We start from the raw sequence: 144179 nt of genomic DNA, 5'->3' as shown, positions 1-144179 counted from the left end.
ACCGTACAAATAAGGCGCTATAATACAATTAGTTATTTGTTCGGAATTCAATCAAATAAAATTAAAAAAAACCGTTCCCATTGGCGATGGTGCTAACCAAATTTCATTAGTGAAGGTACTCGAGAGAACAACAAAATTGACAGGTTGCATTTCAATCGCCGTAAATGACGCGGCATTAATCAACGAACGAAGAAAGGTAAAGCAAACTTACGATAAATCTACTGTAGCTAAACATTGTTTGAAACTAGAACCACTTCACCACCTTCACCTTAATTATAATGAGATGGAAATAGAAGCGGAACGATTTTATAGTCCCACGGTTAACCCTTGCCCGCGCCCTTTTCAGTTGACTGACCAACTGACCAACAGGTATTAGGCCAGATTAGATTATGGACAAATATTTTAAGTAGCCTCTAAAACTAACAAAAAATATTTTAAGCTCGCGTATCTGTTAGCCGCCGCCGTCGAATTTCGGGGTGTAATTAGGGCTCGCTTGCGTAATTACGATGCGGGCGCCCTCGAGTTTTTCGACAAAAATTGACGTCTCTCACAAAAATGTATTCATGGAATTTTAAACGCATGTATAGATTATTTTTAGGTATGCGCGCCTAACTGGTTATCGAAGAGGATGGAGAAGGGCGTTAAGCCCGTGAGAGCCGGTCAGTAACGGCTTTGCGAGGGAAAAATGCCAGAAACAAAAGAAGTAGCTGTTGTACTCGATATTTTATCGACGAGGGCCCGTTATTATATTCGTAGATGATTGGAGATCGTAAGCTTCCTGTTATTAATGCAACGTGCCGAAGGGCCATTATTCAATTTGACCCCTAGGAAGAAGTTTTTCGTTACTGCGTTAGATAATTAATTATGCGTCCAGAGGCATCGCAATGGCAAGTAAAAAAAACCTTTGTACAGGTCCGTGATAGGAAAATAAACCAAAAAATCATTGGATTCAGACTGAAAAATGGCTATAAGAATATGATATGGAAGTATCAGAGCCCTATTTAAATAGGTGAAGGTGACGATGGTTTGGCAAAGACGAAACGTCGGAATAAAAAATTGTCAACGCCACCTTAAAGAACATTAAATATTGGTGTGGAGAAGTGTCATTGGTTTTGTTCTAAATCAGATATTAATCAGATTTTTCCAAAATATTACAAAAACCATAAAATGTTCCTTGCTTAAAATCAACTCAGGTATAAGTTTTGCTTGCCTATGGCTCAATCGTTATCAAAATAGGCCTGCGATTAAATTTCCCCGTTTAATCGATAACTTTGAAACCAGTGCAGGCATAGTATATTTGACTTACCCCATCAGACCATTATTCTGCGTAGGTTTGTGGCGAACTTGCCTTCGGCTCGCTCGGCACTGGTTCAAAGGTGCAAGTTTTGCGTGCCTTCGGCTCGATAGACCTTAAAATAGGTCTGTGATTAAATTTCCGCGTAAAAGTGATAATTTTAAGACCAATGTCGAATGTATACCGTATGGGAGGTACCTAATACAATTCCGATTCTTCGCTGTATCTGATTCTTTCTAATCTCGTGTCTGCTACGGGACGGTGCGTAAACAATAAAAGCCAAGGACCCCTTTTCCTCTCTTTAGTATGCGGGTTTGTTTATGTGATAATCTACTTGAACTTGTATACGTACTGCTTTCATTATTTCCTGCACATTTTCGTGTGAAATTAATGGTATACGATGCCAGAATCCATTTTGATGTTCTTTATGCACATGCAATTTATCATTTTACGAGTTGTTTTTATACCTACTGATCGTAGATATATGTTCGATGTGTTTTGTACTAATTTAATTTGTCTTGTTGTTACGTGCACGGTATGTTCAGGCAAAGTAGAGATGAGTAGAGGTGGTTAATGGCCAAAATCAATCCAAAGAACGTATAGTAAACCAGATAGGCTTCATCTTAAAATAAGTTAAAGTAAGAAGAGAAAAAAACTTACTGAGGGAGAACAAGACAGACTAAGAGATTCTTGTTCTGGTCTTGGTATAGCTAAGAGAATGAGGGAATTTGAGAAGGTAGCACATAAACAATAGCGGTATTCACTTGAAGTACACATGTTTATGTACCTATCTACTCAGTATTGAAGTTTAAATTCAAAATCAATTTAGGAAGTGATTATAACGTAGATATAATTGCAAATGACTATGAAAGATACATGAATTACAATTTGGTCGTTTCGAAAGCCATTGTGCACAAACGTTAGCTCACGGCGTAGAAGAAAACTTACTCTAGCCGCAGCACTTCCGAGCTCATATCTGCAACCAAATACAAACAAACAACAAAAATCGAGGGGTATTTACAGCATGGCCACAAGATGTGTGAGACAAAAATTTACGTTTGACCCAACGGGTTACTCGAATACTAAAAATCGTAATTAGACGATGACGTGCATATGAAGACGACGCTAATACAAACCTGAAGATGAAGACGATTGAGGAACCGCACACGTGAGGACAAAGACGCGAAGATCACGACTCACGAGGAAGACGCTAAGAAGAAGATTCGAAAAAAAATGCGTAGACAAAGACACCAATGTGAAAAGCCCCCAAGAGAAAGAGGAAGACGAAGTAAAAAACGGATATGAATACGGACAAATAAATCTAACTGAGTAATTATCTATGAAACTGCTTTAAAAAGAATAAAAAGTCGACAAGGACAAAGCCGTTTAGGTGAAGACAAGTATACCAAGAACACGCGAAGATGAACCGGCGAACACGGAGACTCGAATACAAAGACAAAAAGACGTAGGTTCCTTAGCGAAGAGGAAGACGAAGACAAATGTAACTAACAGATCTTTTGGAAAATAAAAGAAATTAACGCAGGCGAAAATACGAAGACTAAATCGTCAATACGCACATTTGAAGACGGAGAAGAAGTGTTGCGGAAAAAAAGGTGCGAGGACGGTGATGAAGACGCAAAGAAGTAGATTCAAAGGGGAAGGGGAAATGACCCACGGACGAAGAGGAATATGACGTTGAAACCGGAGCAAATTGCGTTTAAAAAAATGACAAAGTTTACAAAAAACGAAAAAGCAGGGGGGGGGGGACACTGAGTTGAAGACTGCAAGAGTCGAATGTAAAGTCGAAAACGGAAGCAAACAGTGAAAAATATGACTATCATTGCAACTCCCCTTTAGGAAAGTGCGCTAAAAAAAACCTAAAATTTAGGCGAGGACGAAAAGGCGACGCCCAAGACGCGAAGACAAAGATGCCAAGTCAAAAACGTGATGTGAAGACGAAAGCGTTAAAACAAAGGCGCGGGGTCAAAGGGTCAAAAGATTCGAAAAAGAATTGGCGGAGCCAAAGCCACAAACACGAAGACGTGAAGAGGAAACGGCAATAAAGAAGACGTGAGATATGGAGAACGAATACAAAAACAGATACAGAGAAGTATGTGCTAAAAAATTAAATGATAATGGAAGGATGTAGACGCTGTAATAGTTTCATTTTTTTTATTTAAATTATTATTGGTTGAGTATCACTGTAATTTTTGTTCGAGAACCACTGGATCTCCAAATCGTACTGTATTTCGTGGTCTCGAATTTCTGTTAGTGCGTCCTTGGGTCGAATTGAAAATGCGCACAGTAACTTACTTTCGTTCGCTTGATTGTTTTGCGAGTACGTTGGTGTGGGTCGAGTTAAACTTTTTTTCTCATTTTGGAGGCTTTAAATTGAACTTATTGATTGGATGTATGTTAATAATTCCCGAGCAAGCCCTTGGTGACGATACGACAGATGGGCGAGGTAGCTGGTCCGCGATGCTGTCTCTGGTTGCTACCAGTCACCGTTTCATAAGCAACAAGCATCCTCATTCCTAGCATTAAACTATGCGTCACTTAGCTCAATCGCTTAGGCCGTTCCCCTATTCGCCACCTGGGGACGCGCCTGATGGGGTGCCACCTTTCGAAAACGAAGGGGTTGTAAGATTGGGATCGAACAATTAGAAATGGTTCCATCTACTTAAAAAAAATGAGTCTACAGCCGAAAGGGAAAGGGAATTTAGATAACCCTGAAAAGGAAAAAGTTAATTAAGGACCCGCGCCAGAGGGTTTCTCAGTGATTTCGTCAGCAACTTGTATGAAGGTAAACATTTCCATCAAATTAATTTTCTACAGCCCTAGCTTCACCTTTTCCGCCTCTGACGTAAGTGAAATCTCACAAAAGAGAAAAGAGTTAAGCTGTAACTATAACATTAATGACGATTTCGACGTCCAACGCTTTTCTTACATGAACTGCTATAGAGTACGAGAACTTCAAAGTCACATCGTCCATTGTACATCTAACAGATTTCACATCCTAGTTGAAGAGAACTTGAAATTCGGAGACGAGTACCAAACTGGGAAGGCGGTTGTAATGTTCCTAGGGGTCTATCAAGCCGACACTGAATACGTTGACTTACCCTATACTTACCGTTGGCAACTCTGGGGAAAAACTACAAGCAGAGCCACCTATATCTTTCAAGTTGAAACGATGGACGTTTCGCGGCACTTTTGAATTTGGATGGCAGTCGGCTCGATATGGGTAGCACGAATGAATTCCTACGTTGTGTAATCCGTTCTTGTATGTGTTGGAACGCGTGACATAATCGAGAAGGGAATTAAATAAAAGACGGAACCTTTGTGCGTAAGAAAAGACAAGAACAAATAAATAGTATATTACGCACACAACAAGACCATGCCAGGGAAACCTTATACGGGACTAAAACCCTGGCATAGGCTACACAAATACATGAAATAAATCACCTACAGCAATAAAATGCAAGAGAAAATACACATAAGTAAAACATCTCAAATTCTATGATAAAAAACAGATAATCAAATCTAATGCAAACAAGTTCATAAAAACAAAATGCACAAGACATCATAAATGCAGTGGGAAACATGATACATCAATTCGGTACAAAAACACATCAAAATACCTGTACGATCAATTGAGATAACACACACAACTCGTAAAATAATAAGTTGCATGTACATAGCATACATGTAAATGGCTCCAGCCTTCCGTTAACATAGTTTAACTTAACACGAAAAGTACATGTGAGAGTGCCAATGGCAAATAGCAAGTATGCATGTGAAAATCGATTATCGCTCAAGCAGAACATATTTTAAATAGTGGAAATGTTAATGAGAGGGCCCCTTCTCGTATTGCTAAGATGCTAAGAACTGCAATCCGCACGAGACGAGTAAGCAACAGATACAGCGAAAGATCGAACTGCATGAGGTACCTACTCCAGGGAGACAGGTTGAACCACTCGCACACACACAAACATCGATACATTAAATAAGAGAGCTCCCCTTCGTTTAGCTAGCGCACAAGAACTGAAGCGCGCCACGAATCAGAAAGTAACAGATACAGCGAACAATCAAACTGTATTAGGTACTTACTTGCCTTACGGAATAGTTACGGATCAATCGAGCAGAGCAACATCGCACTGATGATCAACTCCTCGTGAATACAAAAATAAATACTTAATAAAACAAGATATCGTAGTTTATGATAAATCATCAAAATGTAAATAATATCAAATTGTGGCAAGAAATTCAATGATTAAATAGCTAGTACAAGAAAGAATAAAATGGTTACTACCTGTAGATACACCTTCAAAACACCACCACCAAAATAATTAAGTACAAAAAAAACGGGAAAGCGTGATGCCTTCCGTCGACCTTGTCGCCATCTTCCTCATTCTCCCCGAGCTTCGTTACCAAAATCCCCTAGTATTCAGCATCTTATATACAGAGCATATCATATTTTTGTTTCGGATGTTAAGGTGTGTTGCCTAACCATAAGGGTGGATTATCACACGGCAATCCTTGCCTTTTGTTGAGAGTACGCCCGGAGATTTGTTTTTGTTATTGGTGGTGGGGGTTTAAAAAGGATTTCTGTTTTGTTTGAGTGTATATTATGACGATGCGACTTACATACGCATCATTTCTTTAGGAGGTAACTTGGGACTAGTCACTCTTGGCTACAACACCATGCCATCATCGAGATCTATACAACACTTATTTTAAATTTATTTAATTATTTATTTATTTACTTATTTATTGGTACGAAGCGAGGAAACATCTTGAGTTAACGGGAACTGTAAATTGCATAATGAAGTAGTTTGGCTGTGCTTTTTTTTTTGTATTTCGGATTGAACACCGGAACAGAGGTCCCTTCCTACGTCGGCAATCACTGCATTAAAGGTAATTTTTTTTTGTTTTATTTGTTACTTGTGCCTCTATTACCGATGCGAGTTTTGTTCGAAAGCATTTTACCCATTGGGAATTTTTGTGATGATCATTATTGAATCAGGGGATTTTTTTTTTAATTTTTAGCGCATTGTTTAAGAATTTAAATAAATGTGCTATTGTTTGCGTTTTGTCCGTCCGTCCGTCCGGACCCACTTCTACCGCATGGGGGGGGGGTTAAAAATTAATTTTCTCTCTCATTGTATTCTAATTAAAGGTCTCAACGAAAGGAACAGTTTTCTACTAAGTACCGCCCTTCTTTCTGTCTTCTTATCAAAGTACAGGGTGAAGGGAAGAGAGGGGGGGAGAGGAGTGGAACGCGTTTTATCCTTCATGGTACTCTAATGAAAGGTCTCAACGAAAGGAATTAGTTTCTACCAACCATAGCCCTCCTACTCAACCTCTTACCGTTATCGGGTATACTCCCTTATACCTCAAGATTGTCGGAAGAGGGTACTCACAAAGGGCGATTGAGACGTTTGCAAGTAATATATCCATTGGTAATGTCAAAACAAAAGCTATTTCGGTTCAATAAATTCGCTTTATCTGCACAAGAGTTGTGCATAATTTATAATTTATACTTGTTTTAATTTGGTTTTGGTTTGGAAGGATAAGAATATCAAAAAATGTCCAGTTATCGCAACATTTCGGAGGCATGCTTCGAATGTTTCACAGTAGATATGAAGAGGCTGCTGTTCCACTGATGAAATACAAGCACGTTTCTAAGGAAAAGCAATTACGAAATGTTGTTTCAACACGTTCCTCTAATCACCGGACGTGACGATTAGCCCTCGACTCCATCGCTTGGCCGCCTTTCAACTCACAGATGCTGGGGACCGTTGAACAGTCATGTTCTGGATTGTACTCCTCTTCAATCTTCTCGGGGCGACAAATGCCGTCCGTCTGGAGGTAAATGTAAACGAATTTGCAACAACATTCCAAATATTCGTTTCAGGCATGCGACGAAGAGTGCTTGACACAAAAAAGAGTCGCCTTTGTGTCACCCACCATATCCGAGTGCGTCTGCGCCACGGGGGTGGATTGGACTCTAGTTTATCGATATCTGTACGACCGCGATTTCTTCACCGATGCATGCTTCATGTGCTTCGTACGATGTGTACAGCTTAAGACCTACACGGCTTTTCCCGACGGTACCCTAAACGTCGACAGCGTGTTAATGACGTTTCCTGATGCCGATCGAGATGCTCTCTGGGAATGCTCCTTGTCTGTAGAGCACATTTTGGACAAGTGTAAAAGAGCGTATCAAATGTCAATTTGCGCGCTTGATGTTATATTTGGACACCATTAATTTGTTATTAACTTGAGTTTATAAATAAATATATAACTGGAAAAATAAGGGTTTCTTTGAACTACTTGGTAATCTACTCAGTGCAGGTACACTCCAAACTTGGACCTTGAAGAACTATCTGAAGCAGTCAGGCAGGCACGTTCTACTTATCGACGGTATGCCTCAAGTCTCGACAGATGTGTTAGATCTTTGCGCAGTCACGATGTGGCTAATTCATCTTCTGGTCGTCACAAATGCTAATGGCCATGAGGTAAATTTTGAATATTTTCGAAAATGTTTTGAGTTCTCGTTTTAGATATGCGACGAAGTGTGCAAGGCACAAAAAAGGATCGAGCTACTCTCACCCGTTGTAACAGAGTGCGTCTGTTCAACGGGGGTGGACTGGGCCCTGGTCAATCGATGGTTCAACGACCTCGAGTTCTTTAACGACTCGTGCTTCATGTGCTTCGTAAGGTGTGTGCAAATAAAAACGAATCTGATTAAACCCGACGGAACCTTAAATATCGACAAGATAGTGACGTTAAACCCTGATGTCGATCGCAATGCTCTCCTTGATTGCTCGACTTCCGCCGAGCGAATTTTAGATGTTTGTAAGAAGTCGTATCAATTGGGAATTTGCACGTTGGAGGTTGTTTTTTCGCATTATTAGTTTGTTAATGATTGTAGTAAAATAAACATCTTTAACCGTTCTTATTAATTGGACGCGTTTCGTCAGCAAAGCTGTCATTATCGGTGGATCAAATGGAAAAGTATCGGTTAAACCAACACACCCTATATATACAGTAACGAAATTACACGCATAGCGCTTTATGTTGTTACCATAGCGGTGATTTTCTATTGGTTTAAAACGCACGGGGGACTCGGCAGTTTTGGTGGTTCCACTTTCAATTTCATATAAGTAGCTGAACGCACGATATTTGAAGGAGGCGCTTTAGGTATGTGAATGTGTATATACGCGAATTAGATAGTTAGAGTTACGAACAGATACGTAACGTCTTTGAAATTGTGTACTTCCTCATGTAGGTTGCCAATTAATGCATATAAAACATCGGTAAGTAAAATCGTATAATGTGAAAATGATTCCTTTTGATATATAAATTCAAGACGATAAGCGAAGTGTCGACACCGTCGCAAAGGCAACGAATAAGCTACTGGAAGTATAACAAAGCAGACTAAAGGTATACACCCCCTCCGAAATCAGGGGGATCGCGAGAAGGATCGCAGAAATATTATTCACTACAGCATAGATAGACAGCATGCCAGATCAGAAGGCGATTGTACTCCAAAGACTATGGATGGGAACCTTAAACTATTTATTGATAAGGGTAAGGGAAACAAGAGTACAAAGCTAAGATACCACTAAGGAGGCGGTTAAAGGAGCCCTGGGGGAAACAACAGAGGATCAAATAGAGGCGACAGAGATACGAGTAGCCTAGAACGTCACACTTCCGTTGCCGAAAAGCAGTGAAAGGAGGATGGACGCTATAAACACCATATTGATAGGGATCACTAAATCGCAAGTACGTAAAATCAAAGCAGATGTGTGCTAGGAACTGAAAAAGGAAGAGAATTGTGGAGAAAGAGACACAAGAAACAAATGCCTCAACTACAGAAGGGAGGGACACTTTAAAGATAACTGTCCAAACGAAAAGAGATGCTTAGGGGCCTATTCTCTAACGCTTAACGATGTCGTTACAAAGCGGTTGTCGTTCGGCAACGACTTTTATGATATAATAGTCAGTGATACTGTCGTTCAAATCGTTACCATTACGATATCGTTTGTTAACGACAATATACAGAATAGACCTCTACAAACAAAATATCTGGGGTAGGTAATAGGCAGAATTGGAGCACGTCAGGTATGCAGCGGAGAGGACTATAAACGCGGTGCTTGTACGAATCATGCGAAATGAAGGGGGGAGGCGTCAAAGAGAAGGGTGCTGAGCTCGGCAACAAACTCGGGGTTACTGAAGTGTGGGCGGGGGCGCTCGAGTTGGGGTGTGTCAAGAAAATGATCGATAAACAGCAATTAAAATCGCTGGTAGGTATCGAACCGTGCTATTGGAGGATACGTTGGTTGTGGCCGGCATCTCAACGGCTGACGTTATAGTTAAGGGCAAAGTGGGGGTTGGTAAGTTTTTTCTCACGTATATCTACTGCGCTATTCCTCCCTCTATCTTGGTTTGTGTTTTGATTTGATTGCAGGCTATTGGCAGAGAGTGCCCTTCTAAATTCAGACGTCCATTTGTTGACTGGCCGTAGAATACGCCGACCCCTCTCTACTTTGCCGTGAACCAAGAAATATTTAACGCTTCTTTCATTCATTTCATGCTACAGTTTTTTTCCATTCCCAAGTTCTTTTGCGTCCTCCCGCTTTTGTCTTCGCACTATCCTTTTCTCGCACACTTCAGGACTTATTCATTTTGCAACACTCCTCCATGTCTAGTGTTTATGCTGTATTTTTATTTGCACATTTTTTAAGAATTAAAAAAATGTGCTATTGTTTGCGTTTTGTACGTCCGTCCATCCGGACCCACTTCTACCATTTTGAACCACTTCTAGGGGAATGGTCCTAGATTCCTGAATTTTTTTGCAGTACGTAGCCTATACCTTGAAGGTGTGCCACACGGCCATCAAATTTCGCTTTCTAAAAGGGGGGCCCCCCACGAATTACTTCCTGAGATGCTGTGTTTGAAAGTAAAACGTGCATAACTTTTAAATACGACAACCAATTGGCCTCAGATTTTGCATACGCATATGCTTTTAGTGGTTTCAAGTTAAACTTTAAAAAATGGGGGGGGGGGGGGGGGGGGGCACATGTTCTTACCCTTCATGGTTTTCTAATGAAGGTCTCATCGAAATAAATTGGTTTGTACAAACTATAAACATTCCCGTGCTACTATTTTTCGAAATCAGTGAGCGACGGGGCCCGAATGGGGGGGGGGGGTTTAAATTAATTTTATCTCTCATTGTATTCTAATTAAATGTCTACCTACTACTGCCATTATTTCTGCCTCTTACCAAAGTACGGATGGAGGGGGGGGGGAGTGGAACTAGTTTTATGCTTCATGGTACTCTAATGAATGGTCTCAACGAAATGAATTAATTTCTACCAACCATAGCCCTCCTCCTCGACCTCTCATCGTGATCGGGTAAATTCCCTTGTACCTTAAGCACGGATTGTTGGAAGAAGGTACTCACAAACGGCCCTCCAGGCCTTCTCCATACACCTAACACTCACTTTCCCTAACGTAACACTATTCTCTCTTGCTTCTTTGACTCACGGCGTCGTTCCTTTTATATATTCATTTAGTTTTAATTTGAATTCCTTCTACGATCTATTTTACGTTCCTGCTTTTAGGCCTCATTTTGTAAGCTTGCTGCCTTTTAAAAATATTTATTCACGTCTTCTCCACTCCCCTTCCGTATTGATGATCTTCATTTCTCAACTTTTCCCAATCCTCCTTTTTTGCCCCCATGTTGCGATATCTTCCTCATGCCTTGTTCCTTAACATCATCCATACTTATTTCTTCTCATATTATTCGCCCTTTCCTCGCACACCCTTCAGGACTCATAGTTCAAGACTCATTCATGTATTTTTCTTTATCCTTCCCTTCATTCGATTCCCTCTTGGTAAACCTTCATGCTGGTTTCCTTTTTCGCGTCTTTCTTCAAACAGGTTACATCTTCTTAACGCTCTCTGTACGCCTCTTTCATAGTCTTTCACGCTCTCTACTCCTTTAGGCTTCTTTCACTAGGTACTTTATTTTGTCATACTCCTTCTTTCAAGTTTCTTCCATTAGTACTCTTCATGTATCTTTTCTTACGCTCCTTGCGGCCACATGTTTGGCCGTCATGCAACTTCCACACATCCTCTATAGAAAGGACCTTCCCTTCAGGTTTTATACCTTGACGCTTCTTTTATCATTCATTTCTCCTTGACATCTACCATATTCAGGACTTCTTCACGTACTCTTCACGACACCATCATTCGTAATTAGCAAGTAATAAATTCATGCTTTATTAGTGCGCCCTTTCCTCTCACTTGGTGCACAACAGTTTGGAAATCCTCTATTAACTCATCCTTATACCTTTACATCGCCTCCTTTAATCACGCATTCCTTCTTTCCGGTAACCGATCACTGTGTTTCGTAAACAGAATGATCCCGTAGCTAACGCTGGTGATACAATAACTAAGTCGGAACGGCTTCCTTACAATGATACGGAGAAAGTAAATCTTGAAGCTGCGGACTAGAACCTCCCGAACGTAAAGGTCCTCCAGTGCAATAAAGAGTTCTTTCCTTCGTGCGTTGTTTGTGCCCCTTTAATGCCTTCATCCTTTTTTCTCTTCATGTTTTGCCAATTTCCTCGCGTCTCTTTTTTTAATATCTCTTCCCGTTCTATCATACCCTTTTCACATCTCCATATTTATCGCTTCCCTCAAGCTCTCATTACTTTTCCATCATCAATCTTTCCCTTTAACATTTCTTTGTGTCACTTTCACATCGCCGTCTGATGTCCATGAACCTAGCAGAGCAAGGTCAGCAGATCACAATCAGACATATAAATGCTCCTTTTTATTTTAATTATTAAATGTTTTGCCAGGTTTATATGAACTCAGCAGAACACTACCCCAAAAAACCAAAAAATGAAAAGTGAACTAACTATAATAATTAGGTACCAATTAGGTGCTAATTAAGTGCCCTATCCCCGAATTAAATTCTCCTTTTTTTAAAATTATATCATGTTCTGCCAGGTTCATATGAACTCCGCTGAACACTACCTTTAAAACCCAAGAAAATGAAAAGTGAACTAACTATAATTAGGTGCTAATTAGGTGCTAATTAAGTGCCCTATTACCGAATGCTCCTTTTTTAAAAAAAATTATGACATATTCTGCCAGGTTCATATGAACTCAGCAGAGCCCTGCCTTAAAAACCAAGAAAACGAAAAGTGAACTAACTAATAATTAGGTGCTGATTAGGAGCTAATTAAGTGGCCTGTTTTCAAATTACAATCAACACTAGACGCGACACCACTGTCTTTTTTTCTACTCGGCAAACCTGGTAAATTCATACCCATACAAAACATAAGCATTTCCAATGCTAAAAAGGAGCATTTAATTCGGGAGTAGGGCACTTAATTAGCACCTAATTATAATTAGTAATTCACTTTTCATTTTTTTGGATTTTTGAGGTAGTGATCTGATGAGTTCATATGCACCTGGCAGAACATGTAATAATTTAAAAAAAAAGGAGCATTTAATTCGGGAATAGGGCACTTAATTAGCACCTAATTAGCACCAAATTATAATTAGTAATTCACTTTTAATTTTTTTGGGTTTTTGAGGTAGTGATCTGATGAGTTCATATGCACCTGGCAAAACATGTAATAATTTAAAAAAAGGAGCATTTAATTCGGGAATAGGGCACTTAATTAGCACCTAATTAGCACCTAATTATGCAATATGTTTGATTGTGTTCTGCTGACCTTGCTCTGCTAGGTTCATGGACATCGCCTGCCCTTCACACTCCATTAGCAAATCCCTTGCACATACACTTCTCATTCAGACCCTTTTTTTGTGGCTGATTTATATGACCAATCTTTCCTCTACTTTGTGCTTCTTCACAGCAATGCCCATTCCTTCGCGAGTCACTCTTATCTTATTTCTTCACGCCTCTTTCATGTTTCCTTTTGCCACACTTTCCCCTTCAAGTTTCTTCCATTGCCTCCTTCTTTCAAGTAAAAAATTTACTTTCAGACGGGCAGTACTCATTTCATAACTGGTGGTTATCTTGAAATTGGATAATAATAATTGCCCCTTAAAACTGAGGAGGGAAGCATGGGTTTTGTATAAGTAATATTTATTATCAGATTGTGATTACATTATTACAACTTCAACTATACACCGACCAAGCGCTAGGGATCTTTCGCAATCGTTCACGATGCCCTCAGTGTTCGTCCCGCACTTTTTCAGCTCGCTCGGGTTCGTTCTAGGAAAATGCCTCAGAATATGATACGGGTTGAACGAGCCATCTTCGGGGTTCAAAACGAACGACTTGAACTGTACGCATCTTACGAAGCACATGAAGCACGGATCGTCGAAGAACTCCCTGTGGTACAACCACCTATAGGTCAAGGCTACATCGACACCAGTCGCGCAGATGCATTCGGAGTAGTGGGGGAGCATGTATTTGATCCTCCTCTGAATTTTGCACTCGGTGTCACACACCTGCAAATGTTTAATGGAAATAGACATAACAGGCACTGTTCTTAACTTTGCTGTAGATGTACTGACAAACAAAACGCCAAGAAGCAACACGGAGCGCATCTTTCTGTATACAGTCGCCTTGTAACTCATCGAACGTGACATACGTTAGAAAAGATCGTGCGTGCTTATCAGTTTATTTTCCCAGGAGTGCATTAATTGCTTTGGACGTCATACATGCACATCCACTATAAATATTTTCAGAGTGTGAGACGTTAAAAAAGTATTAAAACGTGAGAAAATTGTCAAAGATTACAACGCGATTGCTACAGTCGCGGTAGCTACAACGCAAAATTATTCCGTTCTGACAAATTATTTACAGGAGGAAGCATTATCTCGTACTGCAGAGTATCTCAAGTGCAGTCGTAGGACTAAGCAAGAGGAATCGATCCTGATATCAGTGTCACGTTCACACATATCTTGCAGTCGCAGGAAACAAAGAGGGACTATTGCTTTCATGACAACTTCTTGTGTCGGTGTGGGTCTTAAACCCTTTAAGCGTAACGCTAGGTTCCAGGATTATAAGAAACGGGCTTTGTTTTGAGCCTTTATAGTTTTCATAAGGTGTTGAACAATTTGATGAAATCTAAGAAGATGATTGAAGGGTTTAAGGACCTTATAAATCCCAGACTCCTCCGATGAATACCATAATATAGCATTTTGTGAACCATGAAGGTTGCGTTGGCCTTAGAAGTTAGGAATTGTGAAGTTCTGCTTCAAGTCCTAAAACCTCTTGACGACCTTTATGGGCTTGGATGAGCCTTTAAGGACTCGAGATCTTTTAGAAAGTTGTGGTGAAACACGGAAGTGTCTCAACGAGTTATGGCAGAATTAGATGTTCTTCAGGGTATTTCAAAATTTTTGGATTTGTGAAAGGTTTGTTAAGAATTCAAAGGGGTTTTAAAGAGCCTATCTGGATCTTCCAGGGTTTCGATGAGTTTTAAAAAACCTTCAACAGATCCTGGAGAGCCTGTTTAACCTGTTTTAAGGGTTTTGACCGGCAGCCACTTCTAGAGTTTCCGGAGTATTTAGAGATCCTAAATTCATAGAAGTATTGATGTGGAGTCTTGCATACTTCTTCTGTGTTACGTTAGAACGCAGGGCCGGAGAGTCTGAGTAGAATAAAATTCTACCCTTCAAGAAACAAAGCTTCAACATCCCTTTTTTTAGCGCATTTCCACAAAAATATAAAAAAAATGCGCCATTGTGGCCACTTTGTCCGTCCGTCCGTCCATCCGTCCGCTCGTTTTGAGACGTTGAGACGCTACTAGTTGTTAATCATAAGAGCTATTGTTCTACTTTTTTCGCTATTTGGTTAATTATGGTGTCGAGGTTTGCACCAAGGAAGGAATTTTTTCTGTACCGCTCACAAAAAAAGTTATTGTAAAAAAACAAAAAACCGTTTTTTACATGTTCCATAATTTTACACTTTTGCCGTTTATTAACGATCCTAGAGATCGTTTATAATTTTGTATTGCTGTCTGTCGTCTGTCTGTTGGTCTGTCCGTCTGTTCCTTTGTCTGTCTGTCCCTCTATCTGTCCGTGTGAACGAGAACTTTGTTTAGAAATGTCCGATCGCTTTGACATCTTCGTTAGTTATCAACTGAATTGCATGAAATTCAATATGGGCATACCTTTGGCCATATAATACGCAATGGCAAAAGTTGAGTCGAATCGATTCAAAGTTCACAGTGCCCTTTTCGTATCTCAACCATTTATAAACCGAATTGCAAACTGTTTTATTTATAAAAGTATTTAAACGAAATTTGATACATAGGTACTTGGAATAAAGGAAAATCTAACGCCAGTTTCAAAATTTGGTTTTGTGCATGTGCAATACCAACTTTTTTTAGTTATGGAAGCATTTAAACGAAATTTGATACATAGTCACTTGAAATAAACTTTCTTATTTAGAAAAGCATTGAAAATTGAAATTCTTCCTATAAACTGAACTTGGCACGTCATGTGCAATCCATATCTTTCATGTTTGTGGCCGGATTTTTACGATTTTAACAGAAATTGCATCTTACAAATGGGAAATGAATGCAAGTAGAAATGCGCTTTATGTAAATCGTTTACGATTATCGTGTATTGGGGTGGTATGTGTAACTGTGCAAGAACCCCCCGGTGCTACGTTTTCCCACAAACAGTTGAACCCTAAGGACTCACAATTGATGGGCTCTGATAATTCAAGTGTAGGTGCTGAAAGCACTAACAATTTTAGGGAAGAATTCAAAACCAAGAGATCTGGGGTTGTGGAATACCCACCACCAAAACAGGAATTTCTTATACTGAGGAGGAATGTGTAACTTGGGGGGGGGGGGAGTTCCATACCACCTAGAAGTCACACAAATCTTTCGTGTACTGGAGTAGTATTTTTGGCTAGGGCCACATCGGCCGGTATTACGTTCGGGATGAGGTGCTGAAAGCACTAATAATTTTGGGGTAGAATGCAGAACAGGAGCCCTAGGGGTGTGGAAAACCCCCCAGCAAAAAAGGATTCAACGTTCCTTTCCATCATAAAAGATACCTGTACTGGCACTCATAATGTTGGGGTTGAATGCAGAACCGAAAGGTCTGGTGGTATGGAATAACTCCCCAGAAATCAAGGATTGAACGGTTTTCTTCCTCCAACCTTGTAATGAGGCGGAATGTGTACCTAACTGAGAGGATCCCCTTCTCCCACAAAACTTTCAACCCTAAGGACTCAAAATACATGCCCTCTATCATAAGACCTCCGTGTACATTACTAGAGTAGTACTTTTAGCTGGGGCCACACCACCCGGTGCTACGTTTGGGTTTAGGTGCTAAAAGCACTACTAATTTTGGAGTAGAATGCAGAACCGAGACGTCTTGGGAGTATGGAATACCTCCCAGCAAAACAAGCATTCAACGGTCCTCTTTTCCTTCATCATAAAAGATTCTTGAGCCGGGATTTAGCCCTAAAAACTCAAAATCCATGGTCTTTATCACAAAATTTTCGTGTATTAGAGTAGTACCTTTGGCTAAGACCACACCCCCCGGTGCTACCTTCTCCCACAAAAGTTTCTAAAATTCTGGTATAGGTGCTAAAAGCGCTAACAGTTTTGGGCAAGAATCCAAAACCGGTGGTCTGGGGGATATGTTCTTTTCCACCATAAAAGTTCGTTGTACTGCCGTGGTATGTGTAACTGGAGGTATTCCATACCCCCCAGATCACCCGGTACGTGCAACGTTTTCGCACAAAACTAGGGACTAACAACCGATTCTAGTGCAAGTGCAAATAGCACCTGTAATATTGGGGTCGAATGCAGAACCGAGAGGTCTTGAGGATATTGAATACCCCCCAGCAAAACAAGGATTCAACGGTCCTTTCTCTCCATCATAAAAGCTTTTTGTACTCGTGTGGATGGGTAACGGGGGGGGGGGGGGGTATTCCATACCAAACTAGACTCCCCAATTCATGGTCTCTACATACAATAAACTTTCGTGTACCGGAGTAATATTTTTGGCGAGACAGGGGGGAGTTCCATACCCTCCACACCCACCGGAGCTGCATTCTCTAACAAAACCCTCAGCCTTAAGGAACCACAGTCGATGATTCCAAAAATTCTGGTGTATGTGCCAAACGCATTAATAATTTAGGGGAAGAATGCAGAGCAGGGGAATCTGAGGGTATCAAATACCCCCTACCAAAAGAATTTTCTATCACAAAAGTTTCTCGTACGGGTATGGCATGTGTAACTGGGGGTATTTTATACTCCTCAGACCACCCCGTCGTTTTCCCACACAACGTTCACCCCTAAGGACTCAAAATCTATTCTCTCAGTCATAACATTTCCGTGTAATGGAGTACTACTTTTTGCTGGGCTAACACAGTTCTGAGGACCCACAGTCGATGGTCTTTACAAAACAAGTTCTAAAAGAAGTAACAGTTTTGGGGAAGAATGCAAACCGGCGAAACTGGGGAGTATGGAATACGCCCTAGAAAAACAAGGAATCAACGTTCCTTTTCTTCCAACATAAAAGTGTCTTGTACGTATGTGCTATGTTCTCCCAATAAACGTTCAACCCTGAGGATTCACAATCGATGATCTCTAAAAATTATAGTGTAAGTGTTAAGGCTATTAAACACTTTGGGGAAGAATGCTGAACCTCGAAGCTGGGGGGAGGGGGGTATGGAATACCACCGAGTTTACATACTACCCCAGTACACGAAAATATTTTATGACGGAAGAAAAGTAAGGTTGAATCTTTGTTTTCCTTCGGGGTATTCCATGCCTGCCCCCCCCCCCTCTCATAAAAGTTTCTTGTACTTTGGTAGTACATGTAACTCAACCGATACTACGTTCTCCCACTAAACGTTCAACCTTGTGGATTCACAATGGACTCTTATAGTGTAAGTGCAAAGGCTACTAAACGCTTTGGGGAAGAATGTACAACTTCGAGGGCAGTGTGGGGGGGGGGGGGGGGAGGGAATTTACAGACTACCCCAGTACACGAAAATATTCAATGATTGAAGAAAATGACGGTAGAATCTTTGTTTTCCTTCGGGGTATTCCATACCAAAATGTTTAGCACTGTATATTTTAAAGGAACGACAAAAGAAAGGAAAGGAGGAAAATAAGGATTCAACCGTCTTTTCTTGCATCATGAGATTTTTGTGTCCTAAATGGTTTTAAAAAGAGCACCTTTTGAGTGCGTTGAATCATCTTAAAAGATATTGCAGGGCTTCAGGAACCTTTTCAATGTCCCAAGTATTTCGTCCAAACTACCATACTAACCTACAGATTACAATCTAAATCAGGACTCCAACCTGTCTAAACTAATTGGGCTGCATTCAATTGGAAACATTAGTGCTTTTGAATTTAGTGTCATTAGATTTTTCCCAAAATACCGGAAGTTGCGGCCTCAAAAGTATTAGTGGATGCCAGTGGGCGACTGTACCACCCTTTTCGCCTAGCTGTTCTTACAACGTTCGAAGACTAAGTGAAGAAGTCTACAGTTGGTACGAGTGACGGCGTATGCCTCACATTAATTTTCTAAAATGATCTCAATTTCCTACCGAGATTAAACAAGCCCCACACCTACAAGCATCCATTTTGCTTACACAAATATCTCAAATAATGTGTCATTATCAGAAAAATCAAGTTACGGAAATGATGTTTTGCAAAAGTGATGACTACACCATCGACATGTAATAAATGGATGCGCGTGCCAATGCTAAGCACTGATACTGCAGATGAGAGAGAAAGGAAAACTAAGAGTGCAAGCCGTCTCTTACGGGTACGCGTCTGATTGGTTCTTTCAACAGAAGTGCATCAAACTAAATTGAGACAACCAATCAGATGCCTAACCGTAAGACATTGGTTTTGCTTTCTCTCTCAGCTGCAGTATCCGCGCTTATCATTGGCGCACGCAGTACATTTATTATATGTCGATGCTCTACACCCTACAATTCGACAAATCGGTGTTCTAGCTTTTTAGAAGAAAAAACGCAGGACTGCAGTTAAACTTTACTTAGAAATAGGAATATTACCTGGAAATATGCTATTATTGCCAACAAAATGACACTTAATGATGGTAAGAGTAGTACTTAAGCGCGATCTCGATAAAGCAACTGCCAAACTCGTGAGAACGCTGGCATAAATCCAAACTGGTGCTCCCAGCCATGCACTCATTTACGGCGGTTACGTTCACATAAGGCATCTTATTAGTTATGGTGTGCAAGTTGATGGTGCCGTCGGGATTCATCACGGACGATTTTAAGTACATACACCTCAGGAAGCACTCGGCACAAGGATCGACTGAGTATTCGGCCATGTACAACCAACTGTTGGCCTCAGCCGGGTCGACTCCCGTTGCGCAAATGCACTCGGTGTAAAAAGACAGGAAAAAGTTCAGTCTGGCTTCCAGGAATGCGTTTTCCTCGTACTTCTGGAAAAAGTATGTTGGAGGGCTAGATTCCTGAGAAATTACTCACGTCGGCGACACCGGCATAAAAGTGAAGTAGCAGAACAAACAGTGCGATTTTCATTGCGAAAACTAGCTAACTAAACAGGGAAAGTATGTATGAGATAACGTGCGAGATATATAGCGCAACTATCGCTATTTTAACGCACGAGGGAAAATTCCGTTTACAAAGCGCACGTTTAATAGTTAAAAAGTACGATTTGAGTATTTATCCCGGTGATTAACGATATCTACGCTTTACAAAGAAGGAGTAAAGAAGGGTATCCTCTAACTGGTTATGTGCTTTGGGCCAATTCCTGTTGTCCCACTTTAACCCCCAAGAGTCCATGTGGCAGGTGAAATCGAGGAAGGCTTAATGGCTGCTCCACAAGGTGGTCGTTATCTAATCGATAAGAGCAAGCAGATACAGTTCCTAATTAGACGGGTAATTGGTAGTTGGTATGCCCTCGAACTGGGAGTGGTATTTTTCAGCGGGGGTACTCAAGAGCGCTCTAAAAGTACTACATAGAACATACATCTCCAACCTCAATGGCTCCTACTTAAACGAGAGGGCGTAGAAACCAATTAATAACGAGTAACGATGCGACAAGTATAGGTCACGGATCCAAATTTTTATTTCCGCAAGCTTTTCTGTTTCTAAATTTTAAAGATAATGTCAGGTAAAAACTGAATGCAGAGTAGATCTCCTAAGACAGTTGAGTGCAATGAAGAGAAGAGTGTACTTGTTTTCATTTTTAGTTATTTATTATCTTTTTTGTTATAATCGATATGAGGTTTAGATATTCCTTTTTTGTTCTTAATGCTGATACTGGATTCATGGGTTAGGTGAAGAACAGGAAACGGGTTAGCCGCTTCTTGAACCTCGTATTATATGGTTACAACTTATATAATTAAAATATGGAGCTTTGTCATCAATAGACACTGTAATATGAACGTTCAATGATTGAAAAACAGATGCCAAACTGGTATGCACGTTGACATATATCCACGTGAGTGCTTTCTTCTGTGCAAGTTTCAACAACGGTTTGATTTACTTTAGGTAAATTATCAGTAATAACGTCCATATTGATCGTGCCATTGGGATTCATGATTGACGTTTTCAGGTACACACATTTCAAAAAACACTTGGAACATGGATCAGCAGAATGGACCACACTGTACAACCAATGTTCAGCCAAGGTTGCATCTGCTCCAGTTGCACAGAGACACTCGTTAAAATAGGGCATATAGATAGCAACCCTGTCCCTCATGAATTTTGTTCCTCTATAATCCTGGAACGAAGCATTTTAGGCGCCACGCAATCAACTTAACCTACCTACCGTACAGGTAACCACGACTAAAACCTGGAGCAGTACGACTATCGGAGCTACTTTCATTGTGCTTGTCAGACACCAACTGTGCTGTGCTGTTGAGATATCGGAAGGATAAGGGCCAACAGAGACATTGACCTTAACGGAGAGAGCACAATGGTATTTATAATTTTAAATTTGGACTTATTATCTTCACTTAAACTTGTCTGACTGATACCATTGTATACAATGCTGATACCCTCCTAAGAGTACACAATATTTGTTTCCATGGAGATTAACTGAAGCAAAAAAACTATACCTAAAGTTACGAAATGCAGCATCTCTAAATTTAGTCGTTGCCTTTAAATTTACATAAATCTCCTCTTAGGCTCTTTTCGGGTCCTTCATCTACTTTCCTAAAATTTTCATCACGTTCCTTACAAAGATCCATTAGGTTTTTTTAACTCTAGGTTCCTTTTGTTGGAAGGAATTCCTTGTTGCGTTCCTCATTGCTTGATTCTTTTTTAGGTTTCTCGGAAGTCACCTTCATCCATCATCCATCATAAAAGCCACCCTTAAATTTCCCCAAAATCTCTCTTAGACTTCCGTCAAATTTTCACAAAAATTCCCATCAGTTTAGGCTTTTTTTCTTGTAGTTCTTAGCCATCCACGCAAAGTTCCCTTACAGTTCCCGGCAAGATCTTTTCAAGGCGTTCTGACGCAGATTCATTTCCAAGTTCCCATCAAAATCGCTCATTCTCTTTTTCACTTGTTCTCAAGTTACCATTAAATTCTCTCACGCTTCCTCCTGTTCTCAATTTCGTTCTCCTCAAATTTTCCAATTGTTCTCAAATTTCCGATCAAATTTCCCCCATTGTGGCTGTTACGTTCTTTTGAAGTTTTCATGAAAATCATCAAGGTTCCTTTTTTTACAGGAAAAGTTACTCGTAGTCTAAGAACTGTGCATTTTTTTACCAATCGTTCCAATTAGCGAGTGTGGATAAAACTGTTTCGATAAAAATTATACAAAACTTACTAGTAGAAAAAATAGTCCAATACATTTGCGACAGAGTGTAACAGCTTGTTACAACATATGGGGTTAAAAACCATTAATCATTATCTTTGTGTAATCATACGAAAGAGTAACCATAATGTTACTCTTTGATCATACTAATTAAAATGAAATTTCCACCGCTACCCTACCGCTGTTTCTCCTGAACGCGTCCCTACTCATCCCATTTTACTGAAACCACCGACAAAATGACGCTAATAGGTTCAATCTAATGCCCTAATCAATCACGACCGTGTTTGGGGCATCAATAGAAATCCACGGCCTTTTTAAGAACTATAACCTAGCGCTTCTCATGTTGTTATATGTTCTTTCAGTAAGCCTGATTTGGTTACGTAAAACACATTAAGATTCAATTACCACCCGCCAGACTGGCGCTAGCAAATTTTCTAGGTGATTACCGGAAACCAACAACCTACAAAATATAGACCGCCAATTTTCTTAAGAACCTATTGACTTCAAAGAAATTTAAACCTCTGATAGAAACACCCCTGTATACTTTCGAATACTCAAAACCTGAAAATGAGCTAGCCTAACAAAATTAAGAAACCTTATATAAGGGCTCCCGTTAAAAGGAGTGATTTAGAAAACATATAAAGCGTGTTAGAAATGTAGGAAATCTTCAGGTTATTTATCCTTAGATAACGTCTTCTGAAACGTTTTTGTAAATATTCTCAGTGGTTTCCTTAGAAAAATTACGATTTGCTACACCATACACCCTATTTTCTCCTAATTTCGTGCCCTCAGACCTACATCTGTCCCCAACCTTAAAGCAATTTGTTTCCTGAGAGCGCTTCTCCGTAAATTAATATATTCGCAGCCTCCCAGACTGTCCCTTACGTTCTATTCTATTTGATTCATAAGGGAAGCCCGACCAGGCAGCACTTAGGCACAGCAGAGGCCCATTGTGCGTATCCGCTTTCTTTCGCAACTAGGTTCAGGACCCGTTCCTCTCCATAAAGGAAAGTACATGTTCAGCTTAAACCGATTCACTGTCCCCATCAAATTGGAGGCACGTGCGTCGTGCAATCCGAGATCAGTCACTGTCCACTCGTCAGAAGAGTGGCCTTATACTATAACTGTTCGATATTAGTAAGACAGCCTAGATCACATCCCTTCTAGCGAGGAGGGGTTCGGATCATGGCTACTACACTACTTATCCATGTGTTCTAAAACTCACTGCACCTCCGGGTACAACACTGGAACAATAGAAACTCTAAACTCCGCCGCAGCGACTTGCCCACAGGTTTGTGGTGCACCCGTAACTTTAGGTGCTCCAGCCTCTACGCTTCTCAGGTTGCCCTGAAGCAGACACTGGAACGCTTCCCTCCGATCTGAGACCTTAGTCCTTAACGTACGGTCTGGTTTACCAACCAGATACAACCTTAGGATTTGGCGCAGGGCTCACTTGACCCGAAGTTTAACCCTCGAGCGGGCGCCTCCTAGCCATCGCCTACTGTGCGAGCCCAATCGTCCGCCAAATCAGAGATTTCTCGATGGACTAGAGTTCCTAGTCGCTATGTTGGTAAGAGTTTATAAATAGACTCCGATCCATTTTAATTTTGAGAATTATTTATAACTAGAGCATAAAATCTCAAAGTTTCAGAACTACATTGTCTACCCGAACTGTACACCTAAACTGTAGGCACTCATCCCCTGTTTGCGTCAACTTTGTTGTTGCCGCAATTAATCACGCAGACGAGATGTACGCTTTCATGTCGTTACCAGTCTCGCCTTTTTTCTGTTTGCTTCGCTATTTATGCTAAGTTGAAACGAAACCAACGAAACTTCCGCGACCAGCGTCGTCACAAAACCAATAGCAGAAAAGGAAGCCGTGTAATTCTCGCGACACGATGCCATCTCACCTAAATGGCCACCTATATGCGATTTTATCCATATAGTAGGTATAAAATTCGGAAATCTTAAACTCAAAGCGAGTTCGGGTGCCATTCCATAGGGTTGTTCATCTTCTCTTCTCGGGAAGGAAACTTACCCTATCCCTCGTAACAGGTAATACCATCTACATTTAGACTAGCGTAATCACGGGATCTTTCAGAATAATTTACCTTTCGAACCCTCAATGCATTTAGCAACTCCGCCAGCCAATTGCATCCCCGCCACATATTGTGATTCAAATTGAATTTCGAAAGGCGAGGGTGGTAGCTCAGGAAAACGTCGTAGTTGAAGTGCCTCATGCGATTGCCTTCCAGGTTTAATCGCTCCAGGTTTCGTAGAGGGTAGAAGACGCCCTCGCCGATGTGGGCGACGTTATTATTCGAAATGTCAAGGTACGTCAGGGTGGACGTGTGAGAAAATGTTCCAAATTGAAAACTTTTAAAAGCGTTACTTGCCAATACCAAACTTTCCACTTTCGTTAAACCTGCGAACGATTGCAACTTCAAGGTGTGTAACATGTTGTTTGACAGATCCAACGTTTTCAAGGAGTCCAGCCCGTTGAAAGCTTGCGATTTAATCTCGTTCAGATTGTTGTGGGCAATGTTGAGCTTTGCAAATTCTGAATGCCCAAAAAGGTGTCTTTGTGCAACACCCTCAGTTTGTTGTAGTTCAAAACGATTTTGCCATCCGTGTACATCAGCGTACCGTTAAACGCGCCCGGTTCCATTTTCTGGATGAGGTTCTCTTCAAGTGAAATTAGCCGGATGTTTCGGATACCTGAAAACGCGCCAAATGGAAGATGGCGCAGTCGGTTGCCTTTTAAGCTTAGACTGCCCAACGTACGGAAACCGAAACCGTCAAACGTGTCAGCTTTTAGTTCCTCAATTTCATTGAAGCTGAGGTCCAACTTGTTAAGCTGGTCTATTCCGAAGGTGCCTCTATGTATGACTTTTAAGAGGTTGTGGCTGAGATTCATTTCGTAACAGACTGCGATATTGGTGAAGGCGTCAGGGTGGATGTGCTTGATATTCAAGCCTGACAAGTTAAAGGAACTGTACGAGTTGACTCCGGTAAAGGCCTCGCCTTGGATCGTTTCAATTGAAGTTCCATTAAAGTCGAAGGAATTGAGCTTGTCCAAGTGAGAGAAGGCGCCAAATTCGACCTCCCCCAGCTGAATATTGCGTAAATAAACGGTTCTCAGTTCAGGAAGGTTGTTGAAGTAAGTACCCTTAATTTTAGTAAAGCTGTTGTTGCTTAAATCCAATGTGATCAAACTTCTCATTAAACTGAATGCGTTGGGCTCTAGGTGTTTAATAAGTAAACCTGAAAGGTTCAAATTTGTGATGTGCCCGATGTCTTGGAATGCGAAGCTTTCCAATGGCCGTAACAGTGGTTCCATCAAAGTAAACTTGTTTCAAATTGTCCAGTTTGGAGAAAGCACCACCTTCTAGAAGCTTGAAATGATTTTGGCGCAGGTATATTGATGCCAGCGACGGTAGACTACTAAAGGCTCCCGCTTTAATCGTCGTGCGCCCTTGGGAGGATACTCCGTTTAACTTGAGGCTTTGTAGCTGATTTAAGCCTTTAAACATATTCGAGTCGAGATCTTCTAGATTATTAAAGGATAGATCCAGAAATGATAACTGTTGCAGGTCTGCAAAGGAACCCGGCGCAATTTCCTCGATAAAGTTTCTGGTAATAATCAAGCTGTTGAGCCCTGTCGCTCCAACGAAGGCATTAGCTTTCAAGACCACTAACTTATTGTGACTAAGGTCTAAGGTTGCTAACTGCGCTAAAGCTTGAAATGTTTGGGGTTCAATGTTAACTATGTGCGACTGCGCAAGGACTAAAGCGTTCAATCGCTGCAAACCCGAAAGCATTCCTTGTGACAAGTGTGTAATAAAGTTTTGAGACAAATCCAAAATCCTCAAATTTTGCAAGCCATTAAATGCTCCAACCCGTATTTCATGGATAGAATTATTCCGAACCCACAAACTGCGTAAACCGCTCAGGCCACGGAAGGAATCTTCCACAATCACTGACAAACTGTTGTGGCTCAGGTTTAGGTTGTTTAAATTCGCCAAATTGGCGAAATCGTTAGATGCGATCTGTCTTAAGTTTGTATGGGACAGATTTAAAAATCGTACCCCACTAAACCTACTGAGACCACTTTTGAATGACTGAAAATCGACACCCACCAAATCTACAGACATTGCTTTTAACGCACTTGAAACCGTTCCCTCACTGAGGCTTCTGATCGGATTAAACTGCAAATCGATTGTTCCAGTTACCGCGCTGAAAACGTCAATTGTCAACACCTCCAAACTGTTGTTCACCAAATTTAAATTACTTGTCGAGGGAAACACCCCGACCCCGACCCGTTTCAATTTGGAATTAGCCAAAATGAGTTTGTCCAAACCTGCCAGCCCTTGAAATACATCTTTGTCAAGCGCTTCAATTTGGTTGTTGGACAAATTTAGGAACCTCAACGCGGCAAGTCCTTTAAAATCGCCCTGCTGCAACGTGTACAGATGATTATTGTCAAGGTGGAGCTCGCGAAGGCGAGGTAACTCCACAAAAACATACTGGGGTAGCGCCCTTAGATGATTGTCGCTCAATATTAATAGGTTCAAGTTACTCATTCCACGAAATGCTTCAGATTCTACACTTTGAAGACTGCAGTTTTTCAAATACAGCTGCGACAATCCTCTCAAATAAACGAACGAGTGCGACCTCAATGTAGTCAAGGGATTAGAGCTTAAATTGAGAACGTTCAGCTGCGTCGTTACGTTTGTGAAAATTAAGCTGCCATCACTGAGGAGTTTGTTATTTGAAAGATCTAACACTCGAAGTCTCATTGAGGATATTTTGACCTTCTGAAGATCATTGTTGCTCGCGTAAAGCTCTTCCAATTGTCCGAGTAAATTTCCATCTACGGAAATACTCCTCAAGTTATTGAAGTTCAAATTTAATACTTGCAATGGAAGTTTGTTGTCTAGGAATCCGGCGGTCGTGATTTTGTTCTCTTGCAAATTCAGTTGTCGCAATACTTGCATTCTTTCGAAGGCATTGTTGGCAATTGCTTCCAGCTGGCAGTTTCTTAGAGAGAGTTGCTGCAGTGAAGATTTACTTTTTGGAATTGTGGTTTCTTTAAATTTTGAGATAGTCGTATTCTCTATGGACAATTTCACAGTTCTGTCGCACAAGTAGTACCCAATTCCGTCCAAACTCGTGCAGGTGACAGTACATTCAGACCAACTTTGGACAACACAAGTTGCTTTTGACTCTTGCACTAGCAGAAGCAGTAAGGCAAGAAGCGTGCCTTTTTTGCGGTGCATTTCACCTAAAAAAACAGAGACTTTACAATGAGGCAACACTAAACGTTAAGGTTAACCGGTTAAGAAAGAATAGGAGAGTAGGCATGTGTAAAAATTGGATCAAAAATATCAAATTCCCCCTGATTAATTCCACCTCGCTTGCCCATTAGGCATTTGGCTACAAGGGTCCTGGGTTCGAATCCCAGGTAAGGCATGGCTGTTTGTGATTGTATAGTGGGTTGAGTGGGAAGAGTAGCAAATTGCTAACACTCCGTCCACTATAAAATAAAGACAATAAAATAAAAATAAAATAAGTAATAAATAAATAAATTTTTATCATTTTCTTTGAATTTGTAGGTAATAATAAAATCGGTCGAAAATTGATTATCTGTGTACCAGCAAATGAAGCAAGTATAAATTGTGCACAACTCTTCTGCAGATAAAGCGCATTTTTTTAACTGAAATAGCTTTGTTTTGACATCACCAAGGGATATATTTCTTGCAGACGTCTCAATCGCCCTTTGTAAGTACCCTCTTCCGACAATTCGTTCTTGAGGTATAAGGGAATATACACGATCACGATAAGAGGTCGAGAGGTAGAAATTAATTCTTTTCGTTGAGACCTTTCATTAGCGTAGCATGAAGGATATAACTAGTTCCACTCCCCCTCTTCCCAGTACTTTGATAAGAGGACAGAAAGAAGGGCAGTAGTTGGTAGAAAACGGTTTCTTTCGTTGAGACCTTTAATTACAATGCAATGAGAGATAAAATTAATTTTTAATAACCCCCCCCCCCCGCCGGCCCCGTCGCTCACTGATCTCGAAACAGAGTCACACGGGAAAGTTATAGTTTGTACAAACGAATTTATTTCGATGAGACCTTTCATTAGAATACCATGAAGGGTAGAACTTGTGTTTACCCCCCCCCCCCCCCCTTTTTTGAAGTTTAATTTGGCACCACTAAAGGCATGCGTATGCAAGATCTGAGACCATTATTGGTTGTCGTACGTAAAAGTTATAAGTTATGCACGTTTTACTTTCAAAAACAGCATCTCGGGAAATAATTGGTGGGGGGGGGGGGGGGGGGGCTTCAAGGTATAGGCTACCTACTGCAAAAAATTCCAGGACTCTAGGACCATTCCCCTAGAAGTAGTTCAAAACCGTAGAAGTGGGTCTGGACGGACGGACGGGCGGACGGACGGACAAAACGCAAACAATAGCACATTTTTTTAATTCTTAAAAAATGCGCTAAAAATACTGGAAAAACTAAACGAATTTAATATTGTATAGGAGAGTATTAAAGTAGAAAAAAAATCACCAGGTAGGTAGTTGGATGGGAAAGGAGTGGTGGGACAGATACCAAGCAATGATGGAAAAAGAAAGAAAAAGGAAGAGTTGGAAGGAAGGAAGAACAGAAAAATGTACAAAACAAGATGATAGAAAAAATTCTTAAAAAATGCGCTAAAATTGTTAAAGGAAACGAATGGGGCTCAGAAATGGGAGAGAAGCGGCCGACGGTACTACACACACCGGTGGGGATGGATTTGGAAACAAAAATGGCGCGAAAAGTGATGCGTTTTTCATGGATCTAAAGGCAGCGTTTAACAGAGTGGAAATAAAAAATATAGAAAATCATGGACGATGGGCTATGATAAAGTCCCCTACGGCAGCTATGGAGACACTAATTGAGGCAGAGGCGCTCAGATAATGTCGGTCTTTACTCTCATTTCCCGCTAAACGAGTGAATCAATTGAAACCAAATTTGGTGCAAGTATTAACAAAAGGGTAGAATCGCCCATGCGTTGGTGTGCGGGTGGTATCTGTGCTAGCCACAACAAATTTTTCACCATCCGCACTTTAGTAAAGTAGGTATTGCATCTGACTATGTGTTTCAGTGGTAAAGCGTTCGGCTACATATCCGGAAGGTCGGGTGTTCGAACCTGGGCTAAGGTAAGAATTTTTCATATGTGGTAGAGATGGGAATTTCCTTAGACTGGCTTATTAACACTAAATCAAATAGTTTAAAATCATTTCCAGCTTGTCCGGAATAGCTATGAGCTATGTTATATTACTGGCCTATATACTAAAGTAAGCGTTTAAGTTTTTGTTATGGCTGACTGGCTGGTTGGCTGTCCGGCTGAGATATCAGCAATAACAATAGCTAGCAAATTTTCACTGCAAGCTTTCTGATATAGTGGAGATGTGCAGGCGCTTGTCTATTTTGAGTTAGATTACTCGTGAGATTGATAATTTTAAACTTCACTAATAAAATACTGATCTCTATTACCAAAAATGCGCTTCAATCCTGCATATGCTGATTAACAACTTGTTTAAGAACATTTAGATGGAGGAATGTACACAATTTTTTTAAGAAATGAATTGAGAAAATTATTGGGCGAAGACTTAAAAATCTTGACATGCAGTTTCAGCAGGATGGGGCTCTACCCCATTATGCAATACAGTCTCATAATTATTTACATGAAATGTTTGAAACCAGGTGGATTGGTCCGGTCAACTGGCCTGCTTGGTACCCGGATTTTACCTTTTTGAGAGTATACTCCCGCGCCTAGAACTTTAGAAGACACGAAAGACCGCATACGTTTTGCCCGATTATCAATGACACCTGAAATGTCAGAACGGGTACGAAATTAATTCACGAGTGTTTGGAAGCTCAAAGAAGCCATTTTGAACATCTTCTTAAGCATAATAGACTTTGAAAAATGTGTAATTAAGTTATTGTAATATCTTAAATAATCATAGCTCCGTAACCATGGAAGTAATTAAACAAAAAATATTAACACATACGTGGTTTTTATTTTTGAATTCGAATTTTAAAAATAAAAGTGCCTCACTTACGTTCAACCCCTAAACATCGACACAAGAAAAGCTTTTAAAGGTATGTGAAAATTTCTATCCCCATATCCTTTATTGAGTTGCCAGCTAGGAGCATTTCATGAAAATATTCAAAACGGTTTTCGAGATATCATTTTAAAATGCTTTGATGGCGTTAACTAAGTCAGAGTGTCAACAAAAGGAACAGAGGATGGATTACTCAAATGGTTTTGATGAATCTAAGTGAATTGGAATAAGAAAGTGAGAGTGAACGTCCTCAAACCCTCATGGTACCACGAAGAGTAGGTACGGGAACGTTTAACCAAGTACCAAATAAAGGACGGTTTACGACAGAAGATCTCTAATCTCCAAGTTGAGCACTTAAAAGGTTTAGATGGTTCTATAAGACTAGGGTAGTATCACAAGCTGCTGCTCCACTAGCCAGCTAGGAGCATAGTTGCGCCCTTCTTGGCCCATCAGAATCTTCCACGAGCTGCGTACCCTTTCAGGAGCCGATCAGAAGACATTCATCTGTTTGCGCCTTTTCGCCGTTTCAATTGATACTACACCCTTGTACTCTTTCGTATGAAAAATGAAAGGAAAGTGATGTGGTCCTAAAATATTGCTCTTTAGCTTAGTTTAAGCGGTTTAAGTCAATAAACGCTCGGATTGAATGAGTCAAGTCAAGATAAGAAATTATTTGTCGAGCACAAAGTTCAATAGTAAAAATAAATGCAACGCGAGCAGGAAAAATAGGATGACAGAAAAGGAATAAATGGCGATTGTTACTAAAGGACAGCATTAATTTACGTACCCAGAAATTTGAGGAGTTTCTAACAAAAGTGCAAAACAGTTTTACTTTTCAATGCTATTGACACTTTAACAACTTGGCACATACACTCGAGTTACTATGTTTTATACCTACCTACATTTCTGTGAAATCCGATTCTGATAAGACAAGACAAGTAATCAAGACTCGATAGAGGAGTTGTTATCGAAAATGACCTTTGAGGGTGGTAATGGGTACAGTGCTGTATCCTGAAGGAAGTAAATTTCTGCAAGGGGCTACTTCCCAGGACTCAAGTTGTCGTTTTGTTTAAGTACCAAGTCATTGGTTTTCAGAGTGTCGCTTTCCAGAATTATTGTTTCTTCACGTTGTGTCCCATTTTCCGTCTGTTGACTAGGTTGAGTTCAATCGGACCTGATAGGGTAGTGGTAGTGTTAGCGACTTAGCGTTGTTCTCCCACTACGACTTCCCTGGAAGTTGTTAGTGTTCCTATTTTATTGCAAAAAGTTGAAATTTGGCTGAAACAGCAGGGAAGAACTTTTCAGCGTGTTATAATCTAAAAAATCTGTTGTTAACTTAGCTAAACAAGCCCTAAACTGTTTCAGATGTTTACAGTTTTAAAGCAACAATATTGATATTAGCACAATTCGCTTTAGGAATGTCATTTAGTACAACTTATAAATTTAGTCTTAAAATGGATTAATTGATAACAATAACTATTATTTATCACTTACAATTTATAACATAGCACAAGCCCATCTAAGTTGGAACCAAACTCGAAACACAATTCGATTTGCGTATATCGCAAACAACATTCTTTCTAGAATGTCCTCGAGTGTTCAAGGACGCTTCAGAACGTCTTCGAACAAACACGTCATATTTCTCGGAAAAATTACGTCACATCCGCCTTCGTTCTTTATCGCCGATGACTACTCTCTCATGGCGCCTCGATGTCTATCCGAATTTCTGGAGTATTCGCTGCACAACCCCCCTCTTTAAACTGTTGCGTAACGAAATACGGATGACAGTTGCAGCGGAGATGCAGTCCCAAAAGGCTCTTGTTCTATATCGCGAACTTTATAGCGGTACTTGCACGACGACGTCCTTGTGCATCTTCCATTCTTGAAGAAAAAACCATCTACCGTCTAACGAATCGGTTGCGGGATTTCTCTGTGTTGACTAATATTTCCACCCCCGTCCCTGGAATACCAACCTCCAGCATATTGCGCACCAACTTATCAATACCACGTCCAATCTTTGAAATTGTCAACTTGGTAACGCCAAGAATTTGTAGTTGTCGTTTCGCCTTCCAAAAATCTTCGCAACCTGCCTTTTGTTACCAAATAATAAAGGAATCGCCCCCACCAACATCGGGACGTTGATGGTAAACTTCTTTTAAACGGCCAAATCGGACCTTAAATTCTACGGCAATACCTAGGGGATATTCACATCCTTGGTTTCGCAATGAGCCAAAGCATATTCCGCGCGTGATTCAAACAAATCTTTAGATTCCTCACGTACTGTGGACTGTGGTTGTTTCGCTTGAATCGCATTGGCTGCTTCGGGTTCGTTCTGTCGCACTTACAGAGTCAACCGATTTATGTGCACTAATACCCCGGGTTTTCCTCGACTTTTTCAAAATTTTCCGCAATCTAAATAGACTAAAAAGACTTCCTTCAACAAATCTCACACCATCATGTATTTCAGTGATCCTGATTTGTATCAGATAGGTTAATTAACTTGACATTAAGAATCCTAAAGCTTCAATTAAAAACAATGATGTAGATCAAATTCAGTTGGCTATCTCGAAATAGTCCTTGGTTTAAATTTTTAGTATAGGCGCGGCAAAGCACGAACAATTATTTTGACGCGTAATTGTAATGGTAGAATATTACAATAAGTCCGTCTATCTAAATTTAATTTACTACACGACTCTACATTGCGAATGAAGGGATGACCAATACGACATTTACCATATTTGTCGACACATTTTTGTCAGCACATCGATTGCAAATTTACCACCAAGTCTCAGTTGCACATTTTATGCGTATGGGAACAGAAAACGAAAAATCTTTTTACACGACAAAGAACAAATAAAACGTGTAGATATCTGTGTTAACAAATACGGAAAATGCCCTATAGGTCACCCCATCGTCCACGTTGGGTAATAGTAAACCTAGATAAGACAGATCGACCAACTAAGTGCAAAATCCACGATCATGATTCCATCCAGTGTTCTATATAACGAGTTAAAAAGTAATGGTAAACGATATACATAAAGCGCATTTCCACATGCATTCATTTCCCATTTGTAAGATGCAACTTCCGTTAAAATCGTAAAAATCCGGTCACAAATATGAAAGATAGCGTTGCACATGTGCAATCCATTTTTAACGTGCTACTTCAATTTCAGTTTATAAGAAGAATTTCATTTCAATGCTTTTCTGAATAAGATTTTCCTTTGTTCCAAGCGCCTATGCAACAAATTTCATTAATGCTTCCGTAGATAAAAAAAAAGTTGGCACTGCGCATGCGCAAAATAAAATTTTGAAACTGGTGTTAGATTTTCCTTTATTCCAAGCATCTATGTATCAAATTTCATTTAAATGCTTCCATAAATCAAAAAATTTGGCACTGCGCATGCGCAAAACCAAATTTGAAGCTGGCGATTGATTTTCCTTTATACCAAGTGCCTATGTATCAAATTTCGTTTAAATTCTTCCATAAATATAAAAGTTGGCACTGCGCATGCGCAAAACCAAATTTTGAAACTGGTGTTAGATTTTCATTTATTCCAAGTGCCTATGTATCAAATTTCATTCAAATACTTTTATAAATAAAAAAGTTTGCAATTCGGTTTATAAATGGTCGAGACGCGAAAAGGGCACTGTAAATTTTGAATCGATTCGACGCAACTGTTGGCATTGCGTATTATATGGCTAAAGCTATGCCCATATTGAATTTCATGCAATTCAGTTAATAACTAACGGAGATGTAAAAACGATCGGACATTTCTAAACAAAGTTATCGTTCACACGGACAGATAGAGGGACAGACAGACAAAGGAACAGACGGACAGACAGACGACAGACAGCAATACAAAATTATAAACGATCTCTAGGATCGTTAATAAACGGCAAAAGTGTAAAATTATGAAACATGTAAAAAACGGTTTGTTGGTTTTTTTGCAATAACTTTCTTAGCAATAAACGCAGAAAAAATTCCTTCCTTGGTGCAACCTCGACACCATAATGGACCAAATAGTGAAAAAAGTAGAACAATAGCTCTTAAGAAAAGACTAGCGGACGGACAGACGGACGGGCGTGCAAAGTGGCCACAATAGCGCATTTTTTTTTTATTTTGGTGGAAATGCGCTAAAAAGGACTTCACAATAATTCTTAGCCCGTAATCATTGAAAACCTGCGTGGTGGTAAAAGTACCCTAGGGCAAGGTCTGCGCCCTTTGGTAATTGCAGCTCCTTTATGAGACAAAGAAAAATTCCAACTGTGCTGAAAAAAAACGGCTCGTCCCAGATTAAATAAACTTCCGTTGATTCTAGCAGTGATAAATCTTCCGCCAGATCAAAGATCTAGGTGGATCAGTTCGTACTCGCGATGTTGATGAAAGTTTATAAATAGAGGCGTCCTTTAACAACATATTTGTACTATCACCACGATGAGACGATTGTTCCTTCTTCGTAACTTAATACGCCGTTTCGATAATTGCTCCATTTTAACTTTATGAATTATTTATAACTTGAGCATAAAAAAACGCAACTAAATTGTTTACCCGAACTCTATACCTAAACTGTAGCCACCCATCCGCTTTTTGGGCCAACTTTGCTCTTGTCGCCATTAAAATCGAGTAGATGGTATGTACGCGTTCACAGTCGCTACCCGTCTCCTCCTTCTCTTTTTGCTTCGCTATTTATGCTAAGATAAAACGGAACCAACGCAATTTCCGCGAATCGCCGTAAAACCAATAGCAGATACGCTTTGGAAAAGGGAACCTGCGTAATTCGGGCGATACGCTTCTATCTCACCAAAATGCACACCTATATTGCTAAAAAAACTGATTAGCGCCTGCCATCCGTATGAAGTGGTACATTATGCGATTTTATCCATAATTATATAAAATTCAAAAATGGGTTTGTGTTATATTAATTAACAAAGGAAAGGATTCTCCGGAAAGATTCGCTGTCACTCCTTACCAGCATTGACTAATCCTTTATCGACTTGATCGCGACTCGGCTTCACTTTGCTTATGATACTACTGTTACTATACTAAATATCATCCAAATAAATAGAACATCGAAATGCTTTATTTAAAAAAAAATTACATATAAAACTGGAGTATCAAATCCTTTCCATAGGGTTGTTCATCTTCTCTTCTCGGGAAGGAAACGCACCCTACCGCTCGTAACAAGTAATACCATCTACATTTAGACCCACGTAATTACGGGATTTTTCAGAATAATCCACCTCTCGAACCCTCAATGCGTTTAATAGCTTCGCCAACCAATTGCATCCCCGCCACAGATTGCGATTCAAATTGAATTTCGACAGACGTGCGTGGTAGCTCAGAAAAACGTCGTAGTCGAGGTGTTTCATGCGATTGCCTTCCAGATTTAATCGCACCAGGTTTCGTAGAGGATAAAAAACACCTTCGTCGATGTGGGCGATGTTATTATTCGATATGTCAAGGTACGTCAGGGTGGACGTGTGAGAAAATGTTCCAAATTGAAAACTTCTAAAAGCGTTACTTGCCAATACCAAACTTTCCACTTTGGTTAAACCTGCAAACGATTGCAACTCGAAGGCGTGTAACATGTTGTTTGACAGATCCAACGTTTTCAAGGAGTCCAGCCCGTTGAAAGCGTGCGATTTAATCTCGTTTAGCTTGTTGTGCGTAATGTTCAGGTTTTGCAAATTCTGAATGCCCAAAAAGGTGTCTTTGTGCAACACCCTCAGTTTGTTGTAATTCAAAACGATTTCGCCATCCGGTTGCATTAGCGTACCGTTAAACGCGCCCGGTTCCATTTTATGGATGAGGTTCTCTGCTAGTGAAATTACCTGGATGCCTAGGATACCTGAAAACGCGCCAAATGGGAGATGGCGCAGTCGGTTGCCTTTTAAGCTTAGACTGCCCAACGTACGGAAACCGAAACCGTCAAACGTGCCAGCCTTTAGTTCCTCAATTTCATTGAAGCTGAGGTCCAACTTGTTAAGCTTGTCTATTCCGAAGGTGCCTCTATGTATGACTTTTAAGAGGTTGTGGCTGAGATTCATTTCGTAACATACCGCGATATTGGTAAAGGCGTCAGGGTGGATGTGCTTGATGTTTAAGTTTGACAAGTTAAAGGAGCTATACGAGTTGACCCCGGTAAAGGCCTCGCCTTGGATCGTTTCAATTGAAGTTCCATTAAAGTCGAAGGAATTGAGATTGTCCAAGTGAGAGAAAGCGCCAAATTCTACGGCCTCCAGCTGAATATTGCGTAAATAAACGGTTCTCAGTTCAGGAAGGTTGTTGAAGTAAGTACCCTTAATTTTAGTAAAGCTGTTGTTGCTTAAATCCAATGTGACCAATCTGTCCATTGAACTGAATGCGTTCGGTTCTAGGAGTTTAATAAGTAAACCCGAAAGGTTCAAGTATCTGATGTACCTGATGTCTTGGAATGCAAAACTTTGAATGGCCGTGACAGTGGTTTTATTAAAGTCCACTTCTTTCAAATTGTCCAGTTTGGAGAAGGCACCACCTTCTATAAGCTTGAAACGATTTTGGCGCAAGTCTATTGCTGTAAGCCCTGGTAGATCACTAAACGATCCTGCTTTAATCGTCGTGCGTTCTTGGGAGGTTACTCCGATTAACTTAAGAGTTTGTAGCAGATTTAAGCCTTTAAACATATCCGAGTCAAGATCTTTTAGATTGTTAAAGGATAGATCCAGAAATGACAGCTGCTGCAAGTCTGCAAAGGAACCCAACGCAATTTCCTGGACGAAGTTTCTACTGAGATCTAAACTGTTGAGCCCTGTCGCTCCAACGAACACATTAGCTTTCAAGACGACTAACTTATTGTGACTAAGGTCTAAGGTCGCCAACTGCCCTAAACCTTGAAAAGCTTGAGGTTCAATGCTCGCTACGTGCGACTGTGCAAGGACTAAAGCGTTCAATCGCTGCAAACCCGAAAGTATTCCTCGCGACAAGTATTTAATATAATTTTGAGACAAATCCAAAATCCCCAAATTTTGCAGGCCATTAAATGCTCCAACCCGTATTTCATGGATCGAATTATTCCGAATCCACAAACTGCCCAAACCACTCAGGTCTCGGAAGGAATCTTCCACAATCACTGACAAACTGTTATGGCTCAGGTTTAGGTCGTTTAAATTCACCAACTTGGCGAAATCGTCAGATGCGATTTGTCTTAAGTTTGTATGGGACAGATTTAAACATCGAACCCCACTAAACCTACTGAGACCACCTCTGAACTACTGAAAGTCGACACCCACCAAATCGACGGCCCTTGCGTTTAACTCACTTGAAGCTGTTCCCTCTCCAAAGCTTTTGATCGGATTAAACTGCAAATCGATTGTTCCAGTTACCGCACTGAAAACGTCAATTGTCAACACCTCCAAACTGTTGTTCGCCAAATTCAAATTACTTGTCGAGGGAAACACCCCGACCCCGACCCGTTTCAATTTGGAATTAGCCAAAATGAGTGTATCCAAACCTGCCAGCCCTTGAAATACATCTTTGTCAAGCGCTTCAATTTGGTTGTTGGACAAATTTAGGAACCCCAACGCGCCAAGTCCTTTAAAATCGCCCGCCTGCAACGTATACAGGTGATTATTGTCAAGGTGGAGCTCTCGAAGGCGAGACAACTCCACAAATACATACTGGGGTAGCACCCTTAGAAGATTGTCGCTCAATCTTAACACGTTCAAGTTATCCAATCCACGAAAAGCTTCAGATTCCACACTTTGAAGGCTGCAGTTTTTCAGGTACAACTGCGACAATCCTCTCAAATAAACGAACGAGTGCGACCTCAATGTAGTCAGGGGATTAGAGCTTAAATTGAGAACGTTCAGCTGAGTCGTTACGTTTGTGAAATTTAAGTTGTCATCACTGAGGAGTCTGTTATATGAAAGATCTAACACTCGAAGTCTCATTGAGGATATTTTGACCTTCTGAAGATCATTGTTGCTCGCGTAAAGCTCTTCCAATTGTCCGAGTAAATTTCCATCTACGGAAATACTCCTCAAGTTATTGAAGTTCAAATTTAATACTTGCAATGGAAGTTTCTTGTCGAGGAATCCGGCGGCCGTGATTTTGTTCTCTTGCAAATTCAGTTGTCGCAATGCTTGCATTCTTTCAAAGGCATTGTTAGCAATTGCTTCCAGCTGACAGTTCCTTAGAGAGAGTTGCCGCAGTGAAGATTTACTTTTTGGAATTGTGGTTTCTTTAAGTTTTGGGATTGTCGTATTCTCTATTGACAATTTCACAGTTGTGTCGCACAAGTAGTAACCAATTTGTTCCAAACTCGTGCAGGTGGCGGTACATCCAGACCATCCGTTTCTTTCAACAACGCATGTTGTAGTTGACTTCTGCACTAGCAGGAACAGTAAGGAAAGAAGAATGCCTACGTTGTGGTGCATTTCCCCTAAAAAAAACAGAAACTTTACAAGGAGGCAACACTAAACGTTAGAGTTAAGGGAAGAAGAGAAGAGCATGTGTGAAAATCGGATCAAGAGTTAATTCTTCCACTCCGCTTGTCCATTACACGATTTTACCATTACGTATCCGTAATCATTAACGTGCCCGATGTTAGTTAGTTTCATTTATTTTTTACACTAATTCAAAGAACATAATTTCGATCATGTTATTCGAATTTGAAGTCATTGTTGACTTTATTCAGAATTATTTATTTAATTATGTGTATTTTTGCTTATTTTATTTATTAATTAATTAATGTTTTGCAAAAGTTCATCCCATGTTATCTCCGGTTATTGAGATAAAAACGTTATCGCTGCGTAGGCTCCTTAGTTTAAAAATAATCTCATTTTACCGCAGATGTTCTCAGAAGATTAACGAACGAGGAAGGAAAGAAAACGCAAAGGAAATAATGTTTTAAAAAAGAGCACCGGACGTTAAACGAAACTTTTTTGGTACTCTAGGCTTTTGGTGTATCGCAGTCAGCGGTAGTGGAACGTATTTTGTTACGAGTGAGCCCTTTTTCCAGTCGTACCATTTATGTAAAGGAAATTTAGACAGTGCTTTAAGAGAATATTATTATGCGATATAGGTCCGTGATTATTGACATGAAATCTTTCAAAAGTAAATTCGTGGAGGAGAACTGGTCAACTTGTCAGCCCGGTACCCGGATCTGACAATCAGTGATCTCTTTTTGTAGGTCTATAAAAAATAAAATAATGGCCACCGCACCTACACGCCTACACGCCCCGTGCCCTTTCATCCACCTATTTAGAAGGCATTCGACTGTCTTGATGCCACTCAATCTGTCAAAAAGCCGTGACCGCTGTACCCCTTTCGTATGGAAAACAAAAGGAATGGGGCGCGCTCCTAAATGTACATAACTATGTAGATACCCTCTGGAGTTATCTTGAATTTAACAAGTCAATCCAAGATAACAAATTTTAAATTCGTTGTGTTTGTTGAGTACTAAGTTCAATAACAAAAATAAAGCAAGGCAAACGGCAAAAGTATGACGAAAGAAAAACACGCCAAGGAAGGCCCAAAAACAGTGGCGATGGTTACCACAGGAGACAGGACAAAATTTATTTACGTACCTATGGAGGGTGGATCCAACAATTTGAAGAATTCCTAACAAACGTGCGAAACAGTTCACTTATCAAAGATTCTTACACTTTAACAATTTGGACCACTACACCCGACGTACGGTGTTTTATACACTGATATGAAATTGGGTTCTGATGATAAGACAAGTTCTAATCACCAAGACCATAAAGAGATGACTAACTGGCGTTTTTATCGAAATGACCTTTGACGGTTCATTTGGTACTCAGTACCGGGATTATCTCTTCAACTGTGTTACTTGTAATTGCAATATCGAGACCAAGAGAATAATTGGATTTAAAAAATAAGCTATAACTTTAAACTTCCCCCATAGAAAATTACAGTGGGTGGGTTAGATTGCTAAACGCAAAAAATACGCAAGTGGAATAAAGACAGGACAAAGACATTCCCGAGTCAATAGCACAGGAAATCTCAAAGAATTTTTAAAAATTTAATACACAATCGGGGGGGGGGGGGGTCGCACAAAGGAACAACAGGTGACAACAAAAACAAACAAAAAAAGGAAGAAGAAAATAAAATATTACAAAAAAAGGAAACATCAAAATTGGATTCCGGAACGTGGCGGGAATCCGCAACAAAGATGAAGAATTTTGGGAGTACGTGAAAACTTATGATGTAATAAGCATGACAGAAGTATGGGTAGAAGAAAAATATTGGGAAAATTGGGAGAAAAAACTACCAAAAGATTTTGAATGGGAATATCAATACGCCAGAAGAGAAAACAAGAAAGGAAGAACGAAAGGAGTGATATTAACAGGTGTAAGAAAAACGATAAACCAAAGAATAACAAAAAAAAACTAACAAAAGGAATTACAAAAACGACACAAATCTGGACAGAACAAACAATAGAAAAATACAGAAAACATTTAAAGCAGATAGAATTCAGAGAAACTGAATACGACGCTGCACTAGAAAAAATCAAAAAGCAAAAACTATAGCGGTGACAGAAAAAAACGGACGACATTGGAGAAGAAGGGAAAAACTACTTTATACAAAGTTTAAACAGACAGATAAGCTTCAGAGGGTAAACAACAAAAAGAAGAAGTGAAAAGGAGGATGAAGAAATAGGAGAAGAAGAAATGGAAGCAAAAATAGCAAAGATGAAAAAAAGATAATACATGCACCGGAAAACGTGAAACAGCAAATTAGAAAAATTATTAATAGTGTATGGAGAGGAGGAGGATTTCCGGAAAGTTGGAAAGAAGGAGAAATATGCCCAATATACACAAAAGGAAACAAATATGACATCAAAAACTATAGGGGAATCACACTCTTAAACTCAACATACAAACTTTACGCTAAAATACTAAACAACCGCTTAAATGAAGAAGTAGAGGACAAAGAAATATACTCAGTGACATGGAAATTGCAACACCAAGAAGGAGTTGGAATTTTTTTACCAAACTTGGCAGAAACGTTTAACTACTAAAAGGTAACAATTGATTAAAATTTAAAAGAAAAAGGACGAAATATAAACATATTTTTATTAATAATAATAGTAGTCCCTCCCTATTGGTTACGCAATACGCACTCCCTCACGCTTCGTAGCATCGATTTTAGCAGACGGTCGATTTCCTATTGAGGTATTGTGTCCCAAGCAACTGAAGCAACATGTAATTTTCATTGTGTAGAGCTTGCAGCGTCTGCGGAGGATGCGGTAAGTTCGTCAGTCTTCTCTTCATAATGTCCCAAACATGCTCGATAGGCGATATACTGGGAGATCTGGGTGGCTATGGCAAGAAATTGACATTATCATGTGCAAATAAGTCCATAGAACGTCTTTCAATATGGGGATGGGCATTATCAGGATAATGCAGGCTGGCTGGAAAAGTGGGTCTTCCAACTGCTGAAGAAATGGAAGAATATCGGGTTCTATCACGTCATCCACATATCGCTGGGAGGGTCATATTACCTCGAATGAATAACAAACGAACCCTATTCCCATAAGTTATTAGTACCGCATACAATAGTCCCCACAGCTTAGTGCACACACATGCCTCGTAACAGAAAATTCAACATTGCGACGTTCCCCACGTCTTCGGCTACCCTTCATACGGCCATCATGCATACCCAAACAAAATCGGAATTCATCACTGAACACCACCCTATGCCACTCTAGGTTCCAGTGCCGTCGCAACCGACACCTATCCAAACGCTGCTGGCGGTGTTGAGCTGTTAATGGTAACAAAAGATGTGGCCGATAGGATTGCAAGTCGTAAGCTCTGATTCTGCGGTAAACCGTTCGAAGTGTTACAGGACGACCTTCGTTAGCTAACAATTGATCGGCAATTGACCTGGTACTAGAGAATCGGTTTCTTGTTGCCATAAGTCAAAGATGGCGATCCCGCACTTCAATTGTTCTTTTTCGACCCCCACCCTTTCCTGCCCCCTCCCTTTCCTCTATACGACGATCCTGCCCCTTCCCAAATCCATGCCCGATTGCAGAGAATCATGATGGATTGGCTTCGGTTAAGGTGACTTGCAATTTTTGTGAACGAAAAACCACCTCCGCCCAAACCAACAGTACGACACCTGTCAACTTCTCTTAATTCGCGGTAATTTCCACTTTGGCGTATTCAGGCATGATCACAGGCCACAGCATCAAAAGAAACGATTAAAAGCGAAAACAATAAGAACTGATCAAAATCTCGCAAAACGTACGCGATATAAGAATACTAGAAAAAATGAAAGAGCTGTCAAATAAGCCATTACCACTTGATTCATATGAATGAAATGTTAATCAATTGTTACCTTTTAGTAGTTAAACGTTTCTGCCAAGTTTGGTCAAAAAATTCCAACTCCTTCTTGGTGTTGCAATTTCCATGTCACTGAGTATACTAGAGGAAACGCAAATGGGCTTTAAGAAGGGAAGGGGGACGACAGACAACATATACATAATGAATCACGCAGTATAACAAGAACTGGAAAAGAAAGGAGGTAAAGTCTACGCCCTGTACGCCCGATAATCTAGAGGAACGAATTATAACGTGTGAGCAACAATGATTGAAGCGTGCGTCATCACCGCTTGTTCCTATTAATATCAAAACTACCTTCTTTGTATGGAGTTGTATACGAAAATGACGTTCTGCGCTGTCACAGTGACGTGCGTCTATTCGTATTTCGTATCTTGTATCAAATCAGCATATGCTATGAGCGGCACATTGCCAATTTAGCTGAAGCGGCACGCTTCAATCTTTCTTGCTCACTCTGTATAAGAGCTTGGAAAAGAAAAATATCGACAGCAACACAATAGAAAGGATTAAAGAAATCTATGAAACAAAGAGTAAAGTTAAAGTCAATAACAAACACACAGACTATTTTTGGACGGAAAATGGAGTCAGGCAAGGATGTCGCCTAAGTGCAATTCTTTTCAACATTTATGTGGCAGACCTGGAAGAAGCATTAAGGAAATGGCAAGCAGGAGGAATAAAAATTGGAGGACAAAAGATATGGTCATTAACATACGCGGATGACATGGTGTTCCTTGCAACAAAGCAATCAGAAATGAGGGAAATGATCACACAGTTAGAAAAGTAGGTACGCAAGAAGAAAGAAATAAACACAGAAAAATCAAAATCGAAGGAAGAGAAATAGAAGAAGTGTCGGAATTTAAATACCTTGGGTACACACTAATGAAAAACGGAGGACCAAGTGTTCACATAAGACAAATAAAGAAAAAAGCAAATGGATTAATACCACAGATATGGAGCATAGCAGAAAAAAAATTCAAAAACAACTGATCCGTTTGATGATTTTTGTTGCTATTGTAACGTGGTACTCGAGGAATGATAACTGCGAGTCGACGTTTGCCCCTACTCATCGACTCTCTCTAGTTTTTCTTCTTAGATGTCCAGCCTTTCCGCATGCCCAGATTTTTCTCCTTCTTGGATAAACGCTGGTAAATGATATATTTTTTCCATCAATACTATCACTGGAGTCCTCTTTTTTGCTGCTGGATTCCACTACTCGCATGCGATGGGTACCATGTGACACCTTCTGTGCTGTTTCGAATTTTAACGCATGAGCAAGGGCCTTCTCGATCCTCTCGTGCCGTACTGGACATCACTATATCGTACAGGATCGATGAATGCTTCTGAGGCTAGTCGGTCTCTTCTGGTGCTGATGGGCAGGCTAAACGGATTAGTCTGGCTATACCCGTTTCCAACTCACTGCAAGCTTTCCCCTCTGCATGGGGTTATTTAGTTGCGCGTAATTATATCTGTTGGCGACCGCAATTTCGTTACCCTATCATATTCGGAGAGGTTATTGTTTTCAATATTAATAGAACATCGGTAAATAACAGAAACCCTAAGAAGACGGTGGCATATTATTTTGATTGGTACAAAAATAACCCAGACTTCGCGAGATTTCTAGGGCTATTAATAATTCATTAGCGGTTTAGCTTTTGATTAGAGTGTAGGTGGTTGATTATGGCCATTGATTTTATTATTATTGTATCGTCTTAGTGCACAGAGCAACGCACGATTTGGTAAGTTTATAATTTTATTCAATGCCTACACGTAATACCTTATGCACGTAAAAGAAAAATAAGTGAGATAGTTAGGATGGTTACAATTCTTTCTCTATATTGCATATTAAGTCATTTCAGGAGCCCAAAAGGCTTTTAGTGTGATCATTTATCGCCTACGCTAGGAGTACTATGACAGGAATTCCTAGCATGAGATGAGGTTTGCGATTTTATGCCCTACTAAGGTTTTAAATTCCAAGACTCGACAGGTTGTGCTCCAACGTCAATTTACACAACTTGAGTTAGAACTTAAATTGCTAGAATAGGAAACTTTGGATTCTTTGGATTCAGTTAAATGTTTCCATCCCTCAATCAATCATCAATTTGAACTATCTATTACTCAACACCTCTAGAGGTCTCCCACTTTGAATTTTGTAGGCATCTGCTACCTTCTCTTGAGTTTTTAAATCCCAATATTTACGCGGTTCAATCTCAAACCCAATGTCAGCATCACACTTGAACCAAATTTCCTAGTCAAGAAACGGATCCAAGTTTCAGTTTAAATTTGCTCAACTTTTTTTCCGTTACCTCCTTCATCCATATTTCTCCCCTTCGCCCCTGGCCCAGTATTTATTTCCTACTTTCTCTTGTTCCGTTTACCTCCTTCCATTCCCATATCAGATGGACAATATTTTCCTTTTCCTCTCCTATTTTCTTATCCCCTTCTTTCCTCTATTCTCGTTTCCCCATCCGAACTTCGATATAAGATTGATGTTTTCCTTTTCCTCCCTTAGATATTTCGACACCCCCTCCGTTATTAACTCGTTCTGTTTCCTCGTGAATTCTCGATTTGCTCTTTCTGTAACTGCAATTACAAATTGTGGTCCCGTTTCTTCCATCCTCAATTTCTCTTTTCCTTCCAACCTCTGTCTATCCCCATTAGTACCTTTCAATTTTCTTTGGTTCCCACCATTTTCCTTTTGTGTTCGTCCTCGTTGACAATTCTTTCAGCAATCCACTCCCTCTTTCTCTATGCGTATTTTCTCTATTTCATTTTCTCCTCTACTATGTACTTTGGTGTCCCTCCGTTTAGTCCCAGCACCAACTTGAAATACATTCCCTCTAGTTCATCCCATTCGTCGTACCCCCACCTCTCCATTCCACACCGCCCACCATAGCGTCTCATCGATATACTTCCCCTTTTTTTTATTAATTACTTTATTTGTGCGTTGGCCCCATTATTTCGTTGCATCTAGTATCCTAAATATTCAAATTCCCCTACCCTTTCCTTCCCCCATTATACATTCCTCTGCTTCCCCCTTCTTCCAAGGTCGTTATTATCAACGCGTCGTGCACGTATGCCTTTTTCCCATTACGATTCCTCCACTTTGACCTAATTTCTTCGTATGATTTATGTAAATCTTAAATAATCTACAGATAAGTGGACATCCCTGTCTCAATCCTTTAATTTTCCAGAATACTTCAGACTCCTCTTTAATAGTTATTTACATAAAAATCAGGAAAGTGATACATTACTGGCGAGGAAATATTGAAGAGCGAGGCCACTTTGGGGCCGAGTACTTTAATTTCGGAGTCAGGTAATGACATTTTACTGACGAGTTTTGTATTAAATTTTTTTCGAAATCGTCTTTTAATACAAAATTTCAACTCTTATATATAACTTTTGATTAATGTCAATCTGTCAGTGATGTTGATGACATGAGTCATTGTAGACATTTGGAAATGTCAAAAATGCGGCCAGTAAATTGACGGTGCGCCCGGTAAAGTGACAGATGCGGCAGGAAACGTAGTCTGCTCTGCCTCTCTCATGGAAACAAAAATTTTCTGACAGAAGGTAGGCATGAAAATGACGGTTTCAGGACCATTTTGGGCAAAATTATTTTATATTTTCCCATTCTCCATCATTTTCCATACTTTTCCCAATCCATGAAAATTGGTAACGGTTTTGCGCTCTTATTTTATAATCCAAATGTATGCAATACATATATAAAATCAGTCGTTCTTCTTCTGAATCTCATTATTGTTTAAATCCTCTTCTCTTCTACTTCCCTTTCTAACCTTTCATTCAGCACCATTGCATATATTCTGTGTGCATTCGTCATTTCCATACAGCCTGAATCATCTTTTTTACAAATGGACACCATTTCCGATAGTCTTCCTTCCTCCATATCTTGTTTATTAGTTTTTTCAGCTCTTCTATACTATCTATACCTTATTTTATCCCGACCTGCCGCTTTCCTTTTCCTCAGTTCCCTCAATTGCTGTTTAATTTGTCCTCTTGATATCTCATCCCCTTCCACTGACTCTCCTCCATCTTCCTCTATCACACACGGTTTTTCCTGTTTTCCATGTAGTACCAAAGAGTGTCCCTCCTATTAATAAAGTGCTGTTTTCAGTCCTGTATTTTTATTTCTTTTCCACTTATTATGCTTTTCCTTTTGCTCTGTTTATCGTTTTCTAAAAACGTTTCTGTTTTATTTACCTGATTTTTTTTATGTATTCCTTCTGATTCTTCTTCTATTTCCTTACCTTTTCTTTTGTCCTTTTTTATATTCTCTCAACTTCTTCTCCTCCACCCTCTACCAGTCTCACGACTTCACTTCCCTTTCATTTACCAGTTTTCATGTTATTGCCTCTCCCTAAAATAATTGTTCCTCTGAAATAGAAGAAATCCTTTTTCTTCTTCTTTTTGCTTCTTTAGTCTGTTTTCATAAGTATGTGATCACTTACCGACCTCCCTCTTCCTCTCGTGTATGTCTGTCCCTATCTCCATCCATATTTCCATTTAACATTCTCTATCCTCTCTCACCAATTCCAATACCCCCCTCTTTGTTGCACTCTGTTCCGTATTCTAGCCTTTACCCCATAAGGCTTCTTCCCCCTCCTCTTCTAAATCTACCATATTTTGTACTATATTTTATAACTCTTTCTGGGCTTTCTTCCCCTCCACTTTCATTCGTCTTTCATGTATGCCTTCCTCCTATTTTACCCTCTTATCGCTTTTTTGATCCCTGTTAATATGCCAACTGTTGCTCTTCCCTTTATGTTATAACGTTGTTTTCACATTAATCATTTCCATTCTTTTCCGCTTTCCTTCTTTATTCTGTCTGCCCCTACCCTCCCCCCCCCCCCCCCCCCTAATCCGAATGTCTTCTCTTTTACTGTTAATTTCTCACTCCACACTCCTGCCTTTTCGTGTCCCGCTCTCTTGAGTACTGTTCCCAGTACTCCATGTGTGATCTTCGTCTCCCACTACTTTTTCCTCCTTACTTTCCTTCCCTTTCCGTTCTCAGTCGCTTTCTCTAATTTCTCTATTTTCTTTTCTCATAACTCAATTTGTCATTTATGTATATCCTGTTTCTCTTTATCCTTACCCATTATAATTTACTGTTCTTTTTACAGATGATTACCGCGACTATTATTTTATCTCTCCCCTAGTTCAATTGTTTCCACCTTTACGTTCCCCTCTACTTGTAGGTTTTCTTTCAGCCATTTTTGCGTGCTTTCTCTCTCTTTACTCCTTTTATCAGTATATTGTTCCCTATCTTCTCTCTTTCCTTTATTTAATTCTCTTCTTCTAGTTTTAAGTTACTTATCACCTTCATTTATTACATTACATTACACTATTACATTTATACAGGGTGTTCCCATTTGGGGGTTATTCTGTAGAAAATGTGTATGGATTTCTACGTTTAAGGGTCAGTAGATTCTTAATCAAATTCGCGATCTGTATTTTTATGGGTCACGAGTGATCGGTTCATGCCTTAGGGAAGTTACAGGTGACAGTCTGTCGAGCGATAATACAATCTTAGTAGGTTCTACGTGCTTAAGAGGGCCCATGAGTCAGGATTACGCGGAATGATATGATGCGGGTCCATCGGAAGTCCTGAATTTAAAATAAAATACTAAACGGCCGAGGAGTTTTGTTGAATGCCCTTCGGACGCTTTTGGAGGGGCCAAATGGATTCGATTCGCTCATATGACCGATTTAAATGCTTTGCTCTATTTTGTTGGTGGCATTGTAAATTTAAGATGAGGAATCAATCCAGAAGGATAGCGTTGGGGGCCTTGACTTTGAGCCGTCAAGTAGTGCTGGTCGATTCGATTAATACTTTTTCTTGATTTGTATAAAATTAGTGAATAGTTTCTCAAAGGTAAGTTGGCTGATTGGCGCTACCTTTTATTCTGTAAAATTATTACGTATGAACTTAACTTAATCCTTTTCTTTTCTTTTAAGACTAGTTTACTCAGTTTCAATCAGAATTTCCATGTAAATGGAGTCATCTTTATTATCCATAAGGTGCGTGTGGAGGTGGAAGCGCCTATAGCTCTGGATGGCGAGTTCAAGGGTATGGTCATGATCTGCGAATTAGTGGAGTAGTGGGAGCAGAATAGTAAATTGGTCTTCTACATCACCAAAAGGGTCATAGAGTTTGCTCAGGTTGGAAGAATTCGAAGAAGATGGCATGAGGAGAAAGACCTGGTCCTGTAAAGAAACGGAAATCAGAATACTTAATTAGGGACGGAGAAGACCAAGAAAGAGTATAGTAGGAGTAGTGATGGTGCAAAAAGAGGTTCAGGGAAGAAAGTAATTTCCTCAATGGAAATTAGCCTTATTTGTACTGTAATTTTGTTGAATGGCAAAGAAATCTTTCCCCCTTTTTTTTCTCTAAATCCAAAACGGTTTTGTAAACTTTCAATTTATACGCTTTTAACTTACAAAACACTTTCCTTTTGTCAAAAGCGCAAAATAAAAAAAAAAGTAATATATAAATGAAGTAAAACTACACGGAACATTAATTTTAAGCTTTTACACGCGCGAAGAAAAATGAAGTGCCGATTATGTTCGCAAATGTAATATTATTTATTTTTATTATTATCTCCCAAATATTTTTATTATGCGGTGATATAATTACTCAAAGCCGTCTTTTGGCGCCTGAAGCAAATGTTGCGATTATTATATATGTGTAGCGAAAGTTTATTTTCGGATATTTTGGCGTTTATTTTATTATTTTTTTCTGAACGTAAATTTTACTCTGAAATTCTATTCTGTGGTTCCGCATTGCTGTGAAAAAAATGCAAGGTGTCTTAGATCGACGGGTATTGCACGTGAACGGATGAAGAGGTCCATTCGAAGGAATCTGAAAAATTTACAGAGGTATCCTGATAAGAATTAGAACTGGAACAAATCAAAGAATTTTCAAAAATTGTGGTCTAAAGAATCTAGCCAATCCAAAGGGTCAAAAGAATAGTGCTTAATTCTGGTTTTGTCAATTCTCCCGCCAAAATTCAAATATACACTTTTTATTTACATTTTGATGAACGGATGGAAACGACGAAGAAACCGAGGAGAAGAAGGACGTGGAGAATCCGAAGTACTCGAAGGGTCAGATGAATCCAATGCGGAAAACACATAAGGATGTGTGAAATGGTGCACCCAACGACATAATTATTTTGGTTTTTGGGTCGCTTAAAAACGTATCGTTTACAGAAAAAGTTAAGTGCTTCCAGAAATAAGAATATAATGGGAAAATGTTTTAAATGTTTCAGTTTCACGAGCATTAATTCTCAGTTCTATTTACAATAACATATTTTTGTCTAACAGTCAATCGCACGCTAAACATAGCCCTGATTATATTACGAAAATCGTATTACTCTCCCGATTTGCTCGACACACAGTTTAGACCTAATCCGCTATAGCAACTGGCACATTTGTGAATTTTTTCAGTTGTTAAAATTATTTCACTTTTTGACAGTATTTTTTTGTCGGGTTTCTTTTCTGCGGATCTTTTAAGTCTTTTCACACGTTTAAGTTTCTTCCATGATTCTTAAAATATTTAGGAAGTACCCATAGGAGTGTCTAACTGAATGTGCCTTCAGGGTTTGGATAGAGAATGTGAGTTGGTACCATAGGTATGAAGGAAATGTCACATTTTGCTTTTGTCGTTAGAAATGATAGGTACCGAGATAGGTACTAATTTTGCGAAAGATGTTGAAATCTTTTGAAATTCCCGAGGCATATAGTTAAAATGGCCGAAATTATTCATCTAGGCGTATTTACGTGAATTAAGTTGGTGTTAACCTTAATCTAGGTAAGCGTATTTTTCATATTTCCGCTGGTTACAATATTTTTCTCTATTTATAGGTTACTTTATATCACATGTTCCAGGCGAATTCGAATCATCTATTTTGTATTGTATTTATATGGGGACCCAGCTATTCGGGTAGGCAAGGCTAATCGTATCAGCATATGTTTGGTTTCCCCATTTTAGTTCTTTTCCCGGATATTATCACCACCGAAACAGTATCGTTAACATTAGAGTTTTCGATAAACTAGTAGCTTGATGGGCAGACGTAGTGGTTCGACATCCCTCATCCGGAATGGCAGTATTACCCACTTCGATTTTCCGAAGTTCGAGTCCCCCTTTTAAGAATACACAAATTTGGTAATATTATTTATGTAAGACAAGGCTGTGTTGTTAATGACTTTATATGCGTTGGTCATCGACATTAATTTAATAAGCTTACATTTTTAAAGGTACTGTTGCTTCTATTTATTGTAAGGAGTATTCTGCTTGTGGACTTATTTTCCATACTTGTATTAATTGTTAAAGATTTTCTATTGCATTTATCGATTATATTCCAAAGCCAATTCCGTTTACTGTATTGGTTCTCTTAAAACAAGAGATCTTACAGGGACAGCTGTTCTGAATATTATTTTGTACTTTACTGTTCTTTGTTTTCTTCAGTTTCCGAATTTCTTAAGTTTTTTGGATTCTAATGATTTTTCCTAGTAGCAATTTCCTATAAAAATTCTTCTATTTCTGTTCGCTTCCATGGGCCATTTGATTTTTTGTTTGCTTAGGATGTTTGTATCCTTAGGATCAGTCAAATATTGAAATTTCTTTGTATGTTTCTTGGTTTTTAAATTTTTGTGGGCACGGTTTTTTGAATTAACCTGAAATTAATTAAATCTAATACAATATCAAATATTAAGCATATTTTGTTACACAAAATTCACCTAAAATATAATCATAATTGGAACTTCCCTTTATTGAAATTGGAACGAAAATAGTAGTGGGTTTTTAAATGCAAAAATACATGCAATACAAAAAACTTCAATAACCATAGGTGATATCTTTAAGAACGTACCGGGTGACCCAATAAGACTGTTCCTCGGCCATATCTCGAGAACCGTTCGTCATATGACTTAGGGATAAAAAAAATTATTGGGTAAATCGGTCATGAAGAATGGCTGGAAAATATTTTCAAGTTCTAAATATGACCAACAGAGGGCGTAACTGCCATTTTAAATTTTAAAATTGCTTTCTTTAAATTTCGCATAATAAACTAAAATTTTTTTTTCACATTTTTAAAGAGAACCAGTATATCTATCATTTTCGTAAAAACAAAAACTCGGTTATTTCAAAAACAAAGATGGTGTGGGGCGTTGAATTGTTTTTGCAATAACTTGCTTTAACTTCTTAACCGTTTTACCGATTTGAACAAATTTGGTATGGTTGAAAAGAACATTCCTTGGGCAATGAGAATCAACAAATATAGTTAATTTAGTTGAATCTTTCTCCGCCAGGGGGTTAGTTTTGACACTATGACTCAAAATCCTAGAAAAATTTAAAAAAATGGAATGGTATGACTTTATATTTGTGAAAAAGTAGCCAAATAACATCCAAAGGGGCCAGTGAAAACCGTTTTTCAAAATTTCGTTCCAAACCTCAAATATTGGGAAAATGAGATTAATTAATTAATTAATTAATAAAAATGCTTAAATTGTATCTTAAATTTACTTTTTCGTATTTCCGGTATTTGTCGATGGCGCAAAAGAAAAGCACCCTACAATTTTAGGTAGGCCTTGGAAAATTACACAAATGAAATACGATGCATTATAAAATAATAACAGCCGTAATTTGTAAATTATTCTGCTGTGTTTACATTCAGAAAGTGCAGTTTTTAGAATTTGTAATCTTTTCTAAAATGCCGATTTCTACCCAAGAAGCATTTAATATGCTTCTGAGTATTTTCAAAATGCGACAATCGCTGCCCGCATCTTCTATTTGCGTTATCCGAACCGATCACAAGCATCGCCGCCAGCATATTAAATGCTTCTTGGTTAGAAATCGGCATTTTAGAGAAGATTACAAATTCAAAAAACTGCACTTTCTGAATGTAAACACAGTAGAGTACTTTACAAATTACGGCTGTTATTATTTTATAATGCATCGTGTTTCATTTGTTTAATTTTCCAAGGCCTACCTAAAAGTGTAGGGTCCTTTTCCAAACAATCTTTCCCGTCATCGACAAATACCGGGAATATTTTAGATCATAGTGTAGAAACTAGCCCCCTAGCGGAGAAGGATTTAACTAAATTAACTATATTTTGGTTGATTCTTGTTGCCCAATGAATGCTTTTTTCAACGATACCAAATTTGTTACAATCGGTCAAACGGTTAAGAAGTTAAAGCAAGTTATTGCAAAAACAATTGAACGCCCCACACCATCTTTGTTTTTGAAATATCCGAGTTTTGTTTTTACGACAATGATAGATAAACTGGTTCTCTTTAAAAATGTGAAAAAAGAATGTTTAGTTTATTATGCGAAATTTAAAGAAAATGCAATTTTAAAATTTAAGATGGTAGTTACGCCCTCTGGTGGTTACTTTTAGAACTTTTAGCGATTCTTCATAACCGATTTACCCAATATTTTTTTACCCCTAATTCATACGATGAACGGTTCCCGAGATATCGCCGAGGAACGATCATATTGGGTCACCCGGTACAAATCAGAATGTTCCTTACTAAGCTTTTTCTTACCTCAAATAAGTATAATTTGCGTAATGTTCCTATCATATAACTCGGTCCTTCTGTTGATACAAAATTATGCTGGAGACAACCATTTTTACAGCGACAAAGACTCGAAGATAGGATTCAATATCCTTTTGGTATCAGTGAGATCAAGGCACTACACTGAATCGTTTATAATAGCTATTTACTATTTAGGTAACAAAAACATACTGGAATTAGTTGTCCTTGACCGCGTATGACTATCTTAACCTCCCCAGGGAACACGTTTCATTTGAAAATCACTATTTATTGTCCCTCTCTTGTTCTGGACACCCTCAGTATGCTTATGTTCACTTACAGAGTGATCCGCATAATGCTTTTTCTGCCACAGATGAAAAATTCTTACCTCATCCGAGGTTCGAACACTCGCCCTTCTGGCTATGTATCCCAACGCTCTACTACTGATACACATAATACCCGGGAAAGACACATAGCTGGGTGCTTTACCCGGTTAACCCAAAACAGAAGCTTATTTCGCGTTTAGTGCTCGAAGTAAGGCTCATATCTTGGACCACGATAAAGGATTAGATAGAAAATAAAGAACGGGTATCAATTCCTGAACATGGATAATATAAAGAAAAGGAGGTATATTGACAGGGGTAAAAAAGGGATAATGGAATGGGGGAGTTCGGTAATTGATATAATAGTAAATGAGAAAATACTTGAAGAAATAGAAGAATTCAAAAAGAGAGAATTGGGGTCACCAACCAATGGTAATGAGTTTAAGAGGGAAGATATGAAGGTCCAGAAATGCAAAGGCGAAGAGCATACAGTTATGGACCAGAGACTGTGTGGAGTCATATAGAAAGAGATAGGAGATGTTAGAGGAGTGATGTGGAAAAGTATGAAGGAGAATATGAAAATACCAGTAACGTGGAAACAGGTAAATCAAGGGGAGGAGGAAAGATAATAGAAAAGATTGGTGGACACAGAGTGCACAGAAGAGTATAGAAAATCGAGGAGGACTTTTGGAAGATCATACAATGAAATCAGGAGAAATAGATGGGAAGAGAGAAATGATAAAAACTGTATGGAAAATGATAGGGGAATCACGAAAACGACTGCGTACAGAACATATGCAATGACATTTAACAAAAGATTAGAAAGGGAAATAGAAGAGAAGCGAGGCGGTTGGAGATTGAGATTTAGAAGAGGAAGGGGAACAACTGGGGGAACAATTGACGGTATATACACATGTTGATGGGAAAAGAATTGGAAAAAAGGGCCGAAAGGAAAGCAGCGTTTGAGTGGAAAGGAAAAAAGTATGGAAAATGATGGAAAATAGACAAGACGCTACAGGATAGAATGAAGAAATTACATGGAGAGACAAGAATTAGGGTAAGGATAGGAGGGAAGGAGTCAGAAGTATTTGGACAAGTAAAGAACTGAGACACAGATGTCCACTTAGTCCAACATTATATAATTTCTGTATAAGAGATATGAAAAGAATATTAAGACAGGGTCAAAATGGGGGAAACTTAGTGGGAAGAAGGAAGACAGGGTCCCTGGCTTACGCGGACGACACAGTAAGGCGGAAACGGAAGAAGGAAATGATGAAAAGGGGGGAGGTGTACTGGGGAAAGATAGGAATGGAGTTAAATGTCGAAAAATCGAAGGTGATGAGATTTGGGAAGAGGAGATGAATGAGAACCAAATGCAAAGATTTAATGGGGCTCACAAATAAGTGAACTAAGAAGAAAGAGAGATGTGGCGATGCGACAGTTGTGAGGAGTATGAGAAAGGAGGTTCAAAAATAATGTAAAGGAAAAAATACTACGAAAAGAATCGATGCGGACGGGCTGCGGACGAAAAGCGGAAACAAATAAGGAACAGGATTGAAGATGAACTTACAAAAATGGACCTACAAGTACAGCAACAGAGAGAGAATATTAAGAGAAACAGTAGAAACAAAGCAGCTCAAAGAGTCGTTACCGGAATACTTAAAAGGGGAATGAAAAAATATTAAGATGATAGCGAGATTTAGAGGCGCAAATGAGGAGAGAGCATAGGAGAAATGGAGAAAAGAAGATGGAAGGACATGCAGGGGTGAAATGCTGGAAAACTGTGGAAAAGGAGAGAAATGGATGAAAGACTAACTATTTTTTTAATGGAAATCCTTGTGCAATTAATGATTAATTGTCTTTGACACCTCAACCGTCTATTGCTACGACTATTATACAAGGTACAAATTGATATGTTTTTGAAATGTCATTTTCAAATGCCACCAATCATCGGATTTATGTTGTTATTAAGGAAACGTTTCCAATTTTTTAGACAGAAGACAGCTTAATTCAATTACGAAAATTAAGATTAATGGGAATTAAACATGGGAATTTACGCGCGAATGACGCACTTGTAGTTTGTATTAAAAACGCTTTTACTGACAAGCGGAAATTATTGGCGCATATGCTATGCAGTGCTGTTAAAGTAAAAATTGTGTCGGAGGAACCGAATTAATGGTTGTAAATAACAGTTATTTCAAGAAAATATGTAATTAACGTTGACAACTTTGTGGATAGCTAAAAATTGTGTGTTCCATAAATAATAAAGAATAATTATGTTAGGAGATGTAAATATAGACGTTCTGCGGAAACGCTTCTAATGAATCAATTAATGTTGAGAACATATTTATGTTTACTTAATTCAAGAAAATTATTAAAAAAAATGTATTATAATACTCACCAGGAAAGAATTCCGGTCACAGAACACGTCCTGACGCCGGTCTACGATCGTATGTTTTTCATACGATTGTGGACCGGCATCAGGTGTTCCGTAACCGGCATCCTCTACTGGCGAGCATATGGTTGGTGTCAAATGCCTACGTTTAGAGCTCCTGAATGAGAGAACGTCTAGCTCCATATAAAGATTTTAAGTAGATTTCTATCTCCCCATTGTAATAGTACCAGTGGATTTATAGGTTTATACAATGCGATCAAGTATGAGTTGCTGTCGAGTCACCTTTGGAATTTTTGTTTACATGGGAATTAGTATTTAACTTGAACTTCCAAAGGCGACTCGACAGCAACTCATTTTTGATCGCCCGTTATATTATTTATATCACTTCCAAGAAACACGTTATAAACCGATTTCGACCAAACTTTATGGGTTAGTGTAAATCATAAATATAATAAAGCGATACAACGAAATGTCGAAGGATCCTCAGTATTACAATCACTTTTAACGACAATTTATTTTAATCTTACAAAATACATTTTATAGTTAACAAAAATTCATCAAATTCATGCCCTTGGTCTTTTTCCCAACTCCCGTGTGGCGCAGTTTTGTTAAAGTTGGACTGTGGTGCTAAGGGTCCCTGGTTCGAATCCGGGTTCGGGCATGGATATTTGTAAATGTATAGTGGGTCGGGTTGGTAGAGCAGCCTTGACTGAAACTCCCCCCACTCAAAAATAAAGGCAAAATAAAATGAAATAGAATAAAAATAAAAAATCTTGGTGCATAAATGACGATTTTGACATGTTTTGATCAAAATTCATGTGGTCGCCAAAAATAGATCAAATTTATGGTTTGGTCATTGAGATAATGCTCTTGGTGTTTTTCCCAACGAGATTGGTGCATAATTAACGATTTTGACATGTTTTGATCAACATCCACGTGGTCGCCCAAAATAGATCAAATTCATGTTTTGGTCATTGAGATAATGCTCTTGGTCTTTTTCGCAACGATCTTGGTGCATAAATAACGATTTTAACATATTTTGATCAAAATCTATGTGGCCTCAGAAAAATAATTTAACATCTTTGAATCACACATATGCGGTTATCAAATGTGCACGTGATGTACTCTTTCAGCATCAAGGTAATGCGTTTGAAAGCTTTTACAACTCCCAAATTCATGTGTAAAGAATAATTTTGGATACATGTTGCTCTAAAACTCTTGACCTATACCACAGAGAAGAGTTATATTGAATTATTACACATCTAAGAGTCATAGGGAATAATCTAGCGAAAGTCCGAACTCGATACATGACCTAGGGAATAAAATATGTTGATTTCTATTATACTGAGCCCGCAGTTTTTCCTATTCCCGATTCACTCGAAGTCCCATAACTTTTGTTCCTGTCGAACCAGCTTTCCTGAAAATCAATAGCGTCCGTCTTTAATATCCAAAGTACCTGTACACCAAATTTCAACACAATCGGTCACCTTTAAAAAGAGTTAGAGCGCACACGGACGGACGGACAGACGGACAGACGACAATACAAAACTATAAAGGATGTGAGGATCCTTAAAAATAAATATCTTGCGCACTGTAATTGCGTGTAAGCCTGTTGAGGGCCCAGAACTAGAGAGAGATAATAAAAAATAAAAATAAATTAAGAATTCCGCCATATTGGAACAAAATGGCGAACAATCTACCTACATCTGATCGGCCGAGCCGAAAGGGATTTTTGCATTTATTTTCTCTATTCCTTGGGCGGAGAATACATTCGAGTAGATGACCGATGTATGTTCTAGACCAGGAAGTGACAGCAATTAATAAGAGACTAGGTTGTGATGTCACAGCGAATCAGAGACGAGCACGCCCCTCCCTTTCAGTTTCGTAAAGCGGTCCAACATACCTGTTGAACCGGGCGAAAAAGCTGTCGGACCAGTTGAACAAGCTATTGAACCGCTTTACGAACCCGAAAGGGAGGGGCGTAGGAGGGCGTGAACGCCTGTGACTTCAGGACCTCGTCTCTTATTGGTGTGACACTTCCTGGTCCAGAATATACATTGGTCATCTACTCATTCGAGAAAGAAAAATTTGTAATTTAATTAATTTTTTAATTCTTCTTTAATTTAAGTGGGTGAGAAGCGTGGCCTACTGCAGAATAAACGATTTCTACAGGGGTGGTGCCTTGTGCGTATCGAAAGCTCAGCCATAACACGAGGAGAATCTACTCCCCCCCATTGGAAAAAGATCTTCCATACAGTTCAAGTTTGACAATTCCGACGTCGATGTCAACACTTTTCATGCGATGGGCGCCATTAACCCAGGTTCTGCTGAGTTGCCCGATATGGCCTCCCACGATTGAATGTGCCTGCTCAGTCGATTGTTTATCATAGTCAAAGGTTCAATGTAAGAATGAATGCTAGTTTGTCAGCTGGTGAAATCCTGCCATCACCATCAGACTTGCTATGGTTCTAAGGGAAGTGGTCGCACATTCCAGTACCAGGTTGGAATGTGTTCATGGAGCAGGTTACAGGAAACCTTAAATTCCATCATTCCAAGGCTGTTTTCCTACCAGTCGTGCACCTTCGTGACGGCTCTACTTTCGATTAACACCTCTACATGGCAGCTCGAGACATTGTTCAAAGCTGCCCGCTTCCAGAGTTCTGGCGGTGCGTCTGACTGAAGACGTTATTGGTCAACGACAGCAACAAACGACGACTGATTACTACGATATGCTCCACCTCCCGAAGCCAGGGAATTACGACAAAGCAGCAGTTGACAGTAGTTACACAGGGGCGATTCTGACTCAGTTCAAGGGCGCTTGCCACCTGCCGATAACCTTGGAAAGTAGATAAAGGTCACGTGGCGGTGACTTGGAAATTAGATCAATGTGAAAGTCGCGTGCCACGTGGGCGGTGACCGTATTTAATTTTTGGGGTGTCAAATTACAATTTTAATGGCATACAGAGTCAACGACTGCATTTCTTCATTGACCTCGTAAATTTCCAAGGTCACCCGTGGTCATTGGCACCATTTTTGAAGTGTCAGATGACATTTTATGTCATCCGAGGTCATTGACCCCATACATTTTCAAGGTCATCCGAGGTTATTGGCCCTATAAATCGTCAAGCTCATCCGTGGTCATTGCTAATTGCGACACCGTCAAGGTGGCACTTGACAAGAGTACTTCTTTGAAGTTGGTGCTAATCATTGGATAGGATGTGGACTTATTTGTCCTTCTCAATGGTTTGGGATAGGCTGGGAAGAATGATTATTTCCAGAACTGTGACAGAGGCGACTCTGAACCCTTATAATAGTCCTCAATCGTGGATTGAGTTGATTCTCTACGCGTCGTTCGCTGAGTGCGAAACCGCCCCAGCGTTTTCCTTCATTGAGAAGAACTAACTATAGAGTGTCAATAAGAAAAAGGTTGAAGTGTTCCTCTAACCTAATTCAGTCATCGCAGATGCCAGAACGAAGTGCCTAGTAGCTCTGTATGGAGGAGACTACACTGAACTACAAAACATATTTAAAAACAGCTCGCTATTTAGAAGTGGTTGGAGGTGGAAAAAGATGTCACTCAATAGGGACGAAAGAAAACAGAACAGAGGCTCAATCCGACAGCAATGATTACCGAAATGGCACCCCCGACCTTCAGACATTTTTATCGTGACTGTGGCGTAAAATCAGGTACCAAATGCAAGGAACTCTGCCAACTTTGCTCCGATGTTTTAACGGTAGCTCGAAATTTGGAATTGATTTTGTTATTTTTTTGCAAATAGGGACACCCTTAAAATTTTTGGGGTTGGAGAAGTTTAGGAATTAGATATCATAGAAAGTCAATAGTGTGTTAAAGCTGGAGGGTTGAATTTTCCAGTAAATCGTATGTCTGATGGGTAAAGAAAAGTCTGTAAGCAGTTGGTAGGATTAATTATGGGCTCTTCTGCGTCTTTTAATTTCTGTAGAGCATTGTTTTCATAATGGATTCCGGATGTCTGGAGACGAAATGTCGCTGTAACTAAAGTGGGTGTTTTAACTGCCATTATCCACTGCAAACCACTAAAGACGCATGATGTCATTTTATTAGTATGGTATACAGGGTGTTTCGAAGTTCGCGCACACGGACTATGGAATGGTGTTATACGACAAAAACTGTACAAAAAGTTCCTCCACCAGTTTTCCATCATATCGCTATTTTTCGAGCTACCGCGGTTTTAAGAATCTACCCCCCCCCCCTCTGGGGACCGTTGGAAAATGTTTCGACAGTTTGCCCGGGTAAACTTTTGGAAATTGGCCCGGGGTGCAAGGTCAAATTTTGGCAATTGGCCCGGAGTGCGGGGTCATATTTCGGCAATTGGCACGGAGCGTGGGATTATATTTCGGCAGTTGGTTTGAGGTGCCATATTTCGGCAGTTGGCTCGGGAGTTTGACCCGAGGTATTTCGGTAGTTGGCCCGAAGTACTTCGGCAGTTGGCCCGGGGTATCTTCGCTGGTCTTGGGACGTAGGTCAAGCAATCGATCAAAGTCATTCGCTGTTTAAAGTACATAGATTGCCGACCTGTCAAAGTTCATTCCTTACTGTTCAAAATCCAACGGTTGCCGACACGTCAAAGCCCATTACACACTGTTCTAAGTCTAAAGGTTGTCAGTCAAATCGGTCAAAGTCCATTCCCAGCTGTTCAAAGTCTAAAGGTTGGCTTGCGGTCAAAATTTCCTAGGGTTCGCGTAAAGTCTAAAGGTTGTCGACCGGTCAAAGTTCATTCCCCGCCATTCAAAGTCCAAAGGTTAGTGTAAAGTTCAAAAGTTACCGCTCAGTCAAATTCCACACAGTTTGGTCACCGTTTAAAAGTTGCTTATCAAGTTGATAATGATGATATTCAGGTGTGAGATCAAGGACAAGTTTCCTCATATGGAAGCTCAATAAAGGAATGTGCTGTATACTGGCAAAAAGAGTAATTTCCGACAAAAATCGTAATTTTAACACTTCTAGAAAGATTAATTAGGTACGTTTTAAGTATCAATTGCGAGTAGGATATATTTTTATTTTGATCGAATTGGTTCTACTTGTTTCGGATAAATTGCACAAACTGACAAATCAATATCTTAATTTGAAATTGGACTGCAAAGGCTCAAACGACAATTGTCCGACTTGAGCTCTATGACGGCTCAAAACGAATGAATTAGTTTTCGGCTTTCTTCGAACCAACCAGTTCCCCCCTATACATCAGCATTATTTTTCCTTGCTGTGTAGCTTCTTTACTAACGACCGGATGTAATTCAGCTGTACATCATTAAAGTCGGCTTATCGTCCCAACTTGGCGCTACCTAACGTTGTCACGCAAAAGAAATCCCATGTCACATCCTTCACCTTTTCTAGTGGCCTAATCCTTGAAGAACCGGGAAAAACCTTAAACACTTAAATTCCGTGCTAATTAATTCAATTAAAGCTCTTTTAAAATATTAAAAATGAAATTTCGTCCCACCTCCCACCCCCTAACCTTACATAAGCTTGGCCTCTCTCATTCGTGGTCAGCTTGGCTGATCGCATGGATGCCCAAATCCGAATGTTCCGACTAAATGGACGGTTATAATAATGTATTTGATTATCGTGGTCGTTTATTGTAATTTGAAGCGCCAGTGTTTTCGCTCTAATTGGGTTTAATACATACGACGATATTGATCTACGTGCCAATTAAGTTAATAGCTTCCTGTATTCCTAAGGCGGCACTATTTCAACCCCCGTCATATTTGCAGCATACGCCATGAGGAATGAAACGGAGAAACCTCACCCGACTTTCGCACAGAACTGCCGTTCGTACGTCTCGGAGTGCTGCTCCAACTGCAGCGTGCACGGATTCAAGTTTTTGGGCGAGAGAAACCGCAACATCTTTGAAAGAATCCTGTGGCTGACTACCCTGATCGTTTGTATAACTTTGTGCGCCAGTACGATATTGCAAGCCTACCACAAGTGGCAGAGGTCTCCGGTCGTCGTCTCGTTCGCCACCACCGAAACCCCGGTTTGGGACATTCCGTTTCCGGCCGTTACCATTTGCCCTGAAGCAAGAGCGGAGAGGAGTATTGTTAACTATACTGACTTGGTGCTGATGGTGAGACGTGGGGAACAGCTGAGTCGACAACAGTACGGTAAAGTAGACTTGGTGATTTAGAACGGTAAGTGGAGCCTTTCAGGAGGCAGGATCTCAGCTACATCTCCCAGATATGCTCGCACGACTGGGAGGACGAGGTCGGCGAGGAAGAGGATTTTTTAACGGAGGACTTTTACGAGTTTCTTTTTAATGTAGGTCACCCTGCTCAATTTTATGGTGCACAATCTGCTCTAGGTGAAGCCAAACGTTGACCATGCCATCAGCGAATGTGTGCTGTTTGGAAAAAGCTGTACTAAGGATATTCGCGCCTTGTTTACTCCCATAGTGTCACCAGATGGCGTTTGCCTCTCTTTCAATTTGCTAGATAGAAGAGACGTCTTCGAAGATATTGTGGCGTAAGTTTCCGTACTGTCTCATTGGTTCGTAGTACCATCAACTGTCTTTCCAGGACCAATTATTACACGAACCGCGGTATACCTCACCAAAAGCGCTCCAATTGGACCTTGGAGAGGGGATACAGTGCAACGGATGACAATGACGTGATGCCACGTCGTACTTTTGTGCCCGGAATCGCGGGCGGTCTTCAGCTGACGTTGTGGGTTGAATCAAAGAACGTCGATTATGTTTGCAGTGATGCTCTTCAAGGCTACAAGGTATGCTGTATCCTGTATCCTTTTTGTGTGAACACTAAAGGCCCATTACTGAATACCTACTCCATCCTGCGGACATCCTTTGGTAACCAAGGACCTCATCTCCCTCGTTCCGAGTGAGGATACAATCACTCTTCTTCCGAGCACAGCGCGGATTCATCTTACGATTGACCCAAAGCCTTCAGCAGCTTTACTAGTGGGATCGAATGTGGAACGCACCCTTGATATCAAGAAACGCTACCTGGGCTACGACCCCAGCAAATATTCTACTCTCCAGCCTGCACGCGAGGCTGTGGAGAGCTGCCTCCGTGGGCATGCCAGACCCGTAAGCATGTTGGAATGGATGTAATGGTCTAAGAACAAGGAGTGCATTCCTTATATATGCATCCACCAGCTTCTTCCCCATTTTTAGAAAAAACGATAGTAGGCTGATGGCCCCGTCAACCTTCGCCATTACCCAGATTTTGAGGATATACTCACAAAGAAATGCTTTAAGAGCCTTCCTTGGCCTCTAAAGGTGTCGGTAGTAATCCCGCTGCCCCTTGGCTGTCAATAGCGAGACTGAACCCCCTCCGTCACAACGTAACTGCACCCAATAAGCCCTGGAGGCGGTCACTTCTCCTGAACATTAATGTGTAGGGTTCCGTCGGTGCAGGTCCAGACATAGCCTCTCTCCTCTTGGGAGGGAGTTCTCTCCATTCTATGTCTATGGGAATTGAACAAATTTCCTTTCCAGATTATCCTCCACAGCCCGTCGCAATTTCCGTTTACGGAAGGAAACTTCATTCGCGTGGGACTGAATCAGGTCTTGGTTGCGTCAGTCAAACCGATTATGGTGATGACCTCGAAGCGACTTAGAAGCTACCACCCAGACAATCGGGAGTGCTACTTCATGGAGGAAAGGAAACTGAAGTTCTTCAAGAAGTACGATCAAAACAACTGCATCCACGAGTGTCTCGCAAACTACACGTTGCATAGTTGCGGGTGCGTCCCATTCGAAATGCCACGTAATAGCCACAACCCCCCTATAAACGGGTCTCATTCCAATTGTTGTTGTAGGGATAAATTCGACACCGATCTGTGGTCGTGCCAAAAGGGAGTGTGTCAGAAACGCCTCAGGTGAGAATGTGGCGATTGTGCAAATTTTAAATGATCAATTTTAGCGCTATTTTTGGTGAACAAGAACGTAAAGATCTTGGATAATGTCAACGAGCCCAATTTCGTGGAGAAATGCGACTGCCGCCAAACTTGCAGCTCGATACGTTACGAGACGGAAATCTCCCAAACGGAATGGAGGTGGAAAAGGATGGAGAGGACATTGCACCATAACGGAACACGAAAGAAATTGTACGTAAATGTTAGGAGAGGGGACGCCGGAAACTCACTCCTCAAAATTTCAGGAACGACGAATACTCAAAGATTCAGATCTTCTTCAGAGATTTGCAATTTATCACATCGGAGAGGCAGGAGCTTTACGGCCTGATGGATTTCCTGTCGAGCTGCGGAGGCTTGCTCGGGTTATTTATGGGGTTCTCTATCATCTCAATCGTTGAGCTTATTTATTTTGTTAGCATACGATTGTTTTGTAATTACAGACGGTTTGGACCACACCATTGGTCTGGCGATGCTGAATTACTGCAATTAAAAGTTGAATAAAAAAGTGAACGATTTGTACTTGTGCATTGGCTTTTTTGGAATAAATGCAATAGTATCGCCTCCCCTAACCTCGGCCATCTATGGTAATTACCTGAAGTAAGCCTTACTGACAATTTACGATGTTAGGGCTCCATTATCAGTCCTATTGCAAGCAAATGGACTATTTCTTATTCTTATACATGGTGAAGAACAACCTGTGCAGGTTCCTTAATAGCAAACATTTTTTGTTAATTCTAAATCGTGGCCACGCTTTTTCTTAACTACACCCATTTGAAAAACCATGCTGTCATTACTAACTCGCGACTCCTAGAAGAACCGATTTTCGCTTGAGTTTTAAATGCGGCCCAAATTGCTCAAAAAAACTGTACTGCTTTCATCAAATACGTGACGCTCTCCGTGTAAAAACGAGAAATTATACTTGGGTTCTACCACACCTAAAACTCGAATGCTTATCGCTGGATCGAATGCTTTTAAAAATTTCCTCCGGATTAATCCCTACCTATCTTTTTCAATTGACTACCGCCCTAAAATTGTGCTTCATTAATGAAATTGGATCACGCGTGATTTCCATTCGCTACTTTTAACGAATTTCAATAGAGCTAGGGTCATAACTCAAAATTCTACACTCGTTAAAATATACAATCTTGCTTTTCATAGAATGTTCAGTGAAATCTGTGCCACGCAATTCCCGGTCAGCTTTGAAAAAATTTCCCCTCGACGCCTACTTTAAATTCGCACCTACACCCATGTGTCCAATTTTAATTATGGGAACCTAGCCTTATCTGAAGGAAGAAAAACGGCATACAAGTGGAAAGAGCGCACTTCTATTATTGTAAACGAAAAACTGTACCTATGTACACCCCCACTATTCGTTTTAATTCAGCCCCCTACATCTAAGTACATTGGTTATGTAAGCCCTCAATCTGGAGAGGTCAGCAACCAGCATTGTCTTTTTTGGAGGAAAATTACATTAATAAAATGAGTAGTATAGTAAGGCCGATCTGGGCGCACTATGATCTTGAGCTTTGCGCATGCACCAACGCCAAGGTCATTTAAACTACTGCGCATGGACCAAATGAATATCACTGATGGTTATCGTGGCTGTTGTCAAAACAAACCATGGTTCTTGCCTGAACTAATGTCACTGACAGTCATTGTGGTTGTTGTCAAAACTAACTAGGGTTCTTGCCTGTACCAATATCACTGAAGATCAAACGTAGACGCGGCTGTCACTGAAGAGCGAACGTGAAAGTGAAATAGAGAGCAGAATTGACGGTGATATAGAGGGAAAAACTGAAGGTGAAATAGTAGGCAGAATTCAGGTTCCTACCTGAAATGGATGCAACTGAAGGTCGTACACTCAGGCTCATTCCTGAACGTCACTGAAGATCAAATTTGAAGGTGAAATAGAGGGGAGAATTGAAGACGAAAGGACAAAGTTGAAGGTTAAACAGGGGACACAATTGAAGTTGAATTAAAGGGCACACAAAACAATGTATAGTTGATTCAAAAAATCAACTGATGGTCCAACGGGTGGTTCATGTTTAAATTAAAATATAATTCTATCGCATGGTTGATTATTGATTGTGATAGTGTTAAGTACGTTGTTGTGGAGAGCAGAGGAGTTTTGACAACAACCACTATGACATTTAGTAATATTGACTTGGCGCATGCGCAGTAGTTAAAATGTCTTTGGAGTTGGCGCATGGTCAAAGTGCGCCCGGATCGCCCTTACTATAACACTAAGATCGATGAACTTGTGGCAATTGAGTGCGATGCTAAGTGTCCAAGAATAGAGGTTCTCGTAGTATTTTTTATTGATTTATGTATTTATTTATTTATTTATTTATTTATTTATTTATTTATTTATTTATTTATTTATTCATTTATTTATTTATTTATTTATTTATTTATTTGTTTATTTATTTATTTATTTATTATCCTTCTCTTGTTTCTTGTTCTGGGACCTCGACAGGCTTGCGTCCAATTACAGAGTGACCCGCATAATGCTTTTTAGAGGTGCCTCTGCAGAAGGTCTTAAGTAGTTCTATACTACTCCAGTATTTACCTTACGAATTAGGAAAACTGCAGGAAAACCTAATTCGGAATAGCCGGCAGAATGCTCGAAACTGGTCTAAGGTAATTCCCATCTCTGCCACAGGTGAAAAATTCACCTCAACCCAGGTTCGAACACCAGACCAACGGATATATAGTCCAGCGCTCTACCATTGAACCGCAAAGTCGGTTTATTGACAAGAAAAATATCAGTACAGATCAAATCTACCTTTGTCATGTGTTAAGCTATTACCACTAGACATTGGAACATGGGAATCTGGTAAACTATCGCACGCCCTAAAAGACTTTCTATTCGCAAAAATTTGCTGTTTTTACTACAATTTCCAAAAGTTTAGATGCGTTGCGATCGACTGCGATTCTAAGTTGCGCATTTAATGGTAGTCTTAATTTTGGAAAATGCGTTACTTAGTTGTAGGTAGGGATTATTCAGAGAGATATTTTGGGAAGCCATTACGGGTGAACCCGCAAGATAGCACGTTCTGGCAGCTGAAGTCTGATTCAATTTTGGACCAAGGGAGCCTTTATAAGAATATAGTTTTGAAACGCCACCAAAGTTTTGAAGAGAAAAAGAATTTGCCTACCAAATTAGGGTAAGATTTTAATTTACATTTTGCGTAGACTAAAATGAATCCTAAAGACAAAACTAAAGACTTAGATAAGGACTATGTGAACAATATAAGGGACAATGACAATGACAAAGATAATGACAATTGTATTGAGGACATGGAAGTACATTATCTTCATGTAGTGAAATTGATATTTCAAATGACAAATCAAATAGGAAAAGGAAAGTTAATAGAGACAGTGGTGAGGAAAATAAAGAAACAAAAAAAGAACGAAAGGAAAGAAAGCGTAGGGAGTTACCTGATGAGTGATGAGATAAATAATGTTAATAATTTAAAAGGCATAAATAAAATGGAGGAACTAAGTAAGTATATTATGGATTTAACTTTCAATACTAATACTAAAATTAATAAAACATAATCTAAAAATTTAATAGAGAAAATGAATGAACTTAAAACATTAGTTAATACAGTATTACAAAAATTAACTTATTTAGAGGGAGTAGTTCAAACATATGATAATAATAATAAAGTTTATGAGGATGTAATGTTTAAACAAATTGAAGAAATAAAAAATATTGCAATAGATAAAGAGCAAGTTAAAAGCACATATGCAGATATGGCAGCAAAACATTATAGTCACAATAAAAAAATAATTAATACAAATATAACAAAGAAAGTAGAATGGCAACCATCTAATGTTATAATATTAAGTGCTCAAGGTAAAAGTAGTTCAAAAATTAAAGAGAAAATAAACAAATTAATAGATCCAACTAAAGAGGGATTAAAAATTTAAAAAAATAAAGAAACAAAAAATAATGGAGTACTAATAGAAACAGTTAATAAAAATGATCTAGATAAAATAAAAAATAATAAACATTTGATTGAGGAAGGAGTAGACTTAAGAATACCTAAAACAAGTGGACCAAAATTAATTTTATATGACGTAGACATCGATTTAGAAGAAGAAAAAATATTAGAAGCCCTTATAAAACAAAATTTGACTAGTGAACTTTTAAATTTAGAAAAAATGTATATTTTTTGGAATAGGCGTAGAATACAAAATCATATTAGTGTAACAAGATGTTACAAATGTCAGAGTTTTGGGCATCCAGCAAAATATTGTAAAAATAGTGAAAACGTTTGTGGTAAATGTGCTGAAAAAGGACATAGTTTTCAGGAATGTAAATCAGAAAAAATTATATGTGCAAATTGTAAAAATTATGGAAAACAACATGATCATAATGTAAGAAGTGAAGAGTGCCCGATTTACAAAGTTATGGTGGATCAATCGATAAAAAGGACAAATTATCGAATTTAAAAATAATAATAAAAATTTTAAGAAACCAATAACATTTTTACAGATAAATTCACAGCATTCGAAAACAGTAGCAGGTGAATTATTTCAAATTTCAAACGATAAAAAATTAGATATTTTATTAATACAGGAACCTTATAATTTTAAAAATAAAATAATTGGTTTTCCAAATTCTAAGATAATAACTGGTGGTAAGATTGACGAGGAGAAAATGTCAGTTATATTTGTTTTAAATAATGATTTGGAAATAATTAAATTGGAACATTTTTTTACTACACATACTGTTGTTATAAAAATTACAAATGGTTTAGGCTGGATAACGATTATAAATTCTTATGTACAATTTTCTGAAGAAATTGAAAAATATATTGAAGAAATTGAATAAAATTAAAAATTTTAGGAAATCCTAGATTAATAATAAGTATGGATTCAAATTCAAAATCTACAATGTGGTTTAATAATATTACAGATAAAAAAGGAAAAAAAGTGGAACAATTCATAGCAGAAAATAATTTAATAATTTCAAATAAACCTAATAATCCACACACATACATAGGAAATGGATTAACAAATGTTGACAACTTTAATTACAAATAATTTAATGGATAAAATTTTTATTGGAAAGTTCATGAAAATTTAACAGTTAGCGATCATAATGTCATTACATTTAATATAAATTTCGGAAAACAAGATAAAATTATTGTAGAAAATAATAAAAATAGATATTCGACAAAAAAAGCTAATTGGGATTTATTTGAAAAATTATCAAACGAAAGTAATTATTTTAATGGAAACTTAAAAATAGAAAATGTAAATGATATAGAAGAAAATATAATTAAATTAACAAATAACATTCAAAATATATGTAACGAGTCAATACCCAAAATTAAATACGGTAAAAAAAGATATGACTTTTGGTGGAATGAAAATTTAACAAACAAAAGGAAAGAAGTGATGAAAATTAGAAAATTTATTTAAAAGAATTTGTAACGAAACGTGGCAATGAAAAACCTTGGGGTGTAATAATAATAATAATAATAATAATAACTACAGGCTCACAAAATACTGTAATGTCTCCACCAATAACCCAAGCAACCACACAAATACAACCTCAAGAACAAAGAAACACCATAAATACAAGTAAGGCAACATGCACCACAAAGACAGGTCCACTGAATAAAGTTACACGTCCTAGCACAGGTAAAAAACACAAAACTCCTTCTTCACAGAAGCACACCACGTTATCACAACCCACTCGTATTCAACCCAAACGCAAAACCAAAGAAACACTTACACAATAAACTCCATTTAATAAAATTACAGGAATTATTATAATGATTTTGTTTGTTTGTTTTGTTTTCCTCTTTCCTGATAGCGTTGGCTATTGTGCCCATCAATAGCTATGTTGGTATGTATGAAATACATACTATCTCTAGATTTTCAATGTGAGGGTGTGAATTTTTATTTTATTTATTTATTTCTTTTATTTTTTTTAGGACCCTACATAACTTCACCAGACACAGACACTAATCGTTACTTGATTTTAATCCGTGCGATTAGTTAACCAGGCTAGACCTGAGTTCTCACAAGATACACCGACCATAATAATAATAAACGTATATTTGTTTTAAGGCAATGCCTCATACAAAGAAATAGAGAGAGATATGATAGATAACTTAAACAAATTATAAATTTCTAAATAATTATGACATAAAAGAAACCATTTTTCTATAAATAAGTAAATCAACTATCATTCATTTAAACAAAATGATCTTATTCTTAATGCATTAAGTATATAATTATAAACACAGTTTAGTTGGGCTGCGTCCTTTACTTGTAGTAAGTGACAGATATTAGATTCGTCGTCCTCATCGATGCAATATTTTTTTAAATAAACGACCCTTATCGGTTGATATATTGGGCATTTAAAAAGGAAGTGTATAAGATTTTCGTTTTCGTTAAGATTACATACTTGACATTTGTTTATGTTATCTAGTTTGTAAAGCATATTTTTTATAAGAATGCGCGTCCCATTTTTGTAAGCCAGTCTGAGTTGTGCTACTGTTCTGATCTTTATAATTGGGACTTTAAACGTTAAATATGCTGACATTTCATAATTATGCTTCATAGCCTGTAATTTGTTGTAGTGGTCGTTAAATTTTGTACTCGTTACGATATCTGCAGATTTTAAAGTTGTGAAGTGTTGGTCAATTACATTTCTGATAGAACTTTTAGTCATATGATGCGATTGCTGTAGCCAGGTGTTCCCATACCCCAGATTTTCTATAAAATGACGTATTTGTGATGCCCAATTGTATTCAGCCGTATTCTGTTCCCAGGAGTCGAGGTGTTTCAACCGATTATAAAGCAAATTCGTATAAGACGTTGATTTTTGTTTTAATACTTTCATCCACCAATTTAATGCTCGCGCCCATACGAAGTTGCTAACATGCCTCGCGCCGGTTTCCAGGCGGAGCATATGATTAGGGGTAGTTTTCTGACATTGCAGAACGTCTTTGAGATACTTGGTGAGTATTCCTTCAAGCCCTTCCGGTTTAAAAACGGCCCATGTTTCAGCTCCATGCAGAGCGGTAGCTTGGACAACACTATGAAATAGTTTGAATTTTTCATTCCATGAACTCGATTTGCCTTTTATGAGGATTGCTTTAACATTACCGATTGCAACTAAGGCCTTCTTTTTTGCCTCTTTTGTTGCTTCATTAAATTTGCCCGTTGATGTAAATGTAACGCCAAGATATGAAAATTTATTTACAACTTCTAATGGATCGCGATCATAATAAAACTTAACAGTTTTTGAATGTGTCCAGTTTCTTTGAAATTTCATTATTTTAGTTTTGTTAGTATTTAACGTCAGACTATTTTCCTTACAATAATTGTATAAAATATTAATTTTCTTTTGCAAGTCTATGGGAGAATGGGAGAACAAAGCAATGTCGTCAGCATATGCAATTAACAAAATATCATTGTTCTGATCGATATTTAAACCACGAACTCCATGTGCTCGGAAATAACTCTCTATATCATTTATAAAAAGTGAAAACAGTATTGGAGATAGTTTTTCTCCCTGCAACACCCCTTCTGTGATAGGAATCGTATTACTTAAGTTGTTGTTCACTTTAACCTGTAAACTTGCATTCTTATACAGACTCTCTATCATTCTAATAACTTTTGCACTAATGCCATTATCATACAATTTCCTCCAAAGTATGTTATGGTTGATTCTGTCGAATGCTTGTTTAAAATCAATAAACATTACTTACATATACTGCATTTCTTGCCAACCTTAGTTGTATATGAATAATTGCCATTAATGAGAATATGTTGTCCGAAGTGCCTCTAGTTTTTCTAAATCCCATTTGGTATTCCTTTAGAATGGAAGATTCTTCAACAAAGTTGTAAATTCTATTGTATAGGATTTGGGTAAATAATTTTGTAACACTATTGGTTAGGGCTATACCTCTGTAATTTGCTGGATCATTTTTCGGTCCTTTCTTATGAATTGGCGTGATGGGGTGCAATATATAAATTAAGTAAAAATAAAAAAGAAAACATACCTTCAACAATTAAATATGGTGAAAAAATGACAACAACTTGTATTGAAACGGCAAAAAAATTGGTAACAAATAACAGACGACGATTTAATTGAAACAACAAAAAGAAAAAAGAAAATTTTTAGAAACTGAAATTCAAAATTGCAACAATTTCGAAAAATTTAGAAACAAAAAGATAAAAAAGCTCCTGGTCCAGATTTAATAAATAATGAAATTATTAAAAAAAATTATCCTTTTATTAGAAAAAAATTAAAAATTTTGAAGTTGAAGGATATTTTCCAGTTTGTTGGAAAAAAAGTCATTAAAAAACCAGGTGAAGGAAAAGATCCACTTAATATAAAAAGCTATAGACCAATAATGTTATTATGTTGTTTAGGAAAAATATTGGAAATATTATTAAATGATAGATTGAATTATTTGGAAAAAAACAAAATTTTATCAAACAAACAATTTGGATTTAGAGAAGGAAGATCGACGGAAGATGCAATTTTGGAACTATTTAAAAATGTTGAAAATTCAGAAAAAAATATGTTTTAGGAATATCAATAGATATAGCTGGTGCGTTTGACAATGTGTGGTGGCCGGCTATTCTATATGAATTAGGAAAAATTAAATGCGATTTATCAATACAGAAAATTATTAAAAGTTATCTAACAGACAGAATTACAATATACAGCAATAAATATCAAAAAATAACAAAAGAGATCAGTAAAGGTTGTCCACAAGGATCAGTACCTATTGGGGCCTACTTTTTGGAATATCATTTTTAACATTCTAAATATTGTGAGGGAAATTGCATATGCAGATGATAAAATTTTTATAGTTGAAGAAAACTCAAGAAAAAAATTAGAAACTACTGGAAATGAAATAATAAAAAATTTTGAAAATTGGTGCACTGAAATTAAATTAAAAATATCACATGAAAAAACGGAAATTATACTTTTTAAAGAAAATTTGGACATTAAAAGACCCCCTACAATCAAAATTTATAATAAACAAATAAAAATGGTAAATAACGTAAAATATTTAGGTATAACAATTCAGGAAAAATTAAAACTTAATATGCATATTGACAAAATTTCTAGTAAAATAAAACAACTATTTCAGAAATATATTTGGACTTGTAAAGATAATTGGAGATTAAATAAGAAGACTTTAATAACTATTTATAGGGGTGCTTTGGAGCCAGCATTATTATATGGAGCTGTGATATGGGCGAATAGAATAAAAATTTTCAAGAAAAAAAAATTATAAGTATTCAATCTTACATTCTAAGAAGAATTTTTAACATGTATGATAGGACTGCAACAAATTCAGTAACAGTTATTTCCAGAATAATGCCTATTACATTAAAAATAAATGTAAAGATTCAAAATTATAATTTAAGAAAAGATAAAAATATTACTTTGGGAGAAAACGTAGTAAATTATAATACATATATAAGAAATAAAACAAAAATTGATTGTGGACATCCGGCAAAAGCACATAAAAATTTAGAAAACTTTGAAGACGAAGAAGAAAAATTAACAAGAGTAGAAATTAAAAAACAAATCAAAAATTATTATTTAAATAAATGGCAAGAGGACTGGGATGAATTGGACAAGGGGAGGGAAACATATCAATACATACCAAACATCACAAATAGATTAAAATGGAAATTTTGGAATATCAATAGAGGAATTATACAAATTATAACAAATAGAGGACTTTTCAATTCTTTTTCTTATAAAATTAAAAAAAGCGAAACAAATATGTGTACATGTGAAAATGGAGTAGAAAGTGCTGAACATTTGTTATATGAATGTGAAGAATTTAAAATTGAAAGAGAAGACTTTAAAAATTTATTGGAATTAAAAGGAATTATCATTTGGCCTGTTAACAAAATTCAATGTCTACAAGAAAAAAATATCAGAAGCATTTTCGGAAATTTTTGCAGCAAAATTCAAAAAAGAAAACTAAGTAAAATTTTAAACAAGACAATTAAATAAATTTACAGAGACCTCCAAGTGGTTAGGGACGGCAACGAAGTCTAGGTAACCCTTTTTAGGGCAATAAAAATCCTAGATACGGCCAACTCCTGTAAAAATAAAAATAAAAAAGTTATACAAAAATTAAGGTAAGACTTATTATAGATAATAGGGGATATGCTGGAAGGCATGAGTACCTTTAAAACTAACACAAAGAACTCCTCTTCTGACTGATTCTCCTCGCTCATTAACAGTCAAAATCTTTTTTAGCTGAAGCTACTTTTCGAGGTAACAGTCAGGTCTCTATGATCGGCAATACTCATTCTTCAAGCTCAACTTTGAAATGTTGAATCTGTTATCAACCGGTGCAACTCTCGCCTAATAAATTGTCCGATGCCACAGAACGTGCATTGTTTTAGTTGTGACCGGCCTGCAGTGACTATGCCTAAGTGCCCGAAATGCAACACGAACCAGGGAAACTGAGGGTTGAGTCTTCTATCCTAAGAAATTACTCACCAATTTTAAAAATTTAATATAAGTAAACAATCGACACAAACATCAATCTTGTGCAGTCAACAATCGATCTCACATATTAGAAATCGTAGGTAACTAAACTACTACAATTCATCGACAGGGTAATTATTAAGATTTTCGTTTACTTTAGATATGGCATTCTCCAGCACCTTCATGGCGTCTTCCACCCCATCCAGCATCGTTTCCAAGCTTGATCTGGACAAACTTTCCTCGTTTCTGTCATAGCAGCTGATACCTTCGACGTTTTCACTAGAAAATACCCCACTGTCTTTGTCGGGTAGGTATTTAATGTTTTTATTCCTAAATACCTTCAGCATCTCTGTTAGTTTTCCGCACGGCAACACACTATTAGGCAAATTGATTTCATTAAGTGAGCTGAGGTAGTACACGAGAAGGTTGTGGTTGAGACTGTTGAAACTATTTCCTTCCAAATTTAGTCTTGTAAGTCCGCCTAGTGGGTAAAACACGATCACTTTTAATTTAGCAATTTTGTTGTTAGATAAGTCGAGGTACTCCAAGGCAGACAAGTGGGAGAATGTCCCGATACGAAAGCTTGATAGGTTGTTGTCGGTCAAAATTAAACGCCGTAGTCCACTTAATCCAGAAAACGACTGCAGATCCAGAACGCTGATGTTGTTGTACCCCAAATTTAAGATATATAAAGAGTCCAGTGCAAGAAACGCGTTCGGCGCAATCTCCTCGAGATCGTTATACGCAATGCTTAAAGTACGCAAGCCGTGGACACCCCTAAAGGTATTTTTGTTCAAAATTCTAATTTTGTTAAAATCCAACTCAATGGCACAATAGTCATAGTCGTTCGTCCACTCTGGGTACATCCAAAGCTCTTGGAAACTGCCAGGTACAATGGTATCAATCAAATTGTACGCAATTTTAATTTTGAAGACATTTCGAAGTCCCGAAAATGCTCCGGATTGGAGAGTTGACAGTTTGTTGTGCTCTAGACTGAGCACTCCCAATTCTAGAAATTTTAACTGGTCAAACGCGTTAGGTTCCAACTCGGAAATTTCGTTAAAGCTTAAATCCAATCGCAAAAACGTATTTACGGGGAATGTTTCCGTGTGCACGACCCTTAGTAGATTGTGACTCAAAATTAAAGTCGCCTCAAGTTGTAACTCGCTAAATGCTCCGGAGTTGATACTTTTCAAGGATAACCCCGACAAATTGATCATATTACTCCAATGCGGGAGACGTGAAAATGCGCCGGTTTCGATACTTTCAACCAAAGATCCATTAAAATCAATGAAATTTAAACTCGGCAGATCGGAGAAGGCACCGTGCTCAATCTGCCTTAGTTTGCTGTTGCGCAAGCTGACGAATTGTAGTTGGCCAAGGTCTCGAACGCAATCAGAGGGAATCACGCTAAAATTGTTGTTGCTTAAATCTAAGGTGTTCAGATATGGCATTGAGTTAAATGTGTTTGGTTCCATATTCTCAACTGACAGTCCAGAAAGGTTCAAGTCTCTCAGAGAATAGAGATTTTGAAACGCACTGCTTCCGATGTTCTTGATGCGGGCGCCTTGTAGGTCTATGAAATTTAAACTGCCAAGGTTGGAAAACGCCTTGGCTTCAATAAGTTCCAGTTGATTGTAGTGTAAGCCTATCGTTTGAAGTATCGGAAGGTCTGCAAAGGTATTCGTTCTTAGTACGGTGAATTTATTGTCACCCAAATGCAAGGAGACTAGCGACTGTAGGTTTTTAAATGTTCCTCCTTCGATTTCGCCGATTTCCGCATTGGAGAGGTTTAGCTCCCTGAGCGAGTTTAATGGAGAAAACGTTCCATTGCGCAAGATGTCAATTGCGTTGCCGGACAAGTCCAAGTAGTCCACCGTAGTTAAAAACGAGAAAGCGCCGTGGCTGATACTTTTAATCCTGGACCTGTTCAGGAAGAGCTGTTGAAGTTGATTTAAGCCTTGAAATGCGGATGTTTTCAGTTCCATAATATTGTTCATGGACAGATCGAGAAAGACAAGGCTTTCCAAGCCGTCGAAGCTTCCAGACGAAATGTATTTGACGGTGTTATTGTTGAGATATAACCGTTGAAGGTTTATTAGACCAGCAAAGCTCTTCGGCTCTAAACCTGTAAGGTCATTATCGCTCAAATCTAAAATTCGCAATGCCTCCAAAGTTTGAAAGGCTTCCGGTTCTACGCGGGCGATCCGTGAACAATTCAGCACCAAACTCTCTAACTGACGCAATCCAGTAAAGGTCCGTCGCTTTAAGTTTCTGATCTGATTCTGTGACAAATCTAAATGGTTCAAACTGTGCAAATCGATGAATGAGCCAAACTTTATCTCGGTAAGCGAACTGTTGCGCACCAATAAGATACGTAAGCTGTTCAGATAAGTGAAGCAGTTCTCTCTGATTTCAGATATATTATTATTGCTCAAATCCAAGGTTTCCAGATGAGTCAACTTCGAGAAGTCATCTATCTCGATCTGCTGAGTATTGGTGTAAGATAAATTCAAATCACGAATGTTCTTCAAGCTGCCCAAAATCGACCGGAATGACTCAAAGTTGGTACCGGCCAAAGTGAGGGATTGCACACTTGGTGCACCAAAATGCATTTCCTCTTTCACGTTTCTAATAGGATTAAATTCCAGATTTATGTGAACAAAGATCCTAAAGACGTTTGAAGGTAACGCGGTTAATCCATTATGACTCAGGTTTAACATTTTCGACCCCTCTGCCTGAAGCAGAAAACCATTTTCTTGGAACTGATCCACACTTATTTCTTGGATTTGGTTATGGGACAGGTCCACAAGCATGAGATTGCGCAATCCCGCGAATCCAGTCAAGTCTAAAGTGCGTATGTGGTTGTACTCAAGGAGGAGGTACCTTAGAGAGGAGAGCTTACTGAATATGTTGCTGTGTAAGCTTTGCAAATCGTTACTACTCAAATCAAGCGTATGCAATTCTGTCAGTACATCGAAGGGCGTATCGATCTTCTGTATACTGCAATTCTTGAGGTAAAGGCGTTTTAATCTACTGAGACCTGTAAATGAGTTTGTCTGCAACGTCACTATCGGATTGAAACTTATGTTCAACACGTTTAGATTGTTTGAATTTTTAAATCTGCTCCCAAGCCAATCAACATCGCCCTTAATACGGTTGTAAGATAGATCCAACTCTTCAAGATTATATGAATCTATGTCAAACTTTTCAATGTAATTGTTCGTTGCTGATAAGGCTTGCAGTTCATTCATAGAAAAGTCTGGTATGTAAAAGATAGTTAAATTATTAAAATTTAAGTTCAAGTACTGCAATGGTAAGTCCTTTAGAAATCCAATGGTTGCGATTTGGTTGTTTTCCAAATCCAGTTTACGGAGGTTTCCCAAATTGCGAAATGCGCTATAGTCAATCGCAGCTAGGTGTAAAGATTTGAGCGAAAGATCATACAAAGAATTGTGTTCTTCAAATGCATTTCCTTCCAATGCTGTAATAGTTGTGTTTTCAATCCGTAGGTACTGGAAACCGCTATTAGATGCTACGTCTTGAAGACTCGTACAAGAAACTTGGTCACCGTAGTAGTCTCGTACGCATATCTGTGTTGATTGTAGAACTAATTTGAATAATACGGTGAGTAACAAGATGATTCCTGTTTCGTCCATGTCTCCTAGAACAATAATTACATTTAGTATGCTTAAATTATGTAGAAGAAAGATCCCCATAGCTCTTACAGCTGTAGGTGTGAACTGTAACGATGGGAAATTTAATGGGATTAATTCGTAATTTGACTCCTGTAGGAATCTGAAATTAATCTAAATTTCTATGAAGGGAGGGCGGTAGTTTCGGAGACGTCATATTTGTTGACATTCCCACCAGTAGGTATAATTACTATCACCATTACATTTAGTACGGTTAAAATGGTGTAACTTTCTACTGCACAATCTGTGGACTGTATAGAATAATTTGCAGTTGGAGGGAAACTTTTACTTTGGATGTTGAGGTTTGGGTCTAATTGCACTGTACTAATTTCCACTTCCTTCCATATATACGGAAACCGAACCAGAACATTCCTGTTCCTTGGTTAGAGTAGCGATTGTAGATCGCGCTCTGAGAATAATTTACCTGTCCCTCCGTTAAAGTAGAGGTGTCGGTTGTAATAGCGCGCTCTTCCCGGATACCTTCCGTGGATTAAGGGTGTCCGGCTGTATAACCGCGCTCTTAATTAAGTTTACCTGTTTTTTAAATTTCGGTAAACGCTGCGAATGTACGTTCGCGCTCGCCGATCACTCCTGCAATATACCCTGGGTAATGTTTTAGTTGGGTTATAACGTAAAAACTTACAAGAAGAAAAACTTACAAGAAATTATCTCTGAAACTACCTGCCGATTTTGATACTGGATACTAACAGGTTAAATTACAGAGATAAATAAAACATGAATAAAACTACAAGGTAAATCAAGGACCCCTTCTGTCAACGTTTCAAGTTGGGTCGCATTCAGCCATTATAATTTAGTTTCTGTGCAATTGTAAATATTTAGTTAAATTGTGTATATATTTTCTAATCATTATATTACTTATATTCTACCAAGCTTAGTTAATTAATTAGAGGTGACCTGGATCTCCGATATCGAGCTACGCAGAAGAGCTCCCTGTGTTCCTCAACGTAGGTAACCAAACATATACAGGTTATCTTCACGAGCAGAAGGGAGATTTTAGAGGTCCTTTAGTTACGAAGAGGCTCAGGGTAGCCTGTAACAGCTAGGACCGTTTACAATGTAACATGTGCTCGATATGTTTGTCTAGCAGTGTGAAAGGAGCAGACATTTCTGAAAAACTCCTAACCATTGTGCTCGTTAATGCAACCCATGATTTAAATTGATGTGAAATCGAAAAAAAAATTTAATTTCAGGTTCAAACCTTTTGAGCTCAGAAGGGCACCCTATGCCTTATCCATAACAGATAACAATACAAACAAAGAAACAATAGGGGTAGTGAATAGCGCGAAGCAAAATATTGCGGTTTAGCAATTGTCTGCGCAGTTTTAAAAAAGTACTTTTAGTTATCAGTGTGTGGTTGTCAAATCAGTTGTGAATTTTCTCATGATTAAATGCAAAAAAAGAATAAAGGAAGAGAAATTTCTTTAAAAATGCCATAAAGACTGGCGATTATTAAGAGCTTGTTTATGGATCGAATCAAAGAAGTTATAGGACTGAAACCACGTTGATTTTGAAACAGAAAGGCAGTTACACATTAATCTAATGCGTTGCTGGACAAATAAACGTCTAACACTAAGTAATCGTATACCAAAACCGTAATTAATACGGAATAAGGATGAATAATTCGAATGACTTTACACTAGCAAAAGCAAAATTTTGATTCGACCATGGATTGTCCGTACAAATCGGTGATATATTTTATATAAACTTTCCGAGTACCAAGAGTAGTCATCGATAAAATCGGGTCTCGGAAGGTAGTGTAAGTAAAAATCACAAATATCGGAGCGATTTGCAAGACTAATAATACTCTCCAATTAAAGGTTTCGTTAATGCTTGCAGTTAGACAGGAACACTATCGGAGCGTAGGTAAACAACTTCCATCTAAGTAGGTCACCGGGTGTAAATTTTTGAAGCAGGTAATGTAGAAACTCATCTGTCACGTGACGTCGATAATGCCGGTCTTGCTGAAATGACAAGGTAAAAATACAATGTCATTCACGTACTGCGTATGTAATAAGTAATATCCAGGTAGATCATAACGAATCAGTTATCCAGAAGAGAAAACTATAAGAAAATTTGAGGGAATTTTGACGTATTACGAAGAATCCTTAATCATAATTACACACCTCACACTTATTACTTCAATGGAGCAACCACAGGCACATCAGAAGTAGAAAAATATGGTAGTAGCCAAATCCATAAGACACTAAGTCAAGAAAAAAGTAATGGCATATCAGAAAAATAATTGCCTACAAACAATATGAAAGCAAAATCTTTACTGCGCGAGAGGAGTAAAACTCGTGTGCCACTTCGAATTAAAGAAGGGGTGGTATTAGAAATATGAAAAACATCTGCACGGCACTGTACCTGCAGCAAAAGTAAAAATACTAAGGTAAAAGAAACCTATAATACTCAAATGACCTCTAGCGGCGAAAATAAAGAACTAAGGTAATAACTCTACTATAGGAAGAACTTACATTTTCACTAAACGTGACATAATGTTGGGTCAGATGGAAGCTCTTTAGGTTAGAATAATTCCGGAGATAAGGGCGGACACTCCTGTATGTGTGAATGTTTTAATTTCCATTGGTTTATTTTATCGGAATTTGATATTTTGGTGTAACGAAAAGGCAGGAGTGCGCGTTCATTTCGGCGTAACTGGGGTCACGAGTTCTGTTTCGTTGATTGAAGACCAGTGGAAGTAGAGGGGAGCAAAATGAGAGTGATAACTACATACAACAGAGAAGGAATGAAAGGTGTTAAGAATAATATAGAAAACATTGTAGATGAAAGGTTGGAGGAGGGGCTAATATTGCGAGGAGGTTTAAATGCCGGAACAGGTAATAAAGGAAAATGGGTAGAGATGGGCAGAGTAACACAGGATAGAAAATCAAGAGATAGAGATTGAGATAAAAAGGGAGAAGTGTTACTGGAATTATCAGAAGAGGGTGGATGGAGAATTTTAAATGGAAATGTAGAGGGACATGCAATACACATACACGGAAACAAGAAATGGAGGTCCATAATTGATTACATACTAGTAAACGGAACAATACTGAAGGAAATAAAATAAACATATCACCAACCAATAGCTAAAAGGGGGACAGAAAGATCAAGAAATGGAAAGATACAAAGAGGAAGGTTATGGACAAGAGAAACTGTGGAGTCGAATAAAAAGAGACTAGAGGAACTAAAAAAATATGGGGGGGGGGATGCTTAGGAGTGTAAAAATAGGTAAATGAAGGGTGAAAAATGGTGGGACAGAGAGTGTAAGTACTTTTTTTTACTGATGTAGAGAGAAAGAAAAGGAGGAGGAGGAGTTGAGACAACATAAATAAAAAGCACAAAAGGAAACAGAAAGAATATGAAAAAATATGAAAAACGAATCAGGTAAATAAAAACAGATGACGATTGGAAGAGGACCAACAGAGGAAAAGGCAAAACATACCAAGCGAGAGAAATACAAATAGAAGACTGGAAGAAGCATATTAATAAGTTACTACAAGGAAATCAGGGGGAAGATTAGATAGGTAGAAAGCCGATATTTCAGAAGTATTTAAGGGTCAACTAACGAGACTGAAGAAAGGGAAAGCGACAGGAAGGGATGAAAAAAATGGGACTTGAATTATCGCCACAGATAGTATCAAGGAGAAGCTGAGGAACTAATAAAAAAGATGTTGAAAGGAGGGGGGCTGCCGGAAGAATGCGCGGAAAGGGTAATATTGCCGATAAAAAAAAAGATAATAAAGACTATATTGACAATTATATCAGGATAATGACGACTGCCTACAGAATACATGCGATGGTATTGAATAGAAGGTTAGAAAGAGAAATAGAGAACAAAATGTTGGAGGAAACACAAAATGGGTTTTAGAAAAAGTAAGGGAACGATCGAAAAGGGGGTTTTTAAATATGATGTACATATACGAAAGGGGTTAATTCTTTGATTAAAAATAACCATCCAAATTTGTACATACAGGAGAAAATATAGCCAGGGTCAAAGTGTAGGAATCGTAGTGGGAAGAAGGAAGATATGGTCCCTGGTATATACTGACGATACAGTAATAATGGCAACAGAGATAGGACAGATGAAAGAAATGATGGGAAGAATTTAGAGGCATTGAGAAAGAAAGGGAATGGAGTTAAATGATGAGAAATCGAATATTAGGGAGGATAGAACTAGAAAGGATACAAAGAAGGTATTACAAATGGATACTGAGTTTAAAAGGATGGACACCAAATTCCATATTAGAGGAGTAAATAAAAATTGAAATCAGAATAGCGTCTGGACGGGTAAAATTCGAGGAAGGGTGAAAGAGAAAGTGAAAGAATGTTTGGCAACAAGGATGAACACAAAACGAAGCAAAAAATATTTGTTGCAAATTCCGTCCGTTCGTCCGAGTGCTGCTAATTAACTGAAAAGTGCTCAGTTTTTTTAATATCCGAGCAGAGATTTATTTCTAGGGCAATCTTAGTGTTTGTCTCAGTATTAATTTTAATAACAAACGTCTCGGGTCAAATATCAAGGGTCAAACGATAATACACTTTGTATTATCGTAAACAAGCGAAAGCAGAACTTCTTTATCAGCCTCGCCGGAAAAATGTACTCTGATGACCCATCACAAATCATTATCATGACGTATACTATGTATTAGCGTGGGTCGATTTTTTTATTGCGTTATGCCTGTAGTTTTAAAAGTTGTCAAATGGTTTTAAAGTAACCGTAAATTTTTTATTTTTTTTTATCTCATCATTTAACCCCCCCGCCCGACCCTGAAAAAAATTAAAAATTAAAAGTCGTATATCGATAAAGCCTGGTGCGTTAAAGGACTTAGTTTGGTCCTAAATAATTCAAAAAAAAATATCATTCAGTTTAAACCATGTTTCACCCCCCCGCCAGGTAATTTGTCAATAACGCCCCCTTCACAGTCGACGCCAATGGTAAACCGGGCAAAGTCGCGCAAGTTTAACCTTGTCAGGGTTAAATGCTCGTTGCGTTTGATTAACTTAGTTCACTGTTGACTCTCATCTTGTGTGGTTCTGCGTTAATAGTGTTGTTTAGTACTTACATAATAAATCCTGTGTTATTAGTGTCTTTTTTAAATAAAAAGTCATGGCTGAGAGAAGTAAGAGTAATAAGGTCTTAACGCGGCTGACAGTTCGTGATCCCGTGTTTGATGAACCTACTACACTATGTGAAACAAAACTTCCGTGTTATGGTGACGTTATGCGATATTTCCTGTTTATTCAAAATGACCTGGCTGCTAGTGGTGAAGGTAAAAATAAAACAGTTTCCGAGTTAATGAAAATTGTGGTAAAAAAAGTGCAAGAGATCTGGAGCAAGGCAAGTTTACCATTTATATCAGACCAACAGTGTATTGCCTTATTAAAAAAGTATCACCAACAATTTATGAACATTAAAAAGTCAATTAAAAAGACAAGTGATGCTGCCAAAAAGAAATTACAAGTATTTCGCGATGAAGCTAACTCTAAGCTTTTTGATATTTCAAAGTGCAAATGTGCAGATTTTTCGTCATGTGCTTGCCCAAAGTCGAGCAAGGTTCCTAAAATTGAGCAAGAATTTCTTACAGATCAAAGAACCACACGGCAAATGTTTATTGGGCAAGTGGATGTCAAGGCAACAAAAGTTTTAGAACAAAGACGAAAAAGAAAAAGTGTAAATATTCCGTGCAATATTCCAGAAACAAAAACTGAAGAAGATTTATCAGACATATCAATGCAAAGTAAATCAGACTCTGATCTTGATTATGAACCACAACCGTCAACTTCTAGATCAGAAATGACTTTCAAACTTCCTGCACTAGCAAAAGCGATAGACCGGACTGGATTGTCAAGCAGAAAAGGAGCAATGGTCGCTAGCGCAGTTCTTGAAGATATTGGGTTGATATCCAAAACTGATAAGTCGTATGTAATAGACAAGTGTAAGTTAGACCGACAACGAAAAAGGCAACGACTTGATTTACAAAAAGGCATCCTAAAGGAGGGTGCTACTCTCCAAGCTCTTTATTTTGATGGTCGCAAAGATCGAACCCTTCACATTGAGAAGCTAATGGACACGTCAAGTAGAAAAACTATTGTCGAAGAACACATAGTGTTATTGAAAGAGCCAGGTAGCGACTATTTAGGACATGTAACACCTGAGAATGGTGCAGCAAAGACCATAGCTTCGTCGATTTTCGACTTTTTTACCGATAATGACATATCATCTACCGAATTGGTTGCTGTCGGATGTGATGGCACTGTTGTGAACACTGGATCTCACGGTGGAGTAATTAGATTGTTAGAAGTACATTTGAAACGACCCCTGCAATGGCTTATATGCCAACTACACGCGAACGAATTACCACTACGGCATCTAGTTCGACATCTGGATGGAACCACTACTGGACCAATAACATTTTCAGGTCCAATCGGCAAACTGATCGAATCTTGTGAACGATTACCTGTTGTGATCTACAAAAGAATAGAAGTTGAGTTACCTGAGGTAAATTTAAAGGACTTAAGCACCGACCAAAATTATTTATACCAGATTTGCATTGCAATATCTACTGGAAACTGCCCGCCAAATTTAGCAACTAAAAATCCTGGCAAGTTATCCCATGCAAGATGGCTTACTACGGCAAACCGTGTTTTGCGAGCTTACATCGCAATGGAAAAACCTTCGCACAGTCTACAAATTCTAACAGAGTATATCCTGCGGGTGTACGCAAAGGTTTGGTTTTTAGTCAAAACTATACCATTATGTACATCAGGCACACTTCATCTTTGGAAGCTAATCCAGTACTCCAGATATTTAAGTGATGAATTAAAAGCTGTAATCGATCCTGTCATCCAACGAAATGGCTTTTATGGCCATCCTGAAAATATTATCTTGGCTATGATTTTTGACTCTCGTCGTCATATTAGAGAGTTGGGCTACAGAAGGATATTACGCTGCAGGTCTAAAGAAAACGAGTTGAAGGACACGATAAGAAAATTTGAAATACCCAAGTTCAACTTTAAAGCCGATAATTATCTGGACCTAATAAGTTGGCAAAACATTAACTTTAGTGAGCCACCAATGACTAAACATTTAACAAATGAAGAAATTCAAGAGTTTATTGAAACTGGTGGTTTTCCAGACGGCGAACTGTGGAAGTTACCCTGTCACACACAGGCTGTTGAACGAGGTGTCAAATTAGTGACTGAAGCATCATCGGCAGTATGTGGTTTTAATAATCGGGATGGTTGGATAAGAGCCACAATAGCATCTAGAAAAACAATGTCAAAGTTTAATACAAAATCAGACTATGAAGTTGGAAATTAAAATTTTTTTTATCTGTAAGGGCTGGCGGGGGGTTTAAATAAAGCTTAAATTAAAAAATATTTTTTTTGGGTAATAAGAGAACCCTTATACTTAATATTATAATACAGGCGCATTAATTTTTTAATTATTATTTTTTTGTTTTTTTTTGGCTCCAGCGGGAGGTCACCCCGTAAACAAAAAAAATTGAAAATATGTATTTAAGATTCGGTTAACTATTAGCAACTTTTTAAACCACAGGCGTTCTGAAATTCGAAAAAAAATCTTTAATCGACCCACCCTACTATGTATGTCGTTCCTACATTTCTTTAAAAACGGACTTGATTAATTTTCAATTCTTTTACCTAATTAACGCTTACAAAATGGTTTTTTTATTAACGAAAACGGCCTTCTATAACCACTGATTGTTTCTTTCGTTCCTGCCCTACGAATTAAATAAAAGTGAAGGTTATAACTCAACATTTCATATATGGCTAAATCTTAACTATGCCACGTTGCATTTCCCATGATATAATATATAACATATAATATATAATATACAGGGTGACAATTTGAAAACTTACCACCCCCCATATCTTAGTAAATAAACGAGATATTTAAAAAAATCAAAATCCGTTTCGGTAAGTCGAAGGGGGAATCACAATGACATAGTTGGCGACGCACCCCCTCCAACCCCCTGCGCCCCAGCCACCCCAACTTTTAAATCTTAAATAGTGACCCCCCATGTGTGATACGTCGTTGGAAAGCTCTGAAAAAATGCTTTCCAAATAGCATTACATTTAGGTTAGTAATTATCGTGAAAATCAAAAAAATAAACTAATATGATACATTTGAAATTTGTCATTTTTAAAACGCAACCGGCGAACATAGACGAACTAAGACAGATAATAATTCAAGAACGTCGAAATATTGCAAAACCGATTGGAAAGGTTCGACAAGAGTTTGAGAATAGATTATAACTGGCGATCAAAAATGAGTTGCTGTCGAGTCGGCTTTGGAAGTTCAAGTTAAATACGATTTAATAATAATAATAATACCTTTATTTGGTTACATATTGCACCCATATTATCAATTCAGTATAAACAAAAATAATTACAAGTTAGTACATTGCGAGAGCAATAGTAACTAAAAGGGCGAAGTTCAGATAGTAGTTGCCCAAGCTCCTACTTCTGCTCTTCCACTTAACCCATTTTACATAAATATATATTTAAAGAACGAAAGACATTAAGCTTGACAGAATACCGATACAGAATTTAGCTAGCGTGTGGTCGCAGTTATATGGCAATGAATCCAGAATAGATTGTTAACTAATGAATTAGTATTAGACGAAAACATGAGAACTGCACTGTGTTTGCTGCAATATTTGACGATCAAGTATGAAGCGTTGGATATACTGTTTAAATTTTATAGAGTTTAGGTTTTTGCAGGAGTGTGGCAATGCGTTGTACAGCTTGGCAATGCTATAACTGAAAGATCGTTCGAAGATGGAGGTTTTGTGTAAAGGTGGAGTTATTAAGGTAGGAAATCTAGGATTGGAACTGAATCTGATTTTATCGTAAAGATAAGTTGGTGTTTTTTCGATGATTATTTTATGGTATAAAGTAGCCGCATGCGCAAGTCTCCTATTTTCCATGTTTAGCCATTTTATTTCGGTTAATTTATGAGAGATGCGATCATACTTCTTTACACCATAAATCAATCTAAGGCACGAATTTTGAATTTTTTGAATTCTATATTTGTCAGCTGCATCCAAACGAGGGCCATAGAGAGTATCACAATAATTGAACTGTGAGAGGACAAGCGATTCACACAATATGATTTTTAGATGTTGGCCGATGCTATAGCGATGATTAAATATCAATTTTAAGTTCATAAATGCTTTTTTGATCATTATTGAGACTTGTTCTTTGAAACGCAGGTGAGAATCCATTATCACTCCAAGGTTCCTTACTTTATCTTGAACACACAACGTAGAGTCTTTTACCCGAATTTTTACCGCATATTTTTGCCGTTCTGTAACTTTAGTTCTCCCGAATAGCATTACCGACGATTTGGAAGCATTAATGTACAGTCCATGTGTTTCCGATACTCCCACCAATTTGCAAATATCATTGTTTATATATTCCACAGCTTGTGTTACATTGCACTCATGAAACTGATAATATAGCTGGGTATCATCTGCATATTGGTGAAACTTTACATGCTCCAGACATTTGTGGAAATTTGAGGTGTATAGAATGAAAAGCAAGGGACCTAAAATGGAACCTTGTGGCACTCCACTGCATAAAGGAATAGCTTTAGATTTATGACCATTTAGCAACACTAGCTGTCTCCTATTGCAAAGATAATTTCTAATAATAGTACCAGCATCAATACTACATCCCACATAGTGCAGTATACTCAATAGTATTTCATGATTAATAGTGTCAAAGGCTTTAGAGAAGTCCAGCATGACTAGTATCGTGAGCATTCCCAAATCATATGCGGTGAGTATATTATCTGTTATGTTTAATAGAGCCGTTGAACAACTGTGTCCACTTCTGAAACCCGACTGCATCTTAGGTAACACCAAGTACTTATGAAAATGAACCTTGATTTGATTTGCCATTATCTTCTCTAAAACCTTTGACAAAACAGGCAGTATACTAATTGGACGCAAATCATTGTAGCTAGCGGGGTTGTTTTTTTTAGGTATAGGAATTACGTTCGCAATTTTCCAGACCTCGGGAATCACGTTCGATTGTAAACATACATTAATTATATAAGTTATGTGAGGAATCAAAAACGGACAGCACAATAAAAGCATAGGTATATACACTAATTCCATCTTCACCCACAGCCTTAGATTTAATGTTATAAAGAACATTCATAATGTCATTGTCGGAAACTTGCTGAAATTTAAGTTGTGTTTGAAAATCAAACATGGTGTTCTCCGAATAGAAATTTATTAATTTTTCATCGGCACGATCTTTAGATTTGGGTATGAAGGCTTCATTAATATCATCAGGGTTACTTAGTTGCAAGGGAACTTCAATCTTGTCTTTACAGCAAATATTTAGACTTTTTAGTTCTTTCCACAGCTTACGAGATCTGATGTTATTGCGAACGTGATGATCTAAATACGCCTTTTTTTCAGAATTGACTGCGTAAGTTGTATGGTTCCTTAGTTTTTTATAATAATCCCAATGCGCACTATTTTTTGACCTTTTATATTTGTGCAGTGCAGCATCTCTCAATGACATCATGAGCTTAATATTGTCTGTAAGCCACGGAGATTTGGACTTTGTTATGCGTACCGTTTTCAATGGCGCAAAAATATCAAATATACACAAAATACACGAATTGAAATAATTTACAATATCATTAATGTTATCAAGTTCATACAAATGATTCCAGTCAAGGGAATACAAGTATGTGGTGAAGTCAGAACTGTGTATTTTGCTAAAATCCCTATAACTTTTTAGGAGAGATTTCGGATAGACTATATTAACAGGATATTTACAAAACACCAGAGAATGATCCGAAATATGATGCACAGGAATAGTTCCATAATCATCAACGCTTATCTTAGATGAGAGAATGATTAAGTCCAACAAAGTAGAAGAACCTGCAGTGATCCTGGTGGGTTCTGTGATTATTTGCATTAGTCCAACTTCGTATAACACATTGTGAAAATGTAAGCAAGCTTGTTTGCCAGCGTCTAAGAGATCCAAGTTAAAATCCCCCATACAAACAATATCATCAGTAGCAATTGTCATTTGTGCTAAACAATTTTCAAATTCATTAATAAAGTTTGACAAATTGTACTGTAATTTCCTATAAATTGCTCCTAACGCTAGGTGTTTATTATGTAATTGTATTTTAACCCAGACTTGCTCAAACGTTTCTTCATCGTCTAAATTTGTGAACACCGTGTAATTAATATTGTTTTTAATATACATTCCTAGGCCACCACCCCAGGTTTTAGTAATTCTATCTTTACGGATAAACGTATATCCAGGTACACTTACGGCTGAAGATTGAACTTTTGGACTTAACCATGTTTCAGCAACTCCAACGATGTCATACTTAGCCGACATTATATTATGCTCCTTGAAATCTACAAAATTACTTAAAATTGATCTAACATTTAGAAATGCAATCTTCAAACTATGCATTAGTTGTTTATTGGAGGTTTATAATATTTGAAAAAATAATAGCCAATTTATATGCATGCTAACCAGACAATGATGATAGGTAAACAAAACAGAGGCGATATGCATATTGTGAAAACAATGTTTAACTGAACTATAATTAAAAGGTTCTGTAGTAACAGTAACTAAAAATAAAAAGTTCCAATTCTTAAAGAAAATAAAATAAAATAAAATAAAATAAAATAAAATAAAATAAAATAAAATAAAATAAAATAAATTCAATATTCGGAGAAAGAAAAATCGTAGAATAATTAGTGGACATCTCTGAAGTCATTTATGGAGCGGATACGGAAAATTTTGCTACGGTCGTCTTTACGCATTAATATTTTGCCATCACGTGTCCATAAGTATTTTATTTTATGTTCCTTCGCGAATGCACGTGATTTGGCGTAAAGAACACGATTTTCTGCAGTGAGTGAATCATTAATGTAAATGGGGCTATTGCAGTTTATATTAGGTAAATTCGTGAACATTTCACCAAGATCCTTCACAACAGTTACTCTTTTGACACGTTTGCACTTCATAAATTCGTATTTATACAGTCTACTAGTAAAGGTAACTATGATTGGTCGCGGTTCTGTAGGCTTGTTTGGATTACGGGCTAGGCGGTGGCAGGCATCTACAATTCCGTTGCTAAAAGCAAAACCCACGGCGTTACCGATCTGCGACATAACGAATAGAACATCTTCATCTTTGAGCTCAGGGACCCCTTTGATCTCCACTGCGTTCTTCCATGTGTGTTGTTCAAGATCATTGATCTTAAGCTTTAGATCTTGAATCTCTCCCCTCAGTTTAGTGTTTTCACCTTCCAGATGTCCAATCTTGCCCAAACATTCATCTATTTTCAGTTGTTGTGCTTTTAGAAGTGTAGAATTGTCGTCAATTTTTTCATGACACAAATTTAAAGATTTAGCAAAATCGTCTTGGTTGTTTTTGATTGAAAGGATAAGGGAATAAACCTGATCTAGAGTAACACTAGTAACATTGTCCGTTGGCGATACCGAGTTGTTAGTGGTTGGTTTCCGTGCAGAGTTATGTGATGATGACAGACATAATGTACATGTCCAGTTGAGAATTTCTTTTGATTCACGTAAAGCATTATATTCGCAAATTGTGATATTTATGCATTGCAGGTGATAAGTATTTACGCACACAGTACACTCAATGTTATCATCATACCTGTTTATCTTGGTGGAACAGATTTTACAATTAACACCGCGCACCACACTTGAAGTACCAGATGCCATTATTGTTAATAATATTTTGAATTATAAGTGTAATTAGAAAACATTAGCCAAGAGCACTTAATACACGTCTTACTCGTTCCACGTACGTAACTTTTTCCATGTTTATTTTTTGATTTGCACGATAATTACTAACCTAAATGTAATGCTATTTGGTATGGTTGGAAAGCATTTTTTCAGAGCTTTCCAATGACGTATCACACATGGGGAGTCACTATTTAAGATTTAAAAGTTGGGGTGGCTAGGGCGCAGGGGGTGTGAGGGGGTGCGTCACCAACTATGTCATTGTGATTCCCCCTCCGAAATGAGAAAATGCAGGCTATGTGGAGATATTGATCATCTTGTATGGGAATGTAAAGGGGGATGAAAGGGATAAAATGATGAAAAAATGGGAAATTGTCCGTGAAGTTGGACTGTCGACTTGAAAGGAATTAAGTTCCAGGTATCTCATAAGTGCTAATTTGTGCTGCTAATTAAAAATGTTGTGCTCATCAGGTTAATGATTTTACTGATGACACTCCAACTTCACGCTTGAGTGTCACCATCGATATTTTCAAAATTTTCTTTTACTATAATTTTGTGCTCATTTTGTGCTAATTTGTGCTGCTACTTTAAAATTTTGTGCTCGTCAGGTTAATGAATAATTAAATTTTTTCTGATGAGACTCCAACTTCAAGCTCTAGTATTCTGGAAGTTGTTTTATACTACCTTTAAATCGTTTAATTATTAACGAAATGATTATTTTTATGTAGCCGTAAAGAGGAAAAAACCACCTTTCCGACGATACCAAACAGGATCCATTTATTCAATTATTTTGCTTTCAAAATAATGTCTGATTGCGTTATGTACACGGACCCGGACAAATTTCCCATTTCACTTTCATATTAATAGGTAAAATATTTTACTGTACAAGGTATAAGATATATTCCATACTTTTGACTAACCCTCTGTATATACCTAATACTCGTATTTTGAGTTTTGTAAGTTTAATGGTTGTTTAAATCTTAGACAACATTTGAAAACCGATTAGTAATATTTATTTGAAAAATAATAATTTCCTTTGTGCGTTTTAGTCTTCCTGAAGTCGCTCAATTTACTAAAACTGCTGAAAAAAGGAAATAACAAACCATTTCTTAAGAATTCCGTCTGAAAAACATTTTTGTGTCTTTTGGCCACAATTCATTCGAAATATGTGATACAATTCCAGAAAAAACAAAAAAGATTCTCGCGTAATGAATTTTACTCTGTGCGGATAATTAATGCGCGATTTTGAAGGACCTGTTACAACTGCACTAATACAAGGGTAGTTATGTTAGTTATGTTATATTAGTTATTATATACTTATAATTGGAAGCCCATATCGGCATTTTAGAAAAGATTATAAATTAAAAAATTACAAACTACGGCTGTTATTATTTTATAATGCATCGTGTTTCATTTGTTTAATTTTCCAAGGCCTACCTAAAAGTGTAGGGTACTTTTCCAAACAATCTTTCGCTCCAATGACAAATGCCGGAAATACGTCAAAAGTAAGTGTAAGATACAATTTAAGCATTTTAATTAATTAATTAATTAATTTCATTTTCAAAGTATTTGAGGTTAGGAACGAGATTTTGAAAAACGGTTTTCACTGGCCTCTTTGGATGTTATTTGGCTACTTTTTCATAAAGAAAAAGTCATATCAGTCCATTTGATTTATTTTATTTTTTTAGGATTTTTGATCACAATGCCAAAACTAGCCCCCTGACGGAGAAGGATTCAACTAAATTAACTATATTTTGATTCTTATTGCCCAAAGAATGCTCTTTTCAACTATACCAAATTTGTTACAATCGGTCCAACGGTTAAGAAGTTAAAGCAGGTTATTGCAAAAACAATTGAACGCCCCACGCCATTTTTTTAGCGCTTTTTCCAACAAAGTTGGGTGCGCTATTGCAGCCACTTTCTCTGTCCGTCCGTCTGTCCGTCTGTCCGAGGCCTTAACTACTCCTACAGTTTTCAAGATATTTAGTTCGTTCTTTTTGCATTTGGTAGCGCATCGCTCTGGTACCTGAATCAAGGAAAATCTTGACGATTGAACTGCGCATGCGCCGGCTGCGCAATGTTAACTTTTTTATTTATTAATATATTTTGTTGAAATTTTAATCACAGATACTTGTAGTAAGGGCAAATATATCGCATATAGTAAAAATCAGATGTGCGCATGCGCAGACTGCGCAATACCAACTTTCTTATTTATGGAGATATTTCTTTGAAATTTTAACCAAAGATACTTATAATAAAAGCAAACGTATTGCATATTGTAAATATCAGATTAGTACGCGCATGCGGAGGGCGCGCAATATCAACTGCGCAGTAAGTGTTAACTTCCTTATTTATGAAGATATTTCTTTAAAATTTTAACCATACGCCTCTAGTAATGAAAAACATAGCGCACATAGGTATGGCCTTTGGGGAAGTATTGATCAATTTATGGAAAATGCGCTGAAGATACTCGCTTTAGGTCGAAAACCTTTTTAGTTTTTTTTTAAACAACCGAGTTTTTGTTTTTACGAAAATGATAGATAAACTGGATCTCTTTAAAAATGTGAAAAAAATGTTAAGATTATATTGCGAAATTTAAAGAAAACGCAATTTTAAAATTTAAGATGGCAATTACGGCCTCTGGTGGTCATTTTTAGAACTTGAAAATATTTTCCAGCGTTTCCTCGACAGATTTACCCAATAATTTTTTTACCCCTAAGTCATACGACAAACGGTTCCTGAGATATGCCCGAAGAACAGTCTTATTGGGCCACCCGGTCCAATTAGAGATGATAAAATTCTATGTTTCAATTTTAATTTGTTTTGACCTAGCTGGATGAGTGTTTTGTGAGTGGTGTAGTGAACGCACCATTGGACACAGCAATGCATAACAAAATAACAAAAGTTGAACAAAATCCGCCTAGGGAAACGGCCAACGCACATGTATGTACGTACTTACGTACAGACAGACGGAAAATTTTATTCTTTTAAAAGTTGCTTAAAATGATCTAAAATGGCAAAATTTGTTGAAATTTTGTTCACAAAACGACGATCGCAATTGTATCCACCTAGCTCAAGCGAGTCATGCGAAAAATTTGAATTGCCCATTGACGGGATGAGCACAAAACGTGAATAAAATGAAATGTTTAACATATACCTATAGGTTGACACTTGCTACGGGGGTTCCTTCTGGACTTGAAAATTACCATCGGTTCCGCCCGGCAAGGCAAACCGTCTTCTTCTCAGGCTGCTCAATCGATAAAAATAAATGCTCCGGCTAACTCAAATCGGTGGGCTTTTAACTCTTTTGAAACTGCGTAACAAACCTTAACCTGCCGCCTACCAGTCTCCTGCCTCAACTCCTACTCCTCCCTTTCCTTCCCCTCGTTCTTCGTTAAAGACAGGCACATTGAAACCAAATAGATAATATATTGAAATGAGATTAGCGATACAAACAACTTACAGGGATCTAGCAGTTCTTCTCTTCTCCTTGTAAAAACACTAGCTTAACAATGACAACTAAACTAAATAAAAAATCCTAACAGGTGAGACTAATTTACTCAAGGGGTGGCCATCCTCTACAGTTTGAAAATTGCAACAACAGGTAATCGGTTTTTAATCCAGCATGGGCTGGGACTTATTTAAATAAACCCAAAAATTTATCCTACTCTTTGGTAATCGTTCATTGGACTTTAATAAACAATCAACTCAAAAAAATTTTTTTTTCTATAGCTTAATTACCAAAAAGTGGAATTTTACAGAACGTTACAAATTTAATTAGACTAACCTTCACAACATTTGTACAGCCGATCTTGTGAACTGCTCTTTCCTCTGGTACAGGGTGGATGTGATGAAACCTGACACTTAGGTCTCTGTGACTTCCTAGGGGGTGGCTTGAATTTAACACACGGAAACAAAAATCCACGGTGCCTATCCTTCCTCGGAACGAAAGCAAAGTTTAGTGTTTGAACAAGTCTCTGGTTTGAACGGAAACTTAGTTCAGGAAATCCTTCGCGTGGCGAGTGGGAGACGGCTAGTTGCCAAAGTTTCTACACAGCACGGGTACTTAATTTAATTTTATTAGTTTATTAGCTTTGATCGCCTGCGGGAGACGGATTTTTTGAGTTAGCGGTACGGCAGAACACAAACTTTTATGATCACTATCCGACGGTAAACCGCGATGGGTCAAAGTATTATTTCACCAGCTCTTCTTGGGGCAAATATCTCTCCGAAACGTAGCGCTCCTTCGACAAATGACCTTACGGCACTAGTAGGAAATTCCACCTGGGGCGGATCCCGAAATTCTGCGCCTTGAGGACTAGGGCAGCACTTTGAATTATATATCCTCGAGAAATCACAACGTATCCTAACGCGATTCACTGCATCCAAAGTAAACTGGGGTGAAGCTCAAGGGTTCGCCAAAATATCACCTGAGTGGAACCTGGGTCTTCTTCGCCAAAAAATCAACGCGAAAAGAAAATAACTCTTCGGAACGGGTGCAAAAAGCACGCAACTGGGAGCAACCGAAATAAGCCGGTGGCTCAAACCGCCAAGTGTACCAAAACGATCGCTCAAGGTACGTGTCGACCGCTTGACGTACTAACCGCGAGTCTCCCCAAAAACGATCCCCTTCTTCAGAATTGAAATGAAAAAACCACACCCAAATTACCATAAAACAAAAATGGCTCCCGCTAGAAATTCTCCCATTAGTTCAGATAAAGAAAACTTAACCCACTCTAACTTCGTCGTCAACCTCAAGGAACTGCTGACTAAACTGATCTCACGGTTTTCTGCTGATGACGTGAAAACTCCTTATCTCTTGACGGCTCGGTGCTACATCCGCTCCTATTCTCGGTCCAGACGGCGCCAAAGTTGATAAACTAACGACAAACAAACTCGCATTACTCATGATGACGTCAATCAGCTTTGCACTCTTCCCACGACGAAATTAAATCTGAGCGAAATTAAATCTATCGGACCATAGTCTTGAGCGAACCGAAATGCCCAAACACAAAATTTCTAACCGGAACAAATAATGAAATATACAGGGTGACCTTCACTATCATGACAAGAAATTTCGAAATTTTTTATGAAATTTGGCGCGAAATCAAACCACTCGTTACACACTACAGTGAGAAGCTGGCGGCACATCCCAAAAAATTTGAAATTCTACCGTTACTCGCACAAAATTTTAAATTAGCAGAACAAATTAGCACAAAATGAGGCCAAATTAATGCATTAAACAATTTTAAAAATACCAATGTTAACACTACAGCGCGAAGTTGTGAAGTGAGTGTCATCAGAAAAAAATGAATTACTCATTAACGTGATGAGCACAAAATGTTTAATTAGCAGCACACATTAGCGCAAAATGAGTACAAAGTTATGAGATACTTGGAACTTAATCCCTTTCAAGCCGATACTCCAACTTCACGGACCCTTAAAACGATTTTGCGGAAATGTCGTAAATTTATGCAATCTGCAGTTCGTATCAAAATCCGGTATTCGGCATAGTGTTCAGAAAAATAAAAAGAGAAATATGCATGTGGTACAATACTGGTTGCGCCGTTTTGAAAATTGCAAAGGGGGCGAAAAAATGCGTCTGTATCAATTATATATTATATGAATAATTGTATTGTACCGTTCATCCGATTGCGATGAATCTTAGGGGGATGGTTAGACGTATTTCCGCGAGGATTTCCGATTTTGAAAAATTGTACGAGGTGAGGCGGCGCAACTGCCGAAACTTCGTGACTATGGGAACGGGAACACAAGAGCTCTTAAAATGACACATTATTGCATTTGAGGAAACATGTTTTCGATTGGAACCAACCAATCTGTTCGGACAAACACTCTACAATTGCTACTTTTTAGATAATGATTATTAGTACCTACTCGATTTTCTTGAACAAAGCTTCCTTTCATAACTTCCCCTTAGTTTCAATAATACGTCTTTGATGGAGTACAACCCTAAATGATTGGGACGCGTGCAAATTACCCCAAATCAGTGGGCGAAAGTTAACTTACAAGATTTTAATTTGGGGCTCACTTTCACACACTAAACAATCATAAACTGTATGTAGAAACGTTACTTACCATTTAAAGTTACTAATAATACTTGAATCTAATTACGATTACGTTATCTTACTTTCATACGTCTGTATAAGCATTTCCATATCAAGTCTAAAAAGAGAATCCATGATACGTCCTTGAAAAATGTAATCTCTTCTTTGTTGTAAACTCTGAATGTGCATTAACATTAACAATAATACCAAGGCCGGGCCGGGACCCAGCTCAAATGGGCCTCCCAGATTGAATAAACTAGTGTTTTTATACAATGGTAATATAGTCACCTCGAGTAAACTAATGCAGTGGAACGGAACAGTATGATCAGCTACTAAGCTTTGATTTTTTTGGGCTCTTGAAAAATGTATACAGGGTCTAATTTAGAACTATGTATAAGATACTGAAACAATTAGTTTTTTTTCAAATAAACCAATAGTCCATACTGTTTCCTAAAAGTGTCAAGATTGGAGGACACAATTGCTGAAGAGTATTTTTGGGTCAGATCCCAATGCAAAAACGTAAACATTTTCTTGATGTAGTTTACTACAAAAGAAGGGACTAACGCAGTGATGAAAACAGCGCGTCCAATGTTTCTGGTTTCCTGTCAAGCTGTGACGGTGACGCATAAACATCATGTCAGGGTTCCTTAACCCTAGAACCATAGTAAAGGCTCTTAAAAATTCAGCAGGCTCTACGGATTCTAGCAGATTATTCTCGTCTCCCACCTTGACATTTACTCGTTTTAGTGATCACTCTGTAGATGAACACCCGGGATCTAGAAACGTTTTAAGTTGTGTTTCAGCCGCCGTTATCGTAAATTGTATTGTAGGTAATTCGCCGTTTGCAACCGTTCCCGTCAAGATATTTCAATTATTATTGTTGTGCGCAACGTCGGCGCGGTAAATCGAACACACGATCCCGTCACGGAGTGAAAATAAATTGTAAATTACCAGTGATTTAGTAGTAGAAAATAGTGCGAAATAGGATTAAAGGTTAAATAGTGGGTGCAGTTATGTGAATAGACACAAATACGGACAAACTGTAAGTAGTTAGAGGATAATTTATACTAATAAAGACTGACTTCCATGAACAATAGCAATAGACTAAAGATAAGAGCGCGCATACATACACACGTAAGTGACGTAGTTAATCACAAACGGTGACGATAACGGACAATCGATTACACTTTGTTTACAAATACCGCCTTTATCACATACATATACAAACAATTTTACTAACAAAATGGAAGGTATATTGGAGAAAATCAGTACCCAATTAGATGAGTTAAATAAAAGAACGGGGCGCATCGAGGGTAAGATGGATGAGTGCCAACGCCAGCTTGTAGAAATAAAAAAGGAAAACGGGAATCTCAAACAAGAAAATGAGCAGCTCAAACGAATCCTAAAGCAGCAAAGTTCAAGAATGGACTACCTTGAGAAAGAAAGTAAAAGAAATAATTTGGTGGTGTATGGAATATCCGAAAAGGAAAATGAGACCGTTTTGCAACTAAAAGAAACAACGCAGAAAATTTTAAGAGACATCGATATGAATACTACGACGGGAGAGACAGAAATACAACAAGTCTATAGAATAGGGGCAAAACAACTGAATAAAGTTAGGCCAGTATTCATCAAACTGGCCCAGTACGAAACCAAAATAGAAGTACTGAAAAAGGCGAAAAACCTAAAAGGTACAAACATATACATACACGAAGATTTTCCAAAACACGTATTAGAGGAGAGGAAAGTATTAGCAACCCATTTAAGAACAGCAAGAGAGTCCGGTCATCGCGCATACCTGAAATACAACAAGCTCATTGTCAACGGAGAGGAGTATGGCGTAGAAGACATCACAAGCGCAGATGAGCAAGAGGACGAAGTTAACGAAGTACGGAAAAAACCAAGAACGAGAACCATTAGTCAAAGGTCACCCCAACCCACGTATTCCAAGAAGGCGTCTAGTATGGGTTGCTTACCAAAAAACTAACAGGCATACAACAGATCAGAACAAAGACGACGACAAATGCGTGGAAAAGGACAGCAAAAGAAACAACACAGAACCATACAAAATCGGAAATATGGAAACTTGGTACTTGGAACATACGAGCAATTAATGGAAAAGAGCACGAGCTAATTGAAGAATTTGAGAAGGCGGAGTTAGATGTACTGGCAGTGTCCAAAACAAAAAAGAAGGGACAAGGAGTCGTAGAAATGGAAAATGGGCACATGCTAATCTATAGCGGAGTGGAAGAAAGTACGCGAGCCAAGGGAGGAGTGGGATGCATATTACACAGAAATTTGACGAAATTAGTACACAGATGGGAAGGGTGGTCTGAAAGAATATTGGAAATCGAGCTGAAAGACCAGAAAGGGCCAATAACCACAATCATCAGTGTATATGGTCCGAATGAAGACGAGAAAGCTGAAAAGAAAGATGAGTTCTGGGAAGAATTAAACAAAGTAACGGAAAATGCTAGAGGGAAGCTGTATATAGCTGGCGACTTCAACAGTAGGGTAGGCAAGAAAGACAGCAAATACAAAACGGTACTAGGGGAACATGGAGAAGAAATACGAAACAATAACGGCAATAGACTATTAGACTTTTGCACTTACAATGGGTTAATTATTACAAACTCGTTTTTCAAACATCGCGACATTCACAAATTCACAAGAGTGCAGAGAACAAGGCAAGAAGAGTCCATTATTGATTACATACTAGCAGAAATAGACAACAGAAGAAACATAAACGACACAAGAGTTTCGAGAAGAGCAGAAATAAATAGTGACCACTATTTGGTAGTATCAAAGATAAAAGGAAAGATCGGAGCAAGACAGGGAGACGGAGGGAGGAAACAAGAAATACCAGTAGCAGAAACAATTAAATCGTACAAACTAAAAGAACAAAGGTTTGCAGAAGAATTCACTAGGCTACTAGAAGCTGAAATAGAAAGACAAAGTTGCGGGTCTGTGGATAGCAGGGTTGAAGGGATGTGGACAACCTTCAAATGCTTGGTGCTAAGGATAGCAAAGCAGGTATGCGGAACTTGTAGAACAGTCAAGAACAAGAAACAGACAGCTTGGTGGAATGAAGAAATAAAGGAACAAGTAAGAAATAAGAAAAGAAAATGGAAAAAATATTTGAGTACCAGAACTATCGCGGATTACATGGAATATAAACAACAACGTGAAAGAGTCAAAAGATTAGTCATAGATGCTAAACAGAGAGCTTGGACGGATTTTGGTGAGAAAATAGAGGAAGAAAGTAAAGGCAATCAGAAACTCTTTTTTAAGATGATCAAAACGTTAAGAAAAGGAAAAACCAGAAATACAGTATCAATTAGAAGCAGAGAAGGAGAGATATTAACAACAGACGAAAACATAATGAACAGATGGAAAGAATATTTTCAAGAATTGTTAGAAGAGGCACAAGAAGACTCCGAAGAATTTCCAAGGGCAGTAGGAGAACAGGATGAAGAGGAAAATCTTATCACACTAAACGAAATGATGGAGGCGATACGCAAAATAAAACTAGGAAAGGCACCTGGACATGACAAGATAACGGGAGATATGTTAAAAAACTTAGGAGTGAAAGTCAGACAAATGCTGTTGGACATATTTAATAAAGCGTTCAACGAAGAAACGGTACCAACAGATTGGGACGAGGGATTAGTAGTACCAATATTTAAGAAAGGAGACCCACACGACTGCGGCAATTACCGGGGTAATAATATAATAATAATAATAAGTACGACTCTAAAATTATACGAGCGTATTTTAGAGAGAAGGTTAAGAACGATAATCGAAACAACTCTAAGCGAGCCACAAAACGGATTCAGACCAGGCCGAAGTGTCCAAGACCACATATTCACCATAAAGCAAATTATTCAAAAGACGGCACAAAAGAAAAGTAATGCATGTTTCGCCTTCATAGACTTAGAAAAAGCGTTTGATAAGGTGCCTCGCAAGAAAGTGGGGAAAATTTTGTATGAGAACGACATAAATGGAAAACTAATAAGAGTAGTACAAAGTTTATACCAGAATAGTAAGAATCGTGTCATAAAAGGAAATCAAAAATCAGAAAGCTTTACGACCAAAGCAGGATTGCGGCAGGGAGGAGTCATGAGTCCCCTATTATTCACCATATTTATGGACAACATTATCAAACAGTGTCAAAAAAAGATAAATAAAAAACTACACGTCGGATACAAAAACATGACAAGAATAGAGATTGCAGCATGTGCATTCGCAGACGATATTGTAATTACTGCCAAAAACCAAAAGGACCTTCAAGACAACTTGGACGTTTGGAATAAAATTCTAGCAGAAAATGGAATGAAAATTAATAAAAACAAGACAAAAGTAATGTCAATAGCACAAGAACCACACGAGTTACATATTTACATCGAAGAAGAAAAACTTGAACAGGTGACACACTACACCTACCTTGGCGTACAAATCGACGACAGAGGAAACGAAGAAGGAGAAATTAATGAAAGAATTCAAAAAGCGGCAAGAATGTATTATGCACTAAATAAGAATTTTATTAGCAAGAAAGAAGTATCCAGGAAAACAAAGATGATGGTGTACAAGGTAATATTAGACCAATTCTGACGTATGGCAGCGAATCATGGACGTTAGGGAGAAAAGAACTAGGTAAAATACAGACAATCGACATGAAATATCTGCGAAGAGTGAAGGGAATCACAAGAAGAGACCACATACGGAATGAAGATGTAAGAAAAGAGTTGCAAGTACAGTCGATAACAGAATTCATAGCGAGCAAACAGTTGAGTTGGTGGGGCCACCTGCAGAGAATGAGCGATGGGAGACAAGTTAAGCAAATATGGGAAGCGAAAATCCAACACAAGAGAGAAAGAGGTCGACCAAGGCAGACGTGGGAAGATACGGTTGGAAAGACATTAAAGAAAAGAGGAAAATCCTGGACTGAAGCGAGAAACCGGGAAGAGACAGAAAGGAGTGGACAAGATTCGTACATGACAGTGTATAAAATGTATTGTATAGTAATGTAATGTATTTCACCGTACACCTAACGGTAGAACGGTGTCCCGTTATTATATATATATATATATATATATATATATATATATGATAAGGGTAAATTAATATTTTAGAATTTCAGCCCGTTATGTATTGGTTTCCTATGTTAATTTGAAATCAGCATTAAAATTTCAAGGTCATTAAGGTTTAGGGATGAGGGCAGAAGGGATCAAATGGAAAAGAAGTTTGAAGGTATCGATAGAAGACTGAAGACGGACCACAAAGACTGAAGACTGAAGACGGAAGACTGAAGATTTCATAGCAGTAGTAACAGGTATATATAACAAATAAGAACTAAAAAAACAAGGTCCTAAAACAAAGACCCAAATTACAACGTAACACTATTACGAAGAGGCTACTTACAAGATGGTGTGGGCCTTCAACGTAGAGACAATATAATATTTTGTGTGCCTAAATAAATTGGTGGTAGTAAATTAACGCTCGGATCCTAAAAGGCTATGAAGAAATAGAAAACGATACAACAACAAGAATACCTACAAAAAGGCTCAAATACGGCGAGCAAGAGGTAAAATATATATTGGTTGTAGAAGCAAATCACAAATACAAGTGTGCCTCTCCTGTACTCTTGATCCCCAGAATAGGGTTTATAAGGACGAATAGTAATCCTTTTATTAAGTAGGGTGAACTTCAAAAGGGTAATAATCCCAAAATGTTTGGATATTAACGGCTATAAAAATTTCGCACCTCAGTAGCACACGACAAAATTGACAATAATCGAAAACGGAAACGAAACGTAGAAGATTTTGAAAAAAACGAACAGTAATACCAATAATTAAGGAACATAAAAGGTTAGCGAGGAAAGAAGAATAGATTTTTGAAGGGAGCGGGAAAGAATAGCGTGGTTTAGACGAAATAACAACAGATGGCCCTGAAAATGAATCAGAGGCGTAACATTCAATAAAATGTATTACATATAAGCTTAGAAAATTAGAATAGTGAAAACAGTAATGAAAGAAGAAGCGTTTAGAGTGTGAAAAGGAAGATAAAGTTGTAAGAAGAAGACAAGAATCGAAAGAAGCGAAGAAATCGAAAGAAGAGATTTATGAAAATGAGTACGCCTATGAGATGAAATTCAAAACAAAATAAACGAATTCCTAATCTAAAAATCAAAATAAATAATGCAAAAATAAAGTAAAAATGGACCTGTAACAACGCCGTTATAAGATTCATAAGCGACCTTTAAGCCGGCCCGAGGAATTCAGATTAACACTGAGCCTTACTGGACTACTGATTTTAGAAATTTCGATCCGGTCAATTAAGTAGGTGAAATTAACTACAGCAGCTAAATAAACGTGTCGCAGTAAACGTCATGCCACATACTAGTGTGGGATATCAAGAGAAGTTGAATGTTAAGACCAATTTTACAGATTTTTAGGACGTCTGCAGGTCGCACAAATAATAAGGGAAGTTTTCATTTTTGTTGTTGCTTCTATTTAGATTTAGAAGTTTAGAAAATCAAGATTTGCTAAGGGGCCCAGTTAAAAAGGCCCTGGACTGTTTGAGTCCGGTTGCGTAATGTCACTAAGCCTGGAATTGACTAGTCATCCAGTCTTTAATCCTGCCCGGAGAACGAAAGGCTCCGGCCCTACAATGACCTCCACGTACCAGTTCGTCAGCCTTTCCGTTGGCCCCTATTCCGCATTGAGCTGACGCCCAGATCAAGCTTACCCTATTAGATTCACCTAATCTACCTAGTGTTCGTCTGCAATCAAGCACTCTAGCCAATCTGAACCTAAAGGTCTAAAGGCTCTAGCCCCAGAAGTGCCTCAATGGCGTGGTTTTCATGCCTCCAGTGACTCCAAGACAGGCCTGCACAACACATGGCAGGCCACAATACCAGGGCACCGTTATAGTATTATTGGCCTTATCAGTACAGGGTAAAGCCAGTATACCAGTCGACGATTCAAACCCCATGTACAACCAAAGGCCGTTTTACATGACCAACGGCCATAGATATGCAGTGATCTTTTTTCGTATTTGCTCAATGTGCCCTTTCCAAACGCAAGTTTACCTGGTCTGATCCATCCTCAAAGAGAGTCTATGGCTACTGCACCACTTGTCCACCTGTTCAAGACCCCCTCGAGTGAGTTCTTTCACGGTTCTTGGAAACTTGACTATGACGATGACGACATCGTCTGCCTACTCCTGTGTATACTCTCCGTCCTCGTTCAGAGTGCAGAGGAACCCGTCTAGAGGCCATACACCACAACACTGCACCCTACGGACATCCTCTAGTACCCGATGAGCTCATCTCCGTCGTTCCGATTGAGGATATAATGACCCTGCTTACGAGCATGGCGCGGATCCATTTCACGATTGACACATCAATGCCAAAGCCTTCAGAAACCACGTCAATCCAACGTCTATGACCAGAGTTGGACTGGGTCAAGCATAGAGTGACCCAGTGACCCGGTGACCCAGTGACCCAGTTGACCCGGTGACCCAGATTGACCCGGTGACCCAGTTTGACCCTGTGGCCCAGCTTGACCCGGTGACCCAGCTTGACCCAGTCTCCCATCTTGACCCAGCTTTACTCGGTGACCCATCTTGATCCGGTGGCCCAGTTGAATCCGTTGACCAAGTAATTAAATTATTGTTGGTAGCATCCAAAACAATTTCAAGTAACTTTTAATTAAAAAAAAACTTCCTCAATAATATTCGCCAACAAGCACGTAGCCCAATTTCATTCAAGAGAACTAATACCTCAAAAAATCAAATGCATTTGTTTATAGTTTGTAGTTAAGTAGTCAATGAAAGTATTTAGAGAAAAGATTTATTTGGATTAAGCTAACTAGTAGAAAAAAATTAAATGTGAATGAACACCTGTAAGCAAACTGGTAAGCCCTGAAGCAAAGAAATGAAGGAGGGAACTGTTTAGAGATAACATTACTATTAACATTACAATTAGGGTCAAAGTTTTTTACGGCAGTATTAAAGCAAACATCACAGAAAAGGCAGTTCTCAAGCAATCAAGTATTATTTTCAACAAACCAGCATTAAGTTTCATTTATTTCATAATCTGTACACTTGAACCGAAGTCACTGACTTAACTGCGTTATTCGATCAAACTAGGTTACTGGGTCAAATTGGGTCCCCGGGTGAAATTGGGTCGCTCGGTCAAACTGGGTCACTGGGTCAAATTGGGTCGCTGGGTCAAACTGGGTCACTGGGTCAAACTGGGTCACTGGGTCTAACTGAAAAGAGTATGACGTGACCCAGCGACCCAGCGATCCAGTTTAATTAGGTGACCCAAGTGACCCAGTTGACCCAGTGACCCAGTCCAACTCTGTCTATGACACCGTTATTGTGGCTTCAAATTATATTATAAATGTCATACAAGGTTAATGACCACCCAATTCTTGGTGGAATCCAGTTACACGTCCTTGAACTTCTGCCTGAACTCACCTGTGGTTTATTTAACGATACAATGGGGTCATTGACCTTAGACGACCCGGGAAGTGAAATTTGACGCCGCAGCAAAAAAGGTAATTGACCTTAGACAACCTCAAAAATTAAGTGTGGTGTAATTTTGCATCGTAAAAAATGAAATACGATATTCAAAGCTTGCCCTTTGAATTTTACCTTGACCTAATTTCGCCAAAGTCGCCACCATATGGCGAGCAAACGTATTTAGAAAAGCGTGCGCTGATTAGGGCGGTCCTCGGGCTAGCTGCGAGGTTCCGTAGACGCAAGTAGGGGAATGACATACGGGCAGATTGTTGAATCACAGCTGGCAATTGCTTTGGTATCGTTTCGTCTGTGTACTTAGGCATCTATATATAGAAAATTTAAGTGAGAAAGCTCCAGCTCAAGCTTGATCGCAGTAGTGTGCGAGCCATTCGTTCAATTTGTACGATCGCCCAAGTTAAAGACAGATCGTCGCTGAAAAAACGTAATTCGTTCGTGGGTCTGAATTACAGTAGGGCCATACTTTAAACCCGTGTATAAAGGATATTTGTTTAATTTTTAAAAATTCACTGAAAACCAGCAACTAAAGAATTCAGTAACTTTTGACGTGCTTTTTGTAATTATTAGAGCTTGTGTGCCACTAGTTACTTTCAAAATTGCATTAATGGAGATCCACGCGAAGTAAGTGCAAAACAGAAGCTCAGGTAAATTCACTTGTGATTCACTCGTTCCCGAGTACCCTCTTGTATAGCACACCAAAAACGGATCATTCTATCTTCAGCTGTAGTAATTCCGCATCGCCGGACCAATAATGAGATCCATGCTTTTTGTAATTGCACCACAACCGGACGCTAACGAAGTAAGCAATCTCAACGAGCGAGATGAAGGAGAACCCCATGAACAGTCCAAACAATCCACCACAGCTCGATAGGAAATCCATCAGTCCGTAAAGCTCGTTCCTTTCCGACGTAATAAACTGTAAATCCCTGAAGAAGATCTGAACTTTGGAATACTCGTCGGTCCTAAAAAAATGGAATTAGTAGTCGACCGTTATCTCGCACGTACATTTTTTTTTGCGACCCGTTTTTGGACAGTATCGACTCCATTTGTTGCCACCTCCATTCCGTTTGGGAAATTTCCGTTTCGTAGTGGATGGAGTTGCACGTCTGTCGGCAGTCGCACATCTCCACAAAGTCGGATCCGTCGGTTGGCTCGCTCGAGTTATTTTCCACCGCAAACAACGCTAAAAAATATCTTTGGCATTCTACTTGCTTGCACAGTTTCAAGTCTACCACCTGCAGCCCGGGTCACGCAACCCCTTTTTAAGCGACCACAAATCGGCGTGGAATTAAGGCCTGGAATCTATGCGTTATCTACAGACAAAGCAGGGGTGGGGGATCTTACGTGGCATTTCGAAGGACACGCATCCACAATAGCGAAATGTGTAGTTCGAGAGGCACTCGTGAACACAGTTAAATTGGTCGTAGCTTTTGAAGAACATCAATCGCTTTTCGTCGGCGAAGTAGCACTCTCTACTGTCGGGGTGATATTCTGCAAGCTGCCTTGAGGTTTTCACAATCGTTGGTTTGACTGCCGCGACAAGGGCTTGGTTGAGACCCACGCGGAAGTAGTGATCTTGCGTAAACGGAATTTGGGAGGGATTGTGCAGTATAACCTCAAATAGAAAGAAACATATATACACATCTCTACGAACAGAATTTACATTTTAATTTATTTTCCCCCTTTTCTAGAGATAGGTAAAGTTGGAGTTTTGAAATTTTTGTAGGGTTCAAACGGTCTAGGTTCAAATTTTACAATAAATTGTACGGCTGGGGAAACTGCACAAGTTCGAAGGTAATTGGTGGAATTCGCGATGGTTTTTTCTGCGTATTTAAATTCTATAAAGTATTGTTCTGATAATATCTTTAGGAAGTCGTAGGTTCCAGGGAGTGGGCGATATAGGAGGTAAGCTTATATCACTAGGGCTTTTATTGCAAAGATAGCTGACTTAAAAATTACGCCGCTCTAAGATCATCAGTACAAAAATACAATTTAGGAGAATTTAAAGACAGCCTAGCTTTTCTTGCACTGTCGGAGTACAGCGAACCCGGTTGACCTTAAAAAAATGTTAACCAAATTATTAGACGTCATATGGGAAAAGGCGTCAATTAGTCGAGGAAAATATAGAAAAGGGTTAGTCTGGGAAGTTTTTGATGGCATTCGGTTGTAAGGGGCCGTAAGTGTAAGTGTTATTAATTCCATTTAGAGGAGTTTCAATTTATTACCAGCAGGTGGGGCTAGTGTTTAATTCATTCCGTCAGTCACCGCACATTTTGTCCACGCAGTACTCCCAACTCCACATCCAGGTCTGGATACAAATAAAAGCAGTAGAACAATCCTAAAGCTACAGGATTTACACCTGATTAACAGAATCTCGGAATGTGCATCCCACCCCACCACGCGCACACTATACATAGATTCTACGTAGAATATGCATACAGGGTGGCGCATAATAATTAGTAAGAAAGCAGTTTTCGGAAAAAAAGAAAACACACGTAGATCTTGGTTCGAAGGGGGGCATCTTGGCGTCAGTCTCCTAAGCAGGGTTGCCACATCTATAATAATTCTAAATTAAACGTTGGATCGAGCGTGACATGTTTGAAAAGGGTTCTTAATTTTCTGCACAGCTTTCAAATTTGAAGGATACAGTGTGTCAAATGACTCGTCGGGGCTAAAACCCAGACTGGTAGCGACGAAGGTCATCGTCGCGGACCAATCTGCAAGGTCAAGGTGTTAGCGAGAGCGGCCGTGCCAAGGACTGCGTGGCACAGGGGTGCAGTGTCGAAAACGGTGCCCCTCGAGTACCGTGCGACCTCCGAACGGTGGCTCTTTTCCTCGGGAAGGGGCTGGCAGCCAAGTCCTGGGCAAGCGACTCTGCCCAGGTGAGACAAACAAACCCTTTCTGGGTTCCTCGCCAGAGGGGACCAACAAGTCAAGCTCTCAAAAGGAGTCCGACAACGGGGACGGCCTCTGATGGTGGGCCAGCTCCTATTCGTAACAAGAGTAGGACTTGCGCACAGAAGGTGTGGGCTAGAAAGCGCCGGTGTCAAAGCCTAAGGCTGTGTATGAATCGACGAAGGGGTGCAACCCCACGTCAAGGACCAAGCGTCTCAGATCGGAGGGAAGCACTCCAGGGTCTGGCCTGTGATGAAGCCTAGAGGTTTTGGAGCATCTAAAGTTGCGGAGGCACCACGAATCTATGGACAAGTCACTGCGGCGGGGCTTGGGTTAGCCATCGTTCCGATATCACACCCGGAGGTGAACGTCTGCACTTAGCCTCAGTCAAGGTGCATTATGACTGCAGTGAATGCACCTCGGCTGACGTGGTTCCGTTGGAATCCGCAGGGTGCCATTGCGGACGTATGCGAGGATCAGTAGACCTTGGACTGGTTGGAGAGGATTGTCACTCTTTAGGCCTTAGGCCCTGGAATCGCGCGTCTTTGAAGGATCAGAGGCAAGTCCATAGGGTAACCAAGGTGATGGCTATGTAATTCGAGCAAAATCCTGGTGTCAAAGCGAGCCTATGGAGGACGTTCTTTCGCAGGGAGGAGCCTGGTAGGGTCCTTCTCGCATTTGGTGTTGATGAGGGATCCTATCGGGCAATCCATCGGCTTTCGGGCAACGCGTGGGTCTAGCGCGTCACTTTTGTGACAAAAGCAAGTATTCCGGATGCGCCTGGTAAGGAAGAGTGTTTCACCGGGGCAGCTGAACCCAGTGCCGTAGCAACGGAGGGGGTCAACCCCTTGATATCGACCTCGAAGGGGCGTCAGGATTATTAGCTAATCGAGGAAGATGTCGACGCACTTGGCTCGACTGGAGATCCCTGGCAACGACATGGATTCGGAACCATCGGCATCGCTTGGGCAGGGGAACCTAGTGCATCAGTGATGAACAAGGGAACCTTCTTCCAGAGCAATCTGCAGCACAGTAAGGGGGCGACCGTCAACTAGTTGTAAAGCAGACAGGCGTATGATACAAGAACCTCGGGTTTACCGGGGGCGAGTAAAAGGTCTGGGACAGGTAGAGAACTATTTTTATTATAAGAGGGACAGCCTGTCTGATGTCCTTTATACTTCGCTATGGAAACAGACAGACGGTCGGAAGACTTCCATGCGTCTAAATGATTGGGACGAAGACGAGGAAGGATTGAGACAGACTTGGACACGGGCAAATCTGGGAAGAAACCTTCAGACCCGATCTCCTCCTCGCAAGAAGGGGATGTGATCCGGACTGTCCCACTAAGACTGAAGAGTTATAAGGTCATTCTCCCGGACAGGGAGCAGTGGCTGAACTCAGATTGCCCGGTCCTCAAACCTGAGGGGCTCGTGCGTTTACTTAAAATTTCTTTGACTTGACCGAAAAATAGCAACTTTTGCCCTTTTACCCCCATAACGAATTTATCGCGGCATCCCACGTGGTTACTCTTTGCGTGGTTGAAGATTGAATCTCTCGCAGCCCAAAGCCGAATTCCTTCAAAAAATGTGTCTGGGTTAATCCCTACCTGTTCCCTTTTTAATTAATTAACGCCCTTTTTCAAAATAGTGTATAGAAATTAACTGAATCATTCTTTGCGTAAGATTTAGGCTGTTCCTCGGATACCCACGCACTCAATTTTTTCAGATTCTACGATTTGGAGCGCGCAAAAGGTATTAAGATTTGAATTATTTATTATTATCGCCGACACGTTGGAACCAACGATTTCCGAAACTCATTACGATATCAACGCGCTACCGATTCAAATACGCAGATATGATCGCTAACTGTAAATGGAAACCCCCAATTTCCCTGCAAATATATATTTATTATAATAACGCGATTGTACTTAGAGTTCAGTCTCCCTAAAAACTCTTTCTCTGAATTGAACTTCTTTGAACAACGTCCGGACCACTTTTTCTGACGTCACAAGATGCTGGCTTGGCTGAATAACTAAGGAGTGGCCGTGTTCTATGGTGCAATGCCGCGGGAGGAAATTTTTTTTTTTTTTTTAGTTGGATCCATCATCGATCAAAATCATTTCGAGACATGCCGTCTGCATGATCTCGAATTTAAACTTTACTTAAATAATTTAAATATGTAGTCATCTTAATAGTTTCAATACTTTTATAAGTTCATTTTTTCCCCCCGTTCTTTTGAAATGTGTTAACCCAACTTTCAACCTTTAATGTAAAAATTCAACCCTCCGGTTGGTTGTCTTAACAAGGCTTGATAATAATTTCGTCTTGAAACTTAGGACAACCTTTCCGTTTTAACCACCCTTCAGGTTTTTCACTTGGCTTCGGCCAGTTAATAATTAAAAAAAACAACATGTTCGTCTTATTCGTCTTCAACGTTTGTAATTTACCGTTTTCCTGTTAACTTTCACATCGCCTGATGATGGCAGTACGCCGAAACTATAGTCGCTGTTATTTTTAAAAACTTCAACGAATAAAACTATATGGGGAAAGTTTAGAGATTTTTGATAACATAAGGAAATTTTTTGTTATTAAGTCCCACACCACAGTCTTGTACCACAAAACAAGGTTATTTCTTAGTTACGTAACCGGGGGTCAACCTCAGTTATGTAACTGGGGGAACCCCCTCACCAAGGACCTTGTGATGGAGAGGATGTCTCTTTTCTACAACACTTTAACCCATAACATGAAAATACCATTGGTAAGGTAAGGGCAAGATTGAACCATTTTGTTTGGGAAGGAGGTTATGAGTAGAACAAGGAGAAGAGAGGAAGGAATATGAGGCAAGGGTTAGCAATTGGTTATATTAGACAAGCACCTTATACCCTTGAAAAGCCTCGGTGCAGAGGTAGTCCAAGTTCTTCGATTCAACCCAGAACGTCAGTTGAAGCCCACCATGGATTCCCGGCATGAAAGTTCGACGCGGCATCTCATCGTAGTCGTTCTTATCACTGTATCCCCTCTCCCAAGTCCAATTGGACCGCCTTTGGTGATGGACATTGCGATTTCTGTAATAATTCTGCCTGAAACGTTAACAGGTGAATTATCTGCGGTTCGATCGACGAAACTTACGCCGCAAGATCGGTGAACATGTCTTTTCTGTCCATTAAATTAAAAGTAAAGCAAACGCCATCTGGCGTTATAATTGGAGTGAACCACTTTCGAACCTGGTCAGTGCAGTCTCTTCCAACCCAACTACACTCAACGACTGTATGATCGACATTCGGCTGCACCTAGAGATTTGCACAGTAGTGAGCCACATCAGGATGCCTACCTTACGCTGAAAAGGAACTCATAGAGATCTTCAGTTAGATTGTCATCGTTCTCATCGACATTACCCGGCCAATCGTTTGAGCACACCATAGACATGTACCTAAGAAGTTTCTTTCTAAAAATTCTCGGTTTCACTGTTAAACCCTGAAGTTTCGCGTAAAAAACGTACTGTTTGTCACTGAGTTGCTCCCCTCTTGTAATTTTCAGTACTAAATCTGTATAATTAGCAATGTCTTTTTCCGTCTTCACTTCCGGGCAAATAGTAACTGCTGGGAACGGAATCTCCCACACTGGTGTCTCGGTTGTAGCAAATGAAACGACAACTGGGGACGTTTGCCACTTGTGGTAAGCTTCCAGTATGTTAATAACGCAGAAGAATATACAAATGACGAGCGTGAGGAGCCACAACAACCTACGAGTTGATGGTGGGAGGCATGCTAGTGATGGCAAATGGATACCTACCTTTCGAAGATGCTGCGATTTCGCTCGCCCAAGAATTTAAAGCCGTGCAAACTGGTGTTCGAGCAGCATTCCGACATGTAACGTTTCCAATTCAGCGCAAATGTTGGATGGGAGCGTTTTGTACCGTCTGCCATGGTTGGACCGAGACTATATTCATAGGTTGGGAAAGCGATTATCCTAATTGTCAAATATTAGGATTCGCGCGAATTGTTTTATCAAACTACACCTTCGCACGTAGGGCTGCTTCATTTAAATGATTTGGGCGTGTGCCAGCATATTAAAATAATGAGAGTGTCATAACATTACTTAATTACATCCTTGTATGAATAAAATCGATCGCTGTACTGGCGACACTATCATGGATGTTAAAACCATTGGGAATTGAAACCCACATTCGAGTAATTAAGTGCAGCTCTATTACGATTACGTTTCCAATCGAACCTCAAGTTGCGTGCTCCATTGCGGGGTAATGGGCTCGGATACGACGAAAGAGCGTGGAGGTCCGCACCAAATGAATCGTCACCCACTTAAAATAAAGGAAAAAATGACTTGATTTAATTCCAGCATGAACGGTCGAGGTAGCTATAGTGTATTCAGAAAATAATGTTACTTTTCTCATTAACGCTGGGGGTGTTCCCAATAGTATTGCGATAAATGGTATTATTGGATTTGCATCTTAAATGTATGGGAAAACCGGATTTTTAAGGGCGAAAGTCGTTCAAAACAATTCTTACGGTTTGTTTAAATGAATAGAACAATAAGCAACCAATCACCTAGCAGTCAGCAGTTCTCAACAAATTATAAATATTACATCAATTTCGATACGAAGGTATAACGCTTGTCTTTAAATGGTAAAATAACGGCAATTTTACGTTCGTAAAATGCGCTAAAAACTTATACGATATTCAAATGGTACGTAATACGTATATAATGTAATGATATGCAAATATGCACATAATGTGCTAGGGGTATTATCGTTATCACTTTCACTATAATAATCGCTTGTTTACCTCAGAAGTTAATTATATTTAGATTTGTACTTGTACCATAATGATTTCCTAATTATTGTAATCAATATTAATGTTTTATAAGTAAAAGAAAATAAGAAAATATTTGTTAATGTCTTTAGGAAGGGGTTCTATATATATTGCAACTGAATTGTTATACTCACTTAGTTTCCTGTACAACCTGGTCAAAATGGACGCCACTGAGGCCAAACGTAAAATTTAGTTGAACGTGTATGATTATTTTGTAAAAGAAAAAAATCATGGTGGAGTACTTACTTCAGTAATGGCAGTTCAACAAAGAACAGCGGATGCGGTGCAAGTATCGAAACAAACAGTTGTGAGGACATGTGCTATGCGAGAGATTGGAAGTGATTTAAAAAGAAATCCATATCGCCGTTCTAAACCACGTAGGACGGACCTACTAGAAAATAAAAAGCATACCATCCGATATCTGATTTATGATATGTACGCAAATAAAGAGCACGTAACTCTAGATACTTTGTTGGCGGTGATAAAATTGAAAGACTTGTGTGATTTGGGCAGAACAAGCTTGTTCTATGCACTGAAAGAAATGGGCTTTAAATTTAAGATGACCAATAACAGACGGGGTTTGTGTGAACAGAGTCATGTGGTTTCCATGCGGAATGTGTTTTTGCGAAAATACATCAAAAATCTCGAATCCGAAATTCCGCATGATTTCGTTTTTTTAGACGAAACCTGGGTGTTTAGCAGAGGCGCGACAAAGCGTACTTGGCAAGATGACAGCGTTAAAAGTTTGCAACAACCTCATAAGGCTTCAGATGGTAAACGATACATAATTATTCATGCTGGTGGCAGAAATGGTTTTATAGAAGGCAGCAGCTTAATATTTTCGAGTACCAACAAATCGTTCGATTACCACGACAATATGAATGCCGAACTATTTGAAAAATGGTTTGAAGAATCTGTCCTAAAGAAACTTGCTAAGCCCTCAATTATTGTTTTAGACAATGCATCTTATCACACGCGGAAAAGTGAAAAGATTCCAACAGCTTCTTCAACCAAAGAGGAAATTTCGAATTGGTTGAAAATGAAGAATAGACCATTTGATACTACGATGTTTAAGGCCGAATTGTTAGAAATTGTAAAAAATCAGTCAAGCAACCATAACTATAAAAATATGTTATCGATGAAATGGCATTACAATATGGCCACGAGGTTCTGCGTTTACCGCCTTACCATTGCCATTTCAATCCCATTGAACTGGTATGGGGAATTTCGAAAAAATTTTACGATGACCATATTGTTGCCACGCCGGGAAGACAAGAAGATGTTCTTAAAATCTGGAACGACGCGTAGGCTAAAGTAACTCCAGACGAAATACAGAAGAAATACAGAAGAAATAATCAAGGATACCTTCAATCGTGAAAAAATTATAGACGATGTAAGGCCTTTAGTTTTTACTGTAAATACAGGAAATGATGAAGAAAGCGATTATTTAAGTGAAAGTGACAACGACGCGTGAATTCATATGGACTTAATTCATGTCGATTATAATTATAATAGGTAGCAATTAAGTAAATAATGTACATATTTTCATGTTTATTTGTAACAAATGTTGTAATTTTTAATGTGAACTGATAAAATACAAGCATAATTTCGTATCGTAACTGGTGTAATATTTATATTCTGTTGAGAACTGCTGACTGGTGGGTGATTGGTGCTTATTGTTCTATTCATTTAAACAAGCCGTAAGGATTGTTTTGAACGACTTTCGTACTTAAAAATCCGGTTTTTCCCAAACATTTAAGATGCAAATCCAATAATACCATTTATCGCAATACTATTGGGAACACCCCCAGCGTTAATGAGAAAAGTAACATTATTTTCTGAATACACTATATGCACTCCCTGTGTTGCATCACGGGTAATGAATACCGATCCTTGACCCATTACGCATATTCAGGCGAAATACTAGTTTCATTGATTTTTCTGTTGCAATTTTGTGCGTCAATTTAAAAATGCTTGGGGAGGCATAAAATACCTAATTACATGCTCTATTCTGGGTCAAAAGTACTTTCCAGGGCAAGGGAAGCATTCAGTGTGCAACAGGTTTGCGCATTAAGGGGATAGACCGGGTACCCAACTGCTCAAAAATTTTTATGGTCTTCTCGCATGCTTCTTGGGCATTCGACTTAATTCACGTATGGATGGATGGTTAGTTCATTTAATTGTAGACGCACGTAACACAACGTTATACTATTCTACACCACAGAGTGACCGCGCGATTAGTAAGGCAACAAATCTATCAGAAAGATCTTTCATTGGGATTACGACTGCTTGCTCTGGTAAACCACACCCGAATGCCTTTAAAACTGTTCCATACCAACCCCCTCCATTTTTTCATTAATTAATTTCAACTAAGTAAACCCATATTCCTCGTTCGGAAACCTCCGGGCCTTGGCCGGAAGCAGTGTTCCGAATGTTCTTGTGGCGCTCGAGTTACCGTACCGTCCCGCCGACCGTCGCCGTGTCCACCGTTTATTTTGTAAATTCAAATTTACATAAAATATTGTATTTTTTATTGTCTTATTCGCACTTTTTTTTTAATTGTACTCTACGTTTACTCTTAAACAACCGTTTGTGAGTAGACCTCCCGGCAAAGTCCGTCTCATTAAAATTTGTCATCTGGACTAAGTACGGGACCGGAGTGAAGAGTGACGTCAAGATCAACAGGAGTTGCCGTTGTCAGAAATTATTATTATTATTTATTTATTAATCCTAGCCTTTCGGTTTCGGGGACTCCTAGGTATGTACAATAGCATATGATACTAAGTAGTACAACATCCGAAATAGCTACATATTCTTATTCCTCTCTTTTCGCTTCCTCTCTTCTCTGTAACGTCCTTCGCATCCAGTCGATTTCTCTTCCATCTTCCTGTAATATTTCCTTTACTGTCTTGCTCGTCTTGGTTTTGCTGCATCGTCTCTGTTTCTTCCTTACATAGTCTGCACTTTTCTTCCTTCCATCTTTTCCCGGCCGTATTTTTCATTTCCGCATCTAAATCTTCCAATGGTTTTTATATTTTTGTTGTTCTTCTGTAGATATTTTGGCAGGTGTAATGTTTTTATTTCTTTGTACGTGGTATTCTAGGTGCTGTTTTCTATTCGATTGATTTGGTATTGTAATTGATCGTTTTTGTCTCTCTCCTTCATAATCATTGGTATATTTACTCCCTTTCGCCTTAATCTGTCCGTCTCATGTTCTGATACCCATTCCTTTGAAAATATCTTCTTCTTTCTTCTGCCCATTTTGCTTTTTTGGTCTTCTTTCTCTCCTTGAGAGTTTCTTTTAGTAACCCGTTTTCTCCTCTTTATATCCTTTCTTCGTATTTAACCTGCTCTATATCCCGCTTCTATCCTCATCTTATCTTGTTTGGTTTCCTCCAGAAGTATGTAAGTTGTGGTATCTCTTGCCAATCCTAGGATCCATTTTAGGTATTTGTTTTGTATCCGCACGATGTCCCCTATCTCCTTCCACCCTCATATTTCTGCCCCGTACATCACTGTGCTTTTGATCCGGTAGTCGAACATCATTTTCTTGATTCTATAAGTAGTTATTTTTGAATTTTCTTTCTGCTATGCTCCATATCTGCGGTATTAATCCATTTTTGCTTTTTTTTTTATTTGTCTTATGTGAGCACTTGGTCCTCCGATTGTCATTAGTGTGTACCCAAGGTATTTAAATTCCAAAACTTCTTCTGTTTCTCTTCGTTCGATTTTCCACGATGTTTCGTCCTTATTCTTCTTTCTTCCTTTTGTAAAAACCATTATTTTTATATTTTTATGTGTTTATTATGAATTTCTTTCTTCTTGCGTATCTTTCTAACTTTGTAATCATTTCCTTCATTTCTGATTGCTTTGTTGCAAGGAGCACCATGTGATCCGCGTATGTTAATGACCATATCTTTTGTCCTCCAATTTTTATTCCTTCTGCTTGCCATTTTCTTAATGCTTCTTCCAAGTCTGCCACATAAATGTTGAAAAGGGTTGCACTTAGCGGACATCCTTGCCTGACTCCATTTTCCGTCCAAAAATAGTCTGTGTGGTTGTTATTGGCTTTAACTTTACTCTTTGTTTCTCTATAGATTCTTTAATCCTTTCTATTGTGTTGCTGTCGATATTTTTCTTTTCCAAGCTCTTATATAATTCGTTCGCCTGTCTAGATTATCGAATGCTGCCTTTAGATCTATGAATAGGGCGTAGACTTTACCTCCTTTCTTTTCCAGTTCTTGTTGTACTGCGTGATTTATTATGTATATGTTATCTATCGTCCCCCTTCCCTTCGTAAAAACCATTTGTGTTTCATCTAGTATTTCTTTGTCCTCTACTTCTTCATTTAAGCGTTTAGTATTTTAGCGTAAAATTTGTATGTTGAGTAGGAGTGTGATTCCCCTATAGTTTTTGATGTCATCCTTGTTTCTTTTTTGTGTATTAGGCATATTTCACCTTCTTTCTAACTTTCCGGAAATCCTCCGCCTCTCCATACTCTGTCAGTAATTTTTCTGATTTGCTGTTTCACCTTTTCCAGCGCATTTATTATCATCTCATGGTTATTTGGTCTGGTCCAGGAGCTTTATTTTTTTTTGATTTTTGGTATCTCTGCTTCCATTTCTTCTTCCCCTATTTCTTCATCCTGTTTTTCTCTTCCTCTTCTCCAATGTCGTCCGGTATTCCTTCTTTATTTTTCCTCCCTTTGTTTATAAATTTCCACACTTCATTTTCGTTTTTGATCCTTTGTATTTCCCTTATTTCCTCTTTTTGTAACCCATCTCTTTTGCGTTTACATGTATCCTTATATTCTTTCTTCTTTGTTATGTACTCTTCGCATGTGTCTTTTCCTGTTTTCCAATCCATTAGCGCTTTTTTGTAATTTGTTTTTTCTCTTTACATTCTGTGTCCCACCACTTGCTTCTTCCTGGTGTCCAGTTGTTTATTTTTGAGGTTTTTTTTCTGTCACCGCTTTAGTTATTGCCTTTTTGCTTTCTTCTAGTGCAGCATCACTTTAAGTTTCATTGAATTCCATCTGCTTTAGATGTTTTCTGTATTTTTCTATTGTTCGTTCTGTCCAAATTTGTCTGGTTTTTGTAATTCCTTTTGTTTGTTTCCTGTATTATGTGTGAGCACCGCCTTTCATCGTTGTGGGTATTGGTTAGTGATCGGATTCTCTTCTATGGTCTACTTGAAAATTTTTTAAGTTTTCCTTCCCTTTTTCATTTAGAATAATATAGTCTATTACCGACTGCCCTCTGCTTCCTATGTATGTATATTCTCTCTCTTCGTCTCCTTTCACGTTTCCGTTGGGGATGAACCACCCTTTTTCTTCTACGAAGTTAATCAATTCTTTCCCTTCATTATTTGTAACGTTATATTTTGATTTTCTTTTGTTGTCTTCTTCTTCTGTGCGAGCGATCCATGACCCTCCCTTGCCAATCCGCGCGTTTAGATCCCCTCCTATTATTATAACGTCATCTTCCGATTTTTCTATTATGTTGTCCAGGTCGTTCACGACCCCTTTCATATTCATGTGATTGTAACATGCGATCAAAAATGATTGGCTGTCTAGTCGCCTTTGAAATTTTTGTTTACATGGGAAATCGTATTTAACTTGAACTTGCAAAGGCGACTCGACAGCCAATCATTTTTGATCGCCCGATATAATGTAAACACTCTCCATCATACATCTTTTAGTATCATTTTTCTTTCTTGTATTCCATTTTCGTTTTTCTGCATCGTTTTTTCAGTTTTTATCGTTTTTCTTACACCTGTTAATATTTCTCCTTTGGCTCTTCCTTTCTTGTTTTCCCTTCTGATATTCCCATTCAAAATCTTTTGGTAGTTTTTTCTCCCAATTTTCCCAATATTTTTCTTCTACGCATACTTCTGTCATGCTGATTACATTATAAGTTTTCAGGTACTCCCAAAATGCTTCATCCTTGTTGCTGATTTTCGCCACGTTCCAGAATCCAATTTTGATGTTTCCTTTTTTGTCATATTTTCTTTTTTCGTTTTTTCTTCTTTTTTTTGTTTCTTTTTGTTGTCACTTGTTGTTCCTTTGTTAATTGTTTGTGACCTCCCCCCCCCCCCCCGTAATTTTTTTCTTCATCCTTTCCTCTTTTTCCATGCTCCATTCTAGTTTATCTATTCTCTCATCAAGTTCTCCTTTTTCTTTGTTCTATTTTTCTTCCATCTCTTGATTTTGCCTCTTCAGTTCCTGTATTTCCTTTTTAAACTCTTCTCTCATTTCCGTTTTTCCTTTTCTGACGTCATTTTTCATTTCCATCATACTCTTGTTAAGGGTTATCATGTTTTTTATTTCCTCCATGTTTTGTGGGTTTTCTCCTTTTTTTTTCTTTCTCTTCTGTCTTTGTTGTGGGCGGTAATAGGTAGATTTTGCTGGTTTTTTTTGTAGTTCGGCTTCTAACTGTTTCCTGCTTCTTCCTCTTCTTCTCTTCCTCGTTTCTTTGTTAAAAATTCTCTGAGATTTCCTGTGCTATTGACTCGTGTTTTCGAATCCCCTTTCGCTTGTTGACTTTAGTTCTTGTGGATTCCCTGGCTTCTCTTACCCCTATTCCTTGATTATTACGCTGCTCTCTCACTTTCTGCTGTCGGCACGGTTGCATACTGCGATGTATGGTGTGTTGCCTATCCTCACAAATTTTTGGTGTGCCTCCCGAGTCCCGCTACGTGACGTTAACTTTTTTATCTCTCCTTTGCATGCAACTTTACTTATGCCATCGGAGAAGGTTATTTTGGTACCATTGAAGAGCCAAACCAGTAAGTAATTCTGACAACACAAGAAGTAAATGGTCACCCGGTATACTGTTAAGGACGCTTTACTTCTTCACTCACTTAGACGTTCACGAATGGCAATCGGATCGGTATTCAATTTGTTTAATCAATTATTCTTAATCCAGGGAAATCTAGAGCTTTAAAACTCATGCCAATTAAGCGCGCTAGACACAATAATCAGACGTGGTTTGCTGCAACACAATTTCAAACCAAACAAAACCTTTATTGGCTCCTCATCAGGGGAGGACCAACAGTCCGGGCTCTCACTAAGCCCCAGTGGAAGGTAATTATGGCTGCATTGAATGCAGTCGTGGATGAGATGGAGGGGTGGTCCTTCCTTCGGCTGGCTATAAATCTGGAGGTCGGGTGTTCGAAACTGGGTTGAGGTGAATTTTTCATCTGTGGCAGAGTACCTTAGACCAGTTTCGAGCATTCTGCCGGCTACTCCGGATTAGGTTTTCCTGCAGTTTGTTGTTATTTTGTGTTATTTAATGCAGGTAGTAATTTTTGCAATTCTTTATATCGTAGTTGTGTTTTGTATGCCACATTTTATATTTTTTGTGTGTTTGAATCTTTGTTTTTGAAATGTACTTGTTTTAATCGCAATGCAGAATGACATGTTAAATACCGTTATGCTATTGTTTGTAATTGTTTACGTTTTTGGTGTAATGCTTGCCAAAGATGAGTCACATCCTGTGTATTTCACCCTTTCTTAGAATCTTGGTACCTGCTTACCTGACCCATAATTCTCAAAACTTATTTTTAACCTATATAATGTTACCTCTTGAAGTCTACCTGCTACTTTTTGTGATGTTATAATTTTATGTTACGCATTCACAGCATTACAAACAATTAATTTTACAACACAATTTGATATTAATTTGACGGCTGGTTTTTTTATTGGTAAGTTCTTTTTTTCCCTAGCCTATTTCTATTTTTATTCGGTGAATTACCATTTTCAAAGTTTATTTTTGCAACGTAATTTATTTCGACTTAAATTTCCGTGCTTTCACAATCTTAATAATTGCGATCATTATTAAACAAACTTTTCACAATTTGAGTGTTTTATTTTACGTTCCTTCCCTACTGTGCTTCAGGTCAAAGTGTTGTTAGACCTAACGTAAGAGGGCCCTGCCTTAGATGTTTGATCACGTGCCACTTTTCAAATTTAAGCGGGATCTTATTTAGTTTTGGAGGAAATAGTCATTCGGGTGGCCATTTTTAAACGTTGCCGGGTTGACTTTATTTCCGTCTTCTTGTAGTGTGAAGTTAGCGTAGAACCTGGGGGTTAAGTACATTACAAACCACTAAAGGGAATGGTTGTTTTCGCACGAGGTAATTCACGGTTTGGTTATTAGTGAGGTTAGGTTAGAGTATACTAGTTAGGTTAGGTGACAAATCTTGTGGCAGGAGAACATAATGCGAGAGGAGGTGATCCTAGAGGTGATCAAAAGTTTGGAGAAAGTATGAGTGAGGTTAGGTTAGGGTGTTCGTTAGGTTAGGTAAGAAATCTGGTATTAGGAGAATATAATATGCGAGGGCCTTGAAGGTTAGGTTAAAATAGTAGTGAGGTTAGGTTAGAGTGATAGTTGGGTTAGGTCACCTAGGTAAACTAACTATCACTCTAACCTAACCTCACTAATATTTTACCCTAACCTTCAATCTCCCCGCACATTATATTCTCCTGATACAAAATTTCTTACCTAACCTAACTACCACTCTAACCTAACCTCACTAAAACTTTAAATCTAAATTACAATCACCTCCTCGGACATTTTATTCTCTTGACGTGTATGGTAACCTGCCATGCGCATGGCAACTTGCAGGAAGCAGATAGGTAACGTACAGAGACTCTCTGGGAGTCGCTGGAGCCATGATGATTATGCCAACTTTGGTCATGGTTAGCTGCCACCATACTAAGCAGTTGCGTGCTGAGGATCAGGATTTGCTTTTATTTTTTATACCCGAATCGGAAGAAGAGAGGAAGAGGGACAGACAGATGGGCGCTCCTGAAAAGGTTTGTTTCTACCTTGAATACGTATAATGAATTATAAAGTTCAAACTTCTTTAGCTCACATTTTTTGTAACGTGGTGATGTGAGGCGGCGCATCCGTGGCAGTTTTAACCCCCAATGCACCTTCGGGATTTCGTAAAGTGGCGAGAAGGTGGCTATTAGAAACTTAGGAACTGGCATTATAAAACAAGACAATTATATATATATATATAGGATTAAACAATATAATTAGATGCATATTTTTACAGCGAACTAGGTTCCCCAATGTATCTTTCGTGCGTTTGCAACAATTCAAACTGCGATCGCTGGTTATTCCTACTGGCCAGCTTGAAATTCTTGTAGAGCACACACAGCAGGGCACCTAATAGAACCGTAATGGCAACCCCAAAGAGAGTAAGCACACCAGTACTCCAGCCACTGCTCCCTTCGCGCAACCCCGTCAGTGCTACTGGCTCTACAGGTTTTAAATCTAATCTTGTACTATTGAGGTACAGTGAAAGGAGTGCGTTATTCTCCTTCTGAATGGCGTACAAACTTTCCTCTACATGGGTGTCACGAGCGAGGGATGCGTTTATCTGATTAAACCATGCGCCGAAGAATGCTCGCATGTCGGTTGTGCTTTTGTAAATTGCGTTCCGTACGATGTTAAACTGTTTGATGAGGGTTACTTCTAAGGTCGAGTTGGCGGAAAGCCAATCCGGAATGGCCCCTTCCTCAAGGCCTACGTCCCTTTCCGAATCGTAGCATCTAATCCACTCGATGTTTTCAAGTGAAAAGTCTTGTACGTTTCCTGGCGAGTAGTGAACGTTTCTGTTTCTGAACGCCTTAAGTATCTTTGTCAGTTTGGAGCACAGCCACTGGTTATTGTTCAAGTTGATGGTGGAGAGAAATGCGTGATGGCTCAACAGTGAGTCGTAGTCTAAGGTGACCAACATGTTTTCCTCCAAACTTAGATGTGTGAGGCTTCTTAACGGATAGAGGGCAACGTCGTTCAGCTTCGAAAGCTTGTTATTGGATATGTCTAGTACCGACAGCTTGGGTAAATGCGAAAATGTACCCGCACGAAAATATGTCAAATTATTGTTGCTTAATGAGAGTGTGGATAAATTCCACAAACCCACAAAGGATTGCAAGTCCAACATGTGAATGTGATTGTAGTCGAGCCAAAGGGTTTGTAGCAGATGAAGTCCGGCGAATGCATTTGGCTCTATATCGTCAATATCATTGTTATCTAGTAGCAAGGTTTGCAAATTGCGGATTCCAAAAAACGTGTAGGGACGTAAAGACTTTAGCGCGTTAAGTTGCAAATTAATACTATTCATTCCTTCACCATCACCCATCATCATTTCAACATCATCAAAAGCTCCCGGTTCAATTGTATCAATATTACTTACTTGAAGGTAAATGTGCAACACGTTTCGGATTCCAGAGAAGAGGCCACGTCTAAGACGGTCTATTTTATTGTAGCTTAATCTGAGATGTTTGTGTGGTCCGAAATGTAAACCTCTAAAGGTACCTGGATTGAGCTCCTCAATCTCATTTTCGCCTAAATCCAGATTTCCCATCTTTCCAATCCGGAACGTGTGCTCTTGTATTGTCTTAATACAGTTTCCACTCAAATCCAAATTGTCTAAAACTTCAATTCCACTGAACGCGTTAGACTCCACCCTTGCAATGGATAGCTGTGACAAATCAAAGTTTCTGTACGAGCTTAAATTTTGAAAAGCCCAACTTTCGATGACCTCCACAGTGCTCCCTCTAAAGTCCACAAAACTTACCCCCTCAAGATTGAGGAATGCGCCCCCTTTCACGTGCGATACTCGATTCTTCGCCAAGTTGACCGATTTCAGTTGCGGGAGATCGCATAGAAATCCGCTGGGAATTTCGCTAAAATTGTTGCTCGCCAGATCGAGTGATTGCATCGACCGCAACTCACTAAACGCTCCTCCCTCAATCACACCAACTTGTGAATTGGACGCGTTCAGTTCGAGAAGCGAGGCGAGGCCTTGAAATGTTTCCTTTCCCAAAACGTCGATCGCATTTTCGGACAGGTCCAGATATTTCAAGTGATCCAATCCGAGAAAGGCTCCAGGTTCTACCATTGCGATGTTGGAGCTGCTCAAATTCATTTTGTTCACGTTGACTAAACCGGTAAAGGTGCGCGAGTAGAGAAATGTAATGTTATTGAACGACAAGTCCAGGAAGCGCAACTCCCCCAAATCACGAAAGGCAAGTGCGTCGATGTGCTCGATCGCGTTGCCGGCAAGATGGAGGCCCTTCAAGTTGATTAAACCAGCAAAACTCTTTTGTATTAGAGCTTTTAATTGATTCCCACCCAGGTCTAGGACAGTTAACTCACTCATGGCCTGAAAAGTTTCGGCGGCTATACTGGTAACTGCCGAGTACCACATCGACAAGTGAGTCAGTCTGCGAAGCCCCGCGAACGTTTTTCGACTTATATTTCCGATGCTGTTTTGAGATAAGTCTAAGAACTCTAACGCGTGTAGGTCACTGAAACAACCCTTAACCTCCTGAAGTGAGTTATTCTCCAAGTGCAGGCTGCGAAGGCTGCCGAGGTTTCTGAACAGATTTTCATCGATCAACGCCAGTGGATTGTGACTTAAATCCAGTGTCTCCAAATTGGTGAGCCCTGAGAATACATTTATGTCCAACCTGTTGAGGAGATTATTGCGCAGGTCTAAGTGCTGGAGGTTTCGCAGACTAAGGAAGGCATCTTCCTTTACATTGGTAATTTCACAATTTTGTAGATAGAGTTGTCGCAACTTCTGTGTGGTGAGGAATGAAAACGATTCCAGCGTCTTTAAACTGTTGTAGTTTAAATTTAAGAACGTAATAAGATGTGTATGCATCAAGAACCCAATGCTTTCGATGCTGTTGGAGTGCAAGTCTAGTTCTTCGAGATTTTCCATGCCTTCAAAGGTATCGTAATTTATTTCTTGGATATTACAGTTGGTGAGAGACAGATGTGTGATGCTGGATGGAAGAGAGTTCTTTTCAAGTTTCGGTAATGAAGAGTCCGCGATTTTTAATTGATAAACTTGTCTTAACTGGTGAATATCGGTTTCTTCCAAATTTGAACAAATTGCTTCGGATGTTCCCCAAAAACCGTAGTAATCACAAGTACTTGTTACATGTGGCACTACCTGAAGTAGCACCACTACCAGAACAGCAACTGCAAGTTGGACCATATCCTAGAAACAAAAAGACATCATAGCTTAAACAAGTTAAAAAGTCTATGCACTTGTGCCATACTGCATATTTCATACGTGGGTTAATATCTTGTCCCTCTCTATTGTAGTGGTGATTTTGCTGCTTTTTAACGACCCAAAATATTGACCAAGACGCGAATAGCAAATATCAATGCGTTTTCCAGTTTTCGCGACGAAATTAATACATTAATTCGGATTTTCCTCTACCAACGGACTAAAATGAAAGTACTGTAAGCAGATCACAAAATGTAGCACCTGGGCATCATCAAGTGAATATCTGTCTCTCTATTACTTCGATCATAACGGCTCTGCATCAACAGCTACCCGAACAAAAGGACCAGCCGACATACAGTGGAGACCTCCTAGACGACCCAAAGCCGTTACTTAAAAAAATCCAGGAAGCACTAAGCGCACAAGGGGAACAAAACCTCTTTCAGGCAGTTACAAGAAATCTCACCGGAGACGCAGCGAAATGGTGGGCCACCGTCGAGTCCATCACCGACTACACCGAGATGAAGGTGCACTTCCTAAAAAACATCTTGACACACGGCCACCTACCCTTAGTCCGCGATCTGCTACATCCGGATATTCGATGCCCGAGACAATTGGCCACCGAGATCGAAGAGGACGTAAGGAGCCGGAGTCGACCAGCCATCGTCGAATCCACCACCTACCCACAACGCTCACCGAAATGCCGCTACTGCCCGCATAATCACTAACACCGAGACTGCTCCGTCCTAGCTAACCAACAACAGGACCAGGGAAACGGATCAGTTGCCGGACCGAGCATCCAGCCAACCAAATGATGGAGGCTTTCCAACCATAACGGTGAGGACAAAGAACTGGTCGCCCTACTAGACGCCGCGCCGGATCGACGCAGAACTTCATCCGACACGAGTTCGCCCACAAGATCCAGAAGTACACAGAGGGCGCAGCCACGTTAGCCGAAGTCAAACACTGTTTCCAACCACACCTAAAGGATCAGTGAGCCAAACTTGCGGGGAACTTTGGCACAACGATCACAGGAGATGCCTCCGCAACCACCACAGCACCCACCACACCGAGCACCACGCATAAGACCACGCCCGCACGAGTACAGAGAAGGAGTAGAGTAATATAAAGAAGAGTATTAAAAATGCAATAACGTGGAAATAAGTAACTGAAGGGGAGGGGAGACAGTGTACAGAAGAAAGGAATAGATATAGAGAAATGTTGGAGAAAAAAGGATGAGATAAGAAACAGAAAAACAATGGAGAAACGGAGATACGAAGAGCAAATCGTGAAAATAAAAACAGAGTAGGATTTTTACAAGATGATAAACAAGAAACAAGCATAAATTGTGCACAACCCTTGTGCAGATAAAGCGCAATGAGATATAAAATTAATGTTAACCCCCCCCCCCCCCAGGCGCCGTCGCTCACAGATCTCGAAAAAGAATCGCACGGGAAGGTTATAGTTTGTACAAACCAATTTATTTCGATTCATTTTTTTCGATCATTAGAACTCCATGAAGGGTAGAACATCTGTTAACTCCCTCCCCCTCTTTCCTAAAGTTTAACTTAGCACCACTAAAGACATGCGTATGCAAACTCTGAGACCATTGGTTGTCTCTAGGACCATTCCCCTAGAAGTAGTTCAAAACGGTAGAAGTGGGTCCGGGCGGGTGGGCGTACGGACGGATGGACGGACAAAACGCAAACAATAGTACTTTTTTTTAATTCCTAAAAAATACGCTAATAAAAAGAGAAGTAGAACAAGTGTGAGGGAAATACAACTAAAGGAATGGAAACAACATTTTAGCCAGGTACTACAAGGAAACCAGCATAAAAGGAGACTATGGAAGAGATGGGAAGAGAACGGGTTGACGGAGATGTGATAACAAAAGAGGAGATCGAGCAGCAACTGAAAAAAGGGACAGCGGTTTGATTTTAGCACAGATATGTTCAAGGGAAAGATGAGGAATCTAGTAAACAAGGAATGTAAGGAGGGGATTAACCCAAATGGTGGAAGAAGGGTGGCAGTAATGCCGATTCTCAAAAGATGCGACAGAGAGTATGTGAAAAATTATAGGGGAAACACGAAGGAATCTGCAATGGTACTAAATGAAAGATTACAAAGAGAAATGGAAGAGAAGAGGATAATGGGGACCAATGGCCTTCAGAAAAAGAGGGGGGTGAGCAATTGTATATAATTATGTATTACACGAATTGGTGGATTAGGTTGGGCTAATATTGGGGAGAGATTTAAATTCCAGAACAGGGAGTAAAGATAGAGATGGGAAGAGGAACACGAGACAAAGAGGGCAAAAAAGAGGAAGGAGTGTCTCTGGAATTATCGTCAAGAGAGGTTCGGGATCCGGGGGGAGATACGGACAAATCACATACATGGGAGGACGAGGAAGGTCGGTAAATGAAAAAATACTGGAAGAGATAGATAGTTGGTGGGCCCACGAGGAAACAGTAGTTACAAGGAACTGATAAAGGAATAGGTGTCTGAATAGGGAGGGAACAAAAAATATCAAGATAATAGCGAGAATTCGAAATCGAGGAGTTGGGAAGGGGGGGGGGGGTAGAAAATACGAATATATAAATAAAGGAAATTCAGGAATTTGGGAAGAGAAAGAGGAGGATGTAGAGAACATGCTATGGGAATGTGCAGAGGTGGAAAGAACAAGGGAAAGCAAGAGTGAAGTCCTGGAAGAGAGGAGAAGAGCATGCTAGTTCTTGCCTCGTTTCTTTTTATGACTCTTTAAAGTTCATGTGACAGAAATAGAGGGTGAACTGTTTCCTTTTCCGTGTGGAAGATGCATGTCAACCTTCACAGATGGATCCAAAGCAGTAGATGGTACAAGAACATCTGCATCTACTCAAAAGAAATTGAACTTCTAAATCACCCAACTACTGGGAAAATTCTCAAGCGTATCTCAAACGAAGTTGCTGGTAAAGTTCAGTGCTGGTAAGCCCTCGGTGGAAATATCGATAGACTTTCAGGCACTCGGCCATTGCATACCTCGAGGCTGGTGCTTGAATGTAACTCCTTGATCGATCAAAGACAAAGCTGGCGCAAATGGCCATGAAACAGTCGCCAAATTCCACTGTAGGTAATCTAATAATTTCAGATGCCCAGAAGAAACACAAGTCCAAATTGCACTGTTCCTGTTTTTGGGGGAATCTTGGCCAAACAGGGCCAAGCCGAGAGCCGCTTCCCCCGTTCAAGTGTGTCCCAAGCGTGGGATGGCATATGTGCGCGTGGATGTAAGCTCACCCTTCCCTCAAAATCCAGACCCCCGAATCACGATGGAAGCTGCAGTATAATTTAAACAACCTTATTAGGGGAAATCTGAGGGGAGCTTGAAAAAAACTTGAGAGCGGCTTACCAGGAAATGAAAGAAAGTGTAGGGAAGGTGATGGTAGTTTGAACCAACAGAAGAATACATGGAGTACGGAGATATAGTTAAGAGGAGTTTGAAGAAACAACGAATTTGAGGACCAGCCAAAAACAAGACATAATATTATGTCGATGTTGAAAAATGAATGGAAAGGGACAATTTAACCAAAAGTTTCAAAAATTGCACTATATTTTACATTAAAAGACTGAAAATTCGTAAACTCACCTTAGCACACACACTTTGCACTACTTAAGCGGAAATAATGTAACACTTTGATCGCCTAAAACTTCAACTTGCATAAATTACTGCAGCTTAATCGTTTTTTACTTGCATTCCATGATTATGAGTTTAAAATTAGTTATTAAAGTTGTAATAAATGATTACATATTATCCTATTTTCCCACGCACGTATTCCGGATATTTGAATACAATGTTGCTAATCTTGTTGTCTTTTCAATTACGAATTAATGGAATTTGATTTGTCCATTCAATTGCCAAGCAATGTATCGGCGAACACTAACAATTTTGATTGAATGGGATAAGTTACCTGTAGCCTGAAGTCATTTTCGCTTTTTTTCAAAAACATTCGCTTTTGGGATAGTACCAACGCAAATAGGAAAACAAAAAATAACTAGAAAAGGGCTGAAGTTACATTCGTTTTTTTTAATTTAAATAAACGGCCTTCGAAAGTGAAGGCACCGGGACGGGACCTATTTCCATCCCCTTTTTGGAAAAGAGCCTTAAAACTCGACAAATTCGCCCCCGAAGCTGGAAAATTGCGCGACAACGTGGGGTGTCAACCAAAATGACGTTTTATTTAAATTGAGAGAGGGTTAAGGGTTCTTTTTTAAACCCCAGAAAGAACAATTAGACTTTTTTGGCCAATGGTGCCGTATAGGTATTCAAAATTAATGCAAGTTAAATTTCAAAATTAATTTATTAAATTTGAGTGAGTTTTTCACGCGGAGGATTAGGGTGCGGTGGTGGCCCGAGACGTCACCTATAACCGCCTATCTGTTGTTTTTCGAAAAGTGCCCCAGTACAGTTCGAAAATGTCGCTTTTGTTAGGTCAAAGGCGCCGTATACGAATAATGCAAGTTACAATTCAAAATTAATTTATTAAATCTGAGTAAGTTTTGCACGCGGAGGATTATGGAGGCGGTGGTGGCCCAAGGGATCACCTATAATCCCCTATTTGTCGTTTTCAAAAAGTGCCCCACTGTTCCAAAAACTCGCTTTTGTTTGGTCCATGGCGCCATATACGAATAATGCAAGTTAAAATTCAAAATTTATTAATTAAAATTGAGCGAGTTTTGCACGCGGAGGATTAGGGGGCGGTGGTGGGCTAAGGAGTCACCTATAATCCTCTATCTGTCGTTTTTCGAAAAGTGTCCCACTGTTCGAAAATTTCGCTTTTGTTTTGGCAATGGCACCTTATACGAATAATGCAAGTTAAAATTCAAAATTTATTTATTAAAATTGAGCGAGTTTTGTACGCGGAGGATTAGGGCGCGGTGCTGGCCCAAGGGTTCGCCTATAACCCTCTATCTGTCGTTTCTGGAAAAGGGCCCTATCACAGTTCGAAAAATTCGCTTTCGTTTGGTCAATGGCGTCATATACGAATAATGCAAGTTATTCAAAATTAATTTATAAAAATTGAGTGAATTTTGCACTCGGAGTATTAGGGCGTTGTGGTATGCCAAGGTTTCACCTATAATCCCCTATCTGTCGTTTTTTGAAAAGTGCCCCACTGTTCGAAAAATTCGCTTTTGTTTGGTCAATGGCTCGTATACGAATAATTCAAGTTAAAATTCAAAATCAATTGATTAAAATTGAGTGAGTTTTTCACGCGGAGGATTAGGGTGCGGTGGTGGCCCAAGGGGTCACCTATAACCCCCAATCTGTCGTTTCTTGAAAAGGGCCCTAGCACAGTTCGAAAAATTCGCTTTCGTTTGGTCAATGGCGTCGTATACGAATAATGCAAGTTACAATTCAAAATTAATTTATTAAAATTGAGTGAACTTTACACGCGTAGGATTAGGGTACGGTGGTGCCCCAAGGGGTCACCTATAATCCTCTATCTGTCGTTTTTCGGAAAACACCCCACAAAATAGGGCAGTATTTTATCAGCGGAACGCCGGCCGGTTAAACCTTTACGACACGTCTTGTTTCGCGTTCCATGGCGCGCAGCCCCAAGACGTTGGGATGGAGTTCGTCCGTTTCAAACACAGGAATTCCCGGCTGATGGAAAATTCGGTTTAGGTCAGCAAGAACTAGGCCCCTTTGTTCAGCTAGATCTGTAATCACTTCGTTATAGGCGACAACGTTGTTTCCACTTCTGGTTGTAATTCTATTGGGTGGAATTGTACACAGCACCATTCTTATGGACGGTTTCACCCGCTTGAAGTCCCTAACCAGCCACTTCAACGTTCTTCTAAACTTCGTTTCGTGGAACTAACTCCTCGCAGCGTCATTGGTCCCTATCATAATAACAGCCCGGTGTTCATTGAGCTGAGGATACTCCACACGCTTCCTTTTGCAGCTGAAGAGTTTAAGCGGCCCCTTAATTGGTCAATTGTCGGGCCACCTACACACAATTCCGCACAACTTTCCTTCTTCATTTTTGAAACAGTTGATATCACACACTTTGCTGAGCATCCTCCGCAATATGGTATCGCCTAGGTGAATCGTCTTGATCAACTATCTGTCATCAACTGTTTCCAACGACTGGTTGTAGGTCTAAAATAAATTAATTTGAGATATAATGACAGGATCATTTAGTCAGTCATTAGGTAATTGTATCAATTATTATTTCGAGTACCCCTCATTATTTTATTTATTAATTTAATATATAGTTTTCGTGATGAGGATTAATTTGAAACGCCACTATAAATTTACTCAAAACTTTATCCTGGAAGAGGATCTTCAATAACGTTGAAATATTGAAATTATTTATCCTTGTAGTGTACTCACGATAACGGATGGATTTCCGTTTTTGGCAAAGAAATGCTCTTTTAATGTACGTACTCTCGATGATGGATCGGACAAACGGTCGTGGGGAAACGTATGCTCCTGACTGGGTAATTTCCCTAACAACAGGTAAGACTTCGATTTTGTCGGTATTTTACTACTTTGCTATACAGTCTGATTGAAGACGACTTTAACGATAAAACAAGCTAGAAGTAGTATGAGTCAAGTATGACTAAAGAAGTATTGTGAAATGTACGTTACCTAGGTGTTATAGCTTGTCCATCCCAAAACGTAACGACGGACGTAACGTAATTGCCCAAACAGGTCGCATGCATCACTCCAAAACTTCCGACTAATCTGCCTAAGCAACAATTCCGCTTCTATAAGAACTTCACCAAACAGGAGCAACACATAGAAGCGTTTTTTAATGGTGGTGCTAGCCAATGAACCCCCGATGAAGGAGATTTTTAAGTATTTCTCTTCGCTAGGAACTAGTACCAACGAAAGTCAAATGGAATACATCCTTGATTCAAAGATAGCAAACAAAAATTCTCAAAATTCCAAGGTGAAGAATGTTGATAGCCTTTAGATTAACTATGACAAAATAGTGGGTACAAATTTCCCTGGAAGTAGGCCACACACCTTGCTTAAATACAGCAGTTCACTTTTTCTCTAAAGACGGTATCGGGTCACACACCCACATAAAGTGGCAATTCGGGAAGTATTCGATCACCACCACCCCTACCCTCCTAATGCAAGAAATGTTGCCCAACAAATGAAGGTTCGCCACACTGGACGTATAGACCAGCACAACAATGAAAAGATCCGTCTTGTTGCAACCTATCATAGAGGAAGCTGACGAAACACTGTACTCGAAGCAGCAAGGTGAAGCAAATCTAAGTCGTTCTCCAACAATCTTCTATTGCACATAAGTAGGTACGTTGTGTGCATCCTTGAATAGTATATTAAGATACAAGTGTATAATCAAGTCTTTAAAGCACGCGCAACGAGTTTAAGGGCACGACGCAAAGCGGAGTGCCTTTAACGTTGCAAGTGTTTTAAAGACCAATTATACACGTGTATCTTATAGTATTTTTTATTATACCTGCAGTATAATTTAAAAATAGGAAATACAATGAAGTCATATTGACGTTATACTCGAATACATGTCTAATTAAGTGGGCTGGGTGTTCGAAATTTCACGATTGCCATGGAAATGTCACTTGACGTTTGCTTATAATCATCATCATCTTTGTAAATAAAACGATTTCCGTTGAAAAAGATAATACATCGTCCATTAAATCGCTTGTAAAATCTAAACAAACGTTGGTAGGTGTAAAATCCAAATCCAGTAAAGCCTATTATAAAGAATATGAAAAGTTGTTTCCATGGACGAATAGGAAGTTACCTACGAATACAGTCTTAAATGCATCCATAATGCTGGCATATATGAAGGAAATGTCAAGTATTTAAATCTTCTATATTTTGGTGCATTCATTCAAAACTTTAAAACAATGCTGCGATTAAAAAGTGGAACAGATTTGGAAGCATACCGTTTGTGAAAGCTTCAACCAAAGGATAGGTACAAAAGCCAAAGAGATGTTCTGCATTTACAGAAAGCGACCTAAGAGGATTTTTTATTTCATCCCAGATGACAGTTTCAAAAGTCATACTTGAAGTATCGTTACTTAGCAACTTTAAAGCACGTGTGTTTTAAAGGCCCTTTTTCGCACGCATTTGAGTGTTTAAAACGGAGATTGTGATTCAGGTATAATAAAAAAGTATATATTTACAAAAACGCTCTACATCTACAGATCAAAATCAACAGCTTAGGTTATTTTCTATTATGACAGAATGGAACTCTAACCTCCCCAGGTACCGAAAACATGTTTGATGAAAAACATTGGATGATCTTTCCAGAATCGTCTAATGCTGTCCATAACTGGACAAGGTAATACGATTCTCAGTAGGGAGAATTTTTTGACACTCGGCACGTATTCGGACACATGACCAGAATACTATGGAATACCTACTTCTGGAACGTAACAGAGTACCTCATAAAGAATCCTGCACAGTGTGCTAAGTGCTTATTGAAATGAACTATAAATCAATGAGAAGGTTACGGACCGCAAGTCCAAGAAAGGAGGGCTTAAGTTAAGGTCACGTTCATGCTGATTTGTACGGACGATCTGTGGTCGAGTCAACATTTTGCTTTTTCTCGTGTAAAGTCATTATTATTGATTCTTATTGAGTATTAATTACGGTTATATTATAGGATTTACCATATTACGGCTTATGGATAATCCGCGCGGTTTCACTATTTATTTTTTTACTCCGAATCCGTTTAGTAAAGAGCCACGAAATTTAATTGAGGGTTTGCCGATGGTGCATGTAATTAAATTATGGTGTTTGTAAATTTTTATACACACTGGAAATAATTAATTCTTAGGTTTAAGGTCTTTGAAGATAAAACGATGACAGTAAATCAGGGTTCTTCCATTTTTACACCATCATATTTCTTTTTCTATGAATGATATCTTTACAATTCTTTCGGTGTCTTAAACTAGAATGTTATGGGCATCCAATTATAAGTATATAATAACTAATATAACATAACTAACATAACTAACCTGGTATTGGTGCAGTTGTAACAGGCCCTACAAAATCACGTATTAATTATCCGCGCAGAGTAAAATTCATTACGCGAGAAACTCTTTTGTTTTTGATAGTTGTATCACATATATCGAATGAATTGTGGCAAAAGGACAGTGTCCTATTTGTAATATTGTGAGATCATCAATTACCCTCAATTGTGACAACGATTCTTGTTATGTTCTATCCCTGTCAATCATTTTATTTCTTTAGCTTATCAAGATCAGAACAAGGGTAGCTTAATCTGCCTTGTTTCCCCTTTATGTGAGTTTGAGATTGACTAAAGACTAAGTGTAGACTATCCGGTTTATTGTTACTACATTTCCCTTCCCTTCATTTTTGCTAGTGTACAAGAACCCTATTGTAACGGCTGTTTATATCTTTAGGCAGTATGGATTGTGTCGTGTATAGATTTGGCCACCGTGAGGTAATTTCTCTTTTTACCGCTTGGAGTCCCTATTTCGTTACCTTGGGGTTTACGATTAAAAAGCCGGTGGTGGGACAAGGAAATGGCGATCTGAGGGCATTTTGTGTTAGCACGCCGAAAAGAAATGTTGCGCATTTAAAAGTTGGAATTAATTGTGTTCATTGAGGCATCCGTTTGGATATTGGAATTGGATATTTGGGGAATTGTCTCGATGCCGTTTAGCGGGATTTAATTGATATCCACTTAATTGGTGCTTTGGTCTAGCACGCGGCTTGGCCGGGTTTTATGCAACAAGGCGTTTATCGGCATTTATTTTGATCATCCGCTTCACCTTCAGGTCGAAGGTAAGAGTCATTCCTTACTCTTTTGTGGTCATTTCGTTATTTCATACGGGGTATATTTGCAGCGGATTTGGTGACGGATCTACATTACCACGTGAATCTAGTATTTGTTTTGTCACTTATCGGCGTGGGAACAGTCGTGGGTCTCGTGTGTGTAATCAGACTGGAGATTTGGTATTGGATGTGAGCTGCGAAGGATATGTAAAACTGTTCGAGTTCGAGTCCCGGGGAGACCCGTTTAACAACTGTGATTGTCTGTACCGCATGGAGGGTTATTTGTCGTAACGTCGGAGGAATTTTATGCATGGCTGTAATTGAGGGAAGCCGTTAACTGGGTGGAATCGTCGTGTACCAAGTTCGAGCGCGACACCTGTCCGAGAACTTGATCGTTCTGGTCGGAGACAGCTCCGAGACATCGTTGCCGATTTTGCTGTTCACCGTTACCGTCCCATTGCGATCCCTTCGAGTTTACCGATAGGCGAGGACCCGCACAGCTAAGTGGATTGTTGGTTGTTTCGTGTACATGCTGGTGACACCTCTGGAAAACGTTACTTTTGATGCGAGGTTTGGAATATCACGTAAATTATTACTAGCAGAGAATCTGATGGATTCTATTTAGCTGTTGGCTTAACCCGACTTGTTAGTAATTAGTTGAAGTCCTTCGTATCTCAAGTAAGAAACTGGGAGATTGTTGGTTGTGTAATTAATATTGGAACCTGGCATAGCCGGTTAAGCGTAACGATTTTGAGTTCACTTAATTAACATACCTATTGAATAGCGTCACTGGCATAATCAAGTACATTTATTTGTGTGTCACATATTTTTCTTGTTGGAAATTATTTGTTTCCTTTATTAGGGTGGGGACCAGTGATAGCTGCTGGTAATTGTCATAACACTTAAGGGGTTTTATATATGTTATTTATGCATGGTAGATTTTTAATATGGGTAACCTTCTGTGATTTCGCACTGTGGTAAGTCATATATATATATTTATTTATTGAATTTTGTGTGTTGGGTGGCAGCAAATCAGGCGGCCCCAAATTGATTCTTTGTGATGCATCACCAGGTATCTTAAATATTTATGTGTAACTGATCGGTGTAATAGTTCGTATTGCGTACATTTGCTTGGTACGTTTTATGGTAGCAGTTAAATCGGAAATCCGATATTATTCCCTGCTACTCGGGTGTTCGACGTCGAAGTCATAGGGGGGTTGATTGTTGTCCTTTAAATTTTGGATTATTTATTGCTTGTTGTCATTTTAAAAGGGAGGGGGGGAGATTTTGGGTACTTGATTCGGCGACCGTTTAATTGGTTTGTGTGGTACGAGTTGCAGATTCTATTATTTACTCTTGTTATTACTTACAATTTTTTTGGAGATTTGTTAAATAGTTATTAAAGAGGGCTAGTCAAGTTGTATGTATTTGTGTTTTGATTGCGAGAGTGTGTGAGTACCCTGGGTACGTGAGCTGTCGCTCGATTCTTTCTTTAAATTACCATCTACGGACCGACTCCCGGTACTAGAGCAGCGGTTGGGAATCCGAGTCGGTGGCGCCCACAACTTTTTTTATCACTTTTAGGATTTGGTTCCGGCCAACGTGGAACCCCACCCGTCTCCCTGAGCTAGAGCAAGGGTGCGCTGCCTATACTTATTTGAGTCGAGTTGACAGTGAGAGGAGGAATTGCAGGTAGGGTGGTAGCGCCATAGGTGACTGCATTATTATTTGGTTACTGTATTCTGCTTCGGCTATTTGCCAAGTTGGCGTTGCAACCCCTACGTTGCAGACCTTTGCGGCGGTTTTCTTAACTTGCTCGCAATTTATCGTTATTTTGGTAAAGGTTTCCTAACAAACTGAACGTAGGTACGCCATTTTGCCGTGGATGTTTCCCTTTACAAAATAACAGTAATTTTTCAGGTTCGTGTCGGTGTGAAAAATCTTCTTTTTCTCTCTTCAAAGTACTTAGGACTTACCTTCTGTACCTCTTTAACCCGCTAGCTCAGATAATGAAATGGGTGCAAATAGGAAGATAATTCGTTCTATTCTAGCTCACGGTATAAAATTCATTAATCATAAAAACGTAACCAAAATTTGGAAGAATGTTATTTTGACGTTACTACTCTCATATGCTTCCGAGATTGGTATGTAAATGCAACAATTTGGGTTTCCTTTATACGCAAACTTCTTGACCTCCTTGAGAAATTACAGAGAATTAACATTAATTATCTTTAATACCTTTATTTGAAAGTCAATGGATTTAAAACATATAAATATCTCCGCCCTTAAAAGAACGGTAAAGCTTAATAATCAAAAATAACGGACATTTCCTTTAACTGGTACCTTAATCAAATTTAACTGTTATACAATCCCCTAAAATACATAAAACCCCAAAAATTAAATATAAAATTGTTCAGATCGATCAAAAATACGCAAACTTCACGATTTAATCAAGTTTATCAAATATAAAACTGCAAATTCTACCTTAATTCATCTCGGTAATGGCGTTGCTTCTTATCTAATCGCCTTACATCCGCTGGGAACAGGTTGGTGACCTCGCATTCCAGGCGTTCGGTTTTGTCGTTACAGGAAATCAAACTGGTGGTGGTGGACTGCCAAATTTCCCAAATCTAATCTTCTCAAGGTGGAAATACCCAAAAATACTCGCTGGCGGAAAACAATACGCCGGCGGGAAAAACTAACGCTGCATAGGCTCCTCTTCCAGGCTGGGAAACAAACTACGTTGGCACGCAGACCCCAAATTCCACCCTTAGATAACGATGTGGGCGTAAAATATCTCGATAACTTTATTTACGCTATATCAATTTTAAAACGTTCGGCGACGTCACACTACCACTTTTGACTTTTTGTTGCGTATTGAAAATTGAAATCGTAGTACGCTAACTGCGTATACCGCGTACTGCAAATTTCCAGACACTAATCACCACCTTTACTACTCGATGGTTGAACGCCGACTCCCTAGTCCCTGCACTTTTTTACTCCGCATAAAAATTCCCCTCGCACCGTATAAATCGCATTCATATAAAAATGAAACAAAAGCACTTTAAAAATAGAATCTGTCCTTTGCACTTTATATCTAAGTTACATTGTAATCAAAAAATTCTTTCTAGGACGTAAAGAATGTGTAAATTTGGTTTTAAAAAACTCCAACCCATTACAGTACCCCCTCCTTGTTTTTGATACAACTGGTCTGTTGAATCGAAAACAACATACTAAGAGTTAAAAGCAAAACATTCCTATAAAAAATCAAACTTATTTACAAAATATATATACAGTGAAAATAGAATTTTCAAAATTGATAACAAAGGATCTCAGGTATTAGGTTTGGTTAGGTATGGTATAGGTTGCTACCGGTAAGTTTATGGTACTACTGGGTGGTTCTGATACCCTATACTTCTTTAAATTTACCACATTATGTACTCCTCTGTTTCTTTCTCTTTTTCCAATCTCTTTGGTTTACTCTCATGATGCTCTTCATTGATTCTTTTTCAATTCCTTCTATCTTGAAATTTTTCTCCACTATTTCTTCTTCATTGCTCTCTTCAATTCTTCTGCGACTTGGTACTAACTCTTTTCTTAACTCTGTTCTAATCTTCTCTTTAACTTGTTCCTCTAACTCTTGGTAGTGTTCAATCATACTCTCGAATTCCCCCGTTTTAGGTAAATCGACATCTTGTGGTTTTCTTTCATCTACCTTCTCTTGTCTGTCACCTATTTTTTCTTCTTGCAACTTAGGTTGGTCTTTGTCCTTTTCCACTTCTTGTTCTGAACGATGTTGATTCCTTTCTGCTAATTCAATCTGGAGTTCCAAATTTATCTGTTGTACTTTGAAAAGATCTTCATGTGCTTTAGCCAATTTTTCTTCTAAGTCTTCTACTCTTTTCTGCCAAATTTTGCTTTCTTCGGGTCGCTTCTCCACCCCCTCCAACTTTCCTAAGACCATTGGTTTGTATGTGCTTTCTTCTTCCGTTCTATCAATAACTTCTTCTATTTCTGAATCGTCATCTTCACTCGTAATTGCTTGATTATTTGGTAAATGATTTTCTTTGGGTGTTGTATTGGCTTTGCATTGGTTATAATATACTTTTATAAAATTAACTAATTGTTGCTGCTCCTGCTGTTGTTGCTGCTGGCCAAGTGGAGCTCCTTGTCCAGTAGCATCTAGTTTCCCTGGTCGTTTCTTCTTGGCTGATTATCTACAGCTCCTTCATGTTGCCTTCGGTCATCATAACTTCTGCTGTATGCTCCATAATTTCCTCTTCCCCTTCCATAATTCACTGGGTTGGCCTCTCTTCTATTGTCTTGCTGATAATTATTTCGGTTTTGGTAATTTCTTTGGTCTTGATCTCTTCTTTCTGGCCTGTTTGAATCTCTTCTCCAATCTCTATTAGTTTCTTGAATTTTTTCTAAAATTTCTGTCAAATTCTTGATCGTTTTTGCTTGGGCCGCATATAGTACCATCTGGATGTCTCTTGGGAAATGATCTACTAGTGCTTCTATTAGCTGATCTTCCTTTATTCTTGGTTCCAGGTGTGCAGTTTTCGATACCCAGTACCACACATGGTCCGTGTAACTTCCATTCCTTGCATTATATAGTCTGGGCGTATTTAGTTGATGCCGGATTTTATTTTGCTTCTCCGTTGACCAAAATTGTTCCAAAAATTCTCTCTTGAATTCTTTAAAATTTCTCCATTCGCTTTGATGTAGATCGGTCCACGCTTTAGCACATCCCTCCAAATAATCTTCCATTATATTCATTTTCTGTTCTTCTTTGAGATGCATATTCATCCAATAATTCTCTAGGGATTTCAAAAAATTAACCGGGTGCACACTTCGGAAGCTTCCATCAAACTTCTTTGGTTTCAATGTTGTTAATCCCTCAGTTTTGTAAATGATCGTACTCGCATTCTGTGTATTAATCGGTTTCTCTTCTTTTATTTTTTCTTTTATCTCTTCAATTTCTTCTGTGTTTCTTTCCACTTTGTTGTCGAGGTCAGTTATCTTCTGATCCGTTATTTTTTCCTGTTTTGCTATCTGGTGTTCTACTTTCTTGAACTCGTAGTCCACTTGCTGTGTGAAACCAACGTGCTGCTGATGTAAGCCTTCAATTTTCTTTTCATGAATCGTAAATCTTCGTTCGCATTCTTGTTTTTGACCTCTTATTTCGTTTCGTAACTGTTCGATATTCTTTTCTTGAGTTTTGATAATCTGTTCTTGTCCTGCTTCCATTTTGTTTTCTAGATGTGCTTGTCCTGTTTCCATTTTGTTTTCTAGATGCGCTTGTCCTGTTTCCATTTTGTTTTCTAGATGCGCTTGTCCTGTTTTCATTTCTTGTTGCATTCCTTGTATTGCTTTCATTAAGATTGACAAATCCATGTTTTGTATATGGGCTACTGGAGCTGCTTCTAAAATTTCTTGGCTTTCTTGACTAAAAACGATGTCCTCACTCGCTTGTGTGCCCTCCATTTTGTTTTTCTGTATTGCTCGATCAGCTTTCTTAAACCCGGACCGTAATTCCATAAAATGATTGTAATATTTGATTTTCTTTTTTCTTGTTTCTTAAAAAGTTTCTTCGTTGCTCTGCTGGTATAATTTGCATGAAACTCTTCTTTACAGGCGTTGATGGTTCGAAGCCCACCGATTGGGTGCCATTTGCGGCGGTTTCCTTAACTTGCTCGCAATTTATCGTTATTTTGGTAAAGGTTTCCTAACAAACTGAACGTAGGTACGCCATTTTGCCGTGGATGTTTCCCTTTACAAAATAACAGTAATTTTTCAGGTTCGTGTCGGTGTGAAAAATCTTCTTTTTCTCTCTTCAAAATACTTAGGACTTACCTTCTGTACCTCTTTAACCCGCTAGCTCAGATAATAACATGGGTGCAAATAGGAAGATAATTCGTTCTATTCTAGCTCACGGTATAACATTCATTAATCATAGAAACGTAACCAAAATTTGGAAGAATGTTGTTTTGACGTTACTACTCTCATATGCTTCCGAGATTGGTATGTAAATGCAACAATTTGGGTTTCCTTTATACGCAAACTTCTTGACCTCCTTGAGAAATTACAGAGAATTAACATTAATTATCTTTAATACCTTTATTTGAAAGTCAATGGATTTAAAACATATAAATATCTCCGCCCTTAAAAGAACGGTAAAGCTTAATAATCAAAAATAACGGACATTTCCTTTAACTGGTACCTTAATCAAATTTAACTGTTATACAATCCCCTAAAATACATAAAGCCCCAAAAGTCAAATATAAAATTGTTCAGATCGATCAAAAATACGCAAACTTCACGATTTAATCAAGTTTATCAAATATAAAACTGCAAATTCTACCTTAATTCATCTCGGTAATGGCGTTGCTTCTTATCTAATCGCCTTACATCCGCTGGGAACAGGTTGGTGACCTCGCATTCCAGGCGTTCGCTTTTGTCGTTACAGGAAATCAAACTGGTGGTGGTGGACTGCCAAATTTCCCAAATCTAATCTTCTCAAGGTGGAAATACCCAAAAATACTCGCTGGCGGAAAACAATACGCCGGCGGGAAAAACTAACGCTGCATAGGCTCCTCTTCCAGGCTGGGAAACAAACTACGTTGGCACGCAGACCCCAAATTCCACCCTTAGATAACGATGTGGGCGTAAAATATCTCGATAACTTTATTTACGCTATATCAATTTTAAAACGTTCGGCGACGTCACACTACCACTTTTGACTTTTTGTTGCGTATTGAAATCGTAGTACGCTAACTGCGTATACCGCGTACTGCAAATTTCCAGACACTAATCACCACCTTTACTACTCGATGGTTGAACGCCGACTCCCTGCACTTTTTTACTCCGCATAAAAATTCCCCTCGCACCGTATAAATCGCATTCATATAAAAATGAAACAAAAGCACTTTAAAAATAGAATCTGTCCTTTGCACTTTATATCTAAGTTACATTGTAATCAAAAAATTCTTTCTAGGACGTAAAGAATGTGTAAATTTGGTTTTAAAAAACTCCAACCCATTACACCTTACGGTGTGCTTATTTTATGGTAATTTTGTTACGTTTGCTCAAAGTCAACGTAACACAAAACAACAAGATACGACGAGTCGCATACGATTTTCAGTAGGGGAATTTTTAACACCAAGTTCGCATTCGGAAACACGAGTTCTAATCCCGCTCATATTCAATAGCACATATCCTTGAACTTACAGACATCCATTGGCGAAAGTTTGACATCACTGTCTCTTTTAGTTCTCGAGTTAGACGGTAACAGACGGAAAAACGGACGAATAAACCATCATTTAAAGGGATATGTTTCATTCAAAAAATTTCCTGAACAGTATTGCTATTTTAGCAAAACGATTTAAAGTAATATAAAACAACTTCTAGAATACTAGAGATTGAAATTGGAGTGTCATCAGAAAAAATGGAATTACTCATTAACCTGATGAGCACAAAATATTAAATTAGCAGCACAAATTAGCAAAAAATGAGCACAAAATTATAGTAACAGAAAATTTTGAAAATATCGATGTTGATACTCCAGCGTGAAGTTGGAGTGTCATCAGAAACATTTGAATTACTCATTAACCTGATGAGCACAACAGTTTAAAATAGCAGCACAAATTAGCACAAAATGAGCACAAAATTATAGTAAAAGAACATTTTGAAAATATCAATGTTGACACTCCGGCGTGAAGTTGGAGTGTCATCAGAAACATTTTGAATTACTCATTAACCTGATGAGTACAAAATTTTAAGTTAGCAGTGTTGTAATAAATACCTTTATCTAGGCTTTATTAAACCAAATTGAAGATATTAAACAGTTAAATCGACATTAAAAACAATTGTAAAGTCAATGATATGGTTACTAATTAAATCTATAACATTCTTCCCCCCTAACAGCTCACATAGTCCTTCAAATAGGATGGAGGTCGTCGATCTCCTTCTCCTTCTTAAATTAGGATCTTGCATATTTTCTAATTCATGCAAATTTCGAGGCAAATTTGTATCAGTAACTAACTTCAATTCTTCGGTTATCTGAGGATCAGTAGGTTCAGTAATATCATCTGAAGAGGGTTCCGATTCTGAGATTGAAGTTTCTTCAAGTATAATTCCTGTGGGGGCCAAATGTCTAGTAGAAACAGTTGCCTCTTTCCCATCAGGAAATCTAACATGAGCATATTCTGAATTCCCCTCAAGCAGAGTAACTTCATCCACCATTGGATCAAACTGTGATTGTCTAACATATCTCTTAAGCAAAATAGGTCCAGGTCATAAGCCACGTTGGAGTAGATAAACCATTACTTGATCTTCTTGGATGCGAAAACATTCGTTCATGAGGAGTAATATTAATGGCTGTACATACGAACAGAATGAAGAGCTACTTGTAAAACAAAATTCCCAAACCCTTTACTTCTAAGAGAAAGCTGAATACTATTTCCATATAATGCCATTATAGCGTTCAACCTGTCCATTACCTTTTTGCCTGGACGATATACAATATCATAATCATAACAATAGAGTTCTAGCCTCCATCTCATCATTTTTTCATTTTTTATTTTTCCAAAGAGTTTATTATCAAACATAAACGAGACTGATCTCTGATCAGTAATAAGAAGAAAATGACTACCCATTAAATAGTGTCTCCACTTTCTTACAGCTTCAAAAATAGCTAGAGCCTCTTTTTCAATAGCTGGATGTTTTCGTTCAGTATTACTTAATGTTCTGGAAAAGAACGCCACTGGACGACCTGATTGAGATAGAGTTGCAGCTAATGCAATATCCGAAGCATCTGTTTCTACCGAAAACTTGGATTCACTATCAATAGAAGAAACAGTACCATTTTCAATGTCCTTTAGGTTTTCAATCGATTTTTGAGCATTGAGTCAATGGTTGGATATCTGAAAATCTTGGTATACCCATGTCTGGAATAATGTGAGAACATTCCAATAGTTCTACGTAAAGAAGAGACATCTGAAGGTAATGGTAAGCTTCTAAGAGGCTTTAGGCGTTCCGGATCAGGTTTTATAGTTTTGTTGCTAATAGAATATCCCAACAAATTTATCGATAGCAATGAAAAGGAACTTTTCTCTTGATTTAAAGTGAGATTATACTTAGCAGCATCTAAGAAATTTTTAAGATTCCTATCATGATCTTCCTGATTTAGTCCGCTTACAGTTACATCATCGAGATACGCATATTTATTTTTCAAACCTTCAACACGAATTATTTCGTCTATTACTCGCTGAAAAGCTGCTACTCCGTT

General features: G+C 38.8%; 9 protein-coding genes across 12 annotated transcripts; 3 read left to right on the top strand and 6 right to left on the bottom strand.

Moving 5' to 3' along the window:
* The first annotated feature begins 6864 nt into the window (after positions 1-6864).
* On the top strand, positions 6865-7604 carry LOC116181498. Its single transcript, XM_031501878.1, has 2 exons — positions 6865-7162; positions 7209-7604. Exons 1-2 carry the CDS (start codon positions 7103-7105, stop codon positions 7560-7562), a joined length of 414 nt encoding a protein of 137 aa, XP_031357738.1. The 5' UTR covers positions 6865-7102; the 3' UTR covers positions 7563-7604.
* A 124-nt stretch (positions 7605-7728) lies between these two features.
* LOC116180306 (general odorant-binding protein 57c) lies at positions 7729-8251 on the top strand. Its single transcript, XM_031500221.1, has 2 exons — positions 7729-7812; positions 7858-8251. Exons 1-2 carry the CDS (start codon positions 7765-7767, stop codon positions 8209-8211), a joined length of 402 nt encoding a protein of 133 aa, XP_031356081.1. The 5' UTR covers positions 7729-7764; the 3' UTR covers positions 8212-8251.
* Positions 8252-19330: 11079 nt separating this feature from the next.
* On the bottom strand, positions 19331-19870 carry LOC116180189. Of its 2 annotated transcripts, none has more exons than XM_031500061.1 (2): positions 19794-19870; positions 19331-19747 (listed from the first exon to the last, which is right to left on the bottom strand). In XM_031500061.1, exons 1-2 carry the CDS (start codon positions 19845-19847, stop codon positions 19385-19387), a joined length of 417 nt encoding a protein of 138 aa, XP_031355921.1. In that variant the 5' UTR covers positions 19848-19870; the 3' UTR covers positions 19331-19384. The 2 variants fall into 2 exon arrangements, with proteins under 2 accessions (XP_031355921.1, XP_031355922.1); XM_031500062.1 differs by having other exon boundaries at positions 19331-19744.
* Positions 19871-24093: 4223 nt separating this feature from the next.
* LOC116180096 (toll-like receptor 3) lies at positions 24094-31090 on the bottom strand. The gene is made up of 4 exons (XM_031499930.1): positions 31000-31090; positions 25361-27380; positions 24815-25290; positions 24094-24746 (listed from the first exon to the last, which is right to left on the bottom strand). The coding sequence occupies exons 2-4, from the start codon at positions 27373-27375 to the stop codon at positions 24136-24138; spliced, it is 3102 nt and encodes a 1033-aa protein (XP_031355790.1). The 5' UTR covers positions 27376-27380; positions 31000-31090; the 3' UTR covers positions 24094-24135.
* A 4181-nt stretch (positions 31091-35271) lies between these two features.
* LOC116180244 (insulin-like growth factor-binding protein complex acid labile subunit) lies at positions 35272-55894 on the bottom strand. Of its 2 annotated transcripts, none has more exons than XM_031500140.1 (2): positions 55837-55894; positions 35272-38632 (listed from the first exon to the last, which is right to left on the bottom strand). In XM_031500140.1, exon 2 carries the CDS (start codon positions 36873-36875, stop codon positions 35382-35384), a length of 1494 nt encoding a protein of 497 aa, XP_031356000.1. In that variant the 5' UTR covers positions 36876-38632; positions 55837-55894; the 3' UTR covers positions 35272-35381. The 2 variants fall into 2 exon arrangements, with proteins under 2 accessions (XP_031356000.1, XP_031355999.1); XM_031500139.1 differs by lacking the exon at positions 55837-55894 and adding an exon at positions 39780-39929.
* LOC116180243 (pickpocket protein 28-like) lies at positions 44208-77851 on the top strand. Its single transcript, XM_031500138.1, has 10 exons — positions 44208-44296; positions 61582-61966; positions 62017-62125; positions 62169-62329; positions 62383-62587; positions 63321-63591; positions 63644-63703; positions 63748-63931; positions 63985-64101; positions 77753-77851. Exons 2-10 carry the CDS (start codon positions 61590-61592, stop codon positions 77784-77786), a joined length of 1518 nt encoding a protein of 505 aa, XP_031355998.1. The 5' UTR covers positions 44208-44296; positions 61582-61589; the 3' UTR covers positions 77787-77851.
* LOC116180242 (chaoptin-like) lies at positions 74316-96829 on the bottom strand. The gene is made up of 2 exons (XM_031500137.1): positions 96766-96829; positions 74316-77904 (listed from the first exon to the last, which is right to left on the bottom strand). The coding sequence occupies exon 2, from the start codon at positions 77897-77899 to the stop codon at positions 74354-74356; it is 3546 nt and encodes a 1181-aa protein (XP_031355997.1). The 5' UTR covers positions 77900-77904; positions 96766-96829; the 3' UTR covers positions 74316-74353.
* A 9119-nt stretch (positions 96830-105948) lies between these two features.
* LOC116181324 (pickpocket protein 28-like) lies at positions 105949-112224 on the bottom strand. 2 transcript variants are annotated; one of them, XM_031501640.1, is made up of 9 exons: positions 112037-112224; positions 111744-111986; positions 111581-111689; positions 111374-111534; positions 111120-111324; positions 106695-106965; positions 106583-106645; positions 106356-106533; positions 105949-106312 (listed from the first exon to the last, which is right to left on the bottom strand). In XM_031501640.1, exons 1-9 carry the CDS (start codon positions 112168-112170, stop codon positions 106057-106059), a joined length of 1620 nt encoding a protein of 539 aa, XP_031357500.1. In that variant the 5' UTR covers positions 112171-112224; the 3' UTR covers positions 105949-106056. The 2 variants fall into 2 exon arrangements, with proteins under 2 accessions (XP_031357500.1, XP_031357501.1); XM_031501641.1 differs by having other exon boundaries at positions 106586-106645.
* Positions 112225-122130: 9906 nt separating this feature from the next.
* LOC116181403 (insulin-like growth factor-binding protein complex acid labile subunit) lies at positions 122131-128833 on the bottom strand. Its single transcript, XM_031501764.1, has 2 exons — positions 128732-128833; positions 122131-125100 (listed from the first exon to the last, which is right to left on the bottom strand). The coding sequence occupies exon 2, from the start codon at positions 125095-125097 to the stop codon at positions 122131-122133; it is 2967 nt and encodes a 988-aa protein (XP_031357624.1). The 5' UTR covers positions 125098-125100; positions 128732-128833.
* Positions 128834-144179: the final 15346 nt, after the last annotated feature.

Source organism: Photinus pyralis, unplaced genomic scaffold (genome assembly GCF_008802855.1).
Source record: "Photinus pyralis isolate 1611_PpyrPB1 unplaced genomic scaffold, Ppyr1.3 Ppyr1.4_LG9, whole genome shotgun sequence".
NCBI classification, from domain to species: domain Eukaryota; kingdom Metazoa; phylum Arthropoda; class Insecta; order Coleoptera; family Lampyridae; genus Photinus; species Photinus pyralis.
Note: the sequence above shows the minus strand (reverse complement) of the source record. Positions and strands in the feature narration are given on the sequence as shown.

Excerpts from the sequence above, each read along its gene's own strand:
- LOC116180306 (XM_031500221.1), top strand. The coding sequence starts at position 7,765 with ATGTGGCTAATTCATCTTCTGGTCGTCACAAATGCTAATGGCCATGAG. Across the intron at positions 7,813-7,857 it reads CAAATGCTAATGGCCATGAG|ATATGCGACGAAGTGTGCAA; the intron begins GTAAATTTTGAA and ends TTCTCGTTTTAG.
- LOC116180243 (XM_031500138.1), top strand. The coding sequence starts at position 61,590 with ATGAGGAATGAAACGGAGAAACCTCACCCGACTTTCGCACAGAACTGC. Across the intron at positions 62,330-62,382 it reads GTCTTCGAAGATATTGTGGC|GACCAATTATTACACGAACC; the intron begins GTAAGTTTCCGT and ends CTGTCTTTCCAG. Across the intron at positions 63,932-63,984 it reads AACGGAACACGAAAGAAATT|GAACGACGAATACTCAAAGA; the intron begins GTACGTAAATGT and ends TCAAAATTTCAG.
- LOC116180244 (XM_031500140.1), bottom strand. The coding sequence starts at position 36,875 with ATGTTTAAAGGCTTAAATCTGCTACAAACTCTTAAGTTAATCGGAGTA.
- LOC116181324 (XM_031501640.1), bottom strand. The coding sequence starts at position 112,170 with ATGGCAGACGGTACAAAACGCTCCCATCCAACATTTGCGCTGAATTGG. Across the intron at positions 111,325-111,373 it reads ATGTTCACCGATCTTGCGGC|GCAGAATTATTACAGAAATC; the intron begins GTAAGTTTCGTC and ends TTAACGTTTCAG. Across the intron at positions 106,966-111,119 it reads AGGCTTTTCAAGGGTATAAG|GTTATACTGCACAATCCCTC; the intron begins GTGCTTGTCTAA and ends TTTCTATTTGAG.
- LOC116180189 (XM_031500061.1), bottom strand. The coding sequence starts at position 19,847 with ATGAAAATCGCACTGTTTGTTCTGCTACTTCACTTTTATGCCGGTGTC. Across the intron at positions 19,748-19,793 it reads TTTATGCCGGTGTCGCCGAC|AAGTACGAGGAAAACGCATT; the intron begins GTGAGTAATTTC and ends TACTTTTTCCAG.
- LOC116181403 (XM_031501764.1), bottom strand. The coding sequence starts at position 125,097 with ATGGTCCAACTTGCAGTTGCTGTTCTGGTAGTGGTGCTACTTCAGGTA.
- LOC116181498 (XM_031501878.1), top strand. The coding sequence starts at position 7,103 with ATGTTCTGGATTGTACTCCTCTTCAATCTTCTCGGGGCGACAAATGCC. Across the intron at positions 7,163-7,208 it reads CAAATGCCGTCCGTCTGGAG|GCATGCGACGAAGAGTGCTT; the intron begins GTAAATGTAAAC and ends TATTCGTTTCAG.
- LOC116180242 (XM_031500137.1), bottom strand. The coding sequence starts at position 77,899 with ATGGACGAAACAGGAATCATCTTGTTACTCACCGTATTATTCAAATTA.
- LOC116180096 (XM_031499930.1), bottom strand. The coding sequence starts at position 27,375 with ATGCACCGCAAAAAAGGCACGCTTCTTGCCTTACTGCTTCTGCTAGTG. Across the intron at positions 25,291-25,360 it reads CACAAATTTGAACCTTTCAG|CAACAACAGCTTTACTAAAA; the intron begins GTTTACTTATTA and ends ATTGGATTTAAG. Across the intron at positions 24,747-24,814 it reads TCCATTTGGCGCGTTTTCAG|AACGGTACGCTGATGTACAC; the intron begins GTATCCGAAACA and ends CCGGGCGCGTTT.